This window comes from Herpailurus yagouaroundi, unplaced genomic scaffold, assembly GCF_014898765.1.
Source record: "Herpailurus yagouaroundi ecotype Mexico unplaced genomic scaffold, PumYag 189, whole genome shotgun sequence".
NCBI lineage: Eukaryota > Metazoa > Chordata > Mammalia > Carnivora > Felidae > Herpailurus > Herpailurus yagouaroundi.
In genome coordinates this window covers 10,317,586-10,453,630 of record NW_024412420.1, presented here as the reverse complement: position 1 = coordinate 10,453,630, position 136,045 = coordinate 10,317,586, and the positions used below count along the sequence as shown (strand labels likewise).

The 136,045-nt window shown below is 58.8% G+C and overlaps 4 protein-coding genes across 35 annotated transcripts in view; all 4 read left to right on the top strand.

Moving 5' to 3' along the window:
- The window catches only part of EPN3 (epsin 3), a 9,362-nt gene extending 3,669 nt beyond the window's left edge, over positions 1–5,693 (top strand). Inside the window, exons 2-10 of one of the 2 annotated variants that reach the window (XM_040497188.1) lie at positions 1–218; positions 1,392–1,510; positions 2,161–2,241; positions 2,503–2,628; positions 3,573–3,660; positions 4,119–4,388; positions 4,568–4,684; positions 4,820–5,050; positions 5,263–5,690. The exon at positions 1–218 is cut by the window's left edge and continues 459 nt beyond it. In XM_040497188.1, the coding sequence (XP_040353122.1) occupies positions 1–218; positions 1,392–1,510; positions 2,161–2,241; positions 2,503–2,628; positions 3,573–3,660; positions 4,119–4,388; positions 4,568–4,684; positions 4,820–5,050; positions 5,263–5,597 (1,585 nt within the window). In that variant the 3' untranslated portion in view covers positions 5,598–5,690. Of the gene's footprint in view, positions 219–1,391; positions 1,511–2,160; positions 2,242–2,502; positions 2,629–3,572; positions 3,661–4,118; positions 4,389–4,567; positions 4,685–4,819; positions 5,051–5,262 lie in introns of both variants that reach the window. The other variant, XM_040497189.1, reaches the window with a different exon arrangement.
- Positions 5,694–9,909: 4,216 nt separating this feature from the next.
- Positions 9,910–17,559, top strand: SPATA20 (spermatogenesis associated 20). 7 transcript variants are annotated; one of them, XM_040497186.1, is made up of 17 exons: positions 9,936–10,037; positions 10,227–10,378; positions 11,041–11,220; positions 11,332–11,396; positions 11,547–11,701; positions 11,798–11,941; positions 12,041–12,263; positions 12,621–12,751; positions 12,842–12,946; positions 13,186–13,260; positions 13,360–13,569; positions 13,653–13,845; positions 14,165–14,333; positions 14,636–14,847; positions 16,100–16,299; positions 16,955–17,035; positions 17,205–17,559. In XM_040497186.1, exons 3-17 carry the CDS (start codon positions 11,096–11,098, stop codon positions 17,373–17,375), a joined length of 2,259 nt encoding a protein of 752 aa, XP_040353120.1. In that variant the 5' UTR covers positions 9,936–10,037; positions 10,227–10,378; positions 11,041–11,095; the 3' UTR covers positions 17,376–17,559. The 7 variants fall into 7 exon arrangements, with proteins under 7 accessions (XP_040353115.1, XP_040353117.1, XP_040353120.1 ...); XM_040497181.1 differs by lacking the exon at positions 10,227–10,378 and having other exon boundaries at positions 9,910–10,037; XM_040497183.1 differs by lacking the exon at positions 10,227–10,378 and having other exon boundaries at positions 9,911–10,037; positions 12,062–12,263.
- A 4,722-nt stretch (positions 17,560–22,281) lies between these two features.
- Positions 22,282–84,324, top strand: CACNA1G (calcium voltage-gated channel subunit alpha1 G). Of its 25 annotated transcripts, none has more exons than XM_040497147.1 (38): positions 22,289–23,283; positions 30,334–30,445; positions 30,548–30,681; positions 31,116–31,213; positions 33,340–33,499; positions 33,998–34,298; positions 34,465–34,557; positions 36,537–37,269; positions 39,475–39,851; positions 51,568–51,719; positions 52,398–52,583; positions 52,684–52,798; positions 52,897–53,052; positions 55,905–55,973; positions 57,466–57,550; positions 57,639–57,832; positions 58,604–59,035; positions 59,954–60,054; positions 60,246–60,369; positions 62,005–62,073; positions 62,225–62,409; positions 63,300–63,426; positions 64,949–65,074; positions 65,707–65,796; positions 66,345–66,558; positions 68,449–68,502; positions 73,588–73,739; positions 74,469–74,578; positions 75,318–75,451; positions 75,741–75,811; positions 75,939–76,017; positions 76,112–76,233; positions 76,446–76,784; positions 77,400–77,543; positions 79,492–79,626; positions 81,357–81,534; positions 81,835–82,004; positions 83,193–84,324. In XM_040497147.1, the coding sequence occupies exons 1-38, from the start codon at positions 23,042–23,044 to the stop codon at positions 83,925–83,927; spliced, it is 7,098 nt and encodes a 2,365-aa protein (XP_040353081.1). In that variant the 5' UTR covers positions 22,289–23,041; the 3' UTR covers positions 83,928–84,324. The 25 variants fall into 25 exon arrangements, with proteins under 25 accessions (XP_040353105.1, XP_040353081.1, XP_040353079.1 ...); XM_040497145.1 differs by having other exon boundaries at positions 36,486–37,269; XM_040497146.1 differs by having other exon boundaries at positions 22,290–23,283; positions 36,486–37,269; positions 66,345–66,537.
- Positions 84,325–91,374: 7,050 nt separating this feature from the next.
- On the top strand, positions 91,375–133,331 carry ABCC3 (ATP binding cassette subfamily C member 3). The gene is given in 28 exon segments (XM_040497885.1): positions 91,375–91,402; positions 101,058–101,236; positions 101,850–101,975; positions 102,194–102,330; positions 103,154–103,280; positions 103,493–103,554; positions 104,262–104,393; positions 105,635–105,826; positions 108,940–109,190; positions 109,366–109,538; positions 111,253–111,443; positions 111,552–111,699; positions 112,075–112,162; positions 112,530–112,723; positions 112,804–112,980; positions 117,647–117,814; positions 118,108–118,300; positions 119,354–119,445; positions 119,447–119,624; positions 119,914–120,056; positions 120,059–120,226; positions 121,556–121,755; positions 121,914–122,040; positions 123,354–123,455; positions 126,465–126,611; positions 126,751–126,909; positions 127,507–127,685; positions 132,689–133,331. Coding segments are annotated over 28 exon segments (4,197 nt in total). The 3' UTR covers positions 132,825–133,331.
- Positions 133,332–136,045: the final 2,714 nt, after the last annotated feature.

Genomic DNA, 136,045 nt, shown 5'->3' with positions numbered 1-136,045 from the left:
GGACTTCCAGTACATCGACCGCGACGGCAAGGACCAGGGCGTCAACGTGCGCGAGAAGGTCAAGCAGGTGATGGCCTTGCTCAGGGACGAGGAGCGCCTCCGGCAGGAGCGGACCCACGCCCTCAAGACCAAGGAGCGCATGGCGCTGGAGGGCATGGGCATCGGCAGCGGGCAGCTGGGCCTGGGCCGCCGCCACGGATCCCCGTCCTCCTACAACTGTGAGTGAGCCCCGGGGCTGTGGCTGGGGGCCAGGAGGCAGCCCGAGGTCAGAGGGATGCCGCGAGCATTCAGGGAGGTGACGAATGGAGCACGGAAGGCAGGACGCCTGGCACAGCAGGTGCCCCGCAAGTTAGCGCAGACGACAGTGGGACCATGCCCCGTGGGCTGCTGTGGTAGCAGAAGCTCAGGCTTCTGGAGTCCAGCAGCGTTCCTCATTCTGTCCCTTTCGAGCGGAGGGGTCTAGACGGCCGCCTCTCTGAGTCTCCTCTTCCTCATCTGTGAAGCAGGGAAAATCCTTCGGGTGTTGGATGTGAGAATCAATGAGACCAGGCTCAGGAATGCCCTTGGCCCTGTGCCCAGACACAGGGCACAAGGTGCTCCGTCAGTGGCATTCCTCATGACCCCCTCCTGAAAACAGGGTGCTGCAGAGTTTTTGTTTTTGTTTTTGTTTTTGTTTTGAGAGAGAGAGAGAGGGAGGGAGAGAAATGTGAGCGGGGGAGGGGCAGAGAAAGAGAATCCCAAGCAGGCTCCATGCTGTAAGCGAAGAGCCGAGCATGGGGCTCGATCCCATGAACCATGTGATTGTGACCTGAGCCAAAATCAAGAGTCAGACGCCCAACTGACTGAGCCACCCCGGCGCCCCTGCAGAGCAGTTCTGGACTCTCCTCCCTGCCCCGAAGTGGGCTTCTGGGATCTGAGGGGTACTCAGGATGGCCCTCCTTTCTTAAAGCCCTTGACAGTGTGCCAAGGGCTTTGAGAGACATGGCCCTGATTGGCTGGAACTCTCTCCCTCCCACCTCACTTGACCCCAGGCAGGATGGGCACCCCGCCCCCCCCCCCCCCCCCGAGCCAGAAGATTGCAGAAGCTGGAGTCAGTGGACCTGGCTCCAAGTCTTACCTTAGGACCCTGGCCAGGCAACCTCTGGCTATTGGCACGTCTGTAAAGGAGGGACTGGAGTCTCTAGTTGGGGGGGGGGGGGGCATGGGAAGCCTCACACAGAGTGCCAAGCACACTGCCTGTCCCCCTGGGGCCCTGGCTGCCAGTCGTTTCCTTCCTCAGTTTCCCCCTCTGAGCCTTAGAGCTTCCTGGTTGTGGGGGGAGGGGCAGGGGAGGGGAGGGGAGGCACGCGGTCACAGGAGCCACGATGGCCGACGGTCCACGGTCGTTGCAGCCTCCTCCTCATCCCCCCGCTACACGTCCGACTTGGAGCAGGCCCGGCCCCAGACGTCAGGAGAAGAGGAGCTGCATCTGCAGCTGGCCCTGGCCATGAGCCGCGAGGAGGCTGAGAAGGTGAGGCCCCCCCCCCCCCCGGTGGCCTGGGGAGGGCACTGGTGCCCCACGCCCTTGGCTCCTAGGCTCCTCTACTCTGGACAGCACAGGGCCTGTCCGTGTGCCCGGGACTGTCCTGGCAGGGACTGCCTCCCTGCCTGCGGTCCCCTCTGGCTGCGCCTGGAAAGGGCAGCGAACGCTGAGTGGGGTGAGGGCACATATGTGTCTTACGGGCCTGCCGCGGCCCCGGGGAAGGCAAGTACGCTGATAGACACATTCCTGGGAGACCCAGAGATATGCCGCCCCCACAACCCCTGCTGTGGGGTTGCTGTCCTTTTAGGGGGGCAGGGATAGCCCCACCCCCGTCATCATCCTCTCTGCGGATCCAGGCAGACTGGGCAGGAAGCAGCCGGGCCTCACACAGCAGGGCCTGGGGACGCTCAGGGCACCCGGAAGCAAAGGATCAATCTCCTTGATCTTGGAAACTGCATCGCAGACCCAGGCAGGGAGAAGGCCACACACATCTTGATGCCTTGGGGTCAGGATGCCCACATCCACTCAGGGTGGGCCCTTCTCTCTCCACCTCCCTTCCCCCTGCGGGGCTACGTTGCCCTCCCGCCCAGGAGTGGGAGCACTGGGCCGAGTTCACCCCTTTCCTTCCTCCTTCGCAGCCCGTCCCCCCAGCCTCCCACAGGGATGAGGACCTGCAGCTGCAGCTGGCTCTGCGCCTGAGCCGGCAGGAGCACGAGAAGGTAGCAGGCCGAGCCTCCTGTGCAGGTGCAGGTGCTGGTGCCGGTGCTGGTGCAGGTGCTGGTGCAGGTGCTGGTGCAGGTGCAGATGCAGGTGCTGGTGCAGGTGCAGGTGCAGGTGCTACACAGGCACTAACCAGGCTCCCAGTGGTCCTGCTGTGCCTAACCTCTCTCCCTGCACTCCTCTTGACTCCAGCTCCCCCGGTCCCCTCAAGTCCAGCCTGGGCTGCTCGTGCTGTCCTCACTCCCCTGTGCCTTCCACAGGAGGTGAGGTCCTGGCGGGGAGAGGACTCCCCTGTGGCCAATGGTGCTGGGGCTGCAGTTCGCCGTTGGCAAGACAAAGAGCCAGAGAGAGAAGAGGGAAAGGAGGAGAAGCTGAAAACCAGCCAGGTAGGGAGGGGCTGGGCTGCACGGGCTGACTGAGCCTGAGAGATGAGCTGAGTCGGTATTTGTAGACTTCAGAACTGCACTTCATATATAGTAAGCACCGTTTAAGTGTTTATTCAATGGAAAGAGGAATAGAGGGGGTGCAGCAGCCCTCGGGCCCAGACCACATGGGCTGGTGACTGGGCTGACAGCAAAGTGGGATACAAAGAATCCTGATCCCCTCCCCCGGATTTGGGTTCTGGATTTGCTGTCATTTATTTGACTTGGGGCACACCACTGCTCTGGGCTCAGTTTCCTCCTTTAGTTGGGCAGCTCTCTCTCTGGTATTCTAGGATTACGTGATACTGTGGATCCAGATTGGGGGCGGGGGGAGGCGGGCTCAGGCACATGGTACTCACAACATCTTGGGCTCATATACATACTTTCCAAGAATAGGGGAGTGGGTAGCTTCTGGGAACAAGGCCACCCTCCAAAGCTGTGCACGGAGCTAGGATGTCTCTATCCCCTTTCTGCCTGTGTTCACTGTGGCTGGTTTCCGACTTAGGAAAGCAGACTTGTTCTAAAATCTGTCTTTTGCCACTGATGGGCTGGGGAGCAGAACAACTGAAGGGGTCAGGCAGGCCTCGGTTTATCCCAGCTCTGCCTCTCCCCAGCTGTGCGGCTCCCTGCACATCGGTTCCCCTCTCTGAGCCTCCGCTGGTGCGTCTATAAAATGGATACACCACGACCTGTACTACGTCAGTGCACAGGGTTGTTGTGCAGGCACCAAGCGGATGAGGAAACATTTTATAAACTGCAAAGCACTGTACGGAGACAAGGGATCATTAGTAGATGTTTGTGAAGTGAACAAAGGCGAGAAGGAGCTGGGCTGAGGAGGACAGGCCAAGGACCGCCCTTCTTCTGGTCTCGCCCACTTCTGAGCCATGGCTGCCTCTCTCCCTCCACAGTCTTCCATTCTGGACTTGGCAGACATCTTTGTACCTGCCCCGGCCCCGCCCTCCACACGCTGCTCTGCTGACCCATGGGACATCCCAGGTGGGCGTGCAGGGCTGCAAGAGGTTTCCAGGCTGGCCCCAGAAAGCCCCTCCCCATAGCTGAGGGCCAGCTGAGGGCAAGACACTCACCCCTCTGAGCCTCAGCTTCCTCTGGGACATGGGGTTGTAGTGAGGGATGGAAGCGCACATCTGAAGAGCCCAGCTCATGGAAAACTCGGAGATGTTCTCTCGGTTCCCCCGGTCACCGTGGCTTTCCTGAAGCCCCAGCCCGTCCCTGCCCTTGACTGGGAAGGTGGCCTGAGCTGCCCATGCCTGGGACTCCACGTTCCTGGCAGAACTTGACGAATATGGGCTCCAGCTTGCTGGGTGGTCCTGAGTCAGCTTCCCATCTGTGAAATGGGACCCTTGGCCTCCCAACTTGGTCTGGGTAACTGGGAAGGGCCCTGGACTGGGTGTCAAGGTGGGGCTGGGGTCATGTCTGTACTGTTTCCGTTTTAGGTCTCAGGCCGAACACAGAGCCCAGTGGCTCCTCCTGGGGGCCTTCCGCAGACCCCTGGTCTCCTGTCCCCTCGGGAAGTGCCCTGTCCAGAAGCCAGCCCTGGGACTTGCCCCCTATGCTCTCCTCCTCAGAGCCCTGGGGCCGGACCCCAGTGCTGCCTGCCAGACCCCCATCCACAGACCTCTGGGCACAGAACTCCCCCCATCACCAACTCCCCGACACTGGGGCTGACCCTTGGGGAGCCTTGGTGGAGACCTCCAATGCACCTGGTAAGTAGAGGGCCAGAGGGTGTGGGTGAGGGCCTGGGAGGACTTCCGGGTCCCCTCCCTCCAGCGCCAAGGGGCAGCACATCCTGTCTGTGTCAAGACAGCTGCTTGCCTAAAAGGGGTCAGACCAGTGCCTGACCTTTTTGCCAGCCCATCTCATCTTCCTCTTCCTCCCTGGCTAGCTCTAGGTGGTACCTCACCTTTTGACCCATTTGCCAACCCTCCAGTATCCACAGAGACCAAGGAGGGGCCGGAGTGTGCCCAGGCCCTGCCTTCGGGAAAGCCCGGCAGTCCTGTGGGTAAGCAGGAGGCAGGGGATGATACAGCTCTGGGGAACGAGGGACCTGCCCAGAGGTGGCCTCTGTCCTCTTCTTCCCAGAAGAGGGAAGACCACTCCCCATCCCTACCCATGAGCTCAATCATTTCTGTTCCAGAGCTGGACCTGTTTGGAGACCCCATTCCCAGTTCCAAGCAAAATGGCACCAAGGAGCCAGAATCCTTTGACCTGGGTGTACTGGAGGAAGCGCTAACCCAGCCCAGTAAGGAGGCCCGAGCATGCCGGACTCCTGAGTCTTTCCTGGGCCCTTCGGCCTCCTCCTTGGTCAACCTTGATTCATTAGTCAAGGCGCCCCAGGCTGCAAAGACGCGAAACCCTTTTCTGACAGGTAGGACACCCCTTGTCCCTGCCGCGTCTCAACACTGGGGGCCCCTGCTCTCTCCCTCCCTCCTTTCAGCCCTTGCCCTAAAAATGTTACTCTTCTTCCCTATTTCTGAGACCCCAGATCGTGCCTCCTCTCCCCGCCCCCCCCTTTTGGGGGGTGTGCCCCCCCCCCCCCCCCGGCGCACTCCAAGCTCCCCACCCGCTCTCGTTCCGCAGGTCTCAGCGCTCCATCCCCCACCAACCCGTTCGGTGGGAGCGAGCAGGCCAGGCCGACCCTGAACCAGATGCGCACCGGGTCGCCCGCGCTAGGCTTGGCGGCCGGCGGGCCGGTCGGGGCGCCCTTGGGCTCCATGACCTACAGCGCCTCCCTGCCTCTCCCGCTCAGCAGCGTGCCAGCCGGCGTGACCCTCCCCGCCTCGGTCAGCGTCTTCCCGCAGGCCGGCGCCTTCACGCCGCCGCCCGCGAGCCTGCCACAGCCCCTGTTGCCCACGTCGGGCTCCGCGGGGCCGCTCCAGCCGCCCCCGCATCCCGGCACCAACCCCTTCCTCTGAGCGCAGCCCCGCCCTGCCCCGGCTGGCCGGCGCATGCGCGAGGCCCCGTCCCCGGCGCGGGGCGGGGCTGTCACCCCAGGACCCGCCCCCGGGAAGGCCGGAAGGGCTGACTCCGCCCCCAGTCCCGCCTGGACGCTCCAAGTGGCCCCCGCCGACCCTCTCTTGCCGCTCTGGAAGCTTGACCCTGAAGACTGCCGGGGGCTGAGACCACGCCCGCGTCCTCAGCTCCCACCGAGTGGACTGTTTCGAGGCGTGGTGTCTGGGTCAGGACCACGGCGCAAACCACCGGCTGCCGTGGGAACGAGTGCTTCGCCGTGTGGGGCACCAAAATGCTCCCACTTCCCGTACCACCCCCTCAGCCCCGGCACCTTCGCTTCCAGATGCTCCCCGGGCTCTCGCTCATTCTCTCATTTCATTCATTTACCACAGATCTGCACTGGGGGTGATCTAATGGCAGGGAACAATAGGCAGTTGTTCCCGCTCATTGTGCACTCTGTGCTGTAAGCACTTTAGACAGATTATTTAATTTAATCCTTGCAACAGCCCTCTGAGGTAGATAATACTATTCCCATTCAAGACTGGCTACGTAATTTGTGGGGGCCGGTGCAAAATGAAAATGCAGGGCCCTTGCTCCAAATTAAGAATAGCAAACTGGGGGCAGCAGGGCATTAAACCAAATGTACAGCCCTCGGTCCTGCTGTCACTTTAGAGGTGAGGAAACAGGCTCAGAGAGGTTAAGTGGCATGCTCAAGGTCACAAAGCTAGCACACACTGGGACTGCGATTCAGACTGTCTGGCTCCACAGCCCTGAGCGCCCAGGCTGGGCCCCCGGTTTCATCTGCAAATATTAACAGCCCGGAACAAAGTGGTGGGCTCACCTGGGAGGGATCCAAGGGCTGCTAAGCCCACAGCCTCCAGGAGCTCAGAACTCTGGGGAGACAAGCCGGGTAGAGGAGCCCTCATGTTCCTTTGCTTTACTGAGTCACCTTAAATCTAGCTCTACCCTTCCCCCTCTTCACCAGGGCAAGAAATTCAATCTCAGCCATGCTGAGAGAGCCTGACCCCTCCCGGGGGCTTCCGTGGGGTCTGAGAAACCAAAGGGAGGGGCAGGGCCTGGTACCTCATCCTGGGGCCACCTTGGTCACCCCTACTCCTTTTCCGCTCAATGCTCTCCCAACCGCTGATTTGTCCTCAGTGCTCAGAGTCTGGCCCTACTACTGAGGGAAGATGGCCTTCTATAAGCCAGAAGAAAATTGGGGGGTGGGGGGGGGCGGGGAACAGGATGCTGCTGTCTTTCTTAAGTGGAAGGGGGATGCAGGGAAAGGAGCTGCCGGGTTTTGGTTTAGGTTTTGGTGTTTTTTTTAGAGGGAGAGAGAGAGTTCTGCTGTGACTGTTACAGGCGGGATGGACAAGAGCACCTACTAGGAGTCAGACCCCCAGAGTTCAGAACTCTGCTCCAAGATGTGCACTTAATAATAATAGTAATCACTTAGTAATAAGTGGTTATGCTCCCTGACCTTGAGTAAATTACTTAACCTCTCTATGACTCTGTGCCTCCGTTTCCTTACTTGTCAGACAGGAACAAGAATTCCTTCCTTATGAGGTTTGCTCGGCGGCTCCTCCCGGGTCACTGTCCGTTTGGCCCGGGGCCTACCCCCTTCAGAGACTAACCCTGAGCAGTGAGCCCATCATACCCCTCATTCCTGGTCTTGCCCGGCAGTGCCGAGTCCAGCCCCCATCTGTCTTCTGGCATGTGCACCTACACCTGGGAGGTCTCCATCGTTCTTGGCCACTGTCCCACCTGTCACCCCTTCCCTACCTGCGCCCTCCTCTTCTTCTAAGCTGACTCTCCCCGTGGACTTGACTTTCCTCAGGACTCCCAAGGGGTCCTGCTTGACCGCCACCAAGAAGAGATTGGTAGTTTTGTTCCCTGTAGCTATTTCTGGACCGTTTTCCTCCAATGAGAGCCTTCCTTCTTAGAGGCTCAAGCCACTGGGCTGCTGTGCCTCCTCGTTGCCTGGGTCTGCGCCCCACCCCACTCTCACCAGGCTTCAGGCTTGGCTCACAGTCTTCTCATCCACATCTTGCTTAACCCCGCGTGACTCTATTATTCAGGAGGATGGCCTTGACCTCTCACCCATGGTCACATTTTTGGGCTTGCCATCACCCCAAATTCCTCCCCACTCAAGGCAGGCTTCCTGTTCTCTGATCTTAATCTCATTCCTTGGCATCCACCATACCCTCCGGCTTGCCAACGTCTCTGCCATGACCCCACCTTCAATGTCATCAGTCGCCTTCTCTCAACCAAAGCCTGTCCCTTGATATTTGTCATAATCTGCCTCATCCATCTTGAAAGTCTTTCCATCTGTCCCTTCATATCAAACACCCATACTACCTCCCTATGTCTCCTTTCTTTTTTTAAATATTTATATTTTGAGAGAGAGAGAGCACTAGCTGAGAAAGGGGGAGGGGTACAGAGGATCCAGGCTCTGTGGTGACAGCAGCAAGCCAATGTGGGGCTTGAACTCAGGAACCCTGAGACCATGACCTGAGCCAAAGTCGGAAGCCCCACTGACTGAGCCACCCAGGTGCCCCCCATGTCCCTTCTTTCCTGTCCTCCTAACCCACTTCAGTCGGCTTCTGCCGTCAGCCCCGCCTCACTGGAACACTGTATGCTAAGCCCACCCAATGGCCGCCGTGATGCTGAAACCAGTAGGCTCTTTTTAGTCCCATCTTGGTTGGCTTTTCCAGAGTCTGACCATGAAGGTCCTCCCTCCTTGCAACTCTCCGTCCCTTTGCCTTTGGGACACCACCTCTCCTGGGGTTCCCTTGACCTTCTAGTGCTTCTCTTTCACAGGGGCACTCCTGAGTTCCCTGAGCCCGGGCCTGAGCCTGCTTCTCTCTTGCTGCTCCCCAGATGATTCCCTTCCATGCCTGCACTGTCTCCACAATGAACACCCTGATCCCTCCCACCAACCTCTCCTCTGCGTCCCAGAGCCGTGCTGTCTCCACACACGCGTCCCAAGGGCACCTCAAGCGAACGTGTCCAAAAATGACGTCACGAACCCCCACGCGAGCCTCTCAGTGCCCCCTCCGCAGCAAATGGCCTCTCTGTCCAGCATAATCCCCCCTCTGCAAACCACTCTTGATGCCTCCCCCTCCCTCACTGCCAATTTTTAGGATGTTTCCTCCTCTACAGGCCTCAAGACCCTTCTCACTACCTCTGCCTCCACCTGCTGCAGACCTCCGCCATCTCCCCTGGGTCCTGCTACGGCCTCCCAACCAATCCTCCTTCCGCTCCTGCCCCTTTCCAGTCCATTCTCCACTAGGAAGCCAGAGGGACCTTTCCAAAGTGCCGGATCACTCCCCTGACCAAAGCCCTTCAACATCTTTCTTCTTTCATCAGCAACCAGAATTGCTACGCAGACTTCTGGAGTCCCTCCAAGACCTGGATGCTTGCCCGGCAGCCATGCCGGCCTTCCGTAGTTCCTCAACTCTGACTCACCACTATGCCACAGGGCCTTTGCACATGTTCCTCCTGCTTCCCCAGCACTCCCCCCCACGCCCTCTCCACACCCCACCTTCTTGTTCCTCCACGGCTGCTACACAGATGTGATTTCCTCAGGGAAGCCTCTCCCACCAGGCCAGGCTCCTTGTTAGTCACGGCCCTTCTTACAGTGGGTGGTTGTACATTCGTGTGTATGGCTGTCAGATTAGCTTCCGTCTCCTTCAACAGACTGTGAGCAACACAAGGGCAGGAGCCTGGTCTCTCTCCACCCACCGTTGTACCTAAGCAGGGTGCCTGGCAGGCAGCAGGCACTCAATAAATATTGGCAAAATGTAGCGAATGAGACAAGTGTAAAAGTACATGATGGGACACAAAGTTGGCTCGTCGTCGTTATTCAGGGAAGGCTTCTTGGAGTGGGTGGGATTTGGGCAGGCCCTGGAGAGGGAGGGGCAGAGCCAAAGCTCACTGGCCAGGCAGGTCTGGACAAGCCATGCCTTCTGCTGGCGCCTCATTTCTCATTTGTAAAAGGAGCGAAGTTCGACAAAATGACCCGAGGCCCTGGCATCCTCATAACCGCCCATGTTCTCCTCAGGGGGGTTATTCTCCCGCCGGCCGCTGGCTTAGGCCTCGCTGAGTCAGCCCAGTTTTGCACACAGACTCCGGTCCCCCCAAGCCCGGGCGGTCCGGTCTGCAATCCCAAGTTCGGCCACCGGGCGGCGCGCGGAGACCGGCCACGCGGCCGGGAGTCACGGCGAAGACCCGCCTGCGGCCCGGGTGGGTGCCGGGGCCCGCCCCCTCGCAGCCTGCCGCCCTTCCTCCCGGTGCGCAGCGTCCCGGCCTCGGCCGCCAGCAGCCATGCTGGGCGCTCGGACCTGGTTGGGCCGCGGCCTCCTGCTGCCCTGCGCCCGGGCGGGCCTCGCCGCGAGCCCCAGGTACGGGCGGGTGAGCGGGCGGCTGCGGCGAGCGCTGCGCCCGAGGGGTCCCGGGCCGGCTGGCACCGCGCTGGTTCCCTAGTACCAGCCCCGCCACCCCTGCCGCCGCCTCCGGAACTCCGCCGCACCAAGTCTGCGCTCGCGACCTGGTCCGGGCAGTAACGACCTCCTTCCCTCTACTCCTTTCAGTCCCTTCCAGCTGCAGGGCTAGCTCTCTTGGGTCTCTTCAGACACCCCCTCCAGGAAGCCTTCCTTGAACCCCAATGCTGGGCCGAGGATCCTTATCCGGCAGCACCCTGGGCTGATCACAGTCCTCGTGGCTTCAGGAGCCTGTCATTTAGGTCTGCCTCCCCGCCCCCCCCCCCTCCCCGCGCCGCCGCCGGGGCACCAGGCTCCCAAGCTGAGCCCTGTGAGATCTGAGCCAGTTAACGACTTCTTAGGGGTCCTGGGGGTCTGGCCTCATGGAAGTGCCCAGGGCATGGAGGTTGAGTGAGCCGGTCCTCTGTGTCAATTTTCCCCTCGTTGTCCCTCACTCGGTCTGGTCCCAGATCCGATTATTGCCCTGTCCAGCCACCAAGAGCTTGCAGCCTCCTGCCCAGACCACCAACCCAGGCCTGCCAGAGAGACCCCTCCAGCGCAGCCTCCCTGGGGAGGGGCCCTGTTAGGGGGAAAGAATGGAGGCCGAAGGACCATTCTGTCCACTGTGACTCACCCTGACCTCACAGTCATCAGCCTTCCCGCCGCCGGGTCCGAGAGGTTGGGGGAGACTAGCCTGGCAGGGAGCCCCCAATGAGCCACCTTTCTTCACCCCCCCCAAAACACAAGGGGGAGCACAAAGGCCACGGTCTCCCCCGTGGTTCAGAAAGGTGGGTTGGGCTGGGAGCAGGGGGTTCCGGGGGGAGGTGCCAGAGGGCAGGGTGGAGTGGAGCGGAGCGGAGCTCTGGGGAAAGCCTAGGAGGGAGTGGGCTGGAAAGCCCTCACTGCACCTGCCTGCCCGTGCCAGGGGTAGCTCCTCCCGGGACAAGGACCGAAGTGTGACGGTCAGCAGTTCAGGGCCCATGCCCGCTGGAGGGAAGGGAAGCCGGACCAACTGCTCCCCATCCACACCCCAGAAGGTCCCCAACCGCCTGATCAATGAGAAGTCACCGTACCTCCTGCAGCATGCCTACAACCCTGTGGACTGGTGAGTACCCCTGGTGTCCTTGCCCTGGGGCAGCTGGGCCCTTGGCCCCTCCTACACCTCCTCCCCCACACCCGGGGGCCAGTGAGTGATGCCCAGCCCTGCCCGCCCTAGGTACCCCTGGGGACAGGAAGCCTTCGACAAGGCCAGGAAAGAAAACAAGCCAATTTTCCTTTCAGGTAATACAGCCACCTTCCCTGGGATGGGAGGAAGGGAGCAGTAGTGGATGGGGGCAGGGGCAGAAGGGTCCTCTGGGCCTGCGGCCTCCCAGGAAATCTCTAGCCAGTCACTGGATGCCCCCCGCCCGGCCCACCATGTTCCCGTTCCAGTGGGGTACTCCACCTGCCACTGGTGCCACATGATGGAGGAAGAGTCCTTCCAGAATGAGGAGATCGGTCGCCTGCTCAGTGAGGACTTTGTCAGCGTGAAAGTGGACCGGGAGGAGCGGCCAGATGTGGACAAGGTGTATATGACCTTCGTACAAGTGAGTAGTGTGTCCACGTATCGGGCGGTGGGGGGGGGGGGGGTTGGTCCCCGCATGGGGGGGCCACTCCCCTCACCCCCGCCCTCTCTCTGCTAGGCCACCAGCAGTGGTGGGGGCTGGCCCATGAACGTGTGGTTGACTCCCAACCTCCAGCCCTTTGTGGGGGGCACCTACTTTCCCCTTGAGGATGGCTTGACCCGAGTTGGCTTCCGCACGGTGTTGCTGAGGATACGGGAGCAGGTGGGTATATGCCCCCTGGGGAGGGGAGAGGGGTGAGGACTGGGGGCAAGGACAAGGAAACAAGAGCCCCCCCCCCCCCCACCGCATGCTGACCTCCAGGTCTGCCCCTGCCTCCCACAGTGGAAACAGAACAAGAACACCCTGCTAGAGAACAGCCAACGTGTCACCGCAGCCCTACTGGCCCGCTCAGAGATCAGCATGGGTGACCGCCAGCTGCCGCCCTCCGGTGCCACCATGAACAGCCGCTGCTTCCAGCAGCTGGACGAGGGCTATGACGAGGAGTACGGGGGCTTCGCCGAGGCCCCCAAGTTCCCCACGCCGGGTCAGTGTCCCCTTCATGCCTGCCCCATCCCCATCCCAGCTTTCTGATCCCTGTCCTGGTCAACAGCTTCTGACCTCTGGCTTGGTCACTAGCCTCCTGCTCTCCTGACTGGCCAGTGACCTCCTTACCCCAGCCTGGCACTAGCTACCTAGCGTAGACCTAACTTCTGGTCTCCGCAGCAACGCCGGGACGCTGGCCTGGGTAACGATCTTCGGTCGTCTGTGCTGACCGCTGACTCCCTAACCTGCAGTCTGTCCAGGGAGACGGCCTGTTGAGTGCACGCCCAACCCCTGCCTGGCCCGATCTCTGCCCTCTGCGTCCCCCATTCTCTCACCCAAGTGCGCTTGGTGCCCACAGTGATCCTGAGCTTCCTGTTCTCCTACTGGCTCAGCCATCGACTCACCCAGGATGGCTCTCGGGCCCAGCAGATGGCCTTGCACACCCTGAAGATGATGGCTAACGGGGGCATCCGAGACCACGTGGGACAGGTGAGGGGGATTAGGCATTCCCGGGAGGGGGCAGGGGGGCGGAGGCAGAGGCCGGGCTTGGCCACCAGCCCCGTGTCCTGCCCGGCACAGGGCTTCCACCGCTACTCCACGGACCGCCAGTGGCACATCCCCCACTTCGAGAAGATGCTGTATGACCAGGCGCAGCTCGCGGTGGCCTATTCACAGGCCTTCCAGGTGGCCCCTGAACCCAGCCCAGAGCAAAGACGCCTAGCCTGTCCACCTACCCCCGGCTGCCCCTCTTAGTCAAGGGCTTTCTTGGGGACTTGTGGCTCCGCCTCAGCTTCATTCTTAATTCCCTCCCCTGTGCCCAGGCTCCCTCCCGGGCCCTCTTGGGATGATGTTGGCTGTCCCCTCTGTACCCAGGCAGGCGGTGGCCTGGTACTCTGTTTACAGTCGGCTTCCTCCCCACTCAGATCTCTGGTGACGAGTTCTACTCCGATGTTGCCAGAGGCATCCTGCAGTACGTGGCTCGGAACCTGAGTCATCGGGTGTGTGTCCACTGAGGCAGGCGGGCCTGGCTGCGGGAGGGCTTGGGGGCCCCCCGTTGCCCTGAAGGCCGGGGCCAGCCAAATCTTCTCTCCCCACAGTCTGGAGGCTTCTGCAGCGCAGAGGACGCAGACTCGCCCCCAGAGCGGGGCATGCAGCCCAAAGAGGGTGCCTTCTACGTGTGGACGGTCAAAGAGGTCCAGCAGCTACTTTCTGAGCCTGTGCCGGGTGCCACGGAGCCCCTGACCTCGGGCCAGCTCCTCATGAAGCATTACGGGCTCACGGAGGCGGGCAACATCAGCCCCAGTCAGGTGAGGACGCTTGAGGATGGGGAAGGGGTCCTGAAGCCAGGCGGGTGAGGGGGACTCCCTCTCACAGGGGCCGTTTTCCTCAGGACCCCAAGGGGGAGCTGCACGGCCGGAATGTGCTGACTGTCCGCTATTCGCTGGAACTGACCGCTGCCCGCTTCGGCCTGGACGTGGAGGCCGTGCGGACCTTGCTCAATACGGGGCTGGAGAAGCTCTTCCAGGCCCGGAAACATCGGCCGAGGCCGCACCTGGACAGCAAGATGCTGGCTTCCTGGAACGGTGGGGCGGCCGTGCCTGAGGCCGGGTCCCATTCACAGATTTACCCTCTATGAGGGCCCCTTCTGTGTGCCAGGCACCTGCTAGAAATCAGGTCTCCCTGTATCCTGTTTCTGATCCTCAGTTTACAAACGAGTGAACTGAGGCTTGGAGAGCTTAAGTGACCCACCCGACGTCACACACAGGGGCCGGGAGCGCTTACCCATTCACCCCATTGCTCCAGAGAGGCCAGGGCTCGGGGGGGTCAGGGTGGGCATACCTGGAAGGCGCCCCCCCCCCCCCCGGCCAGCTTCTCACAGCCACCAGTGTTTCCTCCCTCCAGGACTGATGGTGTCTGGGTTTGCTGTGACTGGGGCTGTCCTGGGCCTGGAGAGGCTGATCAACTATGCCACCAATGGTGCCAAGTTCCTGAAGCGGCATATGTTTGACGTGGCCAGCGGCCGCCTCATGCGGACATGCTATGCAGGCTCCGGGGGAACCGTGGAGCACAGGTCGGGGGCCGGGCAGCCTGGGAAGGCTTGTCTCCCTGGGCATCCCAGGCCTGTCTCTGCCCCTCTCCCCTACCTCCTGTTAGGCCCCAACCCCGACTCTGCCATCTGCTCGCCGTGAGCTCTGAGCTTCCCCGGGCCCAGTTACTCATCCAGAAAATGGGCTAATGGTACCCAACAAAGAGGTAGATTCTGAGGGTTAAGCGAAAGGATGCGTGCAAAGGGCCTCCTCTGGGAAAGCCCCTCTCTCCCTGGGCCTGCCCGTAGCCTCTTCCCTAATGTCTGTCCCCCCCCCCCCCCCCCAGCAACCCACCCTGCTGGGGCTTCCTGGAGGACTATGCCTTCGTAGTGCGGGGCCTACTGGACCTGTACGAGGCCTCGCAGGAGAGCTCGTGGCTCGAGTGGGCTCTGAAGCTGCAAGATGCCCAGGACAGGCTCTTCTGGGACTCCCAAGGTGGCGGCTACTTCTGCAGCGAGGCTGAGCTGGGGGCTGGTCTGCCCCTGCGTCTGAAGGACGGTCAGTGGTGGGCTTGGAGCTGGCCTGGACCCGGTAAGGGCTTGGCTCTCCCTGTGGGAGGCATCAGCGCAGTGTGGTCATAAGGAGCCTGCGTGGGTTCCACCGCTAACTGACTTTGGGTTGGTCTCATTAAATTCCAGAGCGTCGGTTTCTCGATATGTGAAACAGCCAACATTGGTACTCGCGGGGTGGCGAGAGAGATGAATTTGGCCATTATGCGAACACGCTTGGCAGCAATGACTGCCGTGCTTGGGATTCATATATCACACGAGGCCCGCTCGGTCCCTACCCTCACGAAGTACAAGAGCGTGGCCCCGGGGAAACAACTAGTCAACAGTAATAATAACACGAAAGTGCACACGCAGATGGGTGGTTGCAATGAGAGTGCCATAAAGGAGTAGGTGCCTGGCCCCTTCCTCTTCAGGAGCGCTCTCCGTCACCGGACATGTCTGTTAATGGTCTGCTCTCTCCCCCACCCGACCCAAGTGTAAGTGTCCTGAGAGCAAGGCCTTGCCTTTTGTTGCTACATGCCCAGGGTCTAGTGCACGTCTGGCAGATTGTAGGTCCTCCGTCAATGTCAGCTGACATCAACGTTAGTCCCCAAAGGGACCTGGGGAGAGAACAGCGGTGGGGCCTGACTCAGCTCCGGGGAGGTCAGATCAAACCTGGAACAGGTGTCGTTGAGCCAAGGGCTATGGGAGGCCAGGAGGGTCGAGGCGGAGGCGGGGTGTGCCCACGTGGGCAAAGCTGGGTCCCTGCAAGGTCTTACAGGCGTGACGAGTAGTGGACGTCTCTGGAGGGCTTTAAGTGGGTCATGATCAGCTCCGGTGAGGTCTAGGAACGTCATTCTGACTGAAAATGGAGGAGGGACCTTCAGAAGGGGGCAGGGGAAACAGGGTGACCAGGTAGGAAACCTGTCAGCGGCATTCAGTCCCCCAGGGGCTGGCAAAGGCTTCAGACGAGCCGGAAGTATGAGATGGGGAGAAATGATAGGATTCCGGTCGACTCCGGCTGCAGACCCGGTGGACTTGGGTGGGTGGGGGGGTGGGAATTAGAAGTGGGGAGTGAGTGAGAGAGAGGGAGGGAGAGGCAAGGGTGACAGCACTCTGGCTTGAACAGCTCGGGGGGTGGGGGTGGGGGCTGGGTTGGGTAGACTCTTCTGCATCCCGTCCCTGTCCCCCGCCACTCTGGCCACAGTCTCGGGACCCAGTGACCTTCCCTCACCGCCGCCACCCCCCGCTGCCCCCTGCAGACCAGGATGGCGCGGAGCCCAGTGCCAACTCCGTCTCGGCCCACAACCTGCTTCGGCTGCACGGCTTTACGGGCCACAAAGACTGGATGGACAAGTGTGTGAGCCTGTTGACCGCCTTCTCTGAGCGCCTGCGCCGTGTGCCTGTGGCCTTGCCCGAGATGGTCCGCGCCCTCTCAGCCCATCAGCAGACCCTCAAGCAGGTGTGTGTGTGTGGGGGGGGGCAAGGGCGTTTGCGTTGGGACCCTGAGTGGGGGGGCATCTGGGGCTGCCGTGGGGGACAGGGGCATGGGGTGGGGCTCCTGGAGCTGTCCCCCCAGAGCTCAGGTCTGTGAGCGTGCGGCCATCTATGAGTACATGTGCAGGTGTCTCCAGGGGCATATCTATACGAGCTGCTTTAGGCAGCGGAGGTATCTGAGCGAGTGTGCATCTGAGGAGCCAGGCCTCTGGCAAGGGAGCGCCTCTGTGCCTGCCTGTTACTGGGTCTCTCAGAGTAGGGAGGGCAAGAGGCAGGGGCTCTGAACACTGAGCGTTCACCAGTAAATGTTTGCCTGTCTGCACGTGTATGCCCCGGGTTCAGGTCTGCCGGCTTATATTTGCACGTTTGCCTGTATATCTCTGCCTCTGTGTGTGTGTGTGTGTGTGTGTGTGTGCTCATGTGTGTACGTACGTGTTCCCACATGCCCAGCAGTGACTCCCTGAGGCAGTCTCCCAGCAGCGGGTCTGGAGGATGCTGAGCTGAGTCCCCATTCCTTCCCGGGGATGTAGTGTGGGGTGGAGGGAGGATGGGGAAACCGTGGTAGGTGTGGATCCAGCTCCCTGCACCTGACCCTGGAGTTGCCTTTCTGTTCCGGCCAGATCGTGATCTGTGGAGACCCCCAGGCCAAGGACACCAAGGCTCTGTTGCAGTGTGTCCACTCCATCTACATTCCTAACAAGGTTCGAGACTGTGAGCCCGGCCCCACCCTCCAGCTCCCTTGTCTGCCACCCCCATGCGGCTCTCCAATGATCCCCTCTTCTGTAGGCCTGGGAGAGGAAGCCCACCAGTGGGCCCTGCCAGTGTCCCAGCGCCCCCCCTGGGTGACCGTCTACTCTGCTGCTATCACAGGTGCTGATCTTGGCCAACGGGGACCCCTCCAGCTTCCTGTCCCGTCAGCTGCCCTTCCTGAGTACCCTGCGACGGCTAGAAGACCGGGCCACGGCCTACGTGTGTGAGAATCAAGCCTGCTCAATGCCCATCACGGAGCCCTGTGAGTTACGAAAACTGCTACATCAGTGACTGCCTCGCCCTCCTTGGGCTGGGGCAGAGCTTCCCAGCTGATCAGAGACTCAGGCCTGGCAGGGCCCTGCACACCCTGCGGCCATCCCCGGGCACCCTGTCACCGGATGCCCTCGGACATCCTCACTGGCCCGCCATGGGCCCCCACTCACCCTGGAATAAACCTAACGGCATCCTGCGGTAATCTCAGGGCCTCAGCCTTGCTTGGGAGAGAGGGGCCTCCGGCTGACCCCTCTGCCTTCTCGAATTCCTTCTTCACCTCTAGAGGTCACGAGGCTGACGCCGCCCCGTCCATGGTCATTGCAGCTTGAATGAAACTGAGGGCAGGGGGCCTGTGATGATCACCAGGGGTGGGGTTGGGGTGTGGACTTGTCCTGGAGGGGAAAGGCTAGTCCTTGCCCTCAGTGGGGTTAAGAAAGGGGCCTGCTCTCCTCTTCCCATTGTCTCCTGTTTTAAGCTGGGGCGGTGGTAGAGGGTGCTTCACATGAGTGTTTATTTTTCAAGGAAGGGTAACCTTTGCATATTCTCTGGCACATCATGGGAGCTAAGAACCAGGGATGGTCATTTTGGGGGTGTCCACCCAGCCCCCAGCCTTACCAGGATGGAGGCCTCCCTGCAGGAGGTCACACTGTCCCTGCCCCTGCTTTCACACCAACCAGTCTGGGGAGAGTTCTCCTTCATTTGGAACATCCGTTGGGTTGGAAGTCATTCTCCAAATCGGGTTCCTTCCTGCTGCAGGGAAAGCTGGTACTTTTCTGTGGCCTCCTCCTGTCCCTTCCGTGTTGGGAGATGATCACAAGTCCTGTCCTTGGCTTCCACATCTTCACAGACCCCAGAAACCCCATCTAGCTTCCGCCGCCGCGGGGAAGGTACTGGGAAGCATGCTTTGGGAAGGGCAGGTGCAGCGGGATGAGGCTGACAGGCGGGGGTGGGGGGATGGGGGGTGGGAGGAGCTTCTCCCTCCCCACACCCTTCAGGGGTCTGCTGAGCCTGGGCACTGTCGCAGCCCCAGAGCCACCCAGTACAGACAGCCAAAAGAGGCTGTTGGAGGCGAGACTGGAGTGGGGCCACTGTTTGTGCGGATGTCAGCAGTGGGGAGGAGTGGGAGACCGGACTGTCACTGCAAGGTCTGCACATGGTCACACACAGCCACACATGCTCAGTGGGACCAGGGTCAGCTTTGGCTGGGCAGCTTGTGGTGGTGCAAGCCACCTTGGCCCATCTGGAGGGGATTAGGGCTCTGGCCAACAAGGTCAGCTGGCCCCTTTCTGGCTAAAGCCTGCTCAGTGTTGGCCAGGAAGTCTGAGGACTGGGCCAGTGGAGCCGGGTCTGGGGGCAGGGCGCGGGGGGGCAGTGAGGAGGGAGGATGGAGTGTGGTGAAGCACAGGTGGCCTTTTTGGCAGCCCCAGCCCTGGCTCTGGAAAGTCTGGGCAGTTTGCAAAACCCTCTGCGTCCGTCTCATTGACCCGTACGAATGAGGCAGCGAGGCAGGTACCTTTGGCCTTCGATGGTTAGATATTCAAGGCCCAGGGAGGGTAACAGATGGACCTGCGACCACTCATCACATCTGGTTCTTTCTGGGGCCTTCAGGGTACAGTAAAAACTGCTGAACCTTCCTCTTCCTCCAGGAGGTGCAGGCACAGTTGTGAAAGGAGGTGCATTTGGTGTTTCCTACCTCTCTACCAGCCTTCACTCTGCTCTGTGTGTCCTCAGTTCCCTTTCCCTGATACCAGGCATGTGCTTGAGAAAGGTATCCTGTAACAGGTTCAAAGGAAGGAGTTAGGGCCTTAAAGGGTTAGGGCTCCCGGGAGAGCTAGCATTTTCTGACTAGGACAAAGCTGAACGTAAGTCTTGCTCAGATACGGGATTTTTAAAGTCTGCAGCCTTTGCTGGTCCCTCGTGCGTCCGCTCCTGGCTCAGCCAGCAGGGGCTGTTCTGGAGGAGCTGTGGGCCAGTGCCATTGGAGACAGGACCTCCCAGTTTGAGAAGTCACTGAAATAATGTCATCTCCCCAAGCCTCGGTTTTCTTATCCAAAAAATGGGACGACCTCCACCCAACTCCCAAGGCTGTGAGGTGACTACATGGAATGATGTGTCATCGCTGAGCAGAGCATGTCAGAGACGGGAAGATTATCTCAGTTCCTGAGGGAGCCAGCCAGGCTGTGAAGGAGGTGTAAGGGGGAGACGGTTGGAGGGGGCTGGCCGGGCTGGCAGAGCAGGTGTGAAGGCTCTCCCTCAGACCCAGAGGACATCTTAGACACACTTAGGCCTAACTTCTTTGTTAGGAAACTGAGGCCCAAGGAAAGGAATTTCTTGTCCTTCTCATTCTCCTCCCTGCCTAAGGTTATTCATCTAATAAAGATTTATTAAGTACCTACTATGTGCCAAACATGGGACCAGGCTCTGGTGAGCAAAATGGACATAAAGTCTTGCCCGAGGGAACATAGAGCCTAGAGAGGGGTTTCATTACTACAAACATAAACCTATAATCCGAGTCTGGGTGAAGCCTTTGAGGTTCCAGATTCTTGTCTAGCTCTGTACTGTGTCCTCAGCACCTTGACACTTAGTAAGCACTACAATACTTGCTGAAAAGGCCATTCTGAGGAGGTGATGATGGAGCTGAGACTTGGAAGGTAGGAGTTAAAGAGGGTTTCACCCTTTTTTTTTTTTTTTTGCCTTCTCTGTAGGTCTTGCCTCCCTTCTCCCCTTACCCACTCAGGCTAAGAGAGCATCTGAGGCGGGGGTCCCCTGGTGCCCCCACCCAGGGATCAGGATGCTTTAGGGGGCAGGTCACCCCAGGTCCCAAGGCCAGAGAGGTAAATGTGTCTGCCCCACACCCTGCCACCTTCCTGGGTATGCTCTAGAATAGAGCTCAGCCCAGAGACAGGGGTGGCCTGGATGATGGGTGGAGGTGTGGGACCTGCTGACCACCAGGAAACTTGACCATTGGGCTGGGCAAGCCTCTCTGGGCTCATTGTACCCTCTGCAAAGAGGGGATGATTAAAGTCCCTACGTCCTGGTGCCAGCCCTGGGGCTTCTTGACGCTGTGGGGGAAGGGCAGGCCGACCAGGCAGACTGCGGACCTGCGGGAGGGATGAAGGTGTCAGACACGTGAAGTGAACCATAAATAGGCCCCTCTCCCAGAAGACCGCTGAGAGTTCAAGCCTGGCGCGGCACACGCGGAATGAGAGCAGACTCCCGCCAGGAGGGAAAGGCACTTAAGGGATCTGCTCATTAGCATGCAATGCAAATGAGCTCGGCCTCATTTACACAACTCGGTGCCCGGATTTGGCGAAAGGGCAACCCGAGAGGCTGCAACCCCTCGGCGCCTCCCCACTGCACTCACTGCAGCCCGCCCTCGAGGGGGCTGAGACACCCACCCCGGGGCGGCCGGAGGCACGCGGGGGCTGCTCGGGTGGCCCGGGGGGAGGGGGGCGGGGACGGGAGATCATCCGGTCCACGCCTCTGCCTCTCCGCAGTGGCGTCAGCGCCCCGAAGTCTCGGGACCCAGCACTGACTGACCTTCTTGGTCCCGCCGCCCTATCCACCTTCCCAGAGGTGGGGAAGTGCTTTCCGGACGTCTAATGCTCGACGCCCTCTCCGCCCCACCTCGCTCCAGCGCCCAGCGCTCCCGCGGCGCTCTGCACCCGGGCACCTACAGCCTTTTGGGGCGGCGCTGGCGGTGAGAGGGAGCAGGAGCTGACTGAGCCCGGGGACTCGCGAAGGTGGGGCGGGGCGAGGTTCCCGGGGCACACGAGCGTGTGCGCGAGTGGAGAGCTGCAGACACTCGAGGACCCGCTCCCCCGGTAGCAGAGGTGTGCGAGAGCAGCCACGAGAAGCTCCTGTCCTCCGGCTGCCTTCCCAGCCGTACTGGAACTCGAGAGGGAAAAACTGAGACACGGGGTGGGAGGTTGGTAAGACCTTGCAGGCCAAGAGCCAGCAAAGCCCAGCTCCGTGCTTCCACTCCCTCCTACACACCCGAGGCCCCCGCGGGTCCCTTCGAAGGAGCTTCTCTCTGCTCCTCAGCTGATCTTGGGGACCTGGACTCTGGGAGTGGCTTGACCTGTTTGGGGCCACGTGTTCGAGCTCGAAGCCCCTGCGAGAGATCCACGGCCTCCAAAGGATCCCTAGGGGCAGAGAGGAGGAAGCTCAGGAGTGTTGACCTGAGGTCAGGGTCGGCGGCTTAGCGTTAGAAGGTCAGGGTCAACGTCGCAGCAGTGGACCTGGGAGAGGGGTCTACATAAGGAGGTTGGTGGAAACCACGCCCAGACCTTGCTTGCCCCGGACTTTCCTAGGCTCCGCCTGTTTCTCCAAGCCTGAAGCCCCTACCCCCGGGACATCCTACTTTGCTCCTCCCCTTCTTCAGTCGCGCTCCCGGGCTCGACTCCAGGGTAGGCGATTAATCCGGTGGACACCCAGGGTTTCGCTCTGGGGACCCTGGTCACCACCCACAGCCCCGGCCGCCAGCCTCTCTTCTGCCCAGGCCCGCCCAGAGCTGGGCCCCGCCCTCCGGCTGCGGTCCAATTCAGGGGTCTTGGACAAAGGATGCCCCGGGGCCCGCAGCGCTATCCCGGGACCCGGCGCCGAATACTCTGATTCCCCGGGGCTCCCTCCAGGGGAGTCCCAGAGACCCCAGCGGCCAATAGGAAAATGGGTTCGGTCTGGGTAGCCGTCTAATTGGCTCTGGCCTTCGGGAGCGGACCCAGGGGCAAGGGGAGGGGAGAGGGGCGGTCCTGGGCTTCAGGGTGGGAACCGGATTCCAGCTGTGGTTCTCTCCCCCGGCGCCCCCGCCCGCACTGCCACGGCGGCCCGCCAATGGGCGCGGGGCTCGGGGCCGGCGGCGCGCAGCGATTGGCTGCGAGGCTGGCTGGGGAGAGGCGGGGCCGAGGCTTGAAGTTGGAGTGAGGGATCCAGCTGTGGTGTGCGCCGGGCTCCTCGCGGCCGCTTTCGCTCGCTCGCTCCGCGTCTCGGCCGGAGGAGGAGGCAGTGGCGCCGGCGACAGCTACGGCAGCGGCAGCCACCGCGGCGGCTGCGGCGGCGGCATCTCCGCCTCCACCCCCGCCCGGGACGGCCCCCCACCGTCTCCCCGCCCCTCCCGGACCGGGAGCCCGCCGCGGGGCGGAGGAAGGAGCCGCCCCCCACCCCCTTCAAACCCACCCCCAAAGAGATCCCTCTTCCCCTCCCCCCGCCGCCGCTGGCGCGGAGCCGGGACGATGCTGACCCCTTAGATCCTGCTCCAGCTGCGCCGCAGGAAGAGGGGGCGCCCCTCCCCCGTACCCCCTGTTCTCCGACCCCCTTCTCTCTCCCCCTCTCCCGGCCGTTTCGCCGAAGGTAGCGCCGAATCGGGCGACTGGAGCCTGGGCGCGAAGCGAAGAAGCCGGAACAAAGTGAGGGGGAGCCGGCCGGCTGGCCCGGGGGGCCCCAGGAGCCCTGGGGAAGCGGGACTCGCGCCGGGCGGGGCTTCCCTGCGACCCGGCGCCCCGCGGGCAGCATGCCCCTGCGGGCAGGGGGAGCTGGGCTGAACTGGCCCTCCCGGGGGCTCAGCCTGCGCCCTAGAGCCCCCCAGATGCGCCCCCGCCGGGGCCCCCCGGTTGCGTGAGGACACCTCCTCTGAGGGGCGCCGCTCGCCCCTCTCGAGACCGCCCGGGGCCCCGGCTGGCCAGAGGATGGACGAGGAGGAGGATGGAGCGGGCACCGAGGAGTCAGGACAGCCCCGGAGCTTCATGCGGCTCAACGACCTGTCGGGGGCCGGGGGCCGGCCGGGGCCGGGGTCGACGGAAAAGGACCCGGGCAGCGCGGACTCCGAGGCGGAGGGGCTGCCGTACCCGGCGCTGGCCCCGGTGGTGTTCTTCTACTTGAGCCAGGACAGCCGCCCGCGGAGCTGGTGTCTCCGCACGGTCTGTAACCCATATCCTCCAGGGCACGACGGCCGGGTCGGGGGGTCCGCAGGGGGGCGGGCCGAGCCGCCGGAGGGGACCGAAAGGCAGGTGAGTCGGAGAAGTGAGCCTGGAAGGTGGGCAGATGAGAGTGGGGGGGGGGGGGCGCGGCCCCGGGCGGGAGGGGGCGTCAGAGTGGGAGCGGAGCCGCGAGCAGGTTTGGCCGATACCCCAGACGAGCCCCACCTCGGTACACACACCTCAGTCCTCCTTGGGGGGTTGGGATCCAGGCCAGGAAAAGAGAGGAGACGTGCCCCGCCGGTTTGTAGCTGGATGCTCTCCAGATGTGGGCAGGGGAGGGTCGTCATCCTCCAGATGTGGGAAGCTTCGGGAGCCTGGGAGCTCTACTCCGCCCGCCGCCCGTTAGCGAGCTGGGTTTGGTTTCCGACTTTGGGGGGTGGGGTGGGGAGGAAGCTGCGGGGACGGGGGAGGGGGACTGCAATCTCCTGGGTTTCCCTCCTGCCCGCCCCCCCCCCCCTCCACCGGCTTCAAAGTTTGAGGTGGATTCTAGGGTCTGATCCCCACCCCCAACCTGGTCCTTGAGGCTGAGGTTTTTACTGACCCAGAGGGAGGTGTTGGGGGTGGGGGGGGCGGGGACCGGGTCCTAACTCCCCCGCCCCCACCCGCGGGTTGGAGGCACAACAAGGAGATTCCGGCGGCGGCTGATGTCAGGGGCGCAGAATGAGAACAAGATGTGGTGAAGGGGAAGCTGTCTGCCCCCAGAGCCGGAGTAGAGACCCTTTCAGCTGGAGCCCAGTGCCCGGAGTGCCTCCCTTCTCCCCAATTCTTTATTCAGTGCGGGGTGCTTAAGGGTGGGTTGGGGAGTTTTGTGCTAGATTTTTTCTTGTAGAGGGAAAGACTGTGGCCAGTGCTTTGGCAAAGCGGGGGATGGGATTGAACGGGTCCAAGTTACCCTTTCACAAACACAGAAGGCTCCCGCCTGAGGGCAGAGCAGGTATGGGAGACCGCAGCCCTCCAAGAAAGTATTGGGGGAACCGCGAGCCTGTGAGCCGGTCGGCTAAGGAAGACTCGGGTCCAGCACCCCGGAGGGTCTGCTCCTTGGCTGGGTGTGTGGAATGCAATCCCCACATTTCAGGGAGATAGATTTAGCACTGCCCCCCTGTTCTCTGCCTGGTCTGGGGTGGCATGGGAGACCCCAACCCCCCTGCCCCCCTGGCCTCTTCTCCTCAGCTCCTAGCACAAAGCGCTGCTTGACTACTGCCGGGTTCCAGGCTCCGGGTGGGTCCCGTCACTGCCGGAAAGAAAGGGGAGGGGGGTGTGTGTGCTGCCATCCCAGGTCTTGACAGCTTCTCCTGACTCCTTCCTCCTGGCTCAGAGGCTCTTTTGCACCAGGGTGGGGGACCTCAGGTTTCCCTTGTAACCCCTGAGAGCCCAACCGGGACTCTGCTTTGGGGAAGGTGTGGGGGGGAGCCTGGTGCCGCCTCACTCTGCAGTTCGGCTGCCTCTAGTGCGCAAAGCAGGGATGTGAGCTTGGGTCCCCCCCCAACCCCCATCCTCTACACCCCGCGGGTCTTTAGGAAGCCCCCCTCGCGACACCCTCTCTCCATCGCTTGCCCCTTCTTCTTTTTTCTCTGAGCTGCCGAAAGAGAGAGGTAGGAGGTCTCAGAGAGCTCTGACTCCTCCCCTACCCCCGAGGCCCCTTTCTCCATGGCAGAGAGGGACCTGGGGAACAAATGTCTCTGAGAGGATGAGCTCAGCACATCCTCTCGACCCCTCACCACCTGCCCTCTCCAGGAATGGGGAGTGAAAGCACCATTCCCTTCTCCTGGGGGTCCAGGGGAGATAGCGAGACCTTGCCTCCCCTCTTCCTCTAAAACAGCCAGACCTCTGGGCCAGCATCTCCCCACCTGCCCTACCTCTAGGTGCTAGTGGATGGTCTGGGTGCAGATTCCTTCCTTGAGGGGCTCTGGGAGGGAGCAAGTGGAGAGGGCTGGAAGGAGGGAAGAGAGGTGGGACCCCAGGGCTCGTCTTGGGGATGGAAAAGCAGGCCTACGCCTGGGGTGGTGGGAGTCTGGGGTGTGGGGCATTGGCATCACTGGGTCTAGACAAGTCGCTAAGCCTGGGTTGGCTGAGGATGGGCTGAGAGAACAGTGTCTTGGCAAGGGAACTGCCTAAGCCGTGCCCCACCAATCCCATCACACCTGAGTGTCAAGGGAAGCCTGTCTTTTCATGGCCGGGGGGGGGGGGGGGGGGGGGGGGGGGGGGGGGGGGGCTCTGAGCTGACTCCTGGACCTCAGGCTTTCCCTTCTCTTTTTGGTGTCAGTGCAGCTCCGCCTGACTCCACAAGGTCCTCTGCACCTCTGAGTCTGAGGGACATAGGGGCACCTCCCCCACTATCTGAAGCCAGTTCCACTTTTGTTGGCATTCTTCTCAGCCCCTCCTTTTTGAGCCTCTTGAGGACACCAGGTTTCCTAGAGAGGAGATTTAGACCCAGGTAGGAAGGTGTGTGTGTGTGTGTGTGTGTGTGTGTGTGTGTGTGTTGGGGGGAGGGGAGGGCAGCAAAAGGAAGAGAGGCTCAGAAGTGCACGTGCTGGGAAGACCAGGGGTACTCACATCAGAAGGGCCCCCTCCTCCCCGGTTATAGGGGAGCGTGTTGGGCTTTCCAGTGTGTGTTTCTTGAAGTGTGAGGGAGTGTGGCGCCCCTCCCGGAAAGGAGATCCTGAGCATTCCCTCTCCGGCTGTTGTGTCACATCTGGAAGTTTGTGTAGGAGTTTCTCCAAGCTCAGAGCCCAGCACAGCTTTTTCTCATTTGGAAATCACAGGCTGGCATTTGGGATGCCGAGAGGGGGAGCGGGAGGGGGGCCAGAGGGGGAGAAGGGAGCCTGCCGGGAGTAGGGGAAGGAGAAGGGGGAGGCCCGAAAGGCAGGAGCCCTAATGGCTTCCAGAAGTGAGTGTGAGTGTGTGACTGCATCACTGTGTGTGTGTGTCTGAGTGTGTGTGTCTGGAGGGGAGGGGGCACCGGGAATTTCTGGAGTTTTCCTTGCCACTGTCCCAGTGCCCCAAGTTTGCCTGTGTCTCTTACCTTCGGGAGAAGTCTCCCTTTTGGTCCTCAGAGGAAATGGGAGGGGGGGTGTTCTTCCTGTCTCCTCACCAATTCCCTCGTCTCATTTTAAAACTCCAGACTCTCCAGAGGGGTTCTGGGTAGGAAGGTTGAGGCTGGGGAGTGGGACAGGACTGGGGAGGGCAGAGCATCCCCTAGCACTCCTTCTGCCCCGGGCCCACCTTCCTTCCGGGTCACACACCCGTTCTACTCCACAGAACTGTTGGGGGACTCCCCATCACCCATGGTGCCAGCTGGAGCCATTCCTGGGATTATCCCCACCACTCAACCCGCCCTCACCCCTCGCCTGCTCCCGCCCCAGCCCTCACCCCGCCCTGCCTGCCTCAGCCAGGGTGGCGACAGACACAACTACTCACACGTGTGTGTGTGTGCGCGCGCGCACACACACACACACACACACACACACAGTCACAGACATTTGAATCAGATTTCTGGCCTATTTCCCCTTCCAAAGATTCCAACAGGCCGGCTCTCTCTTGTGTCTCTGGGTCTCACGTCTCTGTCTCTGGGTGGGGCCGGCTGCCTTTCTTTGGGCTTCAGTTTTCAGTTCAGCTGGAAACCTCTCTCCCTGCACGCCCACAGGCTGGAGCACAGGAGACCACTGGGGAACGGGCTGTGGGAGTGGGGGCTTGGCTGGAGGGAATCCCCCTTTCGGCCTGCCCGGTGCCAGCCACATGGCCGAGCCCCCGTCTCCCACCCTACCCCCTGGGAGTGCCGTTTCCCATAGACGCCAGCCTCTCGTAGGGTGGACCAGACTAGGATCCCACCTTCCCAACTCATACTGGGAGGCCAGGATTCCTGGGTCCAGGCCCGTCTCCTCCTCAGTGCTGCGCAGTCTCAGATTTCCAGGCCCCAGTTGGGAAGGGGGGCAGCTGGAGGGCCTGCTTCCCTTCTCAGTCACACCCGGGCCCCCACGTGCCCCTGGAGGTGCCCCCCCTCCTCCCTCCTCTACCCACCCCCCTCTCCCTTACAGCTGCCAGGCTAGGCAAGGGCACTAGATAAAGCCCCACGGAGAGGACTCAGTTGGGCAGATAACACGCTCCAGTTCTCCCTCCTGGAGGAGGAGGGATGGAAGTATGTTTCCTCGCCCTGCCATTTCCTTTTTCTCTGCTTTTGATGGTGGGCTGTGGGGAGAAGAAAGCCTCCCCTCTCCTACCCACCTCCCCCTTTGGGATCCACTCCAGCCCGGACAGTCACCATAGCAACAGTAGACATGTGACCGCACAGGTCTCTCATAGTCACTATGGCAACCAGTGTCCCCCGTTCCCTTGGTTGCCATGGGGATTTGTCACATGGTTTCCCCCCAACCTGATAACCTGTGGGTCCTCCTGCTTTCCCTTCCCTGCATGAGGACAAGACAGCAGTCTGGCTAAGGGGAGTTCATGTGTGAGGGGTCCCTTTTAGTTGCCATAGCAACAAATCCACACCACCTGGTGACACATCCTCCTGTTGTTATGGCAACAGAGGAACATCACACAGTGACATAAGGCCATGTTCCCAAGGAAACAAGCCCTACCCTGAGAAGGGTGAAAGACCCCCATCCCCACTGATTACTTCCCAGTTCAGATTGTCCCAAATTTCCCCCTGCTTTGGTGTCTTCCCTTGTCCGTTTACATTTCCCTGAAGGGAAAGGGGAAGGAAGGTAGAGAGCAGACAGGATGTACCTGGGAGTAAAGCTAAATTGCCAGGGGGGTTTCTGTGGTTAAGAGCTGGAGATGGGGTTATTTGGAGGTAGAATCTAGCTATAAGAGGCCCCAGTGTGAGCATGTGTAAGGTGGGGACAGGAGTCCCAGCTCCTCTGTGGTGTCACTTCTGCCCCTCACTCCCCCCACGCCCACCCCAAGTTATCAATTTATCACTGTTGAGGCAGACAAGGCAGGAAAACATGAATGGGGAGATACACCCGGTTTCTAAGCAGGGAGATTGATTGCTTGCTTGCTTGCTTGCTTGATTGATTCATTCATTCATTTTCCCAATGCATTGACCATCGACTACGGGACAGGCCACTAGTGTAAGCTTCGTACGAGCTGTAAAATCAGAGTGTGCCTGCCTCAGCAAGGGAGACAAGACTAGTGCACAGATGGCTTGGTGGAGTCACTGCCATTGGAGGGGGCCAAACAGGTGTTCCAGGAGCTTTTCCCAACGGAACTACCCACATTCCCCCTTGCGGAGGTAACTGCTCAAATGGGTCCCTTTCTGCCGAGGACAGGAGGGGGTAGCTCGGGGCGGGCAGACCGGTTCTTGAGGGTAATTGTGTCCTGCTCTTTCCCGATAATCACCCTCAGAGAGCTCCCTCCGTATCCTCCTTTTTCCAAGGTGACCCCTGGCTGACCCCATTCTGGGGAGAGATCCATTGGGCTCAGGCTCCACTCTGGAAAACAGCTCCATGGAAACAGAGCACTCTTTATTTACCTCGTCCATCTACTTACCCCAAAAACCTAGAACTATTTTTTTTTTTTTTTTTTTTTACTCTTATTCTTGTGAGGAGGAGGTGGAGGCAGGGGAAACTGTAGTGCCTCTGCCCACGTGGGTGCCTGTCAGTGGGCAGGGATGTGAAGGCAAACCGCCTGGGTGGCAGAGGAGGCCTGGGAGGGGGGATTGAGGGCATGGCGGGCCGTTGCAGAGTGGGGTGGCCTGAGCCTCAAGATGGAGATGGGGAGCGGTGGCTGGGACCAGCTGGGAGGAAAGCCCTGGGGTTCCCTGACAGAGCCTTCTCACTCCAGAAGTGGGGCCCTGACAGGAAGATTCCACCTGTTGTAGGCCCTTTGCGCCCCACAGTCTGGCTTCGTGGGTCATGCCATGGGCCGCCATGACACCCTCCTCACCTCCAGCCCCGAGGCCCCTCCTCCGCCCAGTCTCCACTCTCTCCTCCTTTCTAGCCTCTTTGTTTCCCTCACTCTGCATTGTCTTTGAGAAGAATAGGACGCTGGCTCACTTCTTTGTCAGTCCGGTGTCCAGAACCTTCTAAGGTCCAGAAGCCGCTTTGTACATCCTCCTGTTGATGGGCTGGAAGTGAGTCCCTTAATAAAACCCACTATGTGGAAAAGACTCAGGGCCTGTGTGTGCAGGGTACGTTCTACTCTGTGTGGGCTGGGGACTCCTGTCTAGCACAGGGCCTGATGTGGAGTGGGTCCTCGTTACTTAAATGCGTGAGTGTGTTTGGAGGCGTCCGAGGGCTTCGGGGGGCCAGGGGGCTGGTGGGTGGTGGGAGAGGCAGGCTGAGGCCGTGTTGTGGTGAAGGACCCTGTTGTTTAGTTCCGCCTGTCTGTCTGGTGCCAGGACGGTCCTGACCCCTCCCCCACAGGCCTGGGCAACTATGGAAACAAGTCTTCCAGATGGGGGACTTGGACACCTCAGTCTCATCCTGGCTTCTCCCGTGACCTTCAGCACATGACTTTGGCCCTCTGGGCCTCCGGGTGCTTGGGTTCTGGGGAAGGAAATGGTCTACCCCCGCTACCTCACGGGGCTGTTGCGAGCCTCAGATGTGGCATGGCGTGAAGGTGCTTGGTAAACTGTAAGGCAGGCATAATCCGACTTTAGGTTTGTGTCACACATTCACATACATTATCTCATTTGCTTCTCACATCTTCCCCGTGAGGTAGGGAGAATAGGATTCAGATTCAGCAGCACACTCTCAGTGTCTGGCATTTCCACAAGCTCGATCGATTTTATCCCCCGAGTGGCTTGTGCAAATAGTCAGGGTATTTGTGGCTTTTCCTACTGCACCGCCGAGGAGTCTGGGTCCAGTGGGGTGACGGCCAAGGTGGGCCCGGACCTGGGGTCGGTCAGACATGTGAGCCGGGGTCCTCCCTTCGCACCTGGCTCCACCTCAGATTGGGGGGGGGGGGGCGTGGAGCGGGAGGCGCAAGGGCAGGTGCGGGGCATGAGGCACGGGCGCGGCTCCAGCCCCGGCCAGCTGTTTCCTTGACCGCCTGGATACCTGGTTTGAGCGCATCAGCATGTTGGTTATCCTTCTCAACTGTGTGACCCTGGGCATGTTCCGGCCATGTGAGGACATCGCCTGTGACTCGCAGCGTTGCCGGATCCTGCAGGTGAGTGTGTGTGCGTGGGGCGGGCGGGACCGGGGGGGGGGGGGGGGGGGGGGGAAACCCCCCCCCCTTCTCAGTTTCCAAAACCTCTTGTCCCCACGTCAGGCCTTCGATGACTTCATCTTTGCCTTCTTCGCCGTGGAGATGGTGGTGAAGATGGTGGCCTTGGGCATCTTCGGGAAGAAGTGTTACCTGGGAGACACTTGGAACCGGCTTGATTTCTTCATCGTCATTGCAGGGTGAGGGCCTGGGCTCGACCCCAGGGCCAGGGTTCTAGGCCCCAGCACGGCCCCCACCCCCGGCCCCTGCCCAGCCCACTTACAACGATGCTTTCTCCTTGGCTGTCCACTAAGGGTCCGAGGCTGTCCGGACCCTCGAGCCTGGACGGTCCTGGTGGGCGAGACAGTGCCTGTGACACTCGAGCCTGTACTTCTGAATTCCATGGCCCCTGGATCCGTCCCCTCCTCTGTTTATTCTCTGATGGGGAGCTGTCCTTGGCTTGGGGGTGGCCTTGCCCCCAGACAGAGAGCTGGCTCTTCAGGGCCCCTTGGTGGAGGTGGGGGAGGGGTCAGAGGCTGTGCTGCCCCACCGCAGCAGGATTCCTCATTGACCTCTTTTGACCCCCACGGCGGCCTCAGACTCAAAGGGCCTCCCTTTGGGCCCCTCCCTGCAGGATGCTGGAGTATTCGCTGGACCTTCAGAACGTCAGCTTCTCAGCTGTCAGGACAGTCCGTGTGCTGCGACCGCTCAGGGCCATTAACCGGGTGCCCAGTGAGTGACCCCTTGGCCCTCAGCCCCTGCACAGGGAGCCCCAAGAGGAAATATGGAACCCCCAGACCCCACCCCTACCTTCTGACCACTCATAGGCCTGGCGTTCTGAGGCAGACCTCATCAGAGAAGGGCTCGGGATGGGGGTGGGGGAACCAGGGCCCCTGGAGCCGAATGGAGCCCCCACACCTGGCTGTGGCACTGGGAGAGTTAGCGGGAAAGACCCTCCCCCTTGTTTCAGACTGATTTGGGGTCAGAGTCTCAGAAATGTCTCAGATGACCCCTCCCTTCAGCTAAAAGATCACTCCCTGCAGCGGAAGGGGGGTGGAGAGTGGGAATGAGGAGAGGCCGGTAGGCCAGGAGGAGTGGGGACAAAGTGTAATGGCCTTTCCTAGCCAGATCGGCCTCTCACGCAGTCTGGTTCTCATTGGTGAGCCCACACTGGCCACACCGAGCATGACTTCTCTCAAAGCAAGGCCACTCCATGTCTCATGCTCCGCCTGTGTCCCCTTCCTCCTTCCCACTCCCTTCCAACCCACTGCCGCAACTGACTGCCGGGACCATTATCTAAATTAAACCGCATTGGTTTCCCGAGCCAGCCAAGCTTTGGCAGCCCTAGCTCCCCCTACATCCTGCCACCCCCCCCCCCCCCACTCTTACTCAGGCCCCCTATGCAACTCCCCAACCTACACAAGCTGCAAATGGTCTCCACTGCAGTTCCAGAAATGAGGGGTAGGGGCATGTTTGGGGGTTTCTGTGCCTGATGTAGCAGCAGCCCCCTGTGCGGTGCGGTGCGTGCGTGTGTGCACGCGCATGTGCGCGTGCGTGTGTGTGTGTGTGTGTGTGTGTATGAGATGCGGCTGCTTTCGGGTGGGCAGAGCTGCTCGGTGTGCTGGGGTGTTAGTGTTAACGGAAGTTCTGGACGAGGGACAGGCTATCACCCCCGCTCCCACCCCAGGTGATGGCTGGCAGATTTATAGGCCGCTGTCTAACCACCGGTGTAATTCCCTTAATGCAAACCCTGAGGAATTGATCTCAGTTGGAGCGCAGAGGAGCCGAAGGAGGATGGGGCTGGAGGGCTGGGGGCGGGGGTGGTGGTGGTGGTGAGGGACTGAGTGAGAAGTCCAGGCCAGAATGGCTGGGCAGGGCGGCTGCAGTCACCAAGAGGGTTAATTGGCTGCTGCTTGGAAGCTTTTTCCCTGGAGGGGCAGGGGGCCACGAGTGGCACTTTGGGGGGTCAAACCAGTCATTAGAGGTCTGTGTGCTTAACAAGGGCTTAATGGCCCGGGGGTTGGTTCAGACCATGTGGGGGTGGTCCCAGACCTGGAATGGAGAGGGAGGGCAGTATCTCCAACAAGGCTTGTTGGGGCACAGCTGTGGTGGCTGTTCCTGCAGAGGGACTTGTTAATTGATGGCCACTTGGAAAGATGGCCTTGTGTCTCCTCGCGTCCCGATGTGGGGATCTGTATCAAGCAGAGAATGGACTAGGAGCAGCGGGCTCAGAACCATGGTGAAACTCGGGGGCATCTGGACTCCTGCTGAAGGGATGGCTCTCAGAGTGAGAGCCTGTCAGCTGATGTCCCTCCTGGAGTTCCCTGCCTCAGTTTCCCCAGTGACTACAGTGGTGATAACTTAGAAAGGTCAGGTGACTGTTGGGTGAGAGAAGGAAGTAGGAGAAGAGTGTGTGTGTGTGTGTGTGTGTGTGTGTGTGTGTCTGTGTGTGTGTGTGTGTGTGTGTGTGTGTGTGTGTGTGTTGGGGGGTAGGATCCAGGGACAGAAAGCTGGGCAGCTCTGTGATGCTGGACAAGTCATGTCAGTCCTCTGGGCATCCTCGATCCTCCTCTGTAAGCTGAGATGATGTGGGGAGTTAGGTGGGGAGCAGTGCAGGAGAGAGCTCTGGAAACCTCCATCTCTGTGTCTCATCCTTGGTGGTACCGTGCCCTGATTACTACGGATGGGCCAAGACGGGTAGTGGGCAGGGGCTGGGGGCTGCCGGGGCTGCCGGTGGAGTTAGAGGCGTCTACCGGTCTCCCCGCCAGCTTGAGCCAGCTGTCTGTGCCCCGGAAGCCCCGAAGGGCCTCCTCTGGGAGTGCTGCTTGGCTCCCCCCAGCGTGGCTTCTGCCCCACAGGCATGCGCATCCTTGTCACGCTGCTGCTGGACACACTGCCCATGCTGGGCAACGTCTTGCTGCTCTGCTTCTTCGTCTTCTTCATCTTCGGCATCGTTGGCGTCCAGCTGTGGGCAGGGCTCCTTCGTAACCGGTGCTTCCTGCCGGAGAATTTCAGCCTGTGAGTGTCGCCCAGAGTGGGCGTGACCTGGGAGTGGTTGAGGGGAGGGGGGGTGGGGCCGACCTCAGTCCCCGTTGCCATTGACATTTCCGTCCTCACACCGGTGCCACGTCTGGTTCTCAAACTTGGCTACGCGTTGGAGTCCTTGCGGCCTGGGTCCCGCCCCCCACAGACTCTGATTTCCTCCGTCTGGGGTTCAGCACGGGCGTGGGGAGCCGCACAGGCTCCACAATGAGCCTCATGTGCAGCCGCGTGGGAAAACCATCCATCTGGGACGTAACCTTCCATCAGCCCGACTCTGGAGTTGCACACTCAGTCCACACACTCCTGGTGCCCTCCAACCTACACCCACAGGCCCCTGCCCCTGCCTGGTGCGTGCCCGGCTCTGCCCCCTGCCTTGCTCACCCTGCGGGTCTCAGCGCGCCCACGCGGCTCGTCCGTCCTGGGCCCTCTCCCTGGAAGCCCCCTGCCCCCAGCTCCTCCCTGTCCCCTCTGCAGCCCCCTGAGCGTGGACCTGGAGCGCTACTACCAGACGGAGAATGAGGACGAGAACCCCTTCATCTGCTCCCAGCCGCGGGAGAACGGCATGCGCTCGTGCAGGAGTGTGCCCACGCTGCGCGGGGAGGGTGGCGGCGGCCCCCCCTGCGGCCTGGACTATGAGGCCTACAACAGCTCCAGCAACACCACTTGCGTCAACTGGAACCAGTACTACACCAACTGCTCCGCAGGGGAGCACAACCCCTTCAAGGGCGCCATCAACTTCGACAACATCGGCTATGCCTGGATTGCCATCTTCCAGGTGGGGTGGCCTGGGCACGGGGAGGTTCCCCAGAGTGCAAGCGCCAGGATGCAGTCTGGCCTCAGAGCGGCCGTCCTCAGGGCTGGGATGGGGTCGGGGCCTCCGAGGGGGCCGCAGGAGGCTTTAGGGGGCCCCAAACCAGCCTGTCCCTCTGCACTCTCCCCAGGTCATCACGCTGGAGGGCTGGGTCGACATCATGTACTTCGTGATGGATGCTCATTCCTTCTACAACTTTATCTACTTCATCCTCCTCATCATCGTGAGTGCTCCTTGGGCCCCTGTGGGGATGAGGGATCCTGGGGACACAGGGTGGGGCGCCCAGAGAGGGGAAGGCCTCCTGGGTCTGAAGTTCTGGCTCTCAGGACGGGTCCAATAGAGAGGCAGGCAGAGAGAGAGGGCACCTGTCATGAGGAGTCAGGAGGAAATCCAAGGTCGAGGCTGGGTTCTATCATTTACTACCACTTACGACCTCTGGCAACATCATTCCCCATGAGGCCTCCAGCCCCACTTTAGGCCTCAGTAAAAAGGGCGATTCTCAACCCAAGCTGGCATCACCTCTCTCAGGGGGCATTTGGAAATGGCAAAGGGTGGTCCTGTTTCCTACGGGGTCTAGGGGAGCACCGCTGGCGTTTTGTTGGGGGGCTGGGGAGAGCTGGCAAACATCCTGAAATGACTGTCCCCCAAACAGAGGACTGTTACCACCCCCCCGTTCCCATCACCCTGTGTTGAGTAACAGTGCCTGACCTCTTGTTCCTTCCAGCTCAGAAATCCCAAGTCTTCCTGAGGGCAGAAGGCAGAGGCAAAAGTAGCAATATTTAATAGTTTTAGTCACCAGCATTCATAGTTAATAATTAAACTGCTTCTACTTACAGCTAATATTTATTGAGCATTTACTCTGCGCCAGTCCTGCTCTAAGCACTTTTTCTGTGCTGGTGCATCGAATCCTCACCACGGTCCTGTTATCATCTCTGTTTTATAGAGAGGAAACCCACTTGTCTTCATTGGCCTGCCCCGTCACGGGCTTTGCGGGTGCCATGGATTAATCTTGCTGGGCGGGCGTTGGGGTTGATGTGTGCTGTGACATCTGCTACCTGCTTAATCCTCATAGTGCCCTGTGGTGGGGGGGGGGGGGGAGGCTGTGGAGTGGAGAGGGTGTGGTCCCACCTCCTAAATGAGAACGCTGAGCCTAGCTACGGACTCCAAGTCCAGCCCTTCTCCATGTCACCAAGAGGCCAGTGACAGAGCCAGAGAGAGAGGGACAGATATGGAGAGAAAGAGACGAAGACGGAGATTAAGATCTACTCGGGACTGGGGCGCCTGGGTGGCTCAGTCGGGTCAGCGTCCGACTTCGGCTCAGGTCACGATCTCACAGCTCGTGAGTTCGAGCCCCGCGTCGGGCTCTGTGCTGACAGCTCAGAACCTGGAGCCTGCTTTGGATTCTGTGTCTCCCTCCGTCTCTCTGCCCCTCCCCCACTCATGCTATGTCTCTCTCTGTGTCTCAAAAATAAGTAAACATCGTAAAAAAAAAAAAAATCTACTCAGGATTTAGGACAATCTCCAGAGAGAGGTGGAGACAGACTAAGGCAGCTCTTGGTGACAGGCAGAGGCTCTGAGAAAAAGCAAACCCTCCAGGCTATCCCTGCCGCCCCTGCATGTGGAAGGGGGGGCCACGCCTGGGGCCTCTTCCCCTCCCCCACCGTCACCTGCCACCTGCGGAGTGAGGCCAGCACCTCTGGGAAGCGTGGTCTTCTCACTGTGCTTCTCTCCCTGGGCTGGGGGGAGGGGACGGAAGCAAACAGGGAGGTAAGGGGCCTAGTTTCCACCCACACTCTCCGTGAAGAATCTTCTAAACAGCTCTCTGGAATCATACTAGTGAAGCTAATTATCATAATTACTAGGACACAATCTAGAAAAAAAAAATCTGCCTTGTCACCATAAATATTCATTTCCTTCATTCTGGATTGTTGTCCCAGCGATGCCATCCGGGAGTCCCGGAGAAACTGAGGCAGGGAGGTGGGGGACGAGGGAGCGCGGGCGAATTCAAGAGCGGCAGCCTGGCTAGCCTGCAGGGGTCAGGGTCCGGGCCATCGCCCGGCTGGGGGAGGGGAGAGGCACGGGGGGTACGCGGCCGCGGCAGCGGTGCCCTTTTCTTCAGGATATCTCCTCTTCCTGTCCCCACCCCAACAGGTGGGCTCCTTCTTCATGATCAACCTGTGCCTGGTGGTGATCGCCACGCAGTTCTCAGAGACCAAGCAGCGGGAGAGCCAGCTGATGCGGGAGCAGCGCGTACGCTTCCTGTCCAATGCCAGCACCCTGGCCAGCTTCTCGGAGCCAGGCAGCTGCTACGAGGAGCTGTTGAAGTACCTGGTGTATGTCCTCCGTAAAGCGGCCCGCAGGCTGGCCCAGGTCTCCCGGGCGGCGGGTGTGCGGGCCGGGCTGCTCAGCAGCCCGGTGCCGCGCGGCGGCCAGGAGCCCCAGCCCAGTGGCAGCTGCTCTCGCTCCCACCGCCGTCCGTCTGTCCACCACCTGGTTCACCACCACCACCACCATCACCACCACTACCACCTGGGCAACGGGACGCTGCGGGCCCCCCGGGCCAGCCCGGAGATCCAGGACAGGGATGCCAATGGGGCCCGCCGGCTGATGCTGCCACCGCCCTCGACGCCCGCCCTCTCCGGGGGCCCCCCGGGGGGCGCAGAGTCCGTACACAGCTTCTACCACGCCGACTGCCGCCTGGAGCCGGTCCGCTGTCAGGCACCCCCTCCCAGATCGCCGTCCGAGGCGTCGGGCAGGACCGTGGGCAGCGGGAAGGTGTACCCCACGGTGCACACCAGCCCTCCCCCAGAGATGCTGAAGGAGAAGGCGCTAGTGGAAGCGGCCCCCACCTCCGGACCCCCCACCCTCACCAGCCTCAACATCCCGCCCGGGCCCTACAGCTCCATGCACAAGCTGCTCGAGACACAGAGCACAGGTGAGCGCTCTGGGTGGGGCATGCTGGGACCCTTGCCCGGGGGCCAGGTGGGGTCCCGGAGAGGGTTGGGGGCCTGGCGTCCCAAGGACAGGCCTCTGATTTCCGTTCTGCCACTTGAGGCCTTGGGACCTTCGAGCTGTCCCGTCGCGTCTTTGAGCCCTAATGGCCTCATCTGCTAAAACGGGAATCTTAATTCCCACGTTGTAATGGGAACAATATCGATCACGTAATGAGCACCCGATCTGCTCTGCTCTATGAGGTCAACGGGTGTCGACCGATTGCTGAGTGCCTGTCCCATGCTCTGCGGACGGAATCCCATCGGATCCTCTCAACAGTGTAGATGCTGAGCTTTCTTGTTGTCCCCATTTTACTGATGAGGACAAGGAGGCTCGAAGAGGTTGCTTGACTTGCCCAAGGTTGTGCCACTGGGGAGGGGTGACCTCAGGGCCACCTGACGCTGAGGCCCACACACTACATTGTGAGGCCCAGAGGGGCAATGATGTGTGACTGTGGCCAGCAGTGCCCCCCACCCCCACCCCACTGCTAAGGAGACTTGTAAACACGACTTTCATTCCCTCCCCACAGGGAGACCGGGGGCCCGGAGCAGGAAGTTCTCAGGGGGTTGCTAGTCTGGTGGGAGGAACACCCAGCGTCACAGGGGAAGTGAGACACTCCCTGCCTGTAGGCGTCCCCCCCGTCAGACAGGGGTGGCGGGCCCTCCTCCGAAGACAGACGCACTGCAGCCGAAGCCCAGGGCCTGGGATTCGGGAAGGCTGTGGCACGTAGGAACAGTGGGATACGTGTGGGAGTCATGCGGGAACGTGGGCTGGGACAGGAAGGTGCCGGTGCGGAATGCCGTGCGAACGGTGCCCGTGCCAGCTTTTCCGCTACCCTGCCATGGGACTTAAGCCAGTCACGTGCATGTGTGTCTCAGCTCCGTCCTGTGTAGAAGGCAGGGCGGGGGCCACCACGGTTGCTGGCGAACCTTCCTGGGTGCAGTCAGAAGGGGGAATGTTTTTGGGTGCTTACTAGGGGCTGGGCCCCGAGCTAGGCACCTTCACTTCATGTACGTGTTTTTCCCTGCGTGCCCTCCGAGGTGCCCTTCAGCTCTCAGATTCTATGATCAAAGCCGATTTAAATGGACGTTGATTGGCGTCTTGGGATAGGTCACTGTGTGCATGAGCGTGTGCGGTCTGGCGTGTATGTATGTGCATGTGTGTGTGCAGGAAGGTGTCCAGTGTGTGTATGTGGGCATGTGCACGCACGTGTTTGATGTTCGTGCGTGTCTATGTACACGTGTGTCTGATATGTGTAGTCGAATGGGTGCGCACGCAAGGGTGGTGCCCCTGTCTGGTCAGGACGCGTGCCCACGTGTGCATTGTATCACGTGCATGTATCTGTGCATGCTCGTGGTCGGCTGTGCAGGTGTGTGTGGTTCCCAAACAGTACGTATACGCACACAGTACATGTGTGTATGCAAATGGCCAGTGCACGTGCGTGCGTGTGTCCGGTGTGTGTGTGTGTGTGTGTGTGTGTGTGTGTGTGTGTGTGTGTACGTGAGCACACATCTGTGGGTGTGTGTCATAAGAATCCCTTGGAAAATGCTACTCGGAGCAGTGCTGGTGCAGGGCTGGCTTTCACGGGAAGGAGAGATGGTTTAGGCTCCTTGCTAAAGGTTCCCAGGACAGGAGAGCTGCCCAGGACCTCAGAGGACATCAAGGCCACCTGCCAAAGCCCAGGACACCCAACAATGACTGTCAGTAGAATGCTATCGGTATTTGGGGGCATTCTGTTGCTCAGGACTGTCCACACTGCCGGCACTAAGTACTCTTGGCCCATGAAGTGCCTAGAACCCCCACCATTGAAAGAACCCCTAACTTCCTAACTCATTTTATTTTATTTTATTTTAATGTTTTTATTTATTTTTGAGACATCGAGAGACAGAGCATGAGCAGGGGAGGGGCAGAGAGAGAGAGGGAGACACAGAATCTGAAGCAGGCTCCAGGCTCCGAGCTGTCAGCACAGGGCCCGACGCGGGGCTCGAACTCACGGACCGTGAGATCATGACCTGAGCCGAAGTCAGACGCTTAACCGACTGAGCCACCCAGGCGCCCCACCTAACTCATTTTATATGTGCTGTGAGGGAAGGGCCGCCCCACGTAGGAAACCCAGCAGCCTCTAACCTCTACCCTCCTGTTGTCCCAGGCGCCTGCCAAAGCTCTTGCAAGATCTCCAGCCCTTGCTTGAAGGCGGACAGTGGAGCCTGTGGCCCAGACAGCTGCCCCTACTGTGCCCGGGTGGGGGCAGGGCAGGTGGAGCTCGCCGGCCACGAGATGCCTGACTCAGACAGCGAGGCAGTTTATGAGCTCACACAAGACGCCCAGCACAGTGATCTCCGCGACCCTCACAGCCGGCACCGACAGAGTCTAGGGCTGGACGCAGAGCCCAACTCTGTGCTGGCCTTCTGGAGGCTGATCTGTGACACTTTCCGGAAGATCGTGGACAGCAAGTACTTTGGTCGGGGAATCATGATTGCTATCCTGGTCAACACCCTCAGCATGGGCATCGAGTACCATGAACAGGTAGGGGCATGTGCAAGGGCACGGGCCCTGGACCTGGAGACCCTCTGCCTTCCTCCCCTCCCGCCCCCGGGTCCCATTTCCTCTCCATGCTGCTAGCCTGATGGCGGGGAGGAGGACAGGAAGGAGGTGCACCAATGTGTGGGGACTTTGGACGGTGAAAACCGATGAATGCCACGCAGTCTGTGTGTTTGGAGGTGGCCCCAGGGCAGGGGCAGGGTCTGAGCTGAGCCTGTTCTATCTGGGAAGGCTTCCCAGAGGAGGTGGGCTTTGAGGGATGTGAGTGAGTGAGGAGCCTCAGGTGTGGGTAAGGCCTCTCTGGAGGGACAAGTCGTTGGAAGAGATTTGGGTCTTTGGAGAAGACACAGAGGGGAGAGAAGGTGTTGGGGGATCCCCCAGCCCAGTGGCTGGGTCCCCCCCAGCATCCACCTGACTCAGTAACTGGGAGTGTGACCGACTGGCAGCAGGTAGGGGCGAGGAGGAGAGGGTCGGTGGCGGCGCCTCGGTGGAGCTGAGGCCCGGCCGGTAGGGAGGGAGCCCATCTGCTCCCGGCCTCCATTCCGGGAGCCTTGCTGTGAGTGGGGCGGCTGGGTGGATGAGAACGCCCAGCATGCTGAAGAGACTTGAAACCATCGCGTTTGAGGAATCGTTCTAAGAACCGGGATGTTTAGTCAGAAGAGGAGGCTCAGCGGGGACAGGCGAGCTGTCTTCAAATATTTGAAGGGCTGTCATGTGGAAGAGGGAGCAGGCTTGTGTCGTGGGGCCGATGGCTGCGAGCAGATGGGATCTGGGCCGAACGGGAGGTGGCTGTTCTCACTCCCAGGGCTGTGCAAGTATGCGAAGGGTGATCTGGGGGACCCCCACCCCTGCCCTCGACCCCCCGCGCTGACTGGGGCCGGGCTTCCCAACAGGGCCCCTTCCAGAAGGTGGCCCTTAGTCCCGGTTTGGCCTTCCGGGTCACCCCCCTTGGCTGATTCTCGGGAAAGGAGGGAGGCAGGCGTTCTTCCAGACCCTTCTGTGCTCTTTGCTGGGTGTTCCTGCCTCCCGGAGGCTCGGGCAGGGGACTGGGCCGCCAGAACTTGACCTTTCCTGATACAGAACGGAAGGGGTGTGCGGAGGGGGTGGGGGCGGGGCAGGCGCTGGCGACACGGGCCAGGTGGTGCTCATGGCAGAGGGGGACGGAGGGTCTGGGTCCAAGCCAGGGCTGGAGCTGATATGAGACGGTCACTTTTCAGGGGGATCAGAGCCCCCTCCCCAGCCCTGCCGACCTCCGTGCCTTTCACGTGATGCACGCTCAGCGCCTAACCCAGCTGCCCTGTCCAGCCAGGGGCACGCCGGCCCCAGCCCCGCCTCCATCACCGTCACACCATGTTGGCACCCCTTCCTCCTGCCTCAGGGCTCCGCCTCCCCCCAGGTGGCTATGCCGGATTCCCTCTTTTTGGAGGTGAGGTGCGGGGAGGGGGCAGGACGCCGGCTGCGGCTCCAGCAGGTGGGGAGTACGGCACCGCGGTAGGCGTGTTGTGTCTGGGCGCACGGGGCATGGTGTGTGTGCACAGGCCCGCTCAGCCGGCCCCCTGGGGAGAGGTGCTCCACTCTGCCAGGCTGGTGAGGGCAGCCCCTGACCTCCCGTTACCCCGGCTCCGTGAGCCTGGACCTCAGCCTCCCCTCCCTCCCCCCAGTTCTAGCCGTGGTCAGGTGTCCCTCTCCCTGGGGGGCGCTGCATCCCGCCACGTGCCCTAGCGGACGCTGCTGGCGGAGGCTTTGACCGCGCTGGGGAGAAGCTGAGTCACAGAGACCGAGGGCCGATGAAGCGGCAGCAGGAAGCCTTTCGGTTAGACGTCAAGAAGGACACCCCCTTGGGGGGGAAATAAAAGCCATCCGTCAGGGGTGCCTGCAGCATCTCCTTGCCCAAGTCCCTGAGGAAAGCAGGGGGCACCCCCCACCAAGCCCTCAGCGGCAGGGGGTCCCCCCTGGTGGTGGCGCAGCGTCTGCTCCCGGGAGGGGTCTGTCTCAGTACCTGGTAGCTGCGCGGGCCCCACAGGGGTGAGTGGGAGTCCCCAGCAGGCCGGGCAGATGACTGACTGCTCTCTGCAGCCTCAGGGGCCGGGGAAGAAGTCCCAGAAGCAGCCACGGCCCTGTGCTTGCAGGCACTGCGGCGTGAACGTCCCGCCATCTGCGCCTCGGAGCCTGAGCAGGCGGAGGGGGGCCGGGAGGGGGGTGAGGAGATGCGGGGGCAGAGAGACAGAGACTCAGAGGGAGACGGAGACCGGGAGAGGGGGTCCCAGAGAGCAAGATGAAGACCTGGGGGGAGAGAGGCAGGCACGAAGACGGGAGGACGGAGATGCAAGGACAAGAGGGACAGAGCTACGGAGGGGGCGATGGACACTCGGGGACGAGACAGACAGATGGAGGCACAGAGACATCGGGGTGACAGAGACAGAGATGCGGAGAGGGGTTGCAGGGCTCGGGACACAGGCTCAAATGGAGCCTCCCAGACAGGGAGAGGGGAACCAGGTGAGGAACAAAGTTGGGGGGGCACCTGAGGGGATGTGGCAACAGAGGAGAGGAGCCACAGTGACTCGTGGTCTCCCTGCAGCACCCTGAACGAGGTTACCATGTCCATGGACCCTGGTATTGGTCAGGAGAGGATCCCGGTATTGGGGATCCCCAGCGAGGGGCCCAGCCCTCTTCCCCGCCCATGGCTGCTGCCCTCCCCAGGCCTGTCCTCTCTTACTGTCACCCTACCTTACCCCCCACTCGGTGTTCCTGCCAGGGATGGTGACGCCCTCCTGCCCCTCTCTACCAACAGAGGAAGCCCCCATTTTGTCATACCCAACCCAAGGTAGGCCCCACGCTGTCCATGGCCTCCTGCTTCCCCCACCCCTTCACCCACTGGCTGGTGAGACCCGCAGGACTGTTTCTCCCAGAGGGACTGGTGAGGAGGACAAGGACACGGGACACTGAGAAGGGAGCAAGAATGTGACTTGAGGACAGAAGTGTCACCTGATGGAGGACAAGCATGCGTGTGCCCCATCCATGAGACAGCAGAATCTGGAGCAAGGAACTTATTGTGAATTATCCATCCCGCCCTCTCTCCTTCCATCCCTCCCCCTCTCCTTCCATCCAGCCATCCATCCATCCTTCACCCATCCCTCCATCCCCCCTTCCATCCCTCCCCATCTCCTTCCATCCATCCAGCCATCCTTCTCTCATCCATCCCTTCCTTCCTTCCTTCCTTCCTTCCTTCCTTCCTTCCTCCCTCCCACACACATTTCCTGTGCATCAGAGTTGGGGAAAAACATCTTGATTTGTGGTGTTTATAGTGTTGACCAATTACCATGGTGTAAATGCTGTCACCATGACCCATGTCAAGCTAGCAGCATGATGTCACTGACTGTGGGGTCAGGAAGAGACGCACACACACTGGGCCTAGGACACTGCGTTCTTCCTCTCAGAGAGGTCATCGGCAAGTGAACAGTCATATTTACTTGATGCAGTATGTGCTCAGAGACGGACGTGCGGAGTAGTCTGGGATCCAGACCAGGGAAGGGATTCAGGGAGAGCCCCGCGCAGGATGTGATCTGGGAGCAGGGTCTGCAGGAAGAGCGAGGTGTCCCCAGCCAAACGGGGGGGGGGGTGTAGGGCACAAGATGGGGGGAGGGGTCAGAGGCACCAAACACCAAAACTGAGAGATTTGTGAGAAGTTCAGAATGAGTGGGGCACAGGCTGGGGGCCGGGATGGACAAGTGACAAGAGACCAGTTTGGAAAAAAATTCAGGGCCAGGTCCTGAGAGGGATAGGAAGGAGTTTTTTCTTGAAGGTGATAGGTTCCCCAGAAATGTTTTAAGCGGGTCAGTGATACAAGCAGGTTTGTGCTCCATCAGTAGACATTCTGTGGAGCCAAGGAGGGGAGACAGGAAGCAGGGCGGCCAAGGAGAGGGCTACTGCAGTGGTCCAAACGGTTCATACATCTCTGTCCTTGGAAGTGGAGGGAAGAGGGCCGGGGACAGCTGGCAGGTGGCTGAATCTGCAGGACTCGACACCAATTGGAGATTTGGGGGGAGGACACAGCAAGGACAAGACCCAGGTTTCTGCTCAGGGTGGGAGCACTGGGCCTCGAGCAGATTGGGGCTGCAGGACGTTGCGTACAAGGCATCCGTGGGCCATCCTGGGGCGTACCTGGCAGGCTGCTGGAGCTCAGAAGAGAGTCTGTCTCTGCCGGCGTCTGCCCTGGGGCCAAGCTGCTCCAGGAGGAGTGGGGGTGGTGCGGGGAGGGGGTCTTGGGGACATAGGAGCTTCCTAATCACCCCTTTCCTAGCTCCGGGGTGCTGAGGGCAGAGGTTAACTTCACATTCTAGAGGAGGGACAACAGAGAGAGGTGGGGGAGGGGCACGTGGCCCAGTGGGTCTCTGGGCTGCCAACGAGAGAGAGAGGCAGGGTCCGGAGTAGACTGCCTTTCGGGCCAGCAGAGGACAGGGCAGGTGACGATCCTGTTCGTTGCTCAGACTCTGGACCCATCCTGTCACTCTAGATACATGTTCAGGGAGGGTTTCTATTTATAAGTGAGTGAGGTCAGCTGTTCAAGACAAGGGAAGTTGGGGGTGGAGTGGGGTGGGGGGGGGTGGAAATCCAGATGTGGCAGGCCTTAACTTTGAAGGGATTCACAGACTCCTTTGGGATTCTGCTGAAAACTGGGGACTCTCTCCCCAGAAAATACACACGTGCAGGGACACCCCACATGTGGCCTTCAAGGACAAGGGTTTATGGACACCTCCCACCCCAAGTCTATCCCTTGGGCCTTCTAGCAGTTCTTGGCCTCCAGACAGAGGAGCCCTGTCTCAGGAGCTGAGGCTGAGCCAAGCAGAACTGGGGGGCGGGGGGGGGGGGGAAAGAACCGTTTAGAGCCGTCCTGGCCCCCGATTTCCAAAGTCTCTCCAGATGTGGGGGGTGGGGAATGGGTGCTGTTTTGGAGATGGCTGGCTAACGGGGTGCTCACATTCCTTCAGGAGTCCTCTGGTCCTCTAGGCTCCTGCGGCTCAGCAAACACCTCCTCCTGTGCACAGCATGCTAGAATAGGATGGCAGAATGGCAGGGGGCGGGGGACAGAGCCAGAAGGCACCAGAAGCACCGGAGAAATGTAGGTTCTAGCCGAAAAGTTCTGCTTCATGGACGATTATGCCAAATGTCGTAAGGGAGGCTTCTGGGGACAGAGGAGAGATGCTCACACCCAGCTGGGGGCTTGGAAGGGCTTCGCAAAGGAGGTGGCTGTTGAGAGGGGTCCTTGAAAGCTAGGCGGGATTGGTGCAGAGAGGCCTCGATGGAAGGATTAAGGGGAAATCCGGCAACCTAGCCTGGAGGAGCACAGGGTGGCGTGGGACGCTCGGAGGACAGTCATGTTGCCTCCCACCCCCACCCCCACCCGCACCGAGGTGTCTGAGCAGGAGTGATGTGAGCCCAGCTGTGTTGAAGGAAGCCAGAGATTCCAGTGGGTGCGGGCTGGGTCGAGGGAGAGGCCCAGAGGCTATTTCTGTCCTTCAGACCAGAGGCAGCGAGGGCCCCAAGTATGGTGGTGGTGGAAAGGACAAGGGGGCGGGGGCCGGCACCTGCTGCTGGAGGGATGAGGGCCCACAGGAATCCTAGATAACTCCCAGGAGCCAAGACAGAATTCTGGAGGGTGATGGAGCTGGCCGTCCGGGAAGGGGCAGGTTTGATGGAGGGGGTGGGAGGGTTTGTTTTGGAGCGCTGCATTTGAGCTGGAGGCCGGCCATCCCGGGAACGCTATCAGGCAGGTTGGCTCTCTGGGTGAGGAGCCAAGGGCTTGGAGGGAGATTGTTTAGTGTCGTCCACACCCCAGTGACAGCCGGGTGGGAGGGGGCTGCGGCGGTGGGAGTCGGGAGCTGGGGGGCAAGAGGAGGGAGTGGGTTCTGACTGAACTCTGAGCAGAGAAAGGAGACGGGAGAGGAGCCCTAGGAGGGCAGGAGGGGGCACGGGTGCTGGCAGGTGGGGCCGACAGCAGGCTCTGGTGCTGTCCTGGCATCCCCTGAGAGAGGGACTTGGAAGAGAGTCTAGACAGAGCTGGGGTTTGGGGGGGCTAGGCCTGCACTCACATGGGGGTTTCTGCTCTGAGCCCAAGAAAGGAGACTGGGGGAGTGAGGGAACAGGGGATACGTGAACAGGGCCCTGGGGACGTGGGGTGTGTGTGGAGGGAGGTGCAGGTGCAGGTGGAGGAGGGGAGGAGAGAAGAGTCGGCTGTGCTGTGCGTCACAGAGCTGTTTGTGGGGAGGGGAGCGGAGCGGGGGTGGGGGGGGGAGGCCAGGCTGGGAGTGGGGACGAGGCAGGGCGAGGAGAGGGAGAAGGTTTGGAACAGCTCTAGGTGGGGAGAGACGGAGCCCCAGCAGCAGAGGAGGGTGAGGGAAGGGACAGAGCTGCCGTGAGGCCCCCAGCTGGCATTGCCCTGTCCAGTCAGCACAGGCTCGTGACAGCACCGCTCAACAATTCGATGGCCGGCCGCAGCCGAAGCGGAGGGGGTGGGGTCTTACCTGGGCTGGGGCCGGCCCAGCAGGGGCGCTCCGAGGTCTGCGGCAGGAAGGCAGCCTTGAAATGGTCCGGCCCGGGCTCCAGGCTGCGAGGGTGTCCTGGCAGGTGAGGGGCAGGGGCCCCAGCTCCAGAATCTGGAGGAGTCTCAGGGGCTTTGGCTTGGCTGTGTCCCAGCTGGGAGCACACTATGAGTGCCGTGTGCCCGCTTTGCTGGTGTGTTTCCTGGAGGTGACTTCCGGGTGCTGGTAGGAGATTGTGGGGAGGGGCTGGAGCCACCCCTGGATAGGGGGTTCTGGGGCACAGTGACACCCAGCAGTGGGCCCAGTGGGCGTGAGGGGCCTCAAGGGGATTGGCCCAGAGAGGCAAAGTTCCAAGCTGGAGAGCTCCCGGAGGTCTGAGAAGAGCAAGGTGGTGATCGATACGGTGAAGCCCGTGGGCTTTGCTCGAAACCACCTGCCATCCAGGTAGCTCCTGACTTCCCACACCCCTCCTTGGAGGAGGAGGAGGCAAGAGGTGCCAGTGACCCTTGCCCCATCGCTGTGGCCTGCCTGGATTCCCCCATCTTGGGTCGGGGGAGGGGATGCAGCGGGCAGGACTGTCAAAAGCAGAGGTGAAGTGAATCAAGGAGCAGAGATTTCAGGTCAGTGGAGCTGTTGGGAGCGGAGGAGATGGGGGTGGGGTGGCGCTGGGGCAGGGCTGGGGTGACTCCTACGAGCCTCTGCCCAGCTGTCTCCTGGCTCGCCCACTCCTCTCGCCGTCCCCGTATGCCGGAGCCGCTCCTGGGCCTCCTGCCTGGGCCTCTGCAGCATCCCCCTAATTGGTCTCCGTCTCTCCGTCTCTCCAAGCCGTCAGCATGCTGCCACCACCGCAGCCAGATTAATCTTCTTAATACACCGCTCTGCACATCTCTTTCCTCCCCCCGGAAGCCCCAGTGGCAGCATCGCGGGCAGAAGCGAGTCCAGCCCCAGTGGTGGGACAGAGTTCAAGGCCATCCTGCCTGGGCCCTGCCAGCCTTGCAGCCGTGTCCTCCACGGACCCCTCCCCCGCTCTGACCCCAGAGAAGCACTTGATTCTCTGTCCCTGTCCCCATGCATTCCTTCCTCTGCGTCTTTGCTCGTGCCGCCCTCAGCTGGGGGTGCCCTCCACGGGGTTCTCCTTCCGCCCCTTCCTCCCCGGCCTCAGCTGGGTTTGAGCTCCCGGGGTGCTCCTGGTGTTTGTCCCCAGTGTGGGGCTTCGTGCGGCCTTGCAGGCATTCCGTCCTGCCGTGTGTGAGGCCCGCGTCCACCGTCAGTGCCCGCGGGGCCGCCTGAGCGTGGCTCTGGGCCGGGTGTTGTCACGGTCTTTAGCGCCTCTGTTCTGCAGAGCAGTTCTGCCATGAGGTGACGCTACCCTGTTTAACGGCGAAGGCCACTGGGGATCAGAGGGGCTAAGGGACCTGCCCAAGGTCACACAGGCAGAAAGTCTCAGGGTTGGCCGGCCTCCCACACTCTGGTTCCACCCCATGTTTTGATCACCAGTGTTCTGCACGCTGTGGGCCCGTTGAGGGTTGGCTGATGGAGGTGAATCCTGGTGCTTTCAGGGGAGTCCTGGTGCCGAGAAGTATCGGGGAGCTTGTGGGCGGGGGGGGGGCTATACTTACTCCAAGGGGACAGGCTGAGGGGAGGGGAAGTGTTAGGAGGTGGGGCGTTTGCAGTTAGCATCTTCCCAAAGAAGAGCCCGGGGCCCCTGTGTGGGAGTGGCCTCAACTCACTGCAGTCCCCCCGCTGGACCTTGACGTCTTGAGGGAGGATTGAGACCTGAGAAAGGACTTCCTGGCAGCAGGAGAGAGTCGGGAGGGGGGCTGGTGCCCACCTGGTGGGGGGGGGGCCTTCCTGAGCCAGCGGTGTGACCTCCACCAAGTCACCACACCTCTTGGAGCCTCAGTTTCCCCGGCTATCTAAGGAGACAGGGAGGAAATGAAACCCTGGGAGGGACGGGGTGGCCAGCGCGCTGCCCCGGGGAGATACTGGCAGAAGTTGGCTCCCTCCCCGCCCCTTTGCAGCTGCAGTGGCTGTGATCACGGCTCTGGTCCCTGGGGCCACCGTGTTGCTAAGATTGTGTCTCTGTATCCTCGTCCTGCGTCCTGCCTATGTTTGCAGAACGTTCCCAGCCTCCGATTTAGTAACTTGGGCTGACCTGTGTGGGGAGGAGTGCCTTTTCCCATGGATCACGGGGGGATTCCGGGGCCCTGGGAGCAAATAGGCATTGCCCGGAGGTGTGTGCCGTGAGACTGCCCAGGAGAGAGAGGGCAGGCTGAGGGACAGTGCCCGCTTTTCCTTTTCACCTGCTGTTCCTGTCTCAGCTGCCTGGAGGCGTGAGGGGGGGGGGTCCAGCCTTTGCTGCCTGCCCCCCTCAACCAGGACCTCAGGGGAGCCCTGTACCACCTTTCCAGTGAGGCTCTCGGCCGGTGTGCAGGTGTCCACGAGCCATGAGCCGTCGGGTACAGACGTTGCGCCCCACCTTGAATGACATCAGGGAACTCTGGAAATACCCCCCTCCACATGCCCCGTGCTGGTCGTACTTTTAAGATTCACTAATGGAGTCGACGCCAGAGGCCGAAAGCTACTGTGCTTTCAGCCACTTTTTTTTAAAAAAAGGTTTATTAATTTTTATTTTTGGCAGCGTTTTTTGAGGTATCGTGTATATGCCATAAAATTCACCCATTGTAAGCTGTACCTCAGCTGTGCCTTCGAATCAGCGTGTTCTTTATTCATACATTAAGTTCATGCGAAATATGGTTTTGTAGACTTTGGAAGGCGTGTTATGAATTCAGTGTGTCTGGATTCACGGGCGCCTGGCTGTCATCTGGGGTGGGTTTGGCCCCTGACTGCTGCGTCGTGTTATCAGAGTCCGAATGAAATGGGATTGGGTCCCATTCCCTGGTTCTCCCTGCCCTGTGACTTTGAACCCATCATTCACCATCTCTTGACTTTTCGGCTCTTATCTGAAGTGAGGGTGCCAGGGCAGTTATGTGGATAGCATGAGGTGAGACGCAGGGTGAGCCTGGGGACCCTCAAGGCATTGCACCTGTGCCCATCACCTTATGCAATCCAGCTGGACAGCTGGGCAGGTGGCAGAGTGACAGGGAGGCAGGCTCACTGAGCCTGGTCCCTGGCAGACTGGACTTGGGATGCCAAGAGGGGATCCACTTAGTCAGGAGGGATCTGAGCCCCGAGGTTTACCTGTCCTGACGATGACCCCTTCCCCGCCACCTGCACTATGCTAATGCTAGAGGGGCCCAAGATCTTGTCTGTCTGTGACCCCGTTCACTAGATCAGGTGGCAGTGTCCTTTCCTGCCCCCATTTTCCGTCTGGGGAGCAAGGACTTGCGCGGGATCTACTGGACCAATGGGCTCCTTGCCACACCGGCCCTGTACCAGCCACCCACTCTCTGGACGGCTGGCTCTCGGCCCTGCCTGCTGACCCTGGCCCTGCCCCCCAGGCCTGCCTTCGGAAAGAATCCGTGCACAGGCCGAGAGCTTCTCTCCTCCTGAGTAGCTGTTGACCCCCAAACACCCCTCACCTGCCAGCCAGAAGGCCCTTCCTTCCAGGTCTCCCCACCCCCTACCCAGGCTGGCCACACAAAGTCAGGCCGTCAGGATACATTTGGTGGGTGCCCAGGCCTGCTTCCGTGCTTGGGTGACCTACCTGGGCAGCCAGCCAGAGGAGGCAGCTGGGTAAACAGGGGGAGGTGTCTGATGGACTGAGGGCTTCATCTGGTTGTTTATTTTAACTGAAACTTCTTGAGCTGTTTTGAAACGAAGGCTTTGGGGCGATCAAGACACCCCATTAGGTAGGCATTGAGCTCCGCTGAGCCAATCATACCTCACCCTGCATCTCCAGCCCTCAGCTCAGCCCTGCCGCTCTCTTTCTCCCCAAACATGGTTCATTCCTCGTGCTTCGCCCTGTGATGCCTTCCGCGCCCCTTTCCCTGGAGAGACCTTACCCTTCAGAGCTCACTGCAAATGCTGCTTCCTGACTAAGGCTTTCCCAGCCTTAGTTCCTCCCTCACCGTCTCTCCCCTGGACTCTTGGATTTACCGTCGGGATAATTTATTTTGGCATCTAAGTATCTAAGGCCTCTTGTGGTTACTCAGCTGTTTTGTGTACGACCTGTTTCCAGTGAGACTCTGGGCTCCCGGGAGGCAGGGAGAATTGTCGGCATGTTTTTGCGGCTCCTTTTCATACCTGATGTCTTGCTAGGCATACAGTAGATGCTTAATTTTGACGGAAGGGAGGGAGGGAGGCGACGGGTGAGCTGGAGTGGCAGACGTTTTTCATTATTTCTGACGACCTCTCTAGGAGGGGTCCTCGATCCCAATCCCGGACCCTGGCTGGAAGCATAAAAGTGATTACCGCCAGTGTTTTACATTTGGCCAGAGAGGTTGAGAATCTTGCTGAAGGTCACACAGCGAGTGGACAGGATGGGCTGGCAATGAACCCAGGCATCGCAGTCTCAGGGGGCAGCCCCAGGTCCTCCTCGTCTGCGACAACCTGCTCGGTCACCTCCTTTCTGCCCACCAGCACGTTTGCGTCTGCCTGCGGGCGTACGTGCGCGCGCGCGTGTGCTCGTTCGTGTGTTTGTGTGCACGGTGTGCGGGGGTGTGCCGTGTGTGCCTGTGTCTGGAAGAAAGCAACGTTAGCCAACAGTTGTCCGGGAGAAGGCTGCCAAATCCACAGAGTAATTGTAGAGCACGTGTGACTTTGCGTGTGGCTGTGTGTCTGGGTATGCGTGTGAGGCCTTGGCGGTCGCCCTGTGACATTGGCCAGCCTTGCTGCGCCGCTGGCCACGGCCTGCTGAGCTGACCGGGCAGCACAGGACAAGAAGGGTCTCGGACCTCCTCGCAGGCGGTGGGCAGAACCTATTATACAGGCTTCCCGCGAGCCTGCGGTCCCAGGCTCTGAGACCCGGGGCTGAGATTTGGCATGGCAGCTGCCCCCGAGTGCATTTCCTCATGGGCTGTTTGGGGGTGAGCCCTCCTCTGGAGAGTCCATCCAGCATCACCACTGCCCGCCCCCCGCCCCGCCTACCCCCCACCTTGCTATTCCTGCTGCTTCTCTGCCGGTGGCCTCCACTAGGGACAGCAGGGGTGAGGGGCTCAGGGGTGAGCCTCGGCTGCTTCATACCCCACCCTGCCCTCCAGCCCGAGGAGCTCACCAACGCCCTGGAAATCAGCAACATCGTCTTCACCAGCCTCTTTGCCCTGGAGATGCTGCTGAAGCTGCTCGTGTACGGTCCCTTTGGCTACATCAAGAACCCCTACAACATCTTCGATGGCGTCATCGTCGTCATCAGGTATGGCGGCCCCTCCACTGCCTGTCGCCTGAGGAATGCCCGTGGGGTGGCTTGGACAAGAAGCCAAGCAGCCTGTTCCTCTGGGGTGGAGGGGTCTGGAGTCAGGCCCCACTGACCCACGCAGGCCCTGCCGCTTCCCCAGTGGGGGGGTGACCCGCTGTGCAGTCTCCTCTCCCCACTTCTGCTTCTTGCCCTTGAGCCCATGTGGGCCCCGGGGCGAGTGAGGACTGGGCAGCTGGCTTTGCAGAGGAGCTGAAGGGGGTGTGAAGCCCGGCCAGCAAAGTGCTTGGAAACCATCTCAGACACCCTCGACTTGCTTTAGGGTTTCCCAGACCCTGGGAAAGTGCTCCGTCCCCCTAGGCCTGGGGCCAGAACTGCCTTATTGCTTTTTGGAACCAGCTTTAGATTTCATTAGAAGGGAACAAAGCAAATATTCCCTAACCTGACGCTGTTGCATGGGCCGGAATGTGGGAGAGGGCTGTCCGCTGCCAGGAGGTGATCTCCGGCCTGGAGAGAGGAGGGCGTGGAGAGGGCCGGAGCCCTCACCTACACCCGTTTCGGAGGCTCCCGCCTGTGCCCCGCGCCCTGGCGCTGGGCCGGCTTTTCCAGGCCCTCTCAGAGGGAGGGGTGGAGGGAGGGCGAGCCCGCAGGGGCTCAGGCTCCCCACCCTCCTTGCAGCGTGTGGGAGATCGTGGGCCAGCAGGGGGGTGGCCTGTCGGTGCTGCGGACCTTCCGCCTGATGCGGGTGCTGAAGCTGGTGCGCTTCCTGCCGGCGCTGCAGCGACAGCTGGTGGTGCTCATGAAGACCATGGACAACGTGGCCACCTTCTGCATGCTGCTCATGCTCTTCATCTTCATCTTCAGGTGAGGGCAGGGGCGGCCTCCGCGCCGGCTGGGAGGAGGGCCTGAGGGGCAGGGGGTGCCCCCGCCCCTGCCCCCCATCTCCCGGCTCCTGTGTCTTCAGCATCCTGGGCATGCATCTCTTCGGCTGCAAATTTGCATCTGAGCGGGACGGGGACACGCTGCCGGACCGGAAGAATTTTGACTCCCTGCTCTGGGCCATCGTCACCGTCTTTCAGGTGCCAGGGTAACCAGGCAGGGGTGGACGGGGGGGGGGGGCCGGGGGGGAGGCGGGGCACCCCCGGTGAAGGCCCTGACCCCCAGCCTCTGCCCACAGATCCTGACCCAGGAGGACTGGAACAAGGTACTCTACAATGGAATGGCCTCCACGTCGTCCTGGGCTGCTCTTTATTTCATTGCCCTCATGACCTTCGGCAACTACGTGCTCTTTAATCTGCTCGTCGCCATTCTGGTGGAGGGCTTCCAGGCGGAGGTAACCCCCGGCCCACGGCAGTCCAGTTCCGGGAGGAGTCGGCTGCCTGGCTTGAGCCATGGTGGCCGGGGAGATCTCGCAGAAAGTGCCCATCGGGCCAGGCTGGGGGACTTGGGGCGGAAGGTCCCGGGTCTCGGGCAACCCCTCAGCACTGGGGAGACAGGGCGGTTGTGGGGGATCCCTGGGTCCACTAGCTCCCGAGTGGGCTTCCGCATCAAGGTCAGCCAGAATCTTCCCCGGGGAGCTGGATAAGTGCTGGCACACGGGTGCTCTCGGGGACATCCAGAGGGGACCCCTCTGAGCCGAGGGGTGGGGGCAGCTTGTGTGCAAATCATCCAAGCTCTGGCTAAACTGATGAAGATGCCACCAGGGCCCAGGCAGGGCTAAGCTGCCCAGGGTGAGAAATGAGCCCAATTAGCTGCAGGCGTGGCAGAGACGAGCGTCCTATTTCCAGCCCAGGCTCCATCACCTCCGTCACAGGCAGCGTCATCCATTCATATTGATTTGCATCGATCCTGCCCTGGCTGTGCCAGGGCTCAGCACCTGCCTGGAGGGCCGTACGTCGTTCCTGTCCCCCCGCGGCCCCCCCCCCCCCCCCGCCCGCCCGTCCCCCGAGCTCCGGGCCCAGCCCAGCCTCCAGTCCAGGCGTCTTTCACAGGCAGGTTGACCCAACCTAGAAATGCTCCAGGTTGGGCGCAGAGAAGCTCTTGGTCCAGTTCTCTCCGGGTGACCCGGATGGAAACTCCCGCTGCGGCCTGGTCTATAAATACTCGGCACACGGTGGAAAAACAAAAATCTATTTTCCGACTCTTTCCCAGCCTTCGCGAGGGAGGGCCGTTCCCCGTAGGCCGGCTGGGCTGGTGGGGTGCGGGTGCCTCTGTCCCACACCGGCCCTCTCCGGCTGCCTGCCGGCCGTGCACATTCTGTACTTATCCATTATCGCATTTCTTCCCACTGGGTGGCAGGGAGGGCAGCTGGTGGGGGAGGCCGGCCCTGCCTCTGGTGATGGCCGGGCCTCTTGTGCCGAGGGACGAGGCACTTCATTGGGGGTTCCCCGGGGCCTGAAAAGTTCAGGGGTGACACCATGCTCCCGTAAGAGCCAGGGTCTCCGTGGACACCCACCGCTCTTAGCCGGTGGGAAGAACTGCTGAGCGGGGACGGGGGTCCCGCCACCCCTTGCAAACCACTGCCCCTGGCGGCTAAGATGTCCTCAGAAAAATCCCCGAGGAACTCCTTGAGGGGATATGGAAAACACCCCGAGCCTATTCCCCTCCCCTCAGCTGGCCGTTCGGTGGTCTCAGCAGCCCTGGAGGTGCCCGGTGCAGACAGCCCCCTCCCCACCGCCGGCCCTTTCAGCAAACACCTTGTTAAATTGAATGCTGCTGAGCCGGCCTGGTTGCTAGGCAGCGGCGATGTCTGCTGTTGGGAAGGAAGACAGGTCACTCTGGTCTTGCCGGGGGGGCCTGTGGCTGCCCCAGCCCAACAGGCCAGCTAGGGCCTGGGGCCACGGCCGCCTCAACCTGCAGGGCACAGGTGCCCAGTGGCAAGGGTCTCAGAGCTTGATGCTTCAGGTCGGGGCTGGGATGGAGGAAGGATTTCCAGATCACCCCCCCTCCATGGGGGTGGGCGGCGGCCTGGCCCTGAAGTGCCCGTGGGAGGGGCTGGACCAGCCGCCCACTGTCCTGTGTGTCGTGGGCCAACACCTAGGTGGGGGAGGGGAGGGCCGGTCAAGCCAGGCCGGTGACCTGGATACCTTCAGAAGCACCTGCCCTGTCTTGTACAGAGTTTTAAGGGGTGGGGGGGAGGTTGCACGTGTGGCTCTGAGGAAGCCCCACATTCTGGCAGGAGAGGCTGGTTGTTGCTGTTGTGATGGCCCGCTCTTTTACAAAACAGGCAACCCCCCCTCTGCAGAGGAAGTTGTTGGTGGTCAGCAGCAGGAGGGCTCCAGGGTAGCCCCAGCTGGCCTGGCCACCTTGCCAAGAGGTCAGAGGGAGGAGGCCCGGGAGACGGGGCTGGCTCGGCTGCCCATTTGCCGACGTGCAGGGGGCAGCATCCTGAATCCCTGTGTATTTGTCATGCACACACTTAATTAAATGAGCAGACAGCAGGCCCTGTGTGAGGCCATTAATTGGTATTAAACAACATCATAGCTGTCATCCCAGTGTTACTTGTCACATCCCATCCCAGTGGGAGCAGCTGGACCCGGTCTGATTCTGGGGGATGCAGGCTGGGCGTATGGGAGTGGGGAACCCCCCTGCAGCTCCCGGCCCGCAGCCTCCTCCCGGCCTCTGGCTCATGCCCTCCTCCTTCCCCGCCTCCCTGCCCATCCCCAAGCCCGCTGCCAGTGCGGGGCCAGTACAAGGTGAGCTGGAGACTCAGGTGCAAGGCCCAGGTAGACCTCTGACTCTCTGCATGCCTGGGGACAGCTGTCTTAGCTTCTCCAAACCTCAGCTGCCTCCTTTATGGTGACACGCGTGACTTCCTTCCCGCCTTGCGAGAGGCGAGCTGGTGTGACTAAAGCAGTTTCTGGGCGGCTGGCATGCCCCTTGTGCATCGTAGCTGTCATTATTAGGATTACTGGGGGGCTCGATCTCCTTGCCTGCCTTTTTCCCCCACCTTCATGGCCTCTGCCCTCACCCTTCGGATTCATTCGGGCCCGAGGGCCTGTGGTTGAATTCTGGAAGGCCGTCTGTCCCCTTTCTCCTCCTCCCCTACCCCCGGTGTCTCGTCCCCCTTCCACCCCTGTCGGGTTTGTGCCATCCTTTTTTGCGTCCTCTTTTGACACTGCTGATGTTTGAAAGCCCGAGCACCTGTGACCAGCGCCCGTCCCCTGCCTCCCCGTCTCCCTGTAGGAAATCAGCAAACGGGAAGATGCGAGTGGACAGTTAAGCTGTATTCAGCTGCCTGTCGACTCCCAGGGGGTAGGTACGCGATCATGAGTCGGCATGCCCCCGCTCCCCGTGCCCTGTGCCCCCTCCACCTCCGTGTCTCTGTGCTCGTGTTCACGCTCAGCCGCTGTGCAACTGTGGTAGCTGTGGTGGTCATTGGTGTCGTGAGGTTTGCTTCGATTTTAAGTCCCTTCCCCCTGAGGACATGGAGAGGAGGGGCCTCCTTGTCTCTGCCCCCACCACCCTGCCAAGGGCACTGTTCCTGTCCCCCGCTGGGCCAGCAGAGGGGCGGGAGAAGGAAGGGACTTAGAATCTCTGTGTGCACGTGTGTGGTCCACCGCGTGTGGGTGCCTACACTGAGGTCCCCGAGGAGTCCGAGTCTCGGGATCGTGGCCGCAGACTGTGCTCCCCCATCTCTCTCCCCTCCCCCTTGCCCTGAGCCCCTATTGGAGACCCCCACAAGCTGCCTCAGCTCAGGACAAGTCTTTGGAGGGTGTGAGGGTGGGGTGCCTCTTGCCAGAAGGTCCCAGATTTTTAAACCCACTTCCGAGTCTCTGGCCCCCTGGCCACCTGGGAGGTCCAGCAGGCATTTGGGGGCCTGCCCCACTCTGGCCTCCACACCGAGCCCGTGCTCCACTGTTTCCTGCGCTGGCCCTGGAATTCGGGCCAAGGCCGGGGTTCCCGCGGGACCCCACAGTGCTGTGCATCCCGAGCGGCCCCCTGGAGATCCCACTCGATAATTAAAGGCCTCGTTAGGGATGTAAACTGAGTTAATGAAAATGATCCCCTGAGATGCCAATTACGCAATATTTATGCCCTTATCAAAAGTAGCAATCAAGTATTTCTTAATAACTTCTTAAGGAGAAGTGTGTAATTACTGGGGAACCCACTGACCTGCTAAGAAGGAAGAAAAAAGTACCCCAGAGACAGGGACAGAGGTAAAAATGGGGCCAGGGGACGGGGTGGGGTCTTGGGAAAGACGAGGGGAAGAAGCAGAGGGCCTGAAGTGGCCTCCTTGGGCTGAGCTGCTCTGTCTGGGGTCTTTCAATTTCCTTCTGGGGTCCTCAGGTCTGCGGCTCAGGGGAGGGCAGCCATGGAAGGAAAGCAGAGGGCACAGGTGGCCTTGGGAATTTAGGCTCTAGTGACCATTTCACTCAGGTCCCCAGCTCCCTTTGGCCCGTGCCACCCGCCCACCCGCCTGCCCGGCTGTTCCCCTCTCCCCTCAGCCCTTCCCGGAGCCAGTCCCCGCCAGGCTGGTTGTGTCGTGGGCTATGGGGTTAGCCGTGGCCTTCTCTGAGGTGTGGCAGGTGGGAGGCAGAGGTGTCGGGGGCCCTGGGGAGCTCTGGGCCCCACGCCTGGATGGTGTGGCCTGTGCCAGTGCATGCCTCGTGCCGTGGTTGCTGGTTCCCATAGCCTATATGTGGTGTATGCTTGTGGAGACAGGGAGGCCTCAGTCCAGCCCACTAGCCCCTGCCGGGCCAGGTCTCTAATGGCCTGCTGCTCCCCCACCCCACCCCCACCCTAGGGAGATGCCACCAAGTCCGAGTCAGAGCCCGATTTCTTCTCACCCAGCCTGGATGGTGACGGGGACAGGAAGAAGCGCTTGGCCTGTGAGTATCTATCCTGGGGGTGCGGGCCCTGGCCCTGGGCCAGCCTTGAGTGGACTCAGGGTCTCTCCTTCTCTCACTTCCCCGGCAGTGGTGTCCCTGGGAGAGCACCCGGAGCTGCGGAAGAACCTGCTGCCGCCTCTTATCATCCACACGGCCGCCACGCCCATGTCGCTCCCCAAGAGTTCCAGCACCGGCCTGGCCGAGGCGCTGGGCCCCGCCTCCCGCCGCACCAGCAGCAGCGGGTCTGCTGAGCCAGGGGCGGCCCATGAGATGAAGTCACCGGTATGGGGTGCACATGGGTGCCCTACGGTGGGACATGTGCAGAGGTCAGGAGGGAAGAGAGGATGGGGGCGGAGAGGCCCAAGGCCTCTGAGCCCTAGGTTGGACAAGCCCCCGGGAGGTCAGTAGGGCTAGTAATGCGGGCAGGTGCAGAGCTCTGGCCTTGGGGGGAGAAGGAGCAGTGTTCTGATCCTATTCTTGTGTTCCTGAACTGCCCTTGGGTGAAACTCAACCTCTGAGCCTCTGCTATAAGATAGGGGAGGTCCTTCTCTCCTTAATACTTCATCATAATAGCAAACCCTGTGCAGTTACTGATTCTGTACGAGAGCAACCCCATGAGGTAGGTCTCATTATTATCCCCACTTGACAGATGGGGACCCGGGTCTTAGCTTGCCAAACTGATTGGTGGGAAGCTCGGCAGTGAGCCGGTGACAGAGCCAGAAGTTTAATCCAGGAGTCGGCGTCCGCGCCCGCGCGCCTGCCGTCACTTTATACGGCCGGTCAGCTACATGAGGAATAGGTACTAGTGTCGTAGCTCTTCTCCAGATGAGGAACTGAGGCACAGAGAGGTTTAGTCACTTGCCCGGGGTCACCCAGCTGGTGGGAGTGAGTAATCTGAACCCAGGCGTCTGGTCCACGGCTCCCGCTTACACGTCGACTCCTGATATGGCGCCGAGGAGGCTCCCAGGAGACAGGGTGCCTGTGGGGGGTGGGGTGCAGGGCTGCGGGGTCCTGGTTGAGACCGCCCTCTCCCTGGCTCACCCCCACCCCCAGCCGAGCGCCCGCAGCTCTCCGCACAGCCCCTGGAGCGCGGCAAGCAGCTGGACCAGCAGGCGCTCCAGCCGGAACAGCCTGGGCCGCGCCCCCAGCCTGAAGCGAAGGAGCCCGAGTGGGGAACGGCGCTCCCTGCTGTCGGGCGAGGGCCGGGAGAGCCAGGACGAGGACGAGAGCTCGGAAGAGGAGAGAGCCAGCCCGGCGGGCAGCGACCGTCGCCACAGGGGCTCCCTGGAGCGGGAGGCCAAGGGCTCCTTTGACCTGCCGGACACGCTGCAGGTGCCCGGGCTGCACCGCACAGCCAGTGGCCGCAGCTCGGCCTCCGAGCACCAGGACTGCAATGGCAAGTCGGCCTCGGGGCGCCTGGCCCGGGCCCAGCGGCCCGACGCCCCCCCACTGGATGGGGACGATGGCGATGACGAGGGCAACCTGGTGAGGCCCCTGCGGGCGCGGTGACTTCTCACACCTGACCTTGAGCGAGGGGGGCAATGCCTGACCTGGCGCTGGGCTGGCCGCCCCGCTGCCAGTTCCGTGGCATTCAGGGAGTTACCGTCGCGCCCGAGGGGTCTCAAGGGGTGCCGGCCCTGAGGCGGAGCTCCAAACAGCCCCTTTTTCTCCCTATGCCCGCCCTGCCGAGCCCCAGATCCTCGTCACGTGCGGGGCTGCGGTCCTTGGTGGATATGAATGGTTTCGGGCAGATGCGTATGAATCTTTCATGGCCCTCCCCCAGTGACTCAGAAATACCCATAACTCATCCCTCCAAACCGATGCCCTCCCCTGTCTCCCCCTCTCTCATCTCGACCTTATCACAAGTCTTGACTTCACGCCCGTCCTCCTTACCCATTCACCCCTCCCCCGGCCTCCACACCACCACCACCACCTCTAACCCTGGGGGATGGGCACGTGGATCTAGGACCTCAGGGTTAGCGCGTGAGGAGAAGGGGCCAGGGTCCCCCTCCCGCCAGGTGTGTCTTTGAACAGACAGCTGTGATGGGTACAATGTTTGATAATTGATGCAGCTCCCAAGCCCAGCGGGGAGGGAAGCCGGGAGGGCCTTCGGGGCTGGGCTGGAGGCTGGAGGCAGAGACATAAGCGCAGAGAGCCTGGGGGGAGGGGGGCATGCAGGGGAGGAGGGAGGAGATGCACGAAGCGAGGCATGCTCAGGGGACCAGAGGGGCTTAGAGGGAGACTGGGGGTCTGAGGAATAAAGGAAGAGAAGCAGGGCTGAGGACTGGGCCCAGTGTGAAGGGCGGGACAGGGAGTGAAGGCCATGTTGCTGCAGACAAGGGGTAGGGCGTGGGGAACTTGAGGGTCCCGGCCCCGCACACCAGTCCTGTGGTCCTTCTACAGAGCAGAGGGGAACGGATGAGAGTGTGGATCCGAGCCCGGCTGCCCGCCTGCTGCCGGGAGCGAGACTCCTGGTCCGCCTATGTCTTCTCTCCTCAGTCAAGGTGAGCAGGGGATCCCTGACCTCTCCTCCTGGGGAACTATCCCGCGCCACCACCCTGGGGGACGCTAGAAGTGTCCTGGCCTGAGGGCACGTGAGAGAGGGGCCTCGGGCTGGGAGGGCCCCGAGGAGGCAAGGCCGCTCCCCGCTGCCCGGCCTGCCTCCTGCCCAGCCTTTTTGCTCGTCTCCGAACAGGTTCCGCCTCTTCTGTCACCGAATCATCACCCACAAGATGTTCGACCATGTGGTCCTTGTCATCATCTTCCTCAACTGCATCACCATCGCCATGGAGCGTCCCAAGATCGACCCCCACAGCGCTGTGAGTCACCAAAGACTAAACTTGGTGGCTGTAGGCTTCCCTTGCAACTGGTACCCAGGCTTGCCTCCTGTGTCCTTCTCCTGCCTCTGCCTCCATTTCCCTCCTGTGATGCACCAGCCCAGCTCGGGGAGTGGGGCCCTGCCCCTTACCTGGGTGAAAAGTGAGCCCCGCTGCATCCTGGCTATTTGCAGACAGCACGTTCTCATGAGCCAGGCACTTGTGGGGCCCAGCTGGCTGTGAGTCGGCGAGTGTCAGCGTGATGGGAGCAGCAGACTGGCCCCGGCGGGGCTGAGTGTCTTGCTTCCCCTGCTTCCTGCAAAGGGGCTCGGTTTTGCCCACGACCTGTGCGCTGCTGGGGGAGACGTCCTGCCCAGCCTCCCCCATGGTCAGTGCAGAGTAGGGGAGAGGGAGCTGCCCTTTGCTCCTCTGGGTCCTGCCAGATCACAAACACGTAGGTTTTCAGGGGGAACATTGGTCACTTCTGCTTAGCTGTGAACCTTCTAGGCCCGCTCCGAAGAAGAAGGGCCAGAGGCCTGCGTATCTGGACCTGCTCCCAGGGGCCTGACCTCTTCAGAATGGGTACAAGTGGTTCTGGCAGCTGTCTCCCCCCACCCGGGCATCATAGTCCCCGCCCCAGACAGCGGTGGCCCCTCATGACACCTTGCCGCACTTGCTTGGAGCGGCCCCCCCACCCCCCACCCCTCCCCACCGCCTCCCACACCGCCCGTTCCGATTTCGGTGTTGCTGGGCTTTGTTTTTCATTAGGGTGGGCTCCAGCCAGGCCCGGGTGGGGAGGGAGAGACCCTTTTGAATGGAGGGCAGGCCTGAAATAGGTGGGTGAGGAGATCCCCACCCCTGGGGCTCGTGCAGGGTGGAGCGAGGGCAGCTGGTCACATAGGCCCCTGGTCGGCCTTCTGCCCAAGGTCTCGCTGCAGGGCCCTCTGTCATCGTCACCACATCTTCCCCTCAGCTCCCCCCCACCTTTCCCCGCTTCTCTCTTTCCCTTTCTCTGTTTCTTGCTCTCCCTGACTCTCATGCTCTGCGCGCTGCCTCTCCAGGCCTCTCCAGCCCTCTCTCGGCCACCCAGGGAGGGACTCAGCCTATAGATATCAGGGGACATGGGTCGCCTTAGGGATGTACAGCCTCGCTTGCCCTGTGGCTCCATTTCTGGGCCACACAGCAGGAAAACAAGGGCAGGCAGAAGGGCGGAGGGTAGGATGAGGAGGGTCAGAGATCAAGGTAAACCCTGCCCCAGTTTTAAGAAGGGAATCAGGATAGGCCTGAGATATGGGGCTCAGATGAGAATTGTTGGGGGAACATTTCCCCTTCCAGGCCGTTGCGGGGGCGGGGGTGGGAGACAGTGCTGTTCCAGGGCAGGGGTGAGACTGTTCAGAGCTGAGAGTCAGGGGGGCCTGGCGCTGGCTTTGTGTGTGTATGTGTGAGAGAGACAGAGACAGAGAGACAGAGAGAGGGAGGGGGATTCTGGGAAGAGGAGATTGTCCGCCTTGTTGGGGAAGGTGGGAGTCATTGTCCTGAGTCAAACGTCGGAGGCAGTTCCTGGCTTCTGTGTGCAGAGCAGCCCTGGCTCACGAAAGGAGGTCCTAGTGGGCAACACCCGCCTGCTGTCTCTTGCAGGAACGCATCTTCCTGACCCTCTCCAATTACATCTTTACCGCAGTCTTTCTGGCAGAGATGACCGTGAAGGTGATGGGGGGGTCGGTGTTGCTCCGGGGCTGTCTGGTTCCCAGGGCCGGGTTGGTGGTGGGAGGGGATTGGAGAGATTGACCACAATCAGAGGGCAGGCCTGGGGACCGCAGGGAGGCGGCGGCCACAGTGATGCAGCGGGCGTCCCCAGGTGGTAGCGCTGGGCTGGTGCTTCGGGGAGCAGGCGTACCTACGTAGCAGCTGGAACGTTCTCGACGGGCTACTGGTGCTCATCTCCATCATCGACATCCTGGTGTCCATGGTCTCCGACAGCGGCACCAAGATCCTGGGCATGTTGAGGGTGCTGAGGCTGCTGCGGACCCTGCGCCCACTCAGGTGAGCCCCCAGCCGTGCGTCCTCCTCAGGGACGCCTCCGACAACTCCCTGACGGAGCGAGAGCCCCACGTGCCCCTGCTCCCTGCCTCTGACCCCCCACGGGGAACCGTGTCACCACTGGGCTCAAACCATGGCCCCAGGAGTTTCCCCCCCTTGGGCACGCCCCCTCCACATGACATACTCCCCACGTGACATACTGCTCAGGGCTGCCATGCCCCTGACCTTGTGCTGGGCACAATATAAGAGGCCACAGGCAGGGCCCTCGTATCCTTCAGCTGGAGCTGTGCCTTGGGTGGTAACGTCAGGGATGACCATCCTCCCCGGTGAGGTAACAGACTCCTTCCCCCCCCTTCACACACCTTCACACGCCTCTCAGGGACCACCCAGCAGGTAACGCCTCTAGCAGCGAATCTGCTTTCTCAGGAAACCCTCCCTCAATCACCCTCCACCCCGCTGTCAGAACTTTCCATGGATGGGGACCGTACTGACAGACTAGTGATGCCTCCCTGGCTGTGATAATCCACCTCCCACCCCCTTCCCCTCCATGATCCCGGCAAGTCAACCTCCCTGTCCCCACGACACACTGCATCCCTGGGTAACACCTCCCTTGGGTTGAGTCCCCTCCCCAGCCCCATCAGGTGATGCTTGGAGGTCTGGGAATGGAAGGGAAGATGGGGGGAGGGAGGTGGGGATGTCTGCGTCCCGTTTTGAGACATTAGAAGCGGGAGTCCCCATGGCGGGGATCTTGCGAAAAGAAAACTGCCCAGGAAGCCAGAGTCCAAGATGGAGGACCCGTGAGCCCAGATGGGGGGTGGGGGTGGGGGAGCAGCAGGGCAAGGGACAAGGGAGCGTCGGAGCTGAGGGAACCCGTCTTCTCCCCCCCCCCCCAGGGTCATTAGCCGGGCCCAGGGGCTGAAGCTGGTAGTGGAAACGCTGATGTCCTCGCTGAAGCCCATTGGCAACATCGTGGTCATCTGTTGTGCCTTCTTCATCATCTTTGGCATCCTGGGGGTGCAGGTTTGTGGGGGCCTGGGGGCCAGGTGCCAGTGGGGACCTGAGGAGTGGCCTTCCTCTTGGAGGAAGACTCCAAGTCTGAGACTCCAAGCAGCTGAGACTCGAGCTGCAGCTGCCGTCTTTATTCCAGAAAGGAAAAAACAGGGACACTTCCCTCGAGGCCCTAGGCCTCAGGCCCCTTTGCCTCCTGGGCGTTTTTGCAGAAAACTAGGAGCCTAGAAGAGGTCCCCAAAGGGATGAGGGCCTCAGAGAGGCTGCTGACCTGTGGTAGCTGGTGCACTGCTCTTGCCCCCCCCCCTCGCACGCTGCGCTCTGGAGCGCAGACGCTGTCCTGGCCCAGTCTGCTCCGGGATCCCCTCCCCTCCTTCCCTGCTTGAGCCGAGTGGGCCGCAGGCCAGGCCTGGGGATCCAGGGCCCAGAGAGCTGGGCCAGGTTAGCGGCGGTGAGCTGGCAGGCAGGAGGGTGCAGACCCCAGACGAGGCAGGAAGTGGGGGCTGCTGGGGGAAACTTGGCCTCCGGCCCAGGGAGGAAACTGGCTTTGCCTCCACCCCAGTCTTCCAGAACCCCCTGGCTCCAGCTGTTTCAGCTTTAGGGTAGACAGCTGGCTGTCGGGGCAAGCGGGGGAACTCCTGGGTGGCTACCGCCCCCCACCCCCCATTCCCGTCCTTTGGCTTCCTGGAGTGTCCTCTTTGCCCCGGGGAGAGGGCTGTTCCCGGTTTCCTAGAATTCTCTAGCCCCAGGGACCGGGCTGGGGTACACTCGCCAAAGCTGTGTGGTGCCCCTTCCCCTTCCCTCGCTTCCAGCCGGCCTGGGTGAGCAGAGGCAGCCCTCGTGAGCCCGGTCCTGGGCTTTTCCAGTGGATGTAGGTCCATCCTGAGTGGCTTGCCCGGACCCCCCTGGTCCTCCTGACCCTCCCATCCCTTGCCCACCCACAGTCATAGCCAGATGTGTTCTGGAGTGAGGGTGAGCTTTCCAGTCAGAAATACCTGCGTTCAAGCCCCCTTTCTGCCACCTACATTCAACCTTAGTGAGTGAATTTACTCCTCTGAGCCTCAGTGTTCCTCATCTGTAAAGTGGAGTCTATAATACCTAGCCTGCCCCCACCATTAAACCAGGCCCCCTCCCCCAGAGTATCTGGTTCAGCGGGTCTGGGGTGGGCCTGAGAATCTGCATTCCTAGCGTGTTCCCAGCCGCTGCTGTTTGCTGGTCCACGGACCCCTCTTGGAAAACCCCTGGCTTCACCCTTTGTAGAAAATAAAGAACTATTCCCCTCCCGCCAGCCTTCCTCAGCACCTGCCCTGATGACCTTTTCTCCTCTAGGGCCTCTGCTCCCAGGAGCCCAGAGGAAGGGGTGCCTGCGGGGGAGGCTTCTGTCAGTGTCTCCCTGACGTGGTTGAGCACCCTGTCCTCACTCAGGGTGTGCCCAGAGCTCTTTGGCCCCGGGGCTTGTGTGGGGGAGGAAGGGCTGGTGAGTTCCCTTGGCCACAGCTCACTTCGCTCTGTCTCTGGGGATGTTTGTGCCCAGCTCTTCAAAGGGAAGTTCTTCGTGTGCCAGGGCGAGGACACCAGGAACATCACCAACAAATCGGACTGTGCTGAGGCCAGTTACCGGTGGGTCCGGCACAAGTACAACTTTGACAACCTCGGCCAGGTGAGCTCCATGCTCCGGCGTGGGCGTGGGGGTGGGGGTGGGGGCAGGGGTAGTAGCAGGAGTCTGGAGGGGACACGGGCGCATGCGTAGTGATGCACGCAGGGCAACTGACTTGCCAGGGCCTCAGCTTCATCAACTGGCTAATGGGCCATAATGGTATTTCTTCGGGGGTTTGTCGTTAAGGGTGTGACGAAATGATGTGTGGATTTGCTGAGCATGGGACCGGCCACATCTATATTCTCGAGATGCTGCCTTTGCTTACTCCATATTTGGAAAAATGGAGAAATGTCGAAAATGAAATGGCTCACTCCCTCTTGCTGGTTTGTTTCCCAGACCCAGCCTGGTTTTGCTTTCTGGATTTTCCAGGGCTCTGGTGTCTCTGGCTCCTCCTGGCTGAGGTCAGAGGGCTTGATCGTCTTCCATGGCTTCTCTGGCTTCATACCAGCCATGGAGCCCCGGGACAGAGAGCTCTCCTAGGGCCCAGAGTGTGATTAGGCCTGACCTCTGAAAGGCTAGGGTCCCCTGAGCTGCTGCCATGAGGTGCTTTGGGGACAGGTGGTGGGTGGTTTAGCCATACATCTTAGGTTTCACATGGTTTCTCCTCCCCCACCCCCCCCCCGCCCCGCCCCAAGGCCCTGATGTCCCTGTTCGTGCTGGCCTCCAAAGATGGCTGGGTGGACATCATGTACGACGGGCTGGATGCCGTGGGTGTGGACCAACAGGTAGGGCTGAGGTGGGCAGGATCCATCTTTGGGCTCGGGTCACTCAACAAGGCATGATGGGATGCAGGCACGGGACAGAAAGAGGGCAAGGCTGATTGGCAAATTCCATCAAAGAGGCATCACCCCATTAGCCGAGGCTTTGACCGGTAGCCTGAGGGCCATATCTGGGCGTGTTGTATTGGATTGCAACATGTTTACACTTCTTTGAATTAGTAGCAAACCAATTTAAAAATTGGTGGATTTCATGTGACAATCCAGAGTTGGGCCTGCTCAGAAGTCTGAAGATCTGGGAACATAGGGTTTGCACTGCCTCAGGGCAGGAGTTAACCTGGAACCGAGCAGCCGGTGCCTCTTCGGGGTAGAACGTCTACTCTCTACTTTGGCACAGTCCCCACCCCTCCCATTCATTCGCAGCACCTGCTGGGGCCCTGTAGCTAACCAAGTTTGCAGACTTTGTCTTAAGGAACCCGGGCTGTGGGGCGGCACCTGAGACAGGTCTGACGTATCCCCGCCTGATGCCTCCACCTGTCCTTCCTGATCCCCACCAGCCCATCATGAACCACAACCCCTGGATGCTGCTATACTTCATCTCGTTCCTGCTCATTGTGGCCTTCTTTGTCCTGAACATGTTTGTGGGCGTGGTGGTGGAGAATTTCCACAAGTGTCGGCAGCACCAGGAGGAGGAGGAGGCCCGGCGGCGGGAGGAGAAGCGTCTGCGGAGACTGGAGAAAAAGAGAAGGAGTAAGGAGAAGCAGATGGCTGGTCGGTAGTCTTTCCACATCTCTCTGAGTCGTGCTTGACCTTGGCCTTGTGACTGCAGGGGACCAGGAGCTGGGGCTGGGGGCAGGGAGAAGATGCTCCCACCGCCCCCTCCTCACCTCCTTCCCCTCAAGAGCATGTCAGCCTTTAGAGCACGCATGAAGCAGACCAATTCGGCCCCGTGGGGGAGGGGAGCAACCCCCCACCGTGAGGGGCTCCCCAGGTCTCAGCATCGTACTCCTCAGACGAGATGCCAGGTCGAAGCTGATGCATGACCTCTGCCAGCTCGTCCCTCAGGGGAGCCTTGCAGGATAAGGATCACCCTACTTTGTCGCTCGCCCAGAGACCCAGGGATTGGCCCAGGTGCCAGATGGGTCTGCTCCAAAGTTGGGGAGCGAGCACCTTGACCGTGTGCCTGCCTAGTGTCTGTAGCTGCTGAGCAAGGCCTCGGCAGAAACTACAAATGCACAAGCGGCATGAGAGAACCCCAGTCCCACTCTCTCCTTATCTCCAACAAAAGTCCCTGGCTTCCTGGCTGTCTTTTTTTTTTTTTTTTTTTGGCCAAGGCTGGGGGGGGGGCGTGGCGTGAAAAATCTCTCCTGGCTCAGGGAAGGTCTGAAGTTATAGGGACTCTAAGCCTTCGACCCCTCAGCCCCCTCACCCGTGATCTCCAACATCTCTTGGCTTGGGCTGGGGGAGGCCCCCATCCGATCACTCCTCATGCTCTTACGCCAGGGGTGGGCCAAGACTAAGGGGAAAGACACAGATTCCGGGAAGGATTCCAGAGAAGTAACGGGCGCGGGAGCCCCTTTGTTTCTCCAGGTGTGTCTGCACCTGTCTCCCTGTCTGCAGGGTTGCTGTCCGTCTGTCTGGTACTCAGTAATCTCTGTGACTCTCTCTCTCAGTCACTGCCCACGTCTCGCTGAGTGTCTTTCTGTGTGGGTTTCTCTAAGCCTTTGTGTGTCTGTCTCTGTTTGGTCTGCGGGGTTCCCTTCTCTGCACCCTTCCTTTCACACACCGCCTTCCTTACGCCAGTAAGATGTGTGCAGTGCTCTGAGCTTTCCCTTTGGTTTGTTGAAATGTGAGTACTACCAAATGGGTTAGGGGCTGTGGTGCCCCCCCCTCCACTCTCCCCGTGGCTCTATCTCCTGCTACCTGGGGGGGACACCTGGAGTGAGGGGAGGGGGTGTGGGAGGGTGGGGGGGGGCGGGCAGGGGAGGGACAGAGCCAAAGCTCCCTGTGCGAGGGGAGGTGGGGGCTGCTCAGGACCGGAGGCGAGGAGATACTGGCCTCCGGGCGGCGGTGGGTGGTACGGTTCTCCACGTCCCACGTCCTCAACGCCCGTGCCCCAGGCCCCTTGCTCAGCTCTGGGGTGGGGCCCCCGCTGGGCTCTCCGTGTGGATGCCTGAGGCTGAGCCGGTACACCACCCCCAGCAGCCACGCTCCCACCCCTGCTCCATCGGCCCCACCCCTCCTTGCAGTCTGCCTTCTCGGCAGGGCATCTGCACATGGAATTCTTTGGGCAGGAGGCACTTGTGGTCCTGCCTGACCAGCTGGCTCCCCTTCTGGGGTCTGTAGCTATCTCAGGTGGTGCTGAGGTCGAGGCACGGGTAGGAGTGGATGTCTGTTCTGATGACGGGCTGCCTGCCCCTCGCCGTGCCTCCGGCCCTCTGCCCCTGTGACCCCTATGGGCTGGCCCGATTGCTCATCTTCCTCAAGTGCTCTGGCCCCGGCGTTTGGGGCTGGACACTCAGGACCAGCCAGCCATGCTCAGCACACCCCATTCATAGGCGGAGTGAGGGTTGGAGCCAAGGGGGAGCGAGCTGCTTCTAGGGGGCCCTGCCCAGCCCAGCTGGTCCGGCCAGTGACCAATGTCGTGTTTCGTTCTTTTAGATCTAATGCTGGACGATGTAAATGCTTCCGGCAGCTCCTCCAGCGCGGCGCCAGGTACTGCGTCTGGGGTTGTGGGTTCCAGGGCGAGGCCCGGGGGCAGTCAGGCCGTACCTGCCCCCAGGCCCGCCTCATGCGTGCTGGGATGTCCTCTTTGCTTCCTCCCCCCCCCCCCCCCACTCCGTGGCTCATTGATTCCATCCTCTTGGGGCGAGGGAGTGAGGGTCCCCGGGGCGCCGCCGGGCTCTGCGTCATCCTATAGGCCTGTGCTACACCGGCCGGGGGCTGAGGGCCTTGCACGCCCCTTCCTCTGACCCCTCGTGGCGGACCCTCCTTCTCCCGCAAGGCTTCTGAGGGCCGAGCCGCCCAGCCCCCTGCTGCCCGGTCCCACTCCCGCTCCTCCTCCCTGTCACACCGTTCGATTATTAGAGCTGCAAATCTCGCCCGTCTCCTTTTGTCTGAAGGGAAGACTTTGATCCAAGCAAAGCAGGATGAGAGGAGCAGAGAGGGAAAGGATTTGTTTTAAAAATGTAACGATGAATAATTGAACAGACTCATTAAGAGTCAAGTAATCGCGGTGGCCACGTCATCCCTACGAACAGCAGGATGGGGAATCTGAGGCCTGAGTTGGCCATAAGCTTCTCACCCCTAAAAGCCAAAGATTTGGGAGTGAATTGGGTCTTTGTCTTTGAGAGCCGTGACCCCCCCCCCACCTGCCCCCACCGGGATGGCTTTGGTCCCCTGCCCCCGCCGGGATGGCTTTGGTCCTGCTCGCCCTCCCCTGGTCCTCTGGCCGCTGCCTCCCCCAACACGGGCCCTTGACAGAGGGTCAGAGGCTCGGAGACCCCGTGACAGGCCGTGGGGCCTTGTCACACCCTCTGATGTCTTCCCCAGGTGGTTCCCAACCTGTTCGTCCTCAAGGGCACCCCTCATCACGTCCTCCAGCAGATCCCACATTTTAAGAGACTGTCTTTGAAGTTACGAGCACCTTCAGTAATGACTTTTTTTCGCTGTTTTTACTAATCAGAGGCACATCTAATTGCTAACCAGAGCTTCTGAGCTGCAGAGGGTTTCATGCTCAACGGTAGCAAAGAAAGACCATTTTGCCATCAAATTAGTCCGTGGGGCCTTAACACAGGCCTATGTATGATTTCTTTTAAGCTTTTAGAAATATTGAAAAGAACGTTAAGGACCCCCATGTGGCTGCCTTCTCAGGCTGCAGAGGACTTGAGACTTCAGGCTGGGAACCGCTGGGCTGGGACTTTCTCCACTATTCTGTGCTCCCCCAGAAGCCAGACCCCGGCAGACGCTGCCCTCTGGGTGCTGGGCTACCTGATCTGTGGGGGCTCAGGGACCCCCTGAGCCTTGTTTTGGGAGGCCATCCCTGAGGGTTGATGTCTCCTGTCCCCATGATGCCAAGCTATGGTATTTGTCATTGAGAGACCATCTGTCTGGGCGCTCAGGAGGCTCTTGCCGATTCGTAACTATTTGCCTGGGTCCCATGTCTCTGTGTCAGGCTGTACTGCAAATTCCTGATGTGTTAGGGGTGAGGGAGGGCGGGAGGAAGTACCCTACAGGTTTTCCCTTACGGGGTCACCTGGCCTGCAGGCCGAAGTGTCCACACATACACATTTACCCCAACACTGTCCTGGCCTGGGGCTGGCCCACAGAGGCTTCTCCACCAGGAATTAACACGCTCAGACCCTCTTGGGCCCAGAGCTCCTCCCAACACACCCATTCGATGCCCAATACCTTTGTTACCCTCACGCTGCACCCCCATTCCAGTCACATTCCGCCATGCGCCCGTTGGCACATACAGGCATATACCCTGATGACAATAGCGTGTCTTACCTTTCCAGCTGGTAATGAAGACTCAGAGACCCTTAATAGGGGCTCAGATCACCCCCCATCCCTCTTTCCCAAACCTGGTGTTCTGTGTGGTCGCTGGTAGAGCTTTTCAAACTTCCGTGCGTGTAAGAATCACCTGGAGAACGTACTAAAACACAGATGCTTGAGCACCGCCCTAGAAATTCTCATGGAGCGGTCTGGGGCAGGACCTGAACGTCCGCATTTTCAATCAGTTGCCAGGGGACGGTGCTTGGTCTAGCCAACTGTGTTCAATCAGTTGCCAGGGGACGGTGCTTGGTCTAGCCAACTGTGTGATGCCCCTAGTCTGGGGCAGCTGGAATCAAACCCCCATGCACCACACCTCCCGGCCAGCGCCGCTTTCGCTCTGTGCCGCTCCCAGAGGAGGGGGCCAGCCAGACCCCAGGGAAAGGCAGAAGGGAAGCATCCTTGATCATCAGGGGAATGGGCCTGACCGGGCACCTGGGTCCAGCCCAGCTTCCAGGCGAAGGGAGGGACTGGGGCCACCGGCTGATCGGGTGACCGCTCCCCTCAGCCACCTGTGGCACCTGCGTCCACTCACCCTCTCTCCTTCCGCTGGGACCCAGTGATCAGGCCTGGCCACAGCAGCTGAAGGTGTGGCCTCTGCGTCCCTGGGAGGGACCCCTGCCTTCCGCCTACTCCCTGTCACTCTTCCTTGCAAACCCTCTGCCCCGGCTGTGCCTCGGGCTCTACTAACTACCTGCGCCCGCTGCCCTCACTCACAGCCGTGCTGTCCCTGCCCCTCTCTTGGCTCTTGCCCTCGGCTGGGGGCTGGGCAGTCCTGGAGGTGCCCTCCTCCTACTGCCCAGCTCTGCCATTTTCTCCGCCTAAGGCAGCTCGTACTGGTGGGGGGCAGGGAGAGGGGCTATGGCCGGAGCTCTTGGAGCAGCAGACCTGCCCAGGGCTCTTCCAGGAGGTCTCTACTTCTCTGAGCTCAGGCAGGGGGGTGGTATCATCCAAAGCCTAACGGCGAGAGCCTTCGGGCAAACTCTTCGAGGTCTAAACCCACCAGGCAGCTGGCGAGGGATTGGGGCTGGGAGTTCGGATCCTGGCCCCGTCACGGCCTCACCATGTGTGGACAACCCACTTGTGCTGGACCTCGTTCTCTCCCTCTGTAAAACAAAGGGTTTGACCAAGGACATGCTGATCAGATTGGCCCTGGGACTCTTTGGACCTGTGCTCTGAAGGGGGATTTCTGGCAGCCTCGGCATCTGCTGGTCTGGGGTTGGGACTGGGGCTCGAGCCGCAGACCTCAAGGGCCTGGCACCTGTCGCTACGAGCAGATGCCCGGCCTCAGCCCTGTCCCCACCTTTCCTATGGGCTGCGGGGAGGGGGGTCCCAGGCTAGTCCCAGCCCACCTGCCCTCAGACAGCAAGAGCAAGGCCAGAAGGCAGAGGTGGTGACAGCAGCCCCCTTCAGTTTGGGGCTGCTACCTAGTCAGGCTAGGGGGACAGGGGAGAGGGAGCCTCTCCCCACCTCTCCTCTGCACTATCTTAGCTAATAATGGGGCTAATAAGGAGCTGCTTTTTCTAACCTAATTGTATTCAAACATTTTAGTTAATTCTCCATTCATATTTTAGCTTAATGGGATCGGGTGCTCTCGGCACTTATGGAGATTAATGCAGAGACAGTGTTCCAGCTGCTAAGGCAACGCAGGGCGATTAGCACCCTCTGGTTCTTGTGGGTACTGAAGGAAGGAAGACGCCCGGCTCGCCGGGTCCACCCTCCACAATCGCAGTGTGGATGACCCGTGGCCTCATGTTGTCCCTTGTCCTGAGCTTCTCCACCCCCACCCCGTCCTGGGGATCAGGAGAGCCACCTGAGCTAACAAAGCCACAGTTGGCCGGCCCATCTCCGAAAACGAGATGATGGCATAACCCACGCTGTGGTGTGCCAGAACATTCGGGACTTCCGGCCTCTTGGTTATCCACACATCGAGGCCGATGCTGGAGAGTGGCGTCAGGCGAGGCCGAACGTGCAGCTCTTGGGCACTCTTCTTCCTTCGGCCTTGGGTGGGAGGCCACCCCCTGGCCACCCCCCAGGCCACCCCCTGACTCAGTTTCCCTCTCTGTGAAATAGTCCTCTGCATGGGGAAGGACACTTATAACTGAGCTGGCCCGGACCCAAAGCTTCCTGCTGCCCCTGAGCCAGCCACCCCTGGCACGGGCCTCAGAGGCTGCAGCCCTCGCTGGCTGGCTTCTGCCCTAGACGTTCTGAGGGGGAAGGGCTGTCTGGGACCTGAGGCTGCCCCAAGCCTCCCCACGGGGAGCCTCTTCTTTCTTTGTGGCTGCCTGGGAGACCGATCTGTCAACCGCCTCCAGCTGACATCTATCCCCAACTTGGCCTGGCCTTTCCTCAGCACCTGGAGGAGGGGGCCCCCTGCCATCTTCTGCCCCCAGATTCATTCCGCCTGCTTAGCAGGCCAACCTTCTGGCACCATGATTTTATAACTAAGTGGTTCGCTAATTACAAGAGAAATATGCCTCTGACAGATCTCAGACAGTGCTTCCAGCCCAGCCTGGAGCCTGATGCTAGCCTGCCACTCGAGAGCAGGGCATTGCCTCGTTAGAAACTGGGTGAGTCCTTCAGGTGGAGCCCTCCCACGTGAATCTGGGGGAAGAGCAGAGCCCCGTGGCCTCCCCTCTGCCCCGCACCCCCCGTGAGGGCACCGGAGGCCCAGGCCCCTGCCCCTCTGGAGGCCCTCAGGGCGGGTCAGCGCGGCCGGCCAAGAGGATGTCCAATTTCCAATCTCTGGTGTTATCTCCAAATCCCAGCTCTGTGTAATCTGCTCTGCTCCCCCTCGGGGGGCTGAGCTTGAGAGCAAGGGCCTTTGCCTCTCTGCTGATGGAGCTTCCTCTGAGCCTGATAAGACCGGTTGTTTTTCGTCTTACCGATCTGGCCTTGCTGCGGAACGCCAAGTCAAGGGCGTTGCGAGGGGCCGGTGGATTTGGGAGGCTGCCTTGGGGAGGGGGCTCACCTGGTGTCTAATGTGGGTGGGGAGCTCTGCATGTCCTGACCCCTTCTGCACCCAACTGTGGCCAGTAGAACAGACGCTTGGAGGGCAGACGCGAGAGAGCTCCCCCTGCCCCCGCCCCGAGGAAGGCGGTGTGTGGAGGGCGAGGATGCGGATGATACTGGAATGTTTCAGCTCTGGCATTAGAGGCTGGCGGCTGTGAGGGACTTGGGTGGAGGGGGCGCAGCGGGCAGGGGCCCGACGGCTGCTCTGCTCTCCCCCCCCACCCCCCGCCCCACCAGAGGCCCAGTGCAAACCCTACTATTCAGACTACTCTCGCTTCCGGCTCCTCGTTCACCACTTGTGCACCAGCCATTATCTGGATCTCTTCATCACGGGTGTCATCGGGCTGAATGTGGTCACCATGGCCATGGAGCACTACCAGCAGCCCCAGGTAGGAGTGAGTCCTGCCTCCAGCCGCGGGACTGCAGGCTGAGGCTACCCCAGCCCGTGCCAGGGGACCTCGGGCAAGTGCTGGGCGCCCTCTTGTACACCTTGCAGTGGCCCCTGGAACTGGGTATCGTCTTGGTTTTACAGATGAGGACACTGAGGCTCAGAGAGGTTAGTCGACTACACCAAGGTCCCGCAGCTGGGAAGTAGAGGACCTGATTTCTTTCCCCGACAAAATATTTATTGAGTGCCTGCCACGTGCTTCCTTCTTTACCCTTTGAGGGTAAAGAAGACAGACCAGTGAAGGCCAGTGTCTGCCCTTCTGGAGTTTAGATTCTGGTGAATGTCCAGCTCTAAACTCACCAATGATCCTGCCACTCCTCGAATCAGCCACCGTCAGCTGTCCTCCAGGCCTCAGTTTCCCCATCTGTAAAATGGGGATGTCGAATTAGTAATGCACGAGGCCCTTTCCAGGTTCTAGCCTTCTGTGGCCTCCAGCACGTTCTCATGTGGTCTCTTCACCATCCCTCAAGGAGAGAGATCCTTTAGCTCAAAGTTTGGCTCATGCATGTGAATGAGGACCCTCTTCTGTCCCGGTGTGGTGGCCAGCGGCCCCCTTAGACTCACCTGTCTCCCAGATCCCGGAGTGTGGTGGAGGGGGAGGGGCAGGCATCACCCCTGGGCCTTAGGAGGCCCTGCGTAGACACCCCCCGCCCCGCCCCATCCCGGCCAGATCCTGGACGAGGCCCTGAAGATCTGCAACTACATCTTCACCATCATCTTTGTGTTAGAGTCGGTCTTCAAACTCGTGGCCTTTGGCTTCCGTCGGTTCTTCCAGGACAGGTAACAGAGAAGGGTGGGGGGTGGGGGGTGGGGGGGAGTGGGGAAAGGGCATGTCTCCCAGGGAAATGCCTGAAAACCTTTCTGGACTCCTGAGGTTCAGCCTCCACGCTAGGACCCACCCAGGGCTGATGGCGAGGGGGAAGGGGGGGCCGTCCAGAGCCTGGGAGACGGGAGGGAAGGGAAGGAATTTGACAAGACAGGGCCTGGGGGCCATTGGCAGCTGGAAGTCCATGTGGCCCAGACTGGGGCTTAAGAGCACAGAGCCTGGAGCCAGACTGCCTGGACCGGATTCGGATCCTGGCTCTCCCACTTAGAAGCTGGTGACTTGGGGTAAGTGACTTAACTTCTCTGTGTCTCAATTTCTTCATCTGTAAAATGAGCGATAATAATACTGTCCGTATCACAGAGCTATGAAGATTAGGAGTTTTTTTTTGTAAAGCCCTTAAAACAGTGCTTGGCACCTAGTAAACAGCATATAAGTGCCAAATTAAAAAAAAAAAAAAAAATGAATGAATACACATGGAAAGTAGAGGTCCTCGAGCTAAAGTCTTGGCCCCACCCGTGCCACCGACGGGCTGTGTGACCAGGGTCAAGCCATGCCTTCTCTGCAGGATGGGGAGGCGGGACTGGCTGACCTCCACCCTCCTTTCTGCAGCCACTTGTGTTACTTTGACTGCCCCCTCCTCTGTGGTGCCCCCGGCTCCCCCCCACTCAAGGAGCTGTGTCCTGGGCTTTCCAGGTGGAACCAGCTGGACCTGGCCATCGTGCTGCTGTCCATCATGGGCATCACGCTGGAGGAGATCGAGGTCAATGCCTCGCTGCCCATCAACCCCACCATCATCCGCATCATGAGGGTGCTACGCATTGCCCGAGGTTGGTGCCCGCCTTCTTGCCCGCCACGCGCCTACCCAGGGGGAGTTAGCAGGGGTCAGCTCTGTGGCTGGCCAGGGACTTTGTACGTGTGTGTGTGTGTGTGTGTGTTCCCATGGGTCTCTCTCCCAGCCTTTGACAGAGGGGAGGGCCGGGGGGCTGGGCCGAGGCAGGGCCCTGGCGGCCTGGCTGGCCATCCCACCGACCCCAGCCCCCACCCTGGCCCTGGCTCCACCAGCTGTGTGGCCTGGGACCCAGCGGGGCCCGCTCACAACTTTGTCCTGTTCTGCAGTGCTGAAGCTGCTGAAGATGGCCGTGGGCATGCGGGCACTGCTGGATACGGTCATGCAGGCCCTGCCCCAGGTAGCTGGAGGTGGGGCTGGGTGGGAGGGCTCCCCTCGGGGCGAAGGGGGTGCTTTCCAAAGGGAGCTCAGGGAAGCTGGCTGGGAGATCCAGTGGCACCTTTCCCATTTCTTTTCCTCTTTTCCAGGTGGGGAACCTGGGACTTCTCTTCATGTTGTTGTTTTTCATCTTTGCAGCTCTGGGTGTGGAGCTCTTTGGAGACCTGGGTGAGTCGGGGTGGGGAGGGCAGAGGAGTCAGGGCTGGAGGCCCCGGGGCTGCTGCACTAATTCAGGCCTCTCTCTCCTTCCCTCCTCCTCCAGAGTGTGACGAGACGCACCCCTGCGAGGGCCTGGGCCGGCATGCCACTTTTCGGAACTTTGGCATGGCCTTCCTGACCCTCTTCCGAGTCTCCACAGGTGACAATTGGAATGGCATTATGAAGGTGAGGGCGCACCACAGTCGTGTCTCCCCCCGCCCCCCCGCCCCCGGCTGGCCCTGGCCCCAGAGACACGGTGCCACACCTGGAGCCCAGATTCCCCGGCAGGATGAATTCCTTGACCCCGAATGAAAGCATGTGACCTTCTGTCCCTCAGGCGGAAACATTCCGGGACTCCCTCTCCCCAGGACAGTGTGTAATGCTTTCTCTGCCCCCAGGACACCCTCCGGGACTGTGACCAGGAGTCCACCTGCTACAACACGGTCATCTCCCCCATCTACTTCGTGTCCTTTGTGCTGACGGCCCAGTTCGTGCTGGTCAACGTGGTGATCGCCGTGCTGATGAAGCACCTGGAGGAAAGCAACAAGGAGGCCAAGGAGGAGGCCGAGCTGGAGGCCGAGCTGGAGTTGGAGATGAAGACGCTTAGCCCGCAGCCCCGCTCGCCTCTGGGCAGCCCCTTCCTCTGGCCCGGGGTGGAGGGCCCCGACAGCCCCAAGCCCGGTGCTGCAGCCCACGCTGCCGGCGCGGCCTCGCGCTTCTCCTTGGAGCACCCCACGGTGAGCCAGCAGCCACCCCTGCCGAGAGGGGTGTGGGGTGGGTCCAGGTGGGTGGTGCGCAGGGAGCGGGCAGGCAGCGTGGCAGACCCCGGGGGCCCCGCCTGTGTCCTTTTGCCCCTCCTGCTTGGATGCTGAGGGATGAGCGGTCCCTCGCCCGCCGCCCCCAGACGGTGGCTGCGTGCGCTCGCAGCCTAGGGGCCACCCCGGCAAGCCCCCAGCACACCCTGTGCCTCCGGCCCAGCCGGCCTCCCCTTCTCGGCTCTTAGGCTCAAGGCTAAGTTTTCTGTTTCCTTCCTGTTTCTTTCTTACCCTTGCCCAATTCCACCTCTCGATCCTTTCCCTATCTTTGCGCCCCTTCTCCCTCTCTCCTCCTGAGCTCTTCTCCTCTCCGGCTCCCCTTCTTCCTCCCTCACCTCTCTTCCCTACATCCCCTCCCCTCCCCCTTCTCCTGTCTGTCTGTTGCTGGTGTGTGTGTGTGTGTGTGTGTGTGTGTGTGTTACCTCTTCCTCCTTTTCCCTCCGTGTCTCTTGTCAATCCCCTGCCACGACACTTCCCATTGTTGCCCCTCTGATCCCCGCTCCCCTCATGGGCTGGCCCCCCCCCCCCCCCCCCCAGGACAGACAGCTGTTTGACACCATATCCCTGCTGATCCAGGGCTCCCTGGAGGGGGAGCTGAAGCTGATGGAAGAGCTGGCGGGCCCTGGGGGCCAGCCCTCTGCCTTGCCTCCCGCCCGCAGCCTGGGCGGCTCCGACCCGCAGGTTACCGTGCCCCTGTGCCGTGCCGGGCTGTGCCATGCTGTGCTGTGCTTCTGGGGAGGCGGGGGTGTTTCCTGTCCACTGGGTATCTGGAGAAAGAGCAGCCTCGGGGCCTCAGTTGAGCTTTGGGCTCGGCGGGAGGCAGCCAGGGGTTCGTACAAGTTGAGGTCAACCTCTGGAATACATATTTGGAAGGTAGGGATGCTAAGGACCGCACCTCTAGGAGTGAAGGATGGCTAGAGGAGGGGCTTGCGGAGGGCATTTGTCAGAAGGAACCTGGACCAAAAGGAGAGGAGAAGAGGGCAGGGCAGAAGACAAGCTGGGAGTGGGACCTTAGTGGGTGGAGGAAGCGAGGTACCAAACCCAGGGGAGAAGGGCTTTGGGGGGGTCTGCAGGTGGCCAGGGGACCCATTGAGGGATATATCTTAGGCCACAGTCTGCTTCTTTCCTGTGTCCAGCACCTACCCCCAAAGCCTCTGTTTGGTGGCGTTCTGAGCCACGGAGCCCACTAGACATGATGAGTGCCCTCAGTAGACAGTGGTTTCTGACCTGGCCCTGAGAGGGCCTGGAAGGTTCCAGCTGTGAGTGGATTCTGGGGACCTCGCTGTGAAATAAAACTGGGTGTCCTGCCTCAGCCCAGCCCCTTTCCACAGCTCACGCATGGTTTTCTCCCCCAGTCCCATCTAAACGTGGCTTTCCTGCTCTCTGGGGCTCTCCCACCCACCTCTTCCCCACCTTTTGACCTGTCTGGTTGCCCCTAACCCCCTCCACTTGGCAGAGCACCCTGCCGTCCCTCCTAGGTCCGGGGTCAGGTGCTGCAGGGAAGACCTCAGTAGACCTGGAGTGGAGGCAAAGAGACGGGTGTCAGCAGGAGATAGAAAAGCCTAGAGTTCCACAGGCCCTGTTGGGTGGAGGGGAAGGAAGGCAGGCTCCCAGTACCTGGGACACCTGTAGCCTGACTCCAATGAACAGTGACCCTCACATAGAGAAAGGACCCTGCCTCTAGGGGTCCGCCCTTGGGATTCAGTCTCAGATAGGCTATAGGTGCTTCAACATGGCAATGACCTAGAATGATCAGTGAGAGAGCACATCCCTTCCCAAGGCCTCTCACCCTGAAGGAGGCTCATGGGGCAAAGGTACAGGGAAAGAAGAGGACGCGATGGGGTGATCAGGCGGTTGGTTCATCTGGGAGGGATGGCTCTCCCCTCCCCCAGGCACTGAAATCCCCCTGCAGATCCCTGGTGAGCCAGCCAGTTTGTGTGGCGGCAGGAGGAGAGCATCTCCCAGAACCCAAGCTAAAGAGGGCGGGCAAGCTGCCGGCAGGCGGAGGAGGGCCCAGGAGGGGAGAAGCCAAAATCTGGGGGCAGGCCAAGTCCTGCCAGGCTTTTGGAAGCAGAGAGAATAGGCAGAAAACAGTCATCAGATTGGCGGCTTTGTCCCCAGCGCCCCCCACGCGGCTCTGTCTGTGCCGAGAGCAGAGAGAGGCGCTTTGCTGGCCTTTCTTCATTTTTTTTTTTTTTTCTGGTATCATCTTTATGAGAGTCGAAAGCCTTCCCTGCTCCCCGCTTCCTCTCTTGGTGGTGGTGGTGTGGGAGGGGGCTGTTAAGGTTCCTGGGGTATCTTTAGAATAAGTTTCTGCTTCTCCTGCTTTGTCGGTGTTCGCTCCGGCTCTGGCTCTTCGGTGCCTGCCGCAGCCTCTCTGATCCGAGCCGGGGGGGGGGGGCAAAGGGGGGGGGGGGGGCCCGTCAGTTTACTCGGGAGAGGGGGGGGGAGAGAGAAGAGAGGCCTTCCCCTCCCCCGTGCTTTGTGGAAAGAGGGAAAGGGGGGGCCTGTGTGTGTGCACGCGCGCGCGCGCGTGTGTGTGTGTGTGTGTGTGTGTGTGCACGCATGCACGTGCGAGCGGGTGCTCTGTCCTGGTCTCTAATGCCTGATCATCTCTCTCCCTGTCTAGATCCCTCTAGCTGAGAGGGAGGCTCTGTCTCTGACGTCAGAGATTGTGTCTGAACTGTCCTGCTCTCTAGCTCTGACGGATGACTCTTTGCCTGATGACACTCACACACTCTTACTTAGTGCCCTGGAGAGCAATGTACTTACACACGCTCCTCACTGCCCCCACCCCCCCCCCCAGCCTCCCCAGGGGCTGGGCTGGCTTCAGGGCTCCAGATCCCTCCCTCCTCTCTCTTGGCCACCGGAGGCATCAACCGGCAGGCACTTAGTGCTCCAGGCTTTGATGGGTCTTTCCGGGTCCCCACTGTGGACCAAGAAATGAGATGAGATTAAATTGGGGCCTCAAGGGCCCAGGGGCGCAGTTGTGAAAGAGTTAATCCCAACACCCAGGAGTAGTAACACAGCCCTCCGAAACAGAGGTCAACATCAGGCAGCTGACCAAAGGGCCCCCCTCGATGTAGACCCAGTCTCTGTGTTTGGAGCCTGCGCAAGCCAGCCCTTCCCCTCCCCGCCCCCCTCCTTCTCGCCTACCTGCAACATGAGCCATTTCCCTCCACGTAGTGGCTGAGAGCCTCATACCTCTCTGCTGCTACCACCATGCCCTTCTGTACCTGGGGGGGCTGTCCCTGTCTCCTCCGTCACTGTCCCTGTGTGTCCCCGTGTTGGGGGGGGGGTGTTCTTTGTGTTTGGACAGCTTCTCTACCCTTGCCCAGCTCCCTTTCCCCTTCAGACTGTGAGCAGCCCCCTCCTCCCTGCCTGCCCCCTCCTCTGGGCACTTAAGAAGAGAAAGAGACAGGGGCCCCTTCCCCACAGCAGGGCTCGGCTGCGACAGGGTCTTGACCACAGGCTAGGGGTCCCTAGGGGTCTTGGGGTGGCTGGCAGAAGTGGAGCCTGGAGCCAAGAGGGGAAGCAAAGGATCCAGTCTTTTCCAACCGTCCCTCCTGGGGTGCTTAGCTGGCAGGGCCTGAGTGGAGACAGGAACCCTCCCGCCTCTCTGAGAATTAGGAATGGAAGGTACAAGGGACCCCAAGGAGGAAAGGGGTCACAAGGAGATGGAGAAATCTTCTGGGAGCACACCTTGGCTCCCTCCAGCTGGGGTCAAAGGCAGATTACTGCTTTTCTTTGAAACAAATTTAAAAAGCCCACTCCCACCCCCAATCTGTCCAGTAAGGGAGGACCTGAAGCCGTGATACTCAGACCTTGCCCCCCACCTCCCATTTGCCCCCTGCCAGAGCCGCTGAGTAATTAAAAGGTGCGGGGCCACAGGTGGGTGAGCCAGCGGACACTCTCTAGTGTGTTCACCTGTCGTTGAACCCACATTAGCCCAGCTCCTGCCCCGCGCTGGGTCGTGGGGTTGTCTTAGAGAACTGGATGGTGAACAGCCTCTGCTCTGTAGGCAGTCCTCGCTCACTGGGCAGGTCCTCCCATTCCCCACCCCCACCCCCACCCCCCCAGCACTGGGATAGGGGGTGCTTTTAGCTTTTCAGCCTCCACTGTCCTGCTCCAGGGCTTCTTACGGGGGCCCCGAGAACCATCTCTTGAACCACCTGCCGGGCCGGACCTGGGGGCTGCTCTCTGTTTTCTGGACACCTTCTCACCCCTCCACCATCCCCACCAGGAGGCTCTGAGATGATGCAGTATTGGATAGTTTTCTGCTTCCTTGCTGTGCCGGAGGGCTCACCCATGTGTCTGCCCCCTTTCCCCCCACCCACTAACTCATCCCATTACCGCCCTGTCGGGAGGGTGGGGGGAGGGGGCCAGAGCCTGGGGGCGCTGCTGCTTGCTGTTGTCCAGCTCTGCCTCAGTTAGCCAGTCCGGATATCCGGGTGCCCCTCTTTTTCCCACCTCCCTCCCCTGTTCCTTTTGCAGATGGAGCCCCACCCTGAGGAGGTTCCCCTCGCCCTGGGACCGGACCTGCTGACCGTGCGGAAGTCTGGAGTCAGCCGGACGCACTCTCTGCCCAATGACAGCTACATGTGCCGGGACGGGAGCACCGCCGAGGGGTCCCTAGGACGCAGAAGCTGGGGGCTCCCCAAAGCTCAGTCAGGTACCAGGGCTCAGGCAGGGCTGCTCGGCTCGCACAGGGAGACCCCATCCTTGCCTAAGCCCACTCCTGACCTGGGTGGGAGGGGCACCGAGGCAGCAAAAGAGGTCGCTCCGGACTCCAAGGGCCCCCCCTCCGCCCCCCCGCCAGCCCGTGGAGAGTGGTTGTCAATCCAGGGCGAGGGGTCTGCGGTGAGGGGAGAGGCCCCGGTGGGGGAGGGGGAGTGGAAAAGAGGGACTGGGGTAAGAGCCAGGCCACTGACCTGCCAGCTCCTTCCTCTTCTCCTCCCCTCTCTGCCCACAGGCTCCGTCTTGTCAGTCCACTCCCAGCCAGCAGACAGCAGCTACATCCAGCAGCTTCCCAAAGACACACCCCACCTGCTCCAGCCCCACAGCGCCCCCACCTGGGGCACCATCCCCAAACTGCCCCCACCGGGCCGCTCCCCTTTGGCTCAGAGGCCACTCAGGCGCCAGGTAAGCAGGTGTGGAGAGGTGGGCCAGGGCCCCGGGGCCGGCCTCTCCGCGGGGAATCCTGGGCTGTTGGTGACAACCAGGCGGCCACTTTGCATTCTTCCAGCAAGCGTTTATTGTGTGCTGACCGCGGTCCAGAGGCAGTTCTAGGTGCCGGGGGCACGGTGCCTGGCAAAGCAGAAGTGGTCTGTGCCCTTCTAGCATTTGCATCCTGCTCCTTTCTTCCACTGAGGAGGGCTGGAGACCGGAGCGGGCCACGGTGGCTTAGGGACACAGGTCGACTCGGTGGGAGAGCCCAGGTCTCTGCACTCCCTTTCCCTGGCCCTCCAGTTGCCTTCCCATGATTCTCTGTACTTCTAGACTTAGCCACGGCACACAGGGCATGTTTTGGGTATCTCCACCTTTGGCCAAGCCCACGGCCCCCCCTTCCCGGGGCACAGGGCCGAGGCTTATGTAGCCACGTGAGGCTTGTCTGACCCCACTGTGACAAGGCCACAGCCCACACCCAGGGTGCCCTCGTGTGTAATCCTGGCCACACGAGAATCTGCTCAATGCCACACGCTTGAAACAGGCACGGTCGCCACCCATTGTACAGAGTTTCACCGAGCAGCTTCTGTGTGCCAGGCACTGGGGACACAGCCCCTGCTCTCTGGAGCTCCCAGTCTGACGTCAGAGACATAAATGCCATCAGACCATTGCAGCAATAGCTCACAGCTGCTGGGATGCTCACGTGTGCGGTGCAGCAGGGAGCAAAGAGGAGGAATGGGTTAGTTGTAACGTGGGGATACAGATTGTCAGGCACCGTGTCACAAGAGGACCTGAGCCCGTCAGGTTGAGGGGTGCCTGTCATTCGAGAAGGGCATTCAAGGCCAAAGGAATAGCCTGTGCGAAGGCCGGGAAGAGTGAAGGAGCCAGCTGTGCACTAGAGCTGGCCCAGTGCCTTCTGGTGTCCCGAGGGCGGGGAGCTTCAGAGAATGATTCCTGCAGGCATGGGGGAGGGGTGGGGGAGCAGGCACGGCGGCCCCCTTCCCAACAAGAGCAAACGCTGATACTCCGGCTTAGGGTGGGCCCGCGGGGGGGGGGGGGGGGAGGCGGGGGTTATCCGGCTTGGGGGTGGGGGTGGGGGGAGGTGAGAACAGTCCATGGGGGAGCGGAAGCCCCTAGGCTGAGCTGTCCTCCCACCTCGCGCAGGCAGCAATAAGGACTGATTCCCTGGACGTTCAGGGCCTGGGCAGCCGGGAAGACCTGATGTCCGAGGGGAGTGGGCCCTCCCCGCCTCTGGCCCGGGCCTCCTCCTTCTGGGGCCACTCGGGCACCCAGGTGCAGCCGCAACCCCGCCGCCAGAGCAAGACGTCGAAGCACATGCCCCCGCCAGCCCCCTGCCCAGGCTCCGACCCCACCTGGAGCAAGGGCCCGCCAGAGACCAGGAGCAGCTTGGAGCTGGACACGGAACTGAGCTGGGTTTCAGGAGACCCCCTGACCGTGGGCAGCCCGGAGGAGCCGCCGTCGCCACGGGACCTGAAGAAGTGCTACAGTGTGGAGGCCCAGAGCGGCCGGCGCAGGCCCTCCTCCTGGCTGGATGAACAGAGGAGGCACTCCATTGCGGTCAGCTGCCTGGACAGCGTCTCCCAACCCAGCCTGGGCCCCGACCCCTCTAGCCTTGGGGGCCAGCCTCTTGGGGGGCCCGGAAGCCGGCCCAAGAAAAAACTCAGCCCGCCTAGTATCTCCATAGACCCCCCAGAGAGTCAGGGCCCTCGGCCCCCACTGAGCCCTGGCGTCTGCCTCCGGCGGAGGGCTCCGTCCAGCGACTCCAAGGATCCCTCGGCCTCCGGCCCCCCTGACAGCATGGCTGCCTCGCCCCCCCCAAAGAAAGACGTGCTGAGTCTCTCCGGTTTAGCCTCCGACCCAGCAGACCTGGACCCCTGAGTCCTGCCCTACTCCCCCATTCACCTTTCTCCACCGGGTGCCAAATCCTAGCTCCTCCTCCTGGGCTATGTTCCTGAAAAACCTTCCATACGGACTCCAAGGAGGAGCTCCTCCCCGCCTCAGTGGCGCTGGGAACCGGCGAGCAGAATTTCCAGAGCGTTGAAAGCAGCAGCCCTGGTCACCCTGGCTCCGGGCAGAGAGAGACGAGAGACAGAGAGAGAGAGAGAGAGAGAGAGAGAGGCCCAGTGCAGCTGAGGTTCCCAACACCAGGAGCTACTGGGAGAAAGCAATACGTTTGTGCAGAATCTCTATGTATATTCTATTTTATTAAATTAATTGAATCTAGTATATGCGGGATGTACGACATTTTGTGACTGAAGAGACTTGTTTCCTTGTACTTTTATGTGTCTCAGAATATTTTTGAGGCGAAGGCGTCTGTCTCTTGGCTATTTTAACCTAAAATAACCAGTCTAGTTATATCCCCTCTTCTTGCAAAGCACAAGCTGGGACCGAGAGTGCATTTCAGCCCTGACGGTGGCCCATCTTCAGCGGAGAGCGGGGACCATTTTGGAAACTGTAATGTAACTTATTTTCTCCTTTAACCTCGTCATCATTTTGTGTAGGAAAAAAAAAAAAGAAAAAGAGAAAAAGCAAAAAATAAGATTTTACAAATGAAATGGAACCTTTTTATATATACATACATACATATCTATATCTATATCTATAATAAAGTAATTTTCCAAAATAAAAAAGTTAATCACGGTCCAGAGTGAAAGCGAAAGGGACAGAGTTAGGCATTTCCAGGTGGCACTGGATAAAGACCCCCGGAGCTGGGGAGTGGGCAGCGGGAAGGGAAGGGGTCAGAGCTGCCTGTGTGTGTATAGGAGTGTGTGTGTGCACGCGTACACACGTGTGTGTGTGTGTGTGTGTGTGTGTGTGTGCGCGCGCGCGCCTGTCTGGCTGGCTGGCTGGGGGAGAGAGAACCTAATCCTCCCCCAGGAGGGCTGCAACCTTGCAGCCTCACCCCCCAGGGGCAAGGGAGGAGGGAAGCCCCTCTGCCTGGTAGGAGGCTAGGCAAGCAGGGTTTACTGCTTCTACCAAAGCTTTATCGCTTCCTCTTAGCCAGGCAGCGGCTCTGTGAATGTGAGTAGTTCCAGATTAACTCTTATTTCTGCTGACAGCTATCAGCCCCACATTGAAAGCTGGAAATTGGCATAATGAAGCTGTTTTGGTTAATGGGGCCGACTGAGACTGGGGGAGGCGGCCTCAGCCGCTGCCAACGGGATCCGTGGGGGAGGGGGCAAGCGCGTCCGCGTTTTCCTTCCCCAGGCTTCAGCCCCCTTGACCTTGGAGGTCTGGGCGTTAGCCTCACGCCTTGGGAGCCCTGCTGACCCGCACCGTGGGCACTGCTCCATCAAGCTGGCAATGGGATTAAGCTGTACAAACAGAGCGGGCTGCTCCCTCCCGAGATGGAGGGGGCCAGGAGTCCAAAGGCCACCTCCCGGTGGAGTGGGGGGGGGGGGGGCCCGGCGGCCCGGCGGCCGCGCGCGGCGCTGGACCCCCGGGGGGTGATGAATGAGCGCCATCAAGGTGATTACATGGTCTGCCGCTGCCTGCCCAGTGGGAGCCAGCGGAGGAGGGGGGGGGGGCGGGGGAGGGGCTGGGAAGGCAGGCCAGGGAGGGAAGGCGGAGAAGGGAGAAGGAGGAGGAGGAGAAGGGGGAGAGGAGGAGGGGCTATTATCGGTGTGGCCCAGAACCTCCTTTCTGGTGCTACCTTGGGGCAATACTGTCTTGCCTGGAACCCTGAGCTAAGAGGCAGTGCCACAGAGCCAACCGCAGGCTCAGCCAGCCACCCCAAACACCCACCTCAACCCCACCCCCTCATCCCCAGCACCTTCAAGCCCCAGGACCCTTGAAACCTCAAAGGCAGCTCCAATGGGCTGGGCAGCCCTCCCTCAGCAACCCCCTCCCCCACCCCGACCCTGGGATCGGGGGTGCGGGGCTGCTGGACGGATGAGCCTGGAGGCTTTGGCCCATCCCGTATTTTCTAAGGTGGCGAAAGGTTTTCTAATTGCTCTTCTGGACAGAAATGACACTACTCCTTGAAGCCAGCAGGTTTTATCCTCTTGGGGTGTGCAGTAGTGCGGAACTCTTGTCCTCTGGCCTCCTTGGGTGGAGAGAGGGGGGTGCTTATGGGAACTGTCTTTTTTTTTTTTTTTAAAGCAAAACTGTACCAACTTCCTAGACTTTTGTCACCTAGGTCTGCAGATTAAGCTTTTACATATTTGTCGAAATCTGTAGCTGTCTATTCCCTAATGAGGGTGGGAGATTTGGGGGAGGGGGCTCTGGGGTCTTTTTGCCTTCTAATGGTTGGAGGATTCTGGGTCAAGGTAAAGCCAGAGAGCTTGGCTATAACCCCCTCTCCTCTATCCAAGGCTTCACCCTAACCCCTGCCCCCCCCCCCCCGGGAGCCCCCGGAGTCAACGTGGGCATTTTCGGGGACAGAACTGTGGCCTCTCCCCCAACAATGTAAAATCTTTATCAACAATGGAAGCTGATGTGTCTCATTAAAAGTGGAAATAATAACACTGCTGAATCTTATTAACAGTAGTAATGATGATGAGGCAAACCTCATGACGCTTGTCCGGATGGTTCTATCTGTGCTAGGGTACAGCAGGGACTGGAAGAGACTGAAGGAGGCTGGGATGGGGGGAGGAGCTGGTGGGGGCAAAGCAGGTCTTGGATTAAGGCCTCCAGGAGCAGGAACTGGCCAGGAGCTTCAGGGATGTGGGGGCTTCGGAGGGAGTTGTGTCAACAGCCACAGGCCCCCACCTTGGGCTTGGCAGCTTCTGCTTCCTCCCCCCCAACACTCCAGGAAAAGGTCTGCCTGGGTGTGGGGGGTGGGGACCCGAAAGAGGAGAGAGCTGAGCTGATGCTAAAAACAAATCTGAGGCTCATCTGTAATCTCTCGCTTATTCTTCCCAACACGCTAACAAGGAGGCTAGCACTGCTATCGGTTTTGCACGAGCCAGTGAGTTCAGAGAGGTTTAGTGACGTGCCCAAGATCACACAGGCAAGAAGTGGCAGGGTTGGGGTTGCATCGTATGTGTCTGGGCAACCTCTAGCCCATCGGCTTCATCCACCTCAGCCTCTTCTCATTGTCGAGGGAATGGGACATGGGGCAAGGAATCCCGATCATGAAACGACTTGCCAGGGAGGCCTTTTCCAAGGCAGTCACATTTGTGTTCGTAGAAATGCACGCCCAAGCTCCCAGCTTGGCGTACTCAGAGGCTTAAAGGAGTCCACGGTCCTTCACCTCGTGTGAGGAGAGAGGCTTAACCGCAAGAGAAGGCATCCCTGAGCTCTGGCTGCTTCTCCGAAGGCTGGCCAAGGCTGTCTCTGCAATCACGCAGTTTCCCAGATACCACCTTTCCCCGGCATAATGCTGCCCTTGAACCACAGAGCACTGGCTCCCCTCCCCCGCCTGCCACCCCCTTGTCCTTCCCGTCCTCTCCCCGTGCCCCACCCAGACCTCTCCCACTTGGCAAACAGCTTTCACCTCTAATGTCACCCTTAGTCCCCACCCATCACAACCGTGGCCTCCTCTCTCCTTTCCTGGGCCAGCCGTCACCCAACCTGGAGGGCTGGCGACCGTGGTGCAGTGAGGACATCAGACAGCAGGTGGCAGCACAAGGTACCTTCACCTGGTGCCACCCCCGTGCCCCTTCCTCGAGGGACGTAGCCAGGGAGAGGACACCACACTGATGGGCACCTTCTACAGGGGGGTGCTCTGCATGGCCCTCCATGGGAGGAAACAGGCTCAGAGACGCAATGAAGGACTTGTCTGCATGATTCGTCCGCCATGGGAGTGGTGAGTCCACAGTGCTCAGCGACACCTGCCTAGGGCCTGTGCACCCAGGACTAACCCCAGGACAACGGCTACCAGGAGCGAGTTGAGCTGTGGACTGGCTCCCTACTCTGAGGACACGGCGAGGCGGGTCAGGGAGGCGGCACCTCAGCAAACACCCAGGGGGGGATATCTGCTGAGAACTTCAGAACTCTGGCTTAGTCCCGGTCCAGGGGTGGGAGCTGCTGACGGTGGCCCACGGAGCTAATTCATTCTTCTTGCTTTGAGAACTCCTGCATCGGTCACAGCAGCCCGTGCTCACATGCATGCCAAATCAGATCAAGTGCAGGCTGGGAGCGAAGAGGCAGCCTCGCCGAGGCCACGAGGCGGGGGGGCCGGTGTGGCTTCCATCAGGCTGGAGTGTGGGGGCTGGATCTGTTTTGGGGGTGCTCCGGGCCTTCACGGAGCCACAAGGGGCTGAAAAGAATCCGGTAGTGAGTAAAGGGGAGAGCTCTGCTTTTCCACACCCCGCCTTGCCGGACTTCCCACCTGACTGTCCCCGTTTACAGCGTTTTCTGCCCCCGGGTCTCCCCGTCCCTGCCTTGCTCTGCTTTCTTGTCTCTGCTGTCATTGCTGCTTAGAGGTGTGCCTTGCAATTATCTTCTCTTTCCATCTCCCTGCCAGGAAATCTCCAGTGGGTTCCCCTGGGATGCTCCCCGGCCAGGGAGGTACAGCACACGCTCGGCCCATCCCTCCCGGAGCTGCAGTCAGTCGGAGGGGAGGATGCGGCTGGGACCACAAAGCTGGGGGAGTGCAGTCCCTGTCTCCCCGGGAGCCCAAGCCACAAGTCCTTGTTGCTACACAGGAGCCTCCGGCCGGAAACATCCTGGTTCTGGAAAGTTGAAAACAGAGTGGACAGACAGTGCCCACTGCTGGGACTACAGCTAAGGCCACAGTAGCCTCGTTACTTACAACCTCTTCGAAGGGCATGAGATGCTTGTCGAGTCAGTCAACAAACATTTCCTGAGGTTCACCTTTGCCAGGCACTGTCCCCGGTGCTGAGGACACGGCAACAAACAAGTGTGCTTGGTCCCTATTCTGAAGGTGTCTACAGTCTCCTGGGGGAGGTGAGCAAGACAGACAGTGAGTACAATACAAGGGGGAAGACTGTGCAGAGAAAGGGTCTCTAGTCCAGGACTGGGGTGAGGGAGGTTCAAGGTAGGCTTTGGAGGGGGGGGGGTGTGGGTCTTGAGTGAAATCTTCAAGGACAGGTAGTTTGCCGGGCACAGAAAGGGAGGTGAGGTGTAGGGAGGAGACCATGGCAAGCAACTTTGAAAGGGGGCCCATGGGCACAACGGCATCAGCTAAGGATACCAGACACGCATTCCTGCCCAAAGTGTCTGCATGGAAACGGCCTGGCATTCAGAAGATACGGAGCTCATCACTCCTCTGCTGGGACAAGACACCTCAGGGCCTCAGTTTACTTGCTCTGGTGGAATCAAAATATTCATGCCCTAGGAATTTTATGATTGTTATTCAAGGGCTACGCAAACGGGACCACATTCCAAGAGGGACCAGAAACCGCAAACCCCCAGGGAAGAAGCTCAAGAGAGATGGGAAGGAAGTTGAGGATAGCCAAGGTCCCCTTGCTGTGACCTCAGAGGCTCCCACCCAATGCCGTGAGTTTGCGAAGGGCTCTCCAAAGGCGACGTGGGATGGTGCCCAGAAAGGACAGTGCTTCAGCCCCAGTACTGAAGACAGAACCCAAGGGTCTTTCTTGGCCCCGAACTAGAGGAAGGGTTGGAGGAGGAACCCCGGTCTGCTCACCACAGAAGCATCTGGATCAGCAGGGCTAGAAGAGACCTTAGATGGCATTTTGTCCACGTTGCTCAAGAAACTGAGTCCCAGGGACCTCAAGGGCCTTGTTAAGGTCACACGGCATACAGAAGTTACTGCCCGGGGCAGGGAGGGGGTTGGAGGTGACTCCGTCAATCCCTGCCCTTGGGGACCTCTCAGACTGGCAGGGAAGACAGGTACTTCACAACTAAATATAACCCAAGGCACTCTATGACAAGATGTGAAAGCTTTATAAAGTCTTGGGCTCTGGGATGGGGCTGGGGTGGAGGGTGACTGGGTCAGGGGAGGGGAGGGGGGCAGACAAAGGGCTGAGAGGGCTTACCCAGTGGAGGGGGAGCAGACCCTCTATCCCTCTGCCTGGGAAGGGGGAGCCTCGTCCACCCTGCTCTGCCCAGCGCGGCTCAGATCTCTGTTCTGATAGCTCAGGGCATAGACTTCCTTCTGGTCACTTCCTGCCTGCCCAGAAGGACAGGCGGTGGCTGGCTGCCCCTGTGTTATCTTGCCGCCCCCTACCCCACGCCTGCCGCTAGGCACCCAAGGAGGAAAACACCACTTAAGAACAAGCACCAGGAAAGGGATCACCAGGGTGAACCCCGGGCAGACCCCGCAGAGAGGGGCCAAGACCACAGGGTTGGGGAGGTGAAGGCAGGGGAGAGGTGGCGCGGGGGCGGGTGGAGGGATTCCTTCTCAGCCCCAAGAAGGAGGGGAGAAGTGGCTTCTGTGATCCTGCTGGGGGAGTGAGCGATAGAAGGCCGGAGGGAACCTAACATGGCCAAACTGGGCAAGCAGGAGAAGGCCACTGAGCCCAAACGGGTTTTACAGTTGGGGAATGTGAAGACGCAGCCTCGGGAGTGTGGGCGTGTGGGGGCTCCTTCTGGGGCTTCACCTGCCCATCTCCCACCCTGCCCAGGCTGGAGCGGAGGAAATCAACACCTATTGGGTGCCCACCAAGTGCGCCAGGCAAGGCGCTGGATGCTTTACCTGCTGTTGCCATCTAACCCTCAGAGTAACCCTCCCAGCTAGGATTATCCCTGTTTCTCGGAAGCAAAAGTGGAGGCAGCAGGCACCAGATCCGGGAGCCACAGAACCTCAGCAAGGCAGCCATTTAAGAGGGCCATGGGAAGCCACCATCTGGATGACGCTAGGACCCCTCCCCACCCCCTCTCCTTGGGTACTCCGCACCCGGGAGCACCACCGGTTTCTGCCGGTTCCCAGGTAACCTGTGGGCGGAGAGGTCAACTTCCTGATTGGCTGAGTACTAAGCATTCCCATTTCACGGATAAGAAGACTGAGACCCACAGCTGAACGCGACCTCATCGAGGATGTATTCACGGAGGGAGTCTTGCTAAGTCACTTTCCACGTCTCCATGACTCCTGGGCCGGCAGACTTGTGCCCGGTGGAAGCAGGGGTGCGCCCCTTGGAAACAGACCCGTGCGCCAGCCCTCTCAGCCTCAGTACCTGGAGGGGCATCTCTCCAGCACGGCCCACTGGCCACTTGAAGGAGTTGTCGCTGTGTCAGTGGCCCGCCACCCCTGTCTCAAAGTTCCTCCAGAAGCCACAGTCTCAGGGAGGCTCTGTCGCAGTTCTCGGCCACTAGAGATTCGACCCGAAGGGCTGAGGATAGGGTCGGGAGGGGGCGGAGCGCGGGGAGGGGCGGGGGCGGAGGCGGCTCCGGGGCGCTGCGGAGGTCCCACTTGGGCAGGCTACCCGCCTTCGCCTCCTGGCCCTGGAGCCTCGACCCCATGGACGCCCTGTGCGGCTCCAAGTTCTGGGTAAGGAGGTGTCCCGGGACCGAGGGCGCGCATCCGCGAGCTCCTGAGAGGGTCCTGGGGAGGGGGCGTCGCCGGGAGGGGGTCTGGCCGTGCCACCCCCACCCCCAGCCGGATCCCTGCCCGGGACGCACGGGGACCTGCCCAGCTGTCCCGGGACGCACGGAAGAGCCCGGGAAAGCGAGGCATGAATCAGAAGGTGCCCCCACGCGAACTAGGGCTCAGTTGCCCAGCTCTACGCCTGCCCAGACCCCTTCCAGCGGCCGCAGGGGCATCCAGAACACCTGTTCAACCAGGTGCTTTAGGGAAGCTGGCTTTGCTCTTCTTGGAAAGGGCTCCTGCCACCTTCTTTTCTCTGGTGTTGAGAGCCACTAGGAAGTAGGGAGTCCCTCTCCAACCCTCTCCTTTTACGGGGGGAGGGGGGAGGGAGGCTGGGAGAGAGGGAGGGACTTGCTCAAAGTCCCCCGGTTACAAGAAAACAGAGCTGGGTTAGAAAAGCAAGCCTTTTGACTCATATGCCAAATCCTTTTCTAAAACATCAGGTGCTTTTCGGGCTGCTGATTCTAGTTCCCTAGCATAGTTCAGGTTTAAGTGTAGACAGCCCAGGAGCTTTTTTTTTTTACAGCTTTCAAGACCTACCCACACCAGCTCCTTTGGTCTTCACCGCAGTTCTGGGGGCAGGTGGTGGTGCTGCTCCGTTTTACAGACAGTCTCAGGTTCGAGGGTCTTGTCCATGGTTATGCAGGCATGCCCAGTGTAGGCTGGCCTCAAATCCAAGGCCCCTGATTTTCGATCTCTAAATCTCTTCCCCACGTCAGGTGTTTGTACCTATATGCCTGATGTGCGTGTGCCCAGTGCGTGTTATCCGCGGATGTGTTCTTGTGTGGGTGCGTGGGCATGTGTTGTACATACAGTGTGTATATGGCGAAGAACTCTGTTCTTGGGCTGGGTTTGGCATGCGCTGAGGGGTGGTGCATGGATTTTTGAAACTAGGGACCTATACAATGGAGTACCTATAAAAGCGTATCTTTGGAGATCTCTTTCTCCCTCTGGATCACTAAAGGGTCATTAATCAAAGGTGGTACAACTTTCTTGCCCACCCGCATAGGGACCCACATCCATCGTCCAGCTTGGACTACTCATTTGTCCCCAAGTCCAGAGGTTGTCCCTTTGGTTGATGAGCGTACTTTGTTTGACTCAGCTGGCATGGCCATGGCAGGATCACGGTGGCTGAGATGGACGGGCAGGGGACTTGCACAAATCAAAGGGGCAGACGTACCCACGCCTCAAGTGCAAGGGCTCCCCGTGCCCGGGCAGACTGTTAACAGCAGACAGAAGGTTGGGACTGGACAGAGTCAGACTGAGGACGTGGAGGTGAGGAACTCACGACTCCCTTCTTCCTCGAAGCTTAGAGATCCTTTGACTTGCACCTTTCTGTGACATTGTAGAATCCCAGACGTTGCACAGACAGACCTCGGGGGGTTGAAGCAGCTAGCCCAGCGCCTTATCGCAGAGCTTGGGAAACTGAGGGCCAGGGAGGCAATGGACTTGTCAAGGTCACACAACAGTAAGTTGCAGAGCGCTGGACTGGGAAGCAGGGCCCCTGAGACATGGGTCCAGCCTTGCCACCACCTGACTGTGCATCCTTGGGCTTCTAGGCTCCTTGTCCCTGGGCTTCTTGCTGCTCGTGAACTCAGTGTACTTCCTCTGAGACCTCAGGGTCCACGGGAGTCAGCTTATCTGTATTAGGTCCAAGGGATGAATCCCTTGTGGCAGTCTCTGCTTGGGTCCCTCAGAGGACAGGGAGCTCACTCCTTTTCCTCATTCCAGTCTAAATGGCTACCGTCTTCCACATCACCTCCTCGCTCCTGAAGTTGTCCCAGGCTGGACCCAGCGTGGTTGGTGATGGGGCGGGGTGGGGAGAAAGCAGGGGGCCTTCCGGCTCCTCCTCTGAGCTGAGACAAGGGAGGACTCGAGGCCAGGAGGTTGGAGCTATATCCCCAGGGCCAGTTCAGTTACCCCAGAGGCCCGGGAGTTGTGGGTGACCTTCAAGGTGGGCTAGTTTGCATCTCATGTGTATTGCGCGTTATTCGGGTATGCTGCCCAGAAGCTTTTATCTCAGGGGCTTGCGGGTGACCCACCTTGTGGGAAGTAGTTCAGGGCAGCATGGGAAGGGCCCGAGCCAGGGCTGAAAAGGTGGGGTTGGGCCCTCCCCTCCGCCCCCATGGTTCAGGCCTGTCTGCCCACTTAATCTCTGTGCCTTCTCACTAGCTTACCCGCACAGCCTCCCTTACTCATCTGTGACATAGAATAACTCATCTCCTAACCACCTCACGAGACTGTTGTGATCACATGAGCAGGGAATGGGAAACCATTCCAAGAACCAGAAAACTTTCTGTGGGTGACAGGGTCCTGATAGTCCTGGAAAAGAGAGGGAAGTGAGAAATGAGGTTCGAAGAGGGAGGCAGGTCTGGGAAGACCTATGAGAGAGGGGCTGACGGGGCCACTGGGCCAGGGGCCCCTATGTCAGCTCTTTGCTGGGGGTTTTGTGGCTTAAATCTGTCTGCCTTAGCCCCAGACAAACCAGAGGGCATCCATGAGCCCCTGGACTTGTGCACACACACCCGGGCGCTCGCACACAGAATGCACGGAGTGCATCACTAGCATCTCCGAGGGTTCCTTGGGAATTGTTGTGGACATAAATTTCCAAATGAGCGAACCATGACCAAAGTGCCCAGCACTAATGAGGCCAAAGATGCTTCTAGAATAAAGAGGTGGTAGTGTTCCTTTGCTGCCCTATTGCCTACCACCTGGAGGATTGTTTTCTGTGATGAACAACGGAGTCAGGGGAGCCCTCAAGTGTGAACAAAGTACACGGTGCCCCAGGAGATCTTGACCGGTTGGCAGAATTAGTCTCTATCTGGTGCCCCCAGGAAGCTCTTGGGAGGCTGATGTTGGCTCAGATATCAGAAGGTCTGGAGCTAGACTGCCCGGGGTCCCAGTCCTGGTGGTAACCCATGGGATCTGGGGCGTTCACTGCCCAGCCAGCCATGGGTCTCAGCTATTGTGAACGTGAGATGATAATCCTAGAGCACAGAGGTGCTCAAATAACCAGAGTCCTTGGTGGTTGGCAGGCTCCCCTTCAGCATCTGAGCCAGCAGGCCCGTGAGCCACAGGCTGGCCCAGCACGAGGGCTTTGTCCCCACCCCCAGGCCCTTGCAAAGGCTGCTGTTGCAGCCACAGTAGGGCAGTGAGCTTGAATGGGGATCGGGGATCAGGGATCAGAGCAGGCCCTTGCCCTTTCGGCACCTCCATTTCTGCTGAGATAAATGAACTTGTCAGTTGATCGCTTCTCTTCCCTTCTCCCTCCTGCACAGGATTAAGGAAGTAATTACTCTTCTCACCGAGCAGAGGCTGTCCACAAGCCTGGGGCCCCGGCGGGGGGGGGGGGGGGGGGGGGGGGCGGGGGGGGGGGGGGCGGAAGGGTAGGGGGGGTTGGGAGGGTGCTGGGAAGTCCCTGACAGAACTGTGACCCAGCCAGGGCCATCCTCCCACCCACCTGGCTCCTGCTTGAGTCTCTAGGGATTTCAGCCCTAGGAGGGGCCCTCCTCCGTGCGGTCCATTGGGCGCCAGACCTTATCAGCCCCGTGCAGCTGTCGAATCGCATTATTAAGGAAGCTGTTGTCGCCTGTGGAAACTGTATGGGGGGGGGGCCGCTGTGGGCCGGGTTGCCAGTCCAGCCCAACCCAGCTCTTCTCTTTTGAATGCTCGTGGTTTCAGAGGGGATCATTCACCCTGCCCAGCAGGACTGTAGGGAGCGTCATGGGGTCCAGGAATGACCTGCACCAACCCTGTCCTTTGCGCTCTGTTTGGATCAGAGACCCCCCCCTTGGGTGCCAAGGGCTGTGGTCTTGCTGTCAGAGAGAGAGCATATTGTACCCCTGGGCACTCAGCTGCAGAAACCGGGCTTCAGAGGGCCCCCTTCATTCCTTTCTCCATTCATTCATTCTTTTGTTCACCAAACGCATTATGAGTGTCCTCTCCTGTGCCGACCACTGTTCTGGGGCCCTGTGGTGAACACCCTGGTCCTCATGGAGCGTGTGTTCCAGTGGCTGGGGAAAATGGGATGGGCCAAGGGAGGTGGGGGTGGGCAGGAGTTCGGTTCTGGACGCATTGTGGATGATCTGTCCCCTCGATGTCCCAGCAAGGGCTCTGGGGTGAATCATCTAGGGGCACAGCCATGGGCGGGTGCCCACCGCCCCTGCAGAAGGCTCTGCCAAGGTGGCCAAGGTACAGGAGCCTAGGCTGGATCTCCCCGTCGGTCCAAGCAGCCATCTGAGGCTTCACGCCCCCAAGATCCCTTGATTGTTGCCACAGTGCAGCCTGTGTGTGAAACCGAAACAAAGTCCCAGCAGCCTTTTGCTCTGGCACCTGTGTCTCTGAGTGCTGTCCCGTGAGACGCGGGGTGATCTGGTGTTCATTCTCTCCCTGTGGGGAGCTGCCTGAGATGCAGGCATCCCCACCCCACCCCCCACCCCCATCCCGGTACTCACGTTGGAGACGGAGCTTCGGAAGGTGAAGGAACTCGTCCCTGCTTCCATGGCTCGGGAGTGGCGACTCGTACCGGGCCTTCTGCATCAGGCTTTGTGGCCACTCCCCACCTGCCTTAAAAAGCCGTGCCCCCGACTTGCACGTTCAGACAGTGATTCCCCATCATGGCTTCGAACTCGGGCTCCATCCCTGCTACATACACACTCCCTTGTCATCAGCACCCACACCGTATCCGGGCCGCTCCTGTGTACCCAGCCCCGTGCAGGGGGCTGGAGGGGCGGGGGCCGGGCGTCTGCCCTCCAGGGCGCACGTTGCTGCAGGAGATGGGATATGTGTGCAGGTGCAGGTGGCGGGGGTCAGGAGAAACCCAGGCTTGCTGTGACAAGGCCTGGGTGCCTGTCCCAGCTCTCTGCAGCCAGGTCCTCTGACCTGTTGCCCGACTGGGTGGAGCCTGCTTTCTCTTTCGTGAGCTGGACCTAATACCTTTCCACTTCTCTACTTCTGGAAGTTGTTCTGAAATGACGGCCAGGTAATGACCATGTAGGTGCTGTAACAAAATGCCACAGAGGGGGCCTTTATCACTCTCAGGTGACAGTCACTCACCTGGCTGCCAAAACCACCCAGGATAAAGCAAAAGAAAGCCCTGGCAGAGGCTGGGGTGTCCCAGGAAGGCTTCCTGCAGGAGGTGAGGCTCAGGCTGGGCCCAGTGAGGTCTGGAGACCTGAAGGTCTGAGTTCTGGATGGCCTTGGGCAGGCCAGCCGGATCATGAGGAAGTGGGTGGGTTTAATGGGCTTGCTAAATTTAAAATAGGGTGGGGCTGCCACTGACAATAGGATGGATACATACATGGGTCCGCTCATGCGAGGCGCCACCACCCAGAAGGTCCCTTCGTATAAGGGCCACCACTTAGAAATGAGGAGGGAGAATCCCTACTCACACTCAACCCCGAGGATGACCCCCACAAACACAGAGTTGTGTGAAAGAAGCCAGACGTGAAAGGCACATACTTGTGTAATTTCCTTTAGGGGAAGACGCTAGATGGGCAGAAAGGTAATCCACATGGTTAGAAGTCAGGATGGCGTTCCTGTGCGGTGAGTAGTGGCTGGGAGGGGGCACGAGGAGGGGGTGTCTAGGTCCCAGCAATGTCTCGTTGCTCCCAGCAACGATTCGGGTGCTGGTTACACAAGTATGTTCAGTGTGTGAGAATTCACTGAAGGGTACGCCTAAAACGTGTGCGCTTTTCTGTAAGTTTATAATAGCCAGCGTTCTGGAAGTTGAACAGGAAGCGTTTTGTTTGTTTATTTATTTTTATATGTATTTATTTTTGAGAGAGGGGGAGAGAGAGAACGAGCGGGAAAGGGGCAGAGACAGAGGGAGACCCAGAGTCCGAAGCAGGCTCCGAGCTGCCAGCACAGAGCCCGACGCGGGGCTCAAACCCACGAGCCGTGAGATCATGACCTGAGCCGAAGTCGGACACTTAGCTGACCGAGCCACCCAGGCGCCCCATAAGAAGTGTTTTAAAAAGGGCAAAGGGCTGGATTCATTGTGTCTGCTTGCCCTCCCCCTGGGGTGCCTTGACTAGGCCTAGGGGTGTACCCAGCTCTGACGCGGCACCGAGCCCTGGGCCAGCTTGCCAGGTGCTCAGCAGGAGTCCTTAGTCCTTGTGGGTCCTGAGCTCACTGAATGCAGGGCCCTAGACTACAAGCTGTACGTGGTATACACTTTTCCCACCGGGGCGTGAATCTAATATCCCAAAGCAGCATGCCCCTGGACCTCATGCTCCCCAAAGGCAGGGACACGTCTGCCACGGGTGCACCCAGCCCAGGGCGCGACTCAGAGCATACCCTCAACACAGCATCATCAAGCGAGAAAACGGATGCTCTAGAAAGGCGGATCCCTCATGAGGTGCTGACTTCAGAGGCGGGGGGGGGGGGGGCCGGTATTCACGGTGGGAGACGTGGCTCCCAAGCCAGGCCCACCAGGTAGAGGGTGGAAGAGACAGAAAGCAGGTTGAGCAAAAGCGTAGCGGTGGGACCCTCAGAGCACATTTAGAACGAAGTGAGCTGGCAGCAGGGGAAAGGGGCAGCGGGGAAGAGAGGGCTGCAGGGTGCGTGGGCGCCCCATGAGCAGCAGGAGGCGATGTAGGTTCATGGCCCTGAAGCAAGGGGGCACAAAGCTGCATTTCAGGAAGAGCTCTGGGGCAGGGGCATCAGAGGGCAGAGGGCTGACCCAGATGGAAGTAAAGAGTAGAAGCTGAGGAAAGGGAGGCAGGGTGTGCAGACCACTCCGTGAGTATTTTAAGATGGGAGAACGCAACTGGGGCGCCTGGGTGGCTCCACTGGTTAAGCGTCATGATCTCACGGTTCGTGAGTTCGAGCCCCGCGTCGGGCTGTGGGTTGACAGCTTGGAGCCTGGAGCCTGCTTTGGATTCTGGGTCTCCCTCGCTCTCTGCCCCTCCCCCCGCTCGCACTGTCTCTCTCTCTCTCTCTCTTTCTTAAAAATAAACATTTAAAAACATTTTTTTAAAAAGATGGGAGAACTCAAGCATGTGGATAGTTCAGTAGTTCCCAGGATCAGATGATTCAGGACCAACTGGAAATTTCGAATGCCGTAGTAATATGCTTGGACTTTGTCTTCTAGGCTTTAGGGCACCGCTGAAGGTTTAAGGGGAAAGTATAAAATTATTATTTTATTCATTCATTTATTCAGCAAACATTTCATTTCAGTTATGTAACCACATTCCCCGCCACCCCCGCTATGTGCTTGGCATTGTTCTAAGTACTTAAAACACATCAATAAATGAAATAAAAATGGCACCCCAGCAGGAAAAGATGAGAGAAAACACAATAAGCCAGTGACTTATATAGCATGTTAGAAGGTGACGGGTGCTATAAAGAAAAGGAAGATGGGGCGCCTGGGTGGCTCAGGCGGTTAAGCGACTGACTTTGGCTCAGGTCATGATCTCGCAGTTCATGGGTTCGAACCCCGCATTGGGCTCTGTGCTGACAGCTCAGAGTGAGGATCCTGCTTTGGATTCTGTGTCTTCCTCTCTCTCTCTGCCCCTTCCCCGCTTGCGCTCAAAAATAAACATTAAAAAAAAAAAAAAGAGCAGAGAAGGCAAGGAGAAGGTAAGGAGAGTCACTGGTGTGTAGAAGGAGCTGGATGGGCCCCCGGGACACTGCCATGCCAAGAGAGGGAACCGGCCAGGAGACTTAGAAGGAAAGACCAGGGAGGAAGGGAGAGGTCTGTCTGGGCAGGGATCTGGGCACCTAAGGGATGGAAGGGAAAAGATCAGAACCTTATGGAAATTACTCAGGGGGGAAGTGAGGGCCTGGACTAGTACGACAGCTGAGGAGCCAGAGGGGAGGGGGTTGGGGAGATGTTATCCCCAACATTACCTTCAAAGAAACCAAGGCCCAGAGAGGCAAAGGTTAAGCATGTTGCTCAACATCACACAGCTTGAAAAACATAGAGCCCACTGTAGTGGACCTTGACAGAGTCAAGTAAGTGTAAACTCTGAATATTTATAGGACAAAAGCCATTCTATACTGGAAGGGTGAGGACACTCAAATGGGAAGGACAAGACAGGTGCAACCTCATTATCAAATAATAATAAATCGAACAAAGGTAAGAACAAATTGCTTTAACAGGTAGAAGTAGATAGAAGTTAGCATATTTGAACGTATTTGCCCCTAGAAAATGGAACTAGGGAGGCACTTGTGTGGCTCAGTCCATTAAGCATCCAACTTGCGCTCAGGTCATGATCTCGAAGTTCATGAGTTCAAGCCCCGCCGTTGGGCTCTGTGTTGACAGCTCTTTAAAAAAAAAGTTATGTGAAAGTATAACTTGGACAAAAATAAAAATGATCATTATTTAAATGGGCAGTTGGGAAGTAAGGAGTTTTATATCCTCTGGTGTTAGCCGTTGTCTCTAGATGGATGAGATTGTGGATGGGTTTTTTGGTTTTGGGTTTTTTGGTTTTTTTGTTACCTGCTTGTATTTTCTGAGCTTTCTGGAAAGAACATCCAATGCTTTGTGGAGGTTGGAAGATCAGTTCATTTGTGACCTTGGAAGAAACAACCTCACTAAAATACGTGTTTGAATGTATTCCCCCACCTCTTTCCAAAAAGCTTGGTGGGTGGAGTTGTATTCAAAGACTGGACCCGGTCTTGTCGTGACTCAGTGGCTCCCCACCAATACCAGACTTCTAGTGCTAGGACCGGGGCAGTCCCAAATGGGGATGGTTGGTCACCCAGGCTTTGTACCGTGCAAAGCTCTCTCTTCATTCCCTTGCTCCTTTGAGCCTACCCAGTCAGTGAGGTAGGTGGGGTGATGGATCACTTTCCTGAATGCAAAGGAGAAGCAAATTAATCTCAGAGAAGCTCCCAGTCCCTTCCCTGGGAGAGGCATGGAGAGGAAGTGGGCCCTTCAACCATGCGCATATATCGCGTTGATAAAATAAAACACATGGAACGCCTGGGGTGACTCAGTGGCTCAGGTCACGATCTCGCGGTCCGTGAGTTCGAGCCCCGCATCGGGCTCTGTGCTGACAGCTCGGAGCCTGGAGCCTGCTTCGGATTCTGTGTCTCCCTCGCTCTCTGCCCCTCCCCCGCTCACGCTCTGTCTCTCAAAAATGAATAAAAAATAAAACACTGATTTTTTTTTTTTTTTTAAAGAGTGGAAATCTAGAATGGTGGAAAGCAGGGCAGTGGTTGCCTGCGAGGGATGGGCTGCAGAGGGGCCCAAGGGAGGTTGTGGAACGATGGAAATACCCTGTATCTTTCCCGTGGCAGTGGTTTGGCTGGCGTGTATGACTTCCAAGCCCACTGGGTTGTGCACTTTACACGGGCACACTTTACCGTGCTTTAACGATACCTCAATTCGAGACAGAGGGAGATGAGGAAAGAGAGGGCGACCATGGCCTCCTGGGAGAGCACACCCTCCTCCCGGGGCTTGCTTGCTTGCACGCCCACCTCGTGTGGTCTCCACGTGCCTTCTGACGCCCGGAGCAGGTGGAGTGCCTCTCTGGCCCAGCCACCTTCCTCGAGGGGGGGTCCCGTTCTGCGGCAGGCTGCCACAGCACCGAATTGTTCCCTCTGCCCCCGGGACGCCAATCGGTCCGTGCACACCGACGACCCGGACCTCACTCCCTGTTTCCAGAACTCCCTGCTGGCCTGGGTCCCCTGCATCTACCTGGGGGCCGCCCTGCCCTGCTACCTCTTCCATCTGCGGCACCATCACCGAGGCTACGTCATCCTCTCCCCCCTCTCCAGGCTCAAGACGGTCAGGGGGTCAGGGATCTCTCGCGGGTGGGGCTGGGACCCGGAAGGTTCTGCTCATCACTATTCTCCCCCCTCCCATCCCCCACCGTCGGTGGCTGAACGCTTTCCCAGCTACACCTGCCCCGCAGCTCAGGCCGCGACAGCCTGCCAGCTGAGTCTGCGGTCAAACGAGATAGTCCCTGCTTGCGAAAGTTCAAGAAAGTTCTCTGGCAACACTCTCCCCGCCCCTGGGGCACTTCTGGCCAGTGCACCACCTAGCCTCCGGGGCCAGACCCTGGGTAGGATAAAAGGACATCCTCCAGGGGCGCCTGGGTGGCTTAGCCGGTTAAGCGCCAGACTTTGGCTCAGGTCATGAACTCATAGTCCGTGGGTTCGAGCCCCGCATCGGGCTCTATGCTGACAGCTCAGAGCCTGGAGCCTGCTTCAGGTTCCGTGTCTCCCTTTCTCACTCTCTGCCCCTCCCCTGCTTGTGTGTGCTCTCTGCCTCTGTCTCTGTCTCCCTCTCAAAAATAAAAAATAAACATTAAAAAAAAAGATTAAAAAAAAGGACATCCTCCGGTGGGAACCGCCCCTACTTTTGAAGGTGGGGTTTCCACCCTGTGCCCTGTTTGTAGGCCTTGGGCGTCCTGCTGTGGTGCATCTCCTGGGCTGACCTCTTCTACGCCTTCCATGACCTGGTCCACGGCTGGGCCCCCGCCCCCATCTTCTTTATCACCCCGTTGCTGGTGGGGGTCACCGTGGTCAGTGTGGGGCCCTGGGAGTTGATGGGGGAGGGTCTCCAGTGAGTTGTGGGACCGTGATAGGGGAGCCATGGGCTCCTTGGAGAGGGCCGGACACCTTAGCAGTGGGAAGAGGAAGGAGTGACCCCCAAAACATCTGGCCATGTGGGGTGGGGAGGACAGAGAAGGTCCAGATATCTCTGTACTCCGGCCCAGCCTTCCTTGCCCTCTCGGCACAGCGGCTGGCCACTCTGCTAATCCGGCATGAGTGGCTGCAGGGGGTACAGTCCCCGGGAGTCCTCATCATCTTCTGGTTCCCGTGCGTGGTCTGTGCCGTTGTCCCCTTCCGCTCCAAGATCCTGTCAGCCGTGGCAAAGGTAAGGGGCAAAAGGGGAACCTGCCAGGTGCAGCCCCATCTAGGGGATGGCCTCGGGGCTCAAGGTCACCGCTGGGTCCCAAGCTGCCCCTCCCCTGCTCCCAGGACCTCCCCTGCTGTTCAGGCCTTTCTACGCCGTCCCCTACTTGCTGTATCTGTGCTGGGAGGCAGACCGGGGAGCCGGGGGTGAGGGCTGGTGTCACACGAGGGAATGAGGCGGGACACGGCCATTGTGGGGCGTTCACCGGATACAAGGGGCCGTTCTGCCGCCACCACGGGCACCGCCACGTGCAGGGTCTGCCAGGGGTCTGCCAGCGTCTGCGTATTGGACACGTGTGTGCGGACGCGCACGAGTAGTCTGTCCTACCAGGAAGTCCTGTTGTCCTGCTCTCCCCTTTTCTTCCCATCCCCCTCACTTCTCTGGTCTTCGTCTTGACCTTTCCTGCGGTGGTGGGGTGCAAGATTCCTCCGTTTCCAGGGTGGGGGGCAGTTGAACGTGGTGGTAAAAGTGCAGGTTCAGAACATTCTAGTCGCCCTCTCTGTGATCCTGGGCCAGTTGCTTCGCGATCATTTCCTCCATTGCAAACTGGATATCCCGAGATTTCCTACCCTGTGGGGAGGGTCACACAAGGTGACTTCGGTGGGGTGCTTGGCGAGCCCTCACCGAACAGCGGCCCCCTCGTGACCTCGCCCCATCTCTCGGAACCTTCTGGGTCGTGCATCCCACCCCGAGGGAGCCTGGCACCCCAAAGGACCCCGTGGGGGGCAGGACTGCAGGTCCAGGGTTGCCTGTGTCTGACGTCCCTCCCCACTCTCCCCTGCGGGGCAAGACCTCAGACCCCTTCCGCTTCGCCACCTTCTACATCTACTTCGCCCTGGTGCTCTTCGCTCTCATCCTGTCCCGCTTCAGGGAGCAGCCGCCATTCTTCTCCCCAAAGAATGCCGACCCTGTGAGTCTGCTATGGAGGCTGGGTGGCCGTGGGGTTTCCACAGCCCACTCCTCAGCCCAGCCCTTACCAGCAGCTCCCGTCCCTTCCAGTTCCTTTCATCCCCAAGTCGTCCTTCCCTCCAGGAAGAAACCAGGGCCCCTGCTCCCTCTGCTCCGCTTCGGGAGGGTGGTGGGCACGCCAGAGTCTTCCCCTCCCACCCTCTCATCTTCTAGAACCCCTCCCCAGAGGTCAGCGCTGGCTTCTTCTCCCGCCGGTCTTTCTGGTGGTTCACAAAGTGAGTCAGCTCTCCCTCCGTGCTGGGCCAGAGGGAGGAGGAGAGGGGAGGTGGGGAGGAAGGGGAGCGGGCCGCAAGTTGAGCCGGCATGTTTCCCTGCCCCAAACCCTGACCCCAGAGGGCATTCGGGGCAGGCGAGGGTGAGGAAACCTGTCCATTTGGACCATTTGGACTGGGGGCTGAGTGTAGAGGCCCGGCTGGCCCAGCTCCCATCCCAGCCCTGCATCTGGGCCTGTTCACAGGAACAGGCCCCGGGAGCTAGAGGGAAACTGTAATTACTTCCGAGCGCTTCCATCTGGGATAAGCTTACAGCTTGTCATTTCCTTGGCGGCCCCTCAGTGTGGCTTGAGCAGGGTAATTGTGTCTGTGGCCTGGGTGACAGCTCATCAACCACACCACACTGAGGAGGCACCTGGGTCTGGGACTCCATCCACCCGTACTCGCACTCGTCCTCTCCCCGGGGCCACAGTCGGTGTGAATTTCATCACCAAGGCGCGAGGGTCAACATGGCATCTGGGGAAGAGGTGGAGACGGGGTGAGTAGGGATAGGAACTTGGGATGGGAGGCAGTGACCTCCAGGCTGTTCACTGGGGCAATAAAGGAGACCCTGCCCGTGGCCACAGCCCTTCAGGGAGACTGGGGGCTCTGGAGACTCTAGCTCTAGGCTGCTGAGCTCTGACCCTGCGTGGGCTTGCTGCCCGCCCCAGGATGGCCATCCTTGGCTACCGGCGCCCCCTGGAGGAGCAGGACCTCTGGTCCCTGACCGAGGAGGACCGCTCGCAGGTGGTGGTGGACAGGCTGATGGAGGCATGGAAGAAGCAGCAGAAGCAGGCAGCGCGGTGAGGCCCTCCCTGGGTTCCCACGTCCCAAGTCTCCTGCGGGGGAGGCGAGTAGCCCTGAGGCCGATCGCAGGGGTGGGGGTGGGGAGAAAGGCAGGTGCGGGCGGTCCTGAGGGGGGACGCCTGGGCCTGAGTGGGGCCAGCTCTCCCCAGCTCTTCTAATTCCAGGGAATAGCTGACACTTGTGTAGCACTTAGCCTGTCGCTACGTGGCCCTAAACACGTAGATTCACTCAATCTCTAACAGCCCTGCCGTGTGGGTTCTATTGTTTCTGGTGTTACAAGTGGACGCTGAGGAGCGAGGGCTTAACAGGGCACGCAAGGTCCCTGAGTTGGTGGTGGCGGGGCTGGAACCCACCGGTGTCCGGACCCACTGCTCTCACCACTGTGCTATCGTGCCCATCCTGAGAGGTGTTTTCCAGGGACTTCCCTCAGAAGGGGAAGGGTCAGGGGAAGAAGGTTGAGGCCGGCCCCTCTTCTCAATCCCGCCTCCTCCTGTCTGGAGGAAGGGACCAAAGAAGATGATCCTTGGACTGAAGGGCCTTCCCACGGGCAGTTTCCCATCAAAGACCCAGGGACCTGTCTGGCCAACTGCCCAACCAAGAGAGCTAGAGCTCCGAGTCCTCCTTCCCTACCCATTTCTGACCCCAGGACTGAACCCCCTTCCCTCCCACCCATAATCGGGGACCCAGGACCTCCGTGCTTTTTCAACCCAGAGCCCCTGATTGGCAGCTGGCTGGTGGAGGAGCCAGGGACTTGGACTTAGTCTGTGGTGTCTCGGCTTCCTTGGTTTGGGGCCTCGGAGAAGACATACGGGCCCCCCAGTCTGCATGCGGCACCCCCCTCTTCCCTTCCGTGCCACCTTTACCCTCTCCCGGCTCTTCAGTGACCAGGTCACTCGCCATCTCTGCCCTTGTCTCCTTTTCCTGTCGGCATCCTCCCCGGAGCCATGCTGTGGAGGCAGGGAGAGGGCTGGAAGTTGCTTGAGTTGTAGTTCTTGGGGGTAGTGGTTAAGGCCCGTGAGATAGCCTCATACGCCTGCAGACAGAGTCACTTGGGGAGTTCTCACCCGGAAGGTCATGTTGTCTATCCCTCTGCCGAGGGATAGAGCCTAGAAAGCGGTCCTAAGAGCCGAGAAAGCAGGTCCCCGCCCCCCCCGGCTCCTCGTCAGGCCCCACTGGCGCTTGTCTCGTGGGGCGCATGTGACCCTTCCTACCCACTACTCCTTCCTCCCTGGACCAGACACAGGGCCGCGGTGGCATCTGGGAAGAGTGTGTCCGGTGAGGATGTGGTGCTGCTCGGGGGCCGGCCCAGGCCCCGGGAGCCATCCTTCCCGCGGGCCGTGCTGGCCACCTGTGGTTCCGGCATCTTCAAGAGCATCTGCTTCAGGTCGACCCAGGACCTGCTCTCCTTCGTCAATCCGCAGCCGCTCAGGTCTGACCACACTCACTCTTGCTGCTACCCTCCTGGGTAAGGGGCGCCGGCTGGCGTCCCTGAGGTCTGAGTGCAGAGGGACACCATGGGAAAGATCCCAGACCGGGACCGAAGGGGCTCTCCCCACTTGCTGTGTGGCCTTTTGGCAAGTGACAATACCCCTGTGCCAGAGTTTCCCCAATTCACATCCAGCTCATCTTCATCGCGTACGTGCTGTATGCCAGGCACCCTGGCGGGCGGATGAACAAACATCCTCTCTTCAAATCCCACCCCCACCTCCAACAATCCTACAGAGAGGTGCCCCTAATCCCATCTTACGAGAGAGAGGAAGTGGAAAAACTAAACGCAAAACGAACGAGGAAGCAGGAACTCAGAGAGGTGAAATTGCCCGAGGGCACACACAGCTGGTAAAGATGGACTGGAGTCCAGGGCTCTGAACTCCAGCCAGGGGGTCCTTGCCAGTTGATAGGCTCTGTCGTCTGTCCCGTGAGTGGCCTGGACCAGGGAAAGCTCTCAAATCGGGGGGTAAGAAAGAGGGCTACCTCGCCGCTGAGCCCCCCAACACCTTGTCCCTCCACGTGTGCATCTGCGTATTCTCATTCAAAAAACAGCTGTTGAGCCCCCAGTGTACCAGAATGACGCTAGATACTAGGCATGCAGGGATCTAGAAGACACGGTGGAAGACCAGTGTGGGAATCCATTAGAGCACCGTGCAGACAGAGGTAGACTCGGGTGTCTGGAAATCCCTAGGAGGGACAAGGAGGCCAGGCTGGGAAGGAGCAACAGCAGGTGCGCTTGCTTCCGGGAGGGGTCAGCAAGGTGGGAAGGACAGTCAGGTGTTGGTCGACTAGGTGAGGAAGGAGGAGAAAGTTCAGCGCACGCAGAGTCACAAAGGCCTCAGCCGACATGACTCAGGAACTCCGGGTATTTCCGGAGGAAAGGGTGACCCGAGGGAGGGAGAGAGAGGGAGAGCTAAGGAAATCCTTGGAAGATTTGAAGCCAGGGGAGGGGCATCTGGTTTGCATTTCAGAAGGACCCCTCTGTCAGGGGATGTAGGGCCGGGTGGAGGGATGGAGGTGGGCCAACGAGGTCAGAGGAGAGTCCAGGCCAGGAATGAGATACGATTCAGGAGCTGCTGGGGAATTGCCAGGGAGAGGGAGGGGTCGTGGGCCACCCGGCTGTCGGATCTTTCTCTGAGATGATGAATGCAGCAGGAGGAGGGGGCTGGGCACCAGGCAAGGTGGTGAGTTGAGTCTTGGCTACGTTGGGGTCAAGGTGCTGGGGGACATTGTCCCAGGGGGACATTCCCAGCTAGCTGGAGACCACAGTTTCAGAGCCATGAGGTAGAGGCCCAGGGTCCGGTATCTGTGGCTGGGCTCTCCCAGAGAACTCATGTCGGTGGCCCCAGACAGAGCCCTAGGGAACTGTGACAGGTAAGGGGTGAGCAGAAGGCTGGCTTGGAAGGGCGAAAGCTGGGGAAAGAGCCAGCCGTGGAGCAGAGCACGGAGAATGCTTCTGGCCTAAAGCATGGCCTCCAGTGCAGCAGGTTGGCCGGTGAGATAGAGCCTGAGGGGGACAACGTGGGGTTTGTTAGTGCCGAGAATAGAGGCTGAGACGGAGGGGAAGGACCTAGAGCAGTGGGTCTGCCTCGGAGAGCAGGGGCCAGGGAGGTCTAGAAAGTTCCCATAAGGAAAACGCGTTCATTTCCTATGGCTGCTGGGACAAATTGCCACAAACTAGGTGGGGAGGGGCCTTAAAACGACAGGAACTTACCGTCTCACAGTTCTGGAGGCCAGAAGTCTGAAATCAAGATGTTGGCGGGGTTGGCCCCTTCTAGAGGTTCTGAATGAGAATCTGTACTGTGCCTCCTAGCTTCTTGTGGTTGCTGGCAATCCTTGGCCTCCGCTTGTAGACACATCACCCCCACGTCGGCCTCCAGCATCCTCCCCAGTGTGTGTGTGTGTGTGTGTGTGTGTGTCCACGTCCATGTGCACATATCTGTGTGCGCACTCACATCCGTGGGTCTCTGTGTGCAAATCCCCTTCTCCTTCTCTTATAAGGACACCGGTCCCCGGATTAGAGCCCACCCGACTCCAGTGGGACCTCATTCTAACTTGATTACATCCGTAGAGACCCTGTTTTTGAATAAGATCAAATTCGCAGGTACTGGAGGTTAGGACTGGAACGTCTTTTTGGGGGGGGGGGGAGACACAGTCAACACGCAGCAAAAGGAGAGGCCTGTCTACACCTCGGGAGGTAGCTCCATGAGGTCGAGGGGAGGTTTGTCCCAACATGGAAGAGACTTGGTCATGCCGGTGGGTGAAGGTACAGAGCCACCAGCAGGGATGAAGATGTTGATGGTCCAGAAAGGGTGGCAATGAGGGAGCGTATTGCTGAGCAGGTGGATGGGAGTCAGGGCTCAGCGGGGCAGGATCAGGCTCGGAAAGCCAGAAGAAAAAGAAGACAGCAAGTGTTTGGAGGGAAGTCCGTGGTTGTCAGGGAGTTCTCAATGGGTGGGTAAGTGGTAAGACACGAGCGGGGCGGCTACTGGGTGGGGTGGGGTGGGGAGTGGGGGCAGTGAGAAGGTTAGAGACAAGAGGTGCAGAAGGCCTAGGGGACAAGAGGTAGATTAGCGCCCTGGAGAAGGTCACCAGCAGCACCGGGGGCCACTGATGTTGGAAAGGCTGGATTTGAGGGGGAGCGTCTGTGGGGTCGTGTGGTAGGTTCTAGAGCCTTCAGCAGCCCAGGAGAAGGTGCAGGAAAGTCTTAGCTATGGACCTGTGGCATCTCTTCCTGCCACGTGGTTCAAGAGGCAAGAAAGGCCGGCAGGCAGGCTCGCAGGGAGAGAGTGATAGAAGCAGTGGGCCGCAGGGCCGTGGCAGGTGGGAAGAGAGGTGAGGGCAGAAGGGCCGGAAGATGGTGGGGGGGGGGGGCATGGTCTTAAGGTGGCATAGGGCTGAGCCGGGGTGTGGGGGTGGTCTGGGTGGGGGTGTGGAGGGCCAGCAGCCCCTGCCTGGGAGAGTGGAGGCTAAGGGTGGGAGGGGAGGGCGGCAGTAGAAGGAGTGGCCTGGGGGACCCCTCCCCGCTCTCATGCCTCTCTCCTCTCCTTGCAGCATCCTGATCAGGTTTATTTCAAACCCCGTGGCCTCCACCTGGTGGGGTTTCCCGGTGGCCGGGCTGATGTTTGCATGCTCTGTGACTCTGCTCTCACAACAGTATCTCCACTGTATCTATGTGATGGTGTTGAGGCTTCGTTCGGCGATCACAGGTGTCATCTATAGGAAGGTCCGCTGGAACAGGGTGCCGCGGGGCCTGGGTGTGAGTCTGACTCTCCTTGGCTGGCCGGCTGTAGTCGCCTTCCTGTGTGTCTGGACTCCTTCCTCTGTTTGCCTCTTTGTTCCTAGCTTTTGACATCGTCTGATGGCCGGGGGCTTCTGCACCTGTTTTCGTATTTGGCCTTTTTCCGTATGTTTGTTTCTATCTGTTTGGCTGACTACCGCTTCTTGCTTCCTGCCCAGCTCCACGTTTCTGATCCACAGGCCTCTGTCCGTCTGTGGGGGTCTGTGCACATTCTTTAGGTATTTGTCTTATCGATCCACCCATGCCTCCTCAGAACCTGGGTCCTTCCATCTTGGCTGGGGTGGCTTTAATCGTCTTGCTGGTCCCACTCAACGGAGCTGTGGCCTTGAAGATGCGTGCCTTACAGGTAGGCGCTATCACGGGTCTGCTGCTCCTGCCTGGAGCACCCGGCCAAGGTGCCTGGGGGAGGGCCTTCCCTAACCTGGGGCCCCTCAGTTGCCTTGCTTACTGAGGAAGGATGGCTATAAGCCGCTTCCACAAACCTTAGCTCACTCCAACCTCATGACAGCCCTGAGAGGGCTCTAGCCACATTGTCGTGTAGCAGCTGAGAAATCAAAGCCCAGAGAGACAAGGGCAGTCCAGAATCAGGGCGAGCCGGGCCTCAAACCTGTGTCTTCCGGTCTTTTTAAAAAAATTTTTTTTTAATGTTTATTTATTTTATTTTTTTTTTAAATGTTTTTTTCAACGTTTATTTATTTTTGGGACAGAGAGAGACAGAGCATGAACGGGGGAGGGGCAGAGAGAGAGGGAGACACAGAATCGGAAACAGGCTCCAGGCTCCGAGCCATCAGCCCAGAGCCTGACGTGGGGCTCGAACTCACGGACCGCGAGATCGTGACCTGGCTGAAGTCGGACGCTTAACCGACTGCGCCACCCAGGCGCCCCTTTAATGTTTATTTTTGAGACAGAGAGAGACAGAGCATGAACGGGGGGAGGGTCAGAGAGAGAGGGAGACACAGAATCAGAAGCAGGCTCCAGGCTCTGAGCTGTCAGCACAGAGCCCGACGCGGGGCTTGAACTCACAAACTGTGAGATCACGACCTGAGCCGAAGTCGGACGCTTAACCGACTGAGCCACCCAGGCGCCCCTGCGTCTTCCGGTCTAATGAGAGCCTTCTCCCACCACACTGTGCTCAGTGTAAATAGCCAGTCGTCCAAGCCTTCATTTTCAAATGTTTATTGAAGTCTTCAGTAGCCTCCCACTGTGCGTAGAATAAATGACAAACTCCCCATGACCACCCACCAGGCCCCTGCCCACCTGCAAGTCCTCACCCCCCAGGGCACGGCCAAGTGGCAGCCACTCTGGCCTTCTTTCTTTTCTCCAAAGCACCAAGCTACGCGTACCTCTGGGCCCCCCCACCCACTGTTCCCTGCCAGGCGTCTCATCCCTTCCTTGCTTGCTCACTCCTCCCCGTTGCTCCCCAGCATAAACTCTGAGTTCCCAGTCCCCACCCCATTACTCTCCCACAGAGTCCCACGTACTGATTTACTAAGCATTTACTTAGTTAATGTTTGCTTCCTGTTTGCCTCCCCCATCAGACTGTCAGCTTCATGATGGCCGGGGCCTCGGTTGAGCTGTTCATCATTATGTGCCGCATGTCTAACACGTGGCCTGGCACAGAGTAGGCATGCAACGAATAGGGCTGAGTGGATGAATCAAGTCGGGCTGCCGTGCCCTGGGTTAGGGCCTGGGGAAACAGAGAGAAAGTTAAGCGGTCTGCACCCTCAGGAGGCCCCCAGTCTGACTGTGGAGTCCTGCGCGCGCGGGGATTTCCACGGGAACAAAAGAGAAGAACAACGTGGCTTAGAAACCCCTGGGGGCAGAGGATGCTGCCTGGGAGGGTCAGTGATGGGAGCACTGAGGTTGGAGTTGGACTCTGTGGGCGGAGGAGAGGGCGCAGCTGGGCTGAGGGGCAGCACGGGCCATGCGGGAGGACGAGGCGGGGGGAATGGGAGCCGTCTGAATGGCTGCGGTGCGTGCCAGGGCACGGAAGGTAGGAGCCCCAGTGGGGGGAGGTCTGGGGAGGAGAGCAGGGCGTGTCACTGCCACTCTTCCCACGGGTGGAGCAAATGAAATTCAAGTGCACCAAGCTGATGAGTGAGATCCCGGGTGGCTTCAAGGTGCTGAAGCTGTATGCCTGGGAACCCGTTTTCTTGGGGAAGGTGGAGGGCCTCCGGGAGGACGAGCTCCGGATGCTACGCCAGTCTGCCTACCTCCAAGCCATATCCACGTTCACCTGGGTCTGCACCCCCTTCCTGGTGAGGCTCCCCCCCGACCGGGGCTGGCCCCCCACCTCCCACCTGGCCGGCCCAGGCCTCCGGACTCAACAGATTCCATTCTGACACTCGCCCTCCACCCCTGCCCCGGTGACCCTGATTACCCTTGGGGTCTATGTGTCCGTGGACCAGAACAACGTGCCTGATGCCGAGAAGGCCTTTGTGTCTGTGTCCCTGTTCAATATTTTAAAGACTCCCCGGAACCTGCTGCCCCAGATAATCAGCGGCCTGGTCCAGGTAACCCCGGGTAGGGCTGGGGGTTCTGCGGGAGGTAGGGCAGGCTGTTAGGGTCAGGGGACAATCCAGGAGAATTATTGGAATGGAGGGGGCGGGCAGTTGGCATGAGGTCATTAGAACCAGGGGTCATTTGGAGACAGAGGAAGAGAGGAAAGGTCCCTGGAAACATGGATTCTGAAGACAACCTCCTCATACCAACCTAGACCCTATTCTTGGCAGTGGGTGCCAGAGAAGACTCAGTCGTAGGGTGGGGGGTGTCCAGCACCCCGTCTGGGTCTTTAGGGGGCCCTGCCTCTCCCAGGAAGTCCGGGCCAGGCAAGTGTGGGAGCGGGTGGGGGAAGGGAGAGCTTCCTGGGCTGACTCACTCTCCGGCAGATCAGTTTGTCTCTGAAACGGATCCAGCATTTCCTGAGCCAAGATGAACTTGACCCCCACTGTGTGGAAAGAAAGACCATCACCCCAGGTCCAGACACCCTCTACCTGGGCTGCCCTTGCCCCAGACCCTGCTCCAGAAAATCTTCTGTTCCAAGCTTTTAACTTATCCGTTTCTTCTTCCTGTCTTCCCACCGGCCCCGCCTTCTCTCTCCCTTTGTGCAGTCCCTCCCTGGGCCTCCCCCACTTTTTTTTCCTTTCTTAGGCCTCCCTGCCCCTCCCCGCCCAAGCTTCCCTGCCTTCTCACATTGGCCCCTCCCCCCAGGGCTCCCGTCACCTCTCCCTCCCCTCCCCCCCCCACCCCCAACTCCTTCCATTCCCATCTTTGGCCTGGAAACCAGAAAGAGCCTCAACTTGTCAAGGTGGTGTCTGAAAGGGAGGAGGGCTTGAGTCTCTAGGTGAGAGGTTGGGGAAGGAAATCCCAATCCCTACCTCTGCCTGGGTTCCTGGACTCCTTGCCCTCAGTCTAGACATCCAGGGGCCGAAAGGGGCACTGGCGGCTGTGGTGGGGCCTGTGGGCTGTGGGAAGTCCTCCCTGGTGTCTGTCCTGCTGGGAGAGATGGAGAAACTGGAAGGCCCGGTGTGTGTGAAGGTGAGAGAGGGTACAACTCCCGGGAAGGGCCGCTTGGCCAGGCCCGGGGTACACCCTGAGGTAGCTTCTCCTCCGGCCAGGGCTCTGTGGCCTACGTGCCCCAGCAGGCATGGATCCAGAATTGCACTCTTCAGGAAAACATACTGTTTGGCCGAGCCCTGGACCCCAAGCGGTACCAACAGGCTCTGGAAGCCTGTGCCTTGCTAGCTGACCTGGAGATGCTGCCTGCCGGGGACCAGACGGAGATTGGAGAGAAGGTACAGGGTCCCCACCCATCCTCTAGGGAGTCAGCACATACAGCTGCCCACCTTAGCCCAGCTCAGGTCCATAAATGCATTCAACCCTTCCTTCCTTCCTTCCTTCCTTCCCACATTCATGCAAATCACCCAGCTCTGTGCTTGGCAATGGGGGAATGGGTCTACGACTGGGGTAGGCTGACTTATGAACAGGTAGGGGGTGTAGAATGCCCTGGGGACCAGGCCGGAAGCCGGTGCAGGGGACAAGGAGGGAAGTGAGGGTGGGCAGAGCTCCATAAGGAAGGGCGTCACTTTTGAGCTGAATCTTAACAGCTGAGGAAAAAGAGCTCATCGTCCATTCATTCACTATCGGATTTTATTACATACCTACTGCATGCCAGACTGTCTTACATGGCAACGAATACCAGACTAAAATCTCTGCCCTTTATATCACTTATATTCTAGTGAGGGAAAGAGAGGACAAGCAAGATAAATATATATTATTTATTATAATATTAATATAATATTATATAATATTGTATTATATTAATATTATATTAAATTAAGTCGGACTTATACTAATTAATATTAAGTCCTATATTATTATAACATAATATAGTATTATTTATAAAATATATATTAGATAAATGTTAAGGGGGAAGAATGAAACAGGAAAGGGATATAGGAATATGTACAGGGCTGTATTGTTAGGATGCCTTGGGAAAGCCTCACTGAGAACAAAGTGAGGAAGTAGTCCATATCTGGGGACGTGGAGCCCCATCTGGGGACATTTGAGGCAGAGAGATCAGTAAGTGCAAAGGCCCTGAGGCCTTTGTGTTGAAGCAGTCAGGATCCACAAGGAGGCCGGTGTGGCTGGAGTGGAGTGAGCTGGGGTGCGGGGGAGTAGGTGAAGCCACTGAAGTGTCCAGGCAGCCAGGTCATGTAAGGCCTTGTGGGCTTTTATCAAGAGTGATGGAAAGTCATCGAAGGTGTGAGCCAAGGAACAGTGATGGGACCGGCATTCCGGGGCAGTTTGGTGCGAGCAGAGGTTTGGAAGAGGTGGGGAGGGTACAGGGCAAGGCAGAACCTTAAAAACCTTAGTGAAGGTTTTGGCCTATACCCTAAAAACCACAGGGCCCCAGTGAAATTTTTAAGATCAATTTACTTTTAATTGTTGCCAAATTTACACACCATAAAATTTACCATCTTAGCCATTTTTAATTGTACAGGTGTCGCCGTAAGTATATTCACATGGTCGTATAGCCAAGTGCAAACCTCTTTTCATCTTGCCCTGTGCCCATGTAAACAATTCCCCATGCACCCCACTCCCCTCAGCCCTTGGCAACTGTCATTCTACTTCCTGTCCCTAGGAAGTTGACTACTCCAGGTACATCATATAAATGGAATCCTACAGCATGATACCTGCTTTTGTGTGTGTGTGTGTGTGTGTGTGTGTGTGTGTGTGTGTGACTGGCTTATTTCACTTTGCATACTATCCTCAAGGTTCATTCATGTTGTTACATGTGTCAGAATCTCTTTCCTTTTTAAGGTCAATATTTTATTATGCATATGGGTCACATTTTGCTTACCCATTCACCTGTCAGGGGACACTTGGATTGCTTCCACCTGTTAGCTATGGTGAATAATACTACTCTGAACACGGGCATGCAAATATCTTTTGGAGACCCTACTTCCAATTCTTCTGGGTATGTACCCAGAAGTGGGATTGCTAAGTCACGAGGTAATTCTATTTTTTGAGCAAATGCCATGCCGTTCTCCATCACGGCTGCACCCTTTTATATTCCCACTAACCGTGCAGGAGGACTTCACCTTCCGCACATCCTGGCCAACGCTGTCGTTTTCTTGGGGGGAGCGGGTGTTTGGTTTTTGACGGCGGCCATTCTCATGGCTGTGAGATGGTATTTCATTGTGGTTCGGACTCGCGTTTCCCTAGTGATTAGTGATGCTGAGCATCTTGTGTTTCTTGCCATTTGAAGATTTTGCTTTGGAGGACTAGCTATTCAAGTCCTTTGCTCATTTAAAAAAAAATTTTTTTTAATGTTTATTTATTTTTTTGAGAGAGAGAGACAGAGACAAAGCAAGGGAGGGGCAGAGAGAGAGGGAGACACAGAATCCCAAGCAGGCTCCAGGCTCTGAGCTGTCGGCACAGAGCCCGACGCGGGGCTCAGACCCATGCACCATGAGATCGTGACCGGAGCCGAAGTCAGACGTTTAACTGACTGAGCCACCCAGGCATCTGCCCCAAGTCCTTTGCTCATTTTTAATCCAGTTGTTTGGCTTTCTGTCGTTGATGTGCAGGAGTTCCTCATGTAGACTGGATATTAACCCCTTATCAGGTTTCCGAGTCGCAAATATTTTCTCCTCTTCTGAAAGTTGCCTTTTCACTCTGTGGATCGTGTCCTTTGATGCGCAAAAGTTTTCAATTTTAATGTGATCCGATATATCTTGTTTTACTGTTACTGCCTGTGCTTTTAGTGTCAGATCCAAAAAAAATCATCGCCAAACCTGATGAAACTTTCCTCCTATGCTTTCTTCTAAGAGTTTTATAGTTTCCGCTCGGGAGGTTTTTCACACTGACGATTTTGGTATGTATTCCCTCAAAACAGACATTCCCTAACATAACTATACTTGAATTATCAAAATCAAGAAACTTAACATTGATACGAGACTATTATTTAATTTACTGTCTGTATTCACATGTTCTCACTTGTCCCCGTAAATGTCTTTTTTTAGCTGTTTTCTTTCCTGGGCGAGGATCCAGTCCAGGATCACGAGCTGTAGTTAGTGGTCACATTTCTTTATTCTCTGTCAATCTGGAGAATTCCTCAAGCTTTGTCTTTCAGGACCTTGACAGTTTTGAAGACTGCAGGCCGGCTATTTTGTAGAATGTCTCTCAATTTGAACACAATTGGGTTAGATTGTATGTTTGGGGGGGAAGTGTCAAAGAAGTAATATTATGTCCTTACTGGTGCATCATAGCAGGAGACACATGTCAGTTCCTACCTTATTGACAATGCTAACTTTGATCGCTTGATTGAGGTGGTGTCTTTCATTGGTGATTTCATTTACGACGTTCACTGATGATTCTTGCCTGAGTCAGCGTTTGCTGTCGTGTTTGCCAAATGGTGATTCCCTAACCCCATTCCTTCTATGGTTATTAGCTGCCATTCTAGTCTAAAAAAGAGCCTTCCCAGGGCGCCTGGGTGGCTCAGCCGGTTGGGTGTCCGACTTCGGCTCAGGTCACGATCTCGCTGCCCGTGAGTTCGAGCCCCGCGTTGGGCTCTGTGCTGACAGCTCAGAGCCCGGAGCCTGCTTCAGATTCTGTGTCCCCCTCTGTCTCTGTTCCTCCCCTGCCTGTGCTCTGTCTGTGTCTCTCTCTCAGATAAAAAAATATATATATAAAAAGATTAAAAAGAGCTTTCCCCTCCTTCCCCTTTTTTACTTATTAATCTCGTTATATCAATACGAGCTCAAGAATTCTTATTTGACTCAATGGATTATAATCCCCTACCATCATCACTTATCTTGATGTCCAACTTGTCCATGGAGGGTTTTAAGTAGGGACATGACCTGCATTTTGTAAAGCTGCCCTGACTGCAGTGTGAGGGGCCCAAAGGCACAGGAACCAGTGAGAGGCTCTCATGGTGGTCTGGGGGAAGCACTGAGGACCTGAGCCGGGCAGTGGGGATGGGAGTCTGAGGTTATAGGAAGCCAAAGGAGACCTCCTCATCTATGATGCAACCCCTCCTTCCCATCTCTCCTGGAGCCGCACTAACCTTGCGCACACACAAACCTAATTTAGTGCCCAGCACTTAGTAGGCACTCAAAAAAGCCTGGTTCGTTGAATGCAGACATGCTCACATGCCTCAGTCACTTCAGCTGTGTGCCCACCCCCTGCTTCTCCCTGCATCTCGAGCTCCCATCCCACACTTGCCACTCCCCAACCCATTCTGGGTGCATTTCTCAGGGTACCTGGAAAAGCTGGGTCCTGTTCCAGAGGGAATGAAGGAAGCTGGAGGTGGGAAAGCAGACCACACCTCTGGGGTCTGCTTTCGGGGCCCAGCCCTGCTGCTATGTGCCTCGGTTTCCACATCATGGGTTTAAAGAGAGATCTTACCTCTCCTCTGGCTCCTGGACAATCCCAGGGTTAACGAATTCGGGGGCCGGAACCGGGTTTCCATTTTTGCTTCTGCTCTTGAGAGTTCAGGACCTTGGACAAAGTCATTAACATCTTGGGCTCTAATTTCTTCATCTGGAAGGTGGGGCTGATGACACCTCCCTGAAAGGACTGATAGGAGGATCAAATGGGATCCCCGTTATGAAAGCCATCTGCAAACTGTATGGGCGATGGCAGATTAAAAGGTCTATTAAGGACCTCCTCGGGGATTTCCAGCCTTTCAGAGTATACAGGCAGCAGCCAGGGCAACCAGCTGGGCAGGGTGGTGAAGCAGAGGGAGCAGATGTCCTCACCTGCCCCTGGGGGACGCTTGAGGGCCACCACCTCTTCTCCTATGGCCTCGGAGCTTCACAGGGACAAGACCAGGCATATCAAATGAGAATTGAGAGGTCTGCTTTGTTGAATGACGGTGACAGGGCCCTTGTCCCCTTGTGCCTGTCTGACTCTCTTCTCCCCAGTACACACCTCCCACCTGTCTCCTCCATCCAGGGCATTCACCTGTCTGGGGGCCAGCGACAGCGGGTGAGTCTGGCCCGAGCTGTTTACAGGGAAGCTGACCTTTTTATGTTGGATGACCCACTGTCAGCTGTGGACTCCCATGTGGCCAAGCATCTCTTTGACCAAGTCATAGGGCCCGAAGGTGTGCTGGCAGGCAAGGTGAGGCCTCCAGGAGGTTGTGGGGGAGGCACGGAGAGATCTAGGGCCTTAGGAGAGAAGCAGTGGGAGGCCAAGGGGTTTGGAGGAGACCTGGAGATATGGGAGGCCTGAGAAGAAGGAACGTCTGTTGGGTGGCAGGGGAAGCCCGGGGAGGGGGGACACACCCCAGGGGCACCGAGCCGGCTGCAGTGAGCCTGGGGTGAGGGGTGTGAGATGACTTTCACCCCTGTGCCGACGCCAGGGGTGTGTGTGCTGAGGTCAGTGGAAATGATGGCCTGCTGTCTTCTCCCCAGACACGGGTGCTGGTGACACACAGCATCAACTTCCTGCCCCAGATGGACTTCATCATAGTGCTGGCTGACGGGCAGGTGTCTGAGGCGGGCCCCTACCCAGCCCTGCTGCAGCACAGCGGCTCCTTTGCCAACTTCCTCTGCAACTACGCACCTGACAAGCCTGAGAAGAACCTGAAGGAAGGCAGCAGGACCGGTAACCATCCCTGACCCTCCACATTCCTGTGCCCTCCCGGCATCTCCCCTGTCTTGGGGTGCCTGTCGCTGGATGGGCCCAGTGTCACACAAGGGAGGTTCCGAGGAACTTTGGCCATCTGCGTGACAATCAGACGTCACCAAGAGGGAAACCGAACTGGACGTAGTCAAGTGCCTCTCCCTTCTCTTGCCTGTGTGACCTTATCAGGAGCTCAGGCCTCAGAGCCCTACTTTTCCCTTGTGTCCGAAGGGCATCAGGGCCCGGGCCCAGCCTGAATGTCAAGGCTGTCTCACAGAGAAGTCATTCGATAAATCTGCAAGTGCTTGGAGAAGTCAGTTAGTTACCAGCGAAGATGGACTGAGTAATTGCTAGGTCCTAGCACTACTCTCGGCACTGAGAGATGGCCGTGGCCGAATAGAAAATTCCTTGTCCTCTTGGAGCGTTTTGAAGTCTCTGAGCCCAGAAACCCCCCACCCCCTTTGTTGTCCAGTCCTGGCTCCCCAACGCCAAACCCTGGGCTGGCCCACAGATCTTTTCCTGAGTTTTCTTGCCTACTGCTGTATAGACAGCTAACATGACTTGAACATTTACTAAGTGCTGGGCCCCTTGCTAAGCACTTGACACACATATCCTCCCTTTAATCCTCCCAGTCACAATGACACGATCAAGTGGGTACTATTATTATCCCCATTTTACTTGCCTGCCTAAAGTCAGGCAGGGAGGAAGTGACATTTAAGCTCAGCCAGTCTGCCTCCAGAGCCCAAGCCCCTGACCCTTATATTTGAGGCCCCTTCTCCATAGCCCCTGCAGGGAAGTTTTTCTCCGTATCTAACCTAAGTCTTTCTTGCCGCCTTTCCCTCCCCCTCCCCCAGCCCCAAACTGATCGTTTACTTCCGTTCTTGTTCTTGGCTGCCCTTTCGTGTTCTCTCGTGCTTCTCGTGTTCTCTCATGCTGGTCCACTCGGGTCTCTTCTCTGGCGTGGGGATCGGGGAGCACTAGTGGCTTGCAGGGCGAGCTAGCCAGCCGCTTCTCCTTTCTCCCACCCTGCTGCAGGCCCCCAGCAGTCCCGGGGCTCACGAGAGTCCTCTGTCCTTGACCGCCATGGCCTGCAGGTGAAGCTGAGTGTGTTCTGGGATTATGCCAATAGAGGGCATGGGGCTCTATACCATAGTGGCCATCTGTCTTCTGTACCTGGGTCATAGTGTGGCTGCCATCGGGGCCAGCGTGTGGCTCAGTGCCTGGAGCGATGAGGCTATGGTGGATGGCCGACAGAATAACACCTCCGTGAGGCTGGGTGTCTATGCTGCCTTGAGTGTTTTGCAAGGTGAGCGTGCAGAGACAGCCGGAGGTATTTTCCTCACATCGGAGGTGCTGGATCCCTCAAACGATGCCCTTGACTCTGTGTTTTCTTCCATCATCCCAGCCATTGCCTGGCCCCAGTGCCTCCCTAATCCACCCTAGCAGTCCACCTGCCTCTGGGCCTCTCCAGCTCATCCCAGCAGTGCTCTGTCTCTGAGCCTGCCAGCCACCGTGGCCACCCCCTACCTACTAACCTTGCCCTGCATGCCCGCCACCTGGCCAGTGAATAAGCACCCCTCCGCCTCCTCCAGCAGGGCTCCTGGTGATGGTATCAGCCATCACGCTGATGGTGGGGAGTGTCCAGGCTGCACGCTCGCTTCAAAGGGTGCTGCTGCACAAGATGCGCTGGCCACAGTCCTTCTTCCATACGACGCCCTCAGGCCGGATCCTCAACCGGCTCGGCTCTCTAAGGACATCTACGTCATCGATGAGGTTCTGGCCCCCACCATCCTCTTGCCGCTGAATTCCTTCCACAACTCCATCTCCGCCTTCGTGGTCATCATAGCCAGCACGCCGCTCTTCACTGTGGTCACCCTGCCTCTGGCTGTCCTGTACATCGCGGGGCAGGTCCGCAGCCAGCGAGGGGGCGTGGTTTTTGTGTAGGCGTGGCTTTCCGGAGGCGGTGGTGTGGGCGGGGCTCTCTGTGGGTGGGGCGCTGGTGTGGGCGGGGCTCTCGTATGGACTGGCCACCGGGGTGGGGACCCAGGGACCTTGCAGCTGGATTTGGTTAGGGACTGTAGTCGGTTACTTTACGTCTTTGAAATTCATTTTCCTCACCTGTAAAATAGAATCCTGGAACCTACATAGGGTTGTTGTTAGGGTAAAATGAAATCTTTGTACATTGTGACTGACCCTGAAACTCCTTCCTGCTGCCTATTTTTTCTTCTGAAGTTTTGAGACAGGGAGAGCGAGCAGGGGAGAGGCAGAGAGAGAGGGAGAGAGAGCATCCCAAGCAGGCCCCACACTGTCAGGGAGGGTGGAGCCCGATTCAGGGCTCGAACTCACGAACCGTGAGATCACGACCTGAACTGAGATCAAGCATAGGACGCTTATTAGGCTGAGCCACCCAGGCGACGCCCCCACCCCGCCCTGCCGCTGCCTATTTTTAAATAAAATATTGTTAACCGTGCGAGACACATTATCCTTCCCTTTTTTTAGACATATCTAAACATATATGTGCATATATGTGTTTAACATAGATGATTTGGTAACATTCAGTTACAGCTGATTGTAGAAGTCCTTTGCGTGTCTGAGCCCCTGTCCTTCCATGAGTTTAATCAGTTGATGAAGGTAACCCACAAGGTGGCTGGAAGCTCAGGCCCTTGTGGGGAGTCCCCGATCTGGGCTGTGTTCTGTGCAGGGACAGGAGACTCTCAGATACCCATCCTGTAAGGCCCTGGCCATCTTGGGGCCCACAGGATGGAAACTGGAGGCAGAAACATGCTTTTGTGGGGCTGAAGTTTTAGAAAACTGGAGTTGGGGTGGGGAAAAGCTCTTTACGCAAAAGAATACAAAATGATCTTATTTTTGCAAATCTTGTGATATTCTGTGTGAGCACCTTGCTGGGACCCCTCAGTGGAGACAGGCACCTTCACTGATTTAGGAGGCCACGCAAGGTCCGTACTGCAATCCAGGCCCCTACAGGGGGGTAAGGGGTCAGGAGCTGAGAGGGATTCAGGAAGGGCTTCGTGGAGGAAGTGGCCTGGAAGATTGAGCAGAGCCGACCAAAGGGAAAGGGTGGAATGAGTTCATGGAGCCACAGGTAGGGAAAGGTAGCCAAGTCTTATGGGTAAGGGGGCTGGCCGGAAGAAGGCCCACATGGGTTCAGAGGGCATGCTGGACTGAGTCAGGGGTCCTACGGTGCTGACCCCAAGCTCTTTCTCCGTCCTCTGCCAGCGCTTCTATGTGGCTACGTCACGGCACCTGAAGAGGCTGGACTCCGTCAGCCGCTCGCCCATATACTCCCACTTTTCAGAGACGGTGACTGGCACCAGCGTCATTCGGGCCTATGGCCGCAGCCAGGACTTCAAGGCCATCAGTGATGCTAAGGTGGACACCAACATGAGGAGCTCCTACCCCTACGTTGCCTCCAACAGGTCACAAGCCTCTTCCCTCACCCCCTGTTCCTCCAAGAGTTCCCACCAGGGTCTCTGCAGGACAGACCCTGGAGTTCTGGGTTCCGGCTCTCCCCCCTACACAGGAAACTGCCCCCTTCCTGTACCTGCCCCACTTCCTCCTTGTCTTGTTCCCACAGGTGGCTGTGGGTCCACGTGGAGTCCGTGGGGAACTGTGTTGTGTTCTTTGCTGCACTCTCTGCTGTGATTGGCAGAAACAGCCCGAGTCCGGGGCTGGTGGGCCTTTCTGTGTCCTACGCCCTACAGGTACGCAGGGGTCCGGGCCCCGGGGCGGGGGCCACAACTGGGGCAGAGACAACACAGGTGTCACAATCATCTCCCGAGCTTTCGCTCTGCCCAGTATGGGGACCAGCCACGGGTTCTGCTCACCAGGACCGTGAGCCCACAGTCAGGCATGGAGAGACATTCTCAACCAACAGGGGATTGTAATGCCGGGTGAACAGGTCTTTGTGGAGGAAGGAACAAAATGTGGTAAGACCCCGGAGGAGATTCTCTACCTTGGGTGTTGGCGTTGGAGAAATTATCTTGGCGCCAAAGGAGAAACAGAGCTTGTCCGGCCTGTGCATGAGATTTAGAAGGTCAACAACCCTGACAGCAGTCCTGGGGCAGGGAAGCAGAGGGCTGGAATATACCTCATTTCACAAGCCTGCAGAGAATGTACACAGAGAAGGTGACTGGAGTCTGGAGTAGAGGGCGGGCTGGTCACCTGACATCAGCCTGTGTTATCAAAGGCTTAAATAACTACAAATGGTGGGGCGCCTGGCTGGCTCAGTCGGTGGAACGTGCGACTCTTGATCTCGGGGTCGTGAGTTCAAGCCCCACGTTGGGTGTAGAGATCACTTAAAAAATAAAATCTTAAATGACTGCAAATGGCATTTTTGTGACTTAGATCACATTTTCAATGCCTCAGAGGGCTCAAGCCTTGAATGCTTTGGTAAACAAAGGACAATCTAGACAAATGAGTCTTCTCAAGCTTTCCTGTGTTATGAATCACCTGGAATGTGAGTTCTGATACAGCAGGCCCAGGGTGGGGCTCAGGATTCTGCATGCCTATCAAGACTCCTTGGCATGCAGTGTGGTCCAGGGACCGGTTACATCAACATCACCATCTGACTCTTGGTTTCAGCTCAGGTTACAATCTCATGAACTGGGAGATCGAGCCCCATGATGGACTCTGTGCTGACAGCACAGAGCCTGCTTGGGATTCTCTCTCTCTCTGTCTCTCTCTGTCTCAAAATAAAATTTAAAAAAAATACAAAATCTCAAGTCCCACCACAGACCTACTGAATCATAAGCGACGTTTTAACAAGATTCTCTGGGGAACCTTTCTTATACACGTTAAAGTTTGAGAAACATTGGGCTAGGTAGTCCTTGGTTAAGTCTGCAAGGTCACTGCCTGAGATACAGGTGTGATAGAGCCCCAGGTGGCACACCTATGGGCTTGCCCAGGCCCACCTGGGGCGTAGAGGCAAGGAGCATAATCAGGGAGTCGGAACTCCTCCCATAGCTGTTGGGGGGAGGGGAGATCACCGTATCCATGACCCAGTCCCTTTGGCCAGATAACAATTAGTCTGACGTGGATGATCCAAATGATGTCAGACTTGGAGTCTAACATCGTGGCCGTGGAGAGAGTCAAGGAGTACTCCAAGATAGAGACTGAGGTGGGTACTAGGATGAGCCTTGGGCAGGGCGATTCTGGAATAGCTGGGGAAGGGTGCTTGGTGGCCCATCGTCCCTACATCCCAAGACCAGCTCTTCATTTGGGGGATTCTTCATTCATTCATTCATTCATTCATCCACTCAACCCTTATCGAGCATCAGCCAGAGGTCTATGCTAGGAGGTGAAGAGGGTCCAGAGTTGAGCATGGTGGGTCTCTCTTCAAGCAGATTCTGATGTTGTGGGAGAGGGAAGACAGGGCTCTGATAAGAGCCCTGGAGTGATGCACCCAAAGAGGGCGGACAAGAGGAAGGTCATTCAGCTGGGGTGTTCAGGAGGGTCAGGACTCCAGCCAGAGATTAGCCGGTGGAAGGAGCAGGGGTGGGGCAGCATGGCCTTTGTTGGGGAAACGGAGTTGTCCCCTAATGGCGGCGGGGAGATGCAGACTCTTCTCCACTTACTTCTTCCTGTGGTCACACCCCAGACCTCTTCACACCCAGCAGCTGCAGCATCTCTGAGATCTCAGGTCAAGCTTTTAAACCACCCTTCCCAGTCCTCCCAGCTCACGTGCCCCAAACCCTCTGCTGTCCCAGAACTTTGTCGTCGTTAGGACCCCCAGCCCTGTGGCCTACCTTTGTCCCTCTGTCCCCCAGGTCATCTAGGCCGGGTTCTGTGCTCCACCGGTGCCAATGCTCCCGACTCCCTTGCCCTCCTTCCTGTCAGTGGTCCTCGCCTACAAAACCCCTCCCCAGCCGGGCCCCTCTGTCTACCTTCTACATGCTGACACTCAGCAGCTAAGACATCGCTGGAGAAAATCACTGATTTTACTTCCGGTTTGTGACCACACATCACTGCCGGGTATTTCTATTTTGCTTCCCCCAAAAGCATGTGATCCCACTTCCAGAAAGGGCCATTTGAACCTTCTTTCCTCAACCCCCCATATTTCCTGCCCTTTGCTCAGCCATGGACCTTGTGTGACTTACTCGCCCGTGAGAAAACTAGGGTGTGAGATGCGAACTCCCTCAACCTTCTCGCCTCCAGACTTTCCAGCTGCCTGTGGTCCCTTCACCTCTTCCTTCCTCTTTTAGCAGGAAGTGTCCCTCCTGCTACCAAAGTCCACCCCTGCAGACTTCACCCCCCTTATTATACCCTCTGCTTCCTACAGCCTGCTCCCTCTGTTGGATGATTCCCATTCAGTGGCAAACACGAGCTATCATAGCATCCGTCCTGCACACACACACCCACCTCCCCTCCCCCTTACATCTCACGGCCCCGTCTCTCTGCTCTCCTTTGTCACGAAGCTTGTTTTATTTTTATTTATTTTTTTTTTAATTTTTTTTTTCAACGTTTTATTTATTTTTGGGACAGAGAGAGACAGAGCATGAACGGGGGAGGGGCAGAGAGAGAGGGAGACACAGAATCGGAAACAGGCTCCAGGCTCTGAGCCATCAGCCCCAGAGCCCGACGCGGGGCTCGAACTCACGGACCGCGAGATCGTGACCTGGCTGAAGTCGGACGCTTAACCGACTGCGCCACCCAGGCGCCCCACGAAGCTTGTTTTAAAGCACACCCGGGGAAGTGGGGAACCCCGTCACCCTGTAACACATCTGCCTCCTGCGGTCTGGTTTCTGGCCCTGTCACTCCACCAATGACCCGCCTGGTTCCAAACCTAGGGGACACTTTCTTGTTCTCATCTAATTCAATCTCTCAGTGACGTTCAGACAAAATGACCCCTGCCTTCTTCTTGGAAGGCCCTCCCTCATAGCGTCTGTGACCCAAGCTCTTGCCCTGTCAGTCTCCTTTGAGCCCCCACCTCACCTGTTCCTCTCAGCCTGGCCTCTCTTGCCCCCGTGGCCCCCCCGGCCTCCCCCCTGCCTTCCCCAGACATCTCCTATCACCCCCCTCAATCCTCTGTGGCAGGGATCTTTAAATTCTCCCTCTTCACGTCTAACGTTCCCATTTCCCCCTGTCCATAGACACGATCTGTCTCTGTAGCCTAAAAATCTTTGCCCCCAACCCTGTTGCCCAATCTTTTGACAACTCCTCGAGAGAACTGTCAAGCTACAAAGCAGGGTGGGGCCTCTCGAGAGAGGTCTATACTGGCTGCTTTGCTTTTTGACCGGTGACAGTCTGGCTTCTCCTGTCTCAAAGCAGGGTGGCTTTACGTGACCTGCAGAGTCACACGGGTCCCGCGCTTGGAAGGAAGGGTCTTACATCTGCTTTAATGCTCTGTGCTGTCACCACGTGGACATTCTTAATAACTATCGAACAAGAGACCCCACATTTGCATTTTGCACTGAGCCTCCCAAGTTGTTGCTGGTCCTGTCTCAAAGCCACCATCATCTTATGCCCAATTTATTTTAAGAACCTCCTAACTAGCTTCGCTGTTTTCCATCATCCCCTCTCCTTCCCCTCATAGTAGCCAGAGGGATCCTTTAAAAACACATCAAATCGTGCCATTGCTCTGCACATGGCCCCTGATGGCTCTGCATCTTGGAGTGAAAAAAAAAAAATAATAACCATGGTTCTTAAAATGGCCTGCAAAGCCCTTCATGAGGGGGCCACCCACTATCTGTCTCCTACCTCTCACTTTGTCACTAGGCTCCAGAACACATCTGGGGAGGTATTCACGCTTTCTGTGCCCTCTGCCTGGCATGCCCTTACCCCAGATATTTACTTGGCTTGTCACCTCCCCCACCCTGCTTTGGGTCTTTATTTGAATATCACCTCCTCCAGGAAGCCTTCCATGACCACCCTGTACTTCTACAACACCAAACACTTCTCAGCACTCGCCACTTTGCTACATTATGCAGATGTGCTTATTTGTTGATGGTGTGCCCCTCCATTGCGCGGTACCTTGTGACTTGTGACCCCGGTAGCTGTCACAGAGTGGCCACTCAGGGAGCTAGGGCAGGCAGGGAGAGGAGCTCAGGCTCCGAGGAGAGAGTGGGAGAGGGCTCGGCTGCGGAAGAGGGGCCACCCTGACGCAGACCCATCCTCCCCGCTGGGCCAGGCCCCCTGGGTGGTGGAGGGCGGCCGTCCTCCCGCAGGCTGGTCCCTGCGGGGCGAAGTGGAGTTCTGGAACTTCTCTGTGCGCTACCAGCCGGGCCTGGAGCTGGTGCTGAGTTACCTGAGTCTGCGCGTGCACACTGGCGAGAAGGTACGCGAGGGGTGGGTTTGTGCCGGGGACGCGGCCACAGCGTTTGGGAGAGCAGGTGCCGCAGCCCAGAAGTCCGGCGGCCCTGGAGATGCCCGCTGACTCCTCCCGCCCCCTGAAAGCCCCCCCTCACTCCCTCCAGGCGGGGATCGTGGGCCGCACCGGGGCCGGCAAATCGTCCACGACCCTCTGCCCGTTCCGCATCCTGGAGGCCGCGGAAGGTGAAATCCGCATTGACGGCCTCAACGTGGCAGATATGGGACTCCACGACCTGCGTCCTCAGCTGACCGTCATCCCCCAGGTACAAGCCTGCCGCGGACTGGCCGCACTGAGCAGCCCTGGGGGTTGGGGGGGCAGGCCCCACCCTGCTTTGTAGCTTGAGGTCCAGGCCCCGGACCTCCGTCTGAGAGGCTGGAGAGCCTGACAGCAGGAGCAGAGCCACAGAGCAGCCACCTGTCATGGATCTGAAAGGGGTCAGACTATCCTGGCCCCATCAGACGCTGCCCTCCGGCCACCTGGGCTACCAGTTGAGACCAGGATCGCAGGACCCTTCAGGTACCCCATCCCCCTGAGACGCTCTGTCCTGGTCTGCCTGTTTCCCCACTCGGAATTGCATTTCACTTTTTCTAGCTCCTCTGGGGTGTTTTTTTCTGCTGACTGGACATTTTGGAGTCAGATTAGCGGTTCCTCTGTCTGCTTTGGTGGACGACTTTGATTGGCAAAGCTGGGGTTTATCGCTTCCCCACAGGCACTTATCTGCCCTTTGCCTCCCTCCTGGAGGGCTGGGGACAGAATAGGAAACGCTGCCCCAAATTCCTTTCTTTTTCTCTGGCCCTGGGACCCATGGCTCCTGAGGGGGCCTGAACGGCCCTCTTCCGAGACCTTGTTGTGTCGCCAGGACCCCATCCTGTTCTCCGCGTCCCTACGTATGAACCTGGACCCCTTTGGGTATTACTCGGAGGCAGATCTATGGCGAGCCTTGGAGCTTTCCCACCTGCACACCTTTGTGGGCTCGCAGCCGGAGGGCCTGGACTTCCAGTGCTCCGGGGTAGAAGACTTCGTATCAAATGACACAGAGTCCAGGCCACAGCCCCCTCCCTACTCCCGTCTCAGTCTGGGGGCGCTCGGGGGAGGGGGGCGGGGCTGTTGTTTCGTATTGAACATATTCTGTGGGATCTCACTGACGCCTCACACAAGCTCCCGAGGTGGTGATGGTCCCCCTTTGCGGATGAGAAAACTGAGGCGGAGCCAAAGTCACCTAGCTGGGTGAAGGCATGCCTGGGATTGGAACCGGGAGATTCCAAAACCATAGTCAGTCCTGTCCTGCGAGGTTGTCAATGCTGTGCCTGGCCTGGGGTGGGGGTCTGTACTGAGCCCTTGGATCAGGTAAGAGCAAAACCTGCGGTGCATTAGGTAGCTCACAGATATTTCCCAAGATGGCTCTGCAAGTCCTTCTGAAGTTTCCGAGTGAGCGAAGTGAGCTCTCCAAGCCCTTCTTTGCTTTCTTACCACCCCAGTGTTGTATCCACAGCCCCCGGGCTGTGCAGCAGGGAGGGCCGGGAGTCACTTCTTACTAAGTCTAAAGGCTTGCGATTGATTCCCACACCTGTGTTAGCTGTGTGATTTGGGGGCAAGTTGCTTAACCTCTCTGTTCTACCTCTTCCTTCCCTTTAAAATGGGAATAATAGGGGCGCCTGGGTGGCGCAGTCGGTTAAGCGTCCGACTTCAGCCAGGTCACGATCTCGCGCTCCGTGAGTTCGAGCCCCGCGTCGGGCTCTGGGCTGATGGCTCGGAGCCTGGAGCCTGTTTCCGCTTCTGTGTCTCCCTCTCTCTCTGCCCCTCCCCCGTTCATGCTCTGTCTCTCTCCCAAAAATAAATAAAAACATTGGAAAAAAAAAAAGAAAAAGGAGCAGGTAGAAAAGAAAAGAAATAGATGGAATACATTTGAAAAGTGTACTTCATTTATCCCCGTCTATCTAAAATGTTGCCATTTCAACAAGTAATTGATATAAAAATTATTAGGGATATTTTACATTTTTTTCATACTAAGTTTGAACCCCCCCGTGTGGACTTTTACCTTTACGGTACATCCCAATTTAGACCAGCCGCATTTCAAGTGCTCCATAGCCACACGTGGCCAGTGGCTATCGTTTGGACAGAGCAGTCTTGAGGTCATTGGGATGAAATAGAAAGCACTTAGCCTGGATACACTCCTGAGATATTTAGCTATTTTATTCTTCTTCGTATTAGTCTGCTGGGTCCACACCCATGGACTCTCTCCAGACCTCAAAAACAAAAACAAAAACCTTTACATTTGCTCAGCACTTAATAGCGTTCAAAGAACGTTGGCATCCGCTATCTTGTTTAATCTTTGCTGCAGTCCTGTGGGCCAGGAATGAGGCTCCAATGCATAAAATGATTGCCCAAAGCGTCTCAGCTAGCAAGAAGGGGGGGCAGGGACTCAGGGAAGCCAGGGCTTTTGCCCCAAACCCTTCATCGCTGTGTCACAGCCATGCGTGGGATGGCCCTGCCCCCCGCCCCCCACTTCCCCTGCTAGTCCCGGGAGACTGAATATGCCCTTCAACGGGATTTCATTTACGCAGCCGTGTTGGGGTGGCTGGTGGATAAGCACAAGCTTCCAGACCCTGCACCCAGAGCTGGCTTTGCTCCATTTTCCTACCTCTGCTTGCTGTCAGCACCTCTCCTGGAGCTTCCCCTCCATCCCCCCCCCCCCCCGTGGCAGACGGGGGGGGACACAGCGGCGCCCCCACACCCCCCACCCTCACTGAGCTTGTAGCCGCTTTAATAAGCAGAACTTGCATCCTGTGCCAGTCCTACCATAAATCAGCCCTGAGTTCTAGCTGGAGGCTCACTCTGATGCCAGAACCTTCATTAGCTGCGGGAATGGGCCAGCGAGAGAACCTGGCCTTCACTTGGGCTGCGGTGACTCACCCCTTTGGGAAAGGCTGAGGTATTTGTCCTTGGGTGTGGGGTTATAGCAGCCTCTGTGGTTGGGAACACAGCCTCGCTTTGTTCACTAGCTCTGGCTTCCAAGGCAAGAGGTTGAAGGTATGTGCCCCACCTCTCCTCCACCTCCCCAGTGACCAGACTCGGGAGTCCCCGTGTCCCTGACCCTTCTTGTCCTCACAACAGAGCCCCGGCCTATATTCCCCCATGGGGCTGGGAGATGACTGTCTGGATTGTGTGACATTAGGCTCGGCAAGATGACAATGCGTGCAAATATCCGGGAAGAGCCATTTAGGTGTGCTCTTTCTAGAGTGTAAATGACTGATAGAAGCAGAGAAGCATCATGGCACTAGCTGAGGAGCGAGGACAGGGAAAAAGACACAGAAGGAGGAAGCCGGGGTGCCAGAGACAGACCGGGATTTCACAGTGTTGTTGAGCACTGCTCTACCCCAGACCCCTCATCAGCGCTGTGGGATCCAGATCTCCGTGACTCCGTGTTCCAGGAGGACTGGGCTGAGGCAGAAATGGGAGAAGTTAGACAGAAAGCCAGTCCTGGGCCTTTGGGAAGGAATGCAGACAGAAGCAGTTCAGGGAGTCCTGCCTGGGGGCAGGTGGGGGCACCCAGCTCGAGATGTCTGCCTTGCCCATTCCCAGCGTGGGCTGGGAACCCACCCACCCACTAGGTCACCAGGAACGGGCATGCAGATTACCTGGACACGGGGGAGCTCATGGGATTGTCTAGGCATGAGGGACAGAGCAGGGCTTCCCAAGTTATAGGTAAGGGGCAGGACAGAGTGGAGTCATCTACCCACGGTGGGCACAGTGATGTTTTCTGAGACACACGGGACACTTTGAGGTCACCAACGTGCAGGGAAGGGGCACACTGGGGCTCCCTAGGCATCGTGAATTGTGCCCACGCTGCCTCCCTGCCGCCTTCTGTTAATGCTATGAGGTGGAACCGGGTCCTTCATGACAAAACCCTCACTCCCTGAGCACCCTGCCTCTTTAGAGGGCCCGCGTGGCCATCCCTTTGTACGTCGCTCCCACAATCCGAGCTGGGTGTACAGGTGGGGAAGCCGCTAACAGAAGTGCATGATGCTAGAGTACCTGCCTCAGAGGGCTGGACCCTGACAGCCTGGACCCTCAGGAGCAGACACCCTGTGGTGAGAGAGCGGAGGGCTGAGCCCCAGCCCCGGCAGCTGCTGACTGCTGTGTGACCTTGGGCAAGGTGCAGAACCTCTCTCTTGGGGTTGCTGTAAGGAGTCAACGAAATGAAGCGTTTCAAATGCAGGCGACCCTGGAAAGTGTTAGTTTCTCCCCCAGCCTCTTACCATAACCTCCTCTAAGGATTAGGGCAAGGGCCTTGCCCTGGGGAATCCCACGCCTTCCCTGGGGAGGCAGCCACTCAGCCAAAAGAAAAATCTGGGACCTATTCCCTCACTGTGTCCAAAGTTAAGGTGTGATGGCTGGAGGACAAGGTCGGGGGCAGGGGGATCAGAAGCCTCACGGAAGTGACGTGGCAGTGGCCTGGCAGACTGGCCCCCTTGGAGATGTGGGAGCTCAGAAAAAGGAAGAGGAGGAAGCTGAGATAAATCTGTGTCGAAGGAGTGTGGTGGGAGTACATCAATAAGGCTTTATTCACAAAATAAACATCTCCAGGCACGGGGAGGTAGGGAGGATGCCATGGATAGGGCAATGGGCAGACCTTGTCCCTGCCTCAGAAGTGTCCCCACACAGCCCCCGGGGGCTTGGGAACCAAGCCGAGAATGCCCAATGCTACCGTCTGTCTGTTCCACCCCTACCCCACCCCTAACCAGGCCCCCACTGAGAGAAGAGAGGACAGACAGAGGTGCCAGGCCTTGGGTCCAGACAAGGGACAGGGGTGGGCTGAGAGGATCTGTTCTCAGGCCTAACTGAAGACGGCGGTCACTGGTAGCCCTGAGGATAGAAGGCTCAAACCAACCTTGGAGGTTGGGAGTTCATTCATTCTAGTGGGACTGGCAGAAATTAATCAAATATTCCTGCTATCAAACGTGTAAGGAGAGCCTGCGGGAAGGAAGCAGGGGTATGTGTATGTAGGGAAGAGAAAGCCAATCCACACAGGGCAGCCAGGACACTATCTTTCCTAAGGAAAGGAAGCACCAGCCAGGCCCTACAGGATGAGTAAGAGTTGGGGAGTGGGCGAGGAGATGGGGTACAGATACAAATTTCAGGCAAAGGTAGGAGGGCACATGAGGCCGGAGTGCAGAGGGGGAAGGGGGCAGTGGAGGCAAGATGAGGAGGAGAGAGGGACAGGCCCCACTCTGCTGCACTTGGAGGACCCTGGGGAAGCAGTCGGTACCCTAGGGAACAGTGAGAAACCACTGAAGGGAGGAGGGGCATCTCCCGGGCTCGTTCGGGCAGTGACCAGGCAGAGATGTGCACAGACACACTCCTTCCCAGGACGTGTTTCCGGGAGCCCTGTAGGTAAGGGAACAGAGTGAGGCCCATCCCTTCCCATCCAGGAGCATCGCGCCGGGCTCAGGGGAGCCCTTTCCGCTCCTGCCTCACCCCGGGAGTCAGGCTGTTAGCCCTGCACCAGGTGCACCCCGTGCTTGATTGGCAGGGGATTCTAATCCCAGGTCCAGACCTGACTGTGTGTGTGTGTGTGTGTGTGTGTGTATGTGTAGATCCCTCCATCAGCAGCAACCAGATATGCAGCCAAAGTCCCAGATTCCAGTGTCAGGCCTCCGTGCAGCCCAGTTTCCTGCCGTGTGCCTTTGTGAGTTGGCACAAAGCAGGTAGGAGCGCACAGGGCCCAGCGCACAGGCCCGTGGCTCCCTGCGCACAGTCCTGTGACCCCGGTTGAGGGAAGGGCTCATTAGGGAAGGTTTTCAGAGGCCCGAAGAGCAGAGATGAATAGGAACCTTGTGTTTGATCCCAGAAACGGTCTCATCTGCTAGGAGAGCAAACGGAGCAGCTAAAATAACCAGCCTTGCGAGCGTGCACATGTGGCCTAGTGGCTGTGTTGGGTGGGTCTCCCGAAGCAGGAGGGTTGGCATGTCCCCGCAGGGCCTGAGCAGGACCCAGAAGGGCAGAGTTGGACGGTAAGGGCCAGGTCGAAACTGATGGAGACCTGACCACTTCTTTTCTTTGGCTAGGGTCCTTGTCCTGGACAGAGGGACAGTAGCTGAATTTGATTCTCCAGCCAACCTCATCGCAGCCAGAGGCATCTTCTACGGGATGGCCAGAGACGCTGGACTTGTCTAAAATATATTCCTGGGACTTGCTCCTGGCCATTGCTGGTTTTCATCAGGAGAGAAAAAGACACCAAGCACGTCTGCAGGATGGACTTGATGGCAAACACTGGAGGCATTTGCTAGATTCTTGCCCTGCAAAGTGCCTCACAGAATAATTGTGCTAAATGCTTTAGATGAGGAAGTGGGGCCCAAGAGGTGAACTACGGGCCCGAGGCCACAGCTAGTTTGAGGCAGAGCCCAGACTGGTGCCCGGGGTCTCCTGATTCCCAACCTAGTGTTCTTGCCACGCTCTGCTGTTTTCAGTCATTTCATGGAATGACCTCTCCACTCTGTCTGATTTTTTGTATTTTCTGCTCAGAAGGATTTTTTTTTTTTTTTTTAAAGTAAAGCTTTTTCCTCCTGGAACAGCAGACTGCCGGGTCAGGGTGTCCTTAGGAACTGAGTCCTGTACTCTGGGGTGCTGGCCTGAATCCATTAAAAATGGAGCACTGATGAAATAAAGCGACATGGTCAACAATACGTATACCCCGATGCAGCCTTTCTCTGCCTGTTCATAACGTTTGGGGGTTAGGGCCTTTCCAGGAGGCAGGGAGGGAGGGAGAGAGGTGGAGGCAGACTTTATGTACATCTACATGGCTGGGATTATCTGAAAACTTCAGTCTCCAGAGCTTTTGGCTAGAAATATTGTCTTTACAGCCAAAAGTCACTGGGTAATTGCCAATAGTTCCTGCTCTGCTGTGCAGATACTGTGCAAAGGCGAGAAATAAAGCCCCTGAAATCGGACCCGAGGCCTCTTGGGAAGGCTGCTGTGAATGCCTCCCTCATGCCATCCCTCAGACCTCCAAGCCTGCTTCTCTAGGGGCTGGGATGTGCATGGTGCCTTTTACTCCCTTGCTCCTTTAGTAGTCTATGCCAGGGGCGCCTGGGTGGCTCAGTCAGTTAATTGTCTGACTCTTGATCTCCACTCAGGCCATCATCTCCTGGTTTGTGAGTTCAAGCCCCGCATCAAGCTTTGTGGCAACGGCACGGAACCTGCTTAGGATTCTGTCTCTCCCTGTCTCCCTGCCCCTCCCCACTGACTCTCTTCATCTGCCAATAAATAAACTGAAAAAAAAAAAAAAACAAAAAAACAAGTCTATTCCAGACAGGTCCTCGTAACCAGCGAGGCCTCAGGGCCATTTGTCTTCCTCAATGTGGCCAAAGCTGCACGTGAGAGCACAGAGCAGCCCAGAGGAGCCCCTGGCCCTGACAGTCTCGGGCCAATAAGCAAGATGAGGGGCCGAATTAAATTTGGTTTAGAGCAAACCGACAGAGCGCTCATTTCCTGTGGGTCAGAGTCCACCTGGCACAAGGCGTATTTGGAAATTTGGAACGGATCTCTTCTCTTTGTTACCTTACTGAGTTTTCCGGTGTCTGACCCTCTCGTTTCCTCGACCTTTCTGCTTGGTATGATGTGACGGGTTGTAGGGGATAGTTTGTCTTTCTTCCCTAAATGGTTTGCAGTAGGTGCGGAGATGGCTCCTTTGATCTGGTTTTCCTGTATGTATTGGGTCAGCCTGTGCTGCAGGACCATTTGTTAAAGGTTAATCGCATTTTTTTTGGCAGCCTGTTTCTGCCCAGGATGTTTATGAGTGTAGAGAAGAAGACTTCCATCCTTGTGATAAAGCGAGTATGAAAGCCCAAATGCCCAAATTATTCTGCCTCTCCTTGGTGCTAAGAAAAGGTCTCTGCTATGCTCCCTGATTTATTAGGCCAATTTGGCATGACGTCCGCTTTGTGAGGTTCTAGCTGCCCTAACCCAACAGAAACGCAGATTCATTCGGCATCACGCTCAGCTAAAGATCTGAAGGTGGGAGGCTGTTACTTCCTCTCCTGCCTTGGGAGTCTGTTTCTGAGCTCATGGAGGCCCTGACAGGTGCCGGCAGCCCAAAGGAGAGGCTCGGTTGCATAAAGTAAATAGGCTAATTGAAAAATGTGGTCACTAGAGGATGACCTCCATCTAGCCGGCTCACCTCCTCCAGGGAAAGGAAGCTGGCCGCTGAGAGCCGGGAGGAAAGGCGCTGCACAAAGTGTCTGTGGGTGCCACTGACGGGCACGAGCCCCTTGGTGGCAGCAAGACGGAGGAGCCTCAGCTGGGCGAACGGTCCCTCCGATTTTTCCCCTAGAGCACCGTGTCCCCGGGACTGTCCAACAACTCGAACCCCCGGTGATTAGGAGTACAGTGCTGCTTAGGAGGCCCAAATGAAAGAATATGGGCTCGGTTCGTTAATATTTTAATTTTAATAATACTGGTTATGTTTGAACAGTCGGCAATGCACAAAGAAAACAATCTTCGGTGAATGTTTACACACGGTGTGAACACATGCTTTAAATATGCAGTGGAGGGGGGGTGAATTCACAGTTAACAAAGCTAAAAAAAAAAATCCTTGTTATAAATTACACAAAGCATATAAAAATATTTCTCTGAATGCATAGATTAAGACTTTAAACTCACCTACCGGCAACTGTCAGTCTCATCCAACTGCCTTAGGCGGGAGTCAGGTGACCACAGAGGACTTTACAAGGGAGAAGGGAGGACAGTGTCGGGCTCATCCCTCACCTGAGACACCAAGCCTCTCCCTCGCCCTCGCCAGTTTCTGAACCAGGGCGGGGGAATGCCCTGCAGCCACTCGGTAGGCCACCTCCCGGCCGGGACCTCCACTGCTTCTGAGTCTCTAACTGATCTAAATGGTTAGACGAGTTTTAACCCCAGTGATTTCGACATGAATTAATACCGGATTTATTTCTGCCAGGATAGAGCTAGCCTTAGTGTTATCAGTAAACTGTCACTTTTTCCAAAGGGAAGGAAAGAAGGTTAGTATGTCTCGGTAAACTAGCTTCCGATTGGTTGAACCACCAGGGCGGTTTCTTCTTTAAAGCACTTCAGGGAAGGGGTAATAAGTAACTTCCCTGCGGGAGTCTGACTCTGCTGTGCGAACACCGTACAAGGGTGAGTGAGTCACCATCAGGAATCGGTGGACTAAGGTGTACTCACTGAACGGAGTGATTCCACAAAGCCGGCCTTGAGGACGGCCTCGACCTCAGCTCAGCACTGAGGCAGCAACGGGAGGCCATTATCTCGGCCCAACATTCTCCTCCATTGACGTCGTCTGCATGCTCTCGCTCCATCAGCAATCAGTCGCAGCGTTCCAATAAAATTAACACAGTTAGGAAGTTAAGTTTCTTTGGAAA

Bases quoted from the DNA above. Each gene is read 5' to 3' on its own strand.
- SPATA20 (XM_040497181.1), top strand. From the start codon at position 9,961: ATGCTGGGCGCTCGGACCTGGTTGGGCCGCGGCCTCCTGCTGCCCTGC. The intron at 11,702-11,797 runs GTGAGTAGTGTG...TCTCTCTGCTAG, and splicing joins TGTATATGACCTTCGTACAA to GCCACCAGCAGTGGTGGGGG. The intron at 16,300-16,954 runs GTGTGTGTGTGT...TGTTCCGGCCAG, and splicing joins ATCAGCAGACCCTCAAGCAG to ATCGTGATCTGTGGAGACCC.
- CACNA1G (XM_040497145.1), top strand. From the start codon at position 23,042: ATGGACGAGGAGGAGGATGGAGCGGGCACCGAGGAGTCAGGACAGCCC. The intron at 34,299-34,464 runs GTGGGGTGGCCT...CACTCTCCCCAG, and splicing joins CCTGGATTGCCATCTTCCAG to GTCATCACGCTGGAGGGCTG. The intron at 34,558-36,485 runs GTGAGTGCTCCT...CCACCCCAACAG, and splicing joins ACTTCATCCTCCTCATCATC to GTGGGCTCCTTCTTCATGAT.